General features: G+C 34.7%; 6 protein-coding genes and 3 long non-coding RNA genes across 11 annotated transcripts; 7 read left to right on the top strand and 2 right to left on the bottom strand.

Moving 5' to 3' along the window:
• Positions 1 to 1,946: 1,946 nt before the first annotated feature.
• LOC148278133 (uncharacterized) lies at positions 1,947 to 13,935 on the top strand. 2 transcript variants are annotated; one of them, XM_088231853.1, is made up of 3 exons: positions 1,947 to 2,062; positions 5,754 to 6,227; positions 11,266 to 13,935. In XM_088231853.1, the coding sequence occupies exons 2-3, from the start codon at positions 5,762 to 5,764 to the stop codon at positions 13,029 to 13,031; spliced, it is 2,232 nt and encodes a 743-aa protein (XP_088087979.1). In that variant the 5' UTR covers positions 1,947 to 2,062; positions 5,754 to 5,761; the 3' UTR covers positions 13,032 to 13,935. The 2 variants fall into 2 exon arrangements, with proteins under 2 accessions (XP_088087979.1, XP_088087980.1); XM_088231854.1 differs by lacking the exon at positions 11,266 to 13,935 and having other exon boundaries at positions 1,953 to 2,062; positions 5,754 to 6,498.
• A 3,869-nt stretch (positions 13,936 to 17,804) lies between these two features.
• Positions 17,805 to 27,593, top strand: LOC148278132 (uncharacterized). The gene is made up of 3 exons (XR_015823269.1): positions 17,805 to 17,977; positions 20,283 to 20,963; positions 23,718 to 27,593. It is a non-coding gene; the product is annotated as an uncharacterized LOC148278132 (long non-coding RNA).
• Positions 27,594 to 38,873: 11,280 nt separating this feature from the next.
• Positions 38,874 to 44,693, top strand: LOC148278131 (uncharacterized). The gene is made up of 3 exons (XR_015823277.1): positions 38,874 to 38,986; positions 41,523 to 41,825; positions 43,179 to 44,693. It is a non-coding gene; the product is annotated as an uncharacterized LOC148278131 (long non-coding RNA).
• A 2,776-nt stretch (positions 44,694 to 47,469) lies between these two features.
• Positions 47,470 to 61,757, top strand: LOC148278130 (uncharacterized). Its single transcript, XM_088231872.1, has 4 exons — positions 47,470 to 47,696; positions 56,860 to 57,126; positions 59,332 to 59,601; positions 61,011 to 61,757. Exons 2-4 carry the CDS (start codon positions 56,868 to 56,870, stop codon positions 61,595 to 61,597), a joined length of 1,116 nt encoding a protein of 371 aa, XP_088087998.1. The 5' UTR covers positions 47,470 to 47,696; positions 56,860 to 56,867; the 3' UTR covers positions 61,598 to 61,757.
• An 8,478-nt stretch (positions 61,758 to 70,235) lies between these two features.
• LOC148278129 (uncharacterized) lies at positions 70,236 to 77,492 on the bottom strand. Its single transcript, XM_088231847.1, has 3 exons — positions 77,379 to 77,492; positions 74,198 to 74,671; positions 70,236 to 71,667 (listed from the first exon to the last, which is right to left on the bottom strand). The coding sequence occupies exons 2-3, from the start codon at positions 74,661 to 74,663 to the stop codon at positions 70,547 to 70,549; spliced, it is 1,587 nt and encodes a 528-aa protein (XP_088087973.1). The 5' UTR covers positions 74,664 to 74,671; positions 77,379 to 77,492; the 3' UTR covers positions 70,236 to 70,546.
• Positions 77,493 to 83,423: 5,931 nt separating this feature from the next.
• On the bottom strand, positions 83,424 to 89,403 carry LOC148278128 (uncharacterized). Of its 2 annotated transcripts, XM_088231851.1 has the most exons (3): positions 89,283 to 89,403; positions 85,213 to 85,890; positions 83,424 to 84,770 (listed from the first exon to the last, which is right to left on the bottom strand). In XM_088231851.1, exons 2-3 carry the CDS (start codon positions 85,880 to 85,882, stop codon positions 83,542 to 83,544), a joined length of 1,899 nt encoding a protein of 632 aa, XP_088087977.1. In that variant the 5' UTR covers positions 85,883 to 85,890; positions 89,283 to 89,403; the 3' UTR covers positions 83,424 to 83,541. The 2 variants fall into 2 exon arrangements, with proteins under 2 accessions (XP_088087977.1, XP_088087978.1); XM_088231852.1 differs by lacking the exon at positions 89,283 to 89,403 and having other exon boundaries at positions 85,213 to 86,028.
• Positions 89,404 to 92,261: 2,858 nt separating this feature from the next.
• On the top strand, positions 92,262 to 96,143 carry LOC148278127 (uncharacterized). Its single transcript, XR_015823271.1, has 3 exons — positions 92,262 to 92,337; positions 92,630 to 92,899; positions 95,230 to 96,143. It is a non-coding gene; the product is annotated as an uncharacterized LOC148278127 (long non-coding RNA).
• Positions 96,144 to 115,755: 19,612 nt separating this feature from the next.
• On the top strand, positions 115,756 to 120,292 carry LOC148278126 (uncharacterized). Its single transcript, XM_088231844.1, has 2 exons — positions 115,756 to 115,922; positions 119,130 to 120,292. Exons 1-2 carry the CDS (start codon positions 115,920 to 115,922, stop codon positions 119,910 to 119,912), a joined length of 786 nt encoding a protein of 261 aa, XP_088087970.1. The 5' UTR covers positions 115,756 to 115,919; the 3' UTR covers positions 119,913 to 120,292.
• A 2,107-nt stretch (positions 120,293 to 122,399) lies between these two features.
• On the top strand, positions 122,400 to 127,495 carry LOC148278125 (uncharacterized). The gene is made up of 3 exons (XM_088231857.1): positions 122,400 to 122,507; positions 124,445 to 124,714; positions 126,069 to 127,495. Exons 2-3 carry the CDS (start codon positions 124,453 to 124,455, stop codon positions 127,373 to 127,375), a joined length of 1,569 nt encoding a protein of 522 aa, XP_088087983.1. The 5' UTR covers positions 122,400 to 122,507; positions 124,445 to 124,452; the 3' UTR covers positions 127,376 to 127,495.
• The last annotated feature ends 16,684 nt before the right edge of the window (positions 127,496 to 144,179 follow it).

Here is a 144,179-nt window from a genome sequence, read left to right as displayed (position 1 = left end):
TTATTATTACAATTATTATTTGATGTAATTCTTGTATATATATTTTTTTGTCTTTTGTTTGTATCTATTTTGTTATTCCTTTCTGTTTGTGTTTATGTTTATTGTAAATTAATGTTACTTGTTTTTGGCCGATGTTATCATGTTTTGGTAGAAGGCTATAATAAAGGAAGAAAAAAACCCGCAAGTAGCAGGTACCTAGTTCGGGAAATATCGCTGCGTTCGTAAACGCCTATTCAAGAGAAGATGTCCCCTGAGGATCACGTCGAGTCCTTCAGCCGCCGACATCTGTGTCCGAGGCCTCCGACCCAGCTGCAGTATCTGGACCCAGTAAGCAGAGCCTACTGACGACGCATCCACCTTCTATACGCCGCCGCGTAGCGACACTCACCGCACCATCTCCACGTCACACATTCTTCGTCGGGTTATTTTTAAGATTATTCCATTAAGTTTTGTTTTTCTTATACATTGCATTTAACAATAACGCCAGATTTTATTTCATTACCCTCTCCGCCTATTAGTCAATTGACTGTCTAGAACAGTGTTTCCCACGGTGGGGCATAACGCATAACACCTCAGAGGTGGGGCACCACGCTTCAGAGATGAGACACGTCGGCATTCCACATATAAAGGGGAATACTCATCGGTCATACAAAAAATTGCCTGAGATGTACACAATTGAAATATACGCCAAACTGTACTTATAATATAATTAAACCGGTTACACTTTTAATAATTATCTAAAAACACAGAAACTAAGCAGGATGTAGCTGTAGATGTTGTATTGGTACCGGGCTCAAGCTGTATAATTGAATTGTGATATTTTGATATTACGTTGTTATAGGTATGTCAATGCGCGGAAGACATGTCTATAAAGGGCACACACTATATTATTTATATTACAAAACGCACAATGAAAATGACAAAAACCTAACATAAACTATACACTTGTGGAGCGGTTAATTCAATATTGGTTTGGGCGAATGAGACAATCCATTTTACTTCTACCTAGCTCTACTATCCATTTTTTTATAGCCTTTTTAAACATTTTCTTGTTACTAATTGTTTTAATAGACAGTGGAAGGAGGTTAAAGATTTTAATTGAGTAATACTCAAAATCCCTTTTTTCCGAAATTGGTATTAGTTTGTATTTGTTTAAGTTGTCTTGGTGTTGAGGATCTAGTCATAATATTATTTGTGTGTGATGTATTGTAGGGGTTATGTCTTTCATTTGAGTAAGAGTAGTTTTTGAGTCTGTAAGTGAGTATTGTTTTAGCGTTTAATTGTTTTGGTGTCATAAGATGTGATTTATGGAATATTTCTCTGTTAATGTCTGTATCGGGACTCCGAGTATTATTTTAACTATGTATTTTTGTGCAACAAATACACTACCTATTTAAAACTGTGTATACCTACTAGTTATATGGCTTCAATATTGTTTTGATTAATGTAAAGACGCATATTATAATTTATGAAGGTATTAAATATATTTAAAAAGGAGGTGATTTGTATTGGACGTTCACCCCAGACAACGGGAGGTTGGGGCCATGTCCATTGATTGCATATTATTTTTCCCTGTTACAAATTTCCACTTACAAGTTGTGTATTACTTAAAATTATCGTTTTATATACCAATAAATTGATAGACGAGAAATGACTGATTGATTTTTCTATAAATTAAAAATTTACAATTAGTTTATTTGAAATGTGACAGATTTAATTTGATGTATTTCTCTTTTCCTAGGTAAAATTAGTATCTGAGAAAGTCACATTAAATTTGTTCCTCAAATATTCAGCTTTTGAGTTTTGACATAAGCCTACCATAAACAATAATGCATTATATGTTTAAGTTTTATGGCTGTTGAATGCTTAGACATTCAGGTAGGTACCGTTTTAATTTTACACTCTATGGTATTGAAAAAATATTTTTACATAGATTATTCCGTAACATATGTGGTATAATCTGTGGGTGTCAAACACTAAGCAGCGCAGTCGGATATCGAGGATACAAAATACATAAATTACCACATATTTTGACGATTAAACTAAGTGTTTACCTAAAAAAGTAAGTTACAATTCCAGTAAGTAAAGTAGAACAACATATATCGCTTTCCTTTCACGCGTGGGCCCCGCTCAGTATGATAGGTGACAGCTTACCCGACTTAATTGGTTTCTTTCTTGTTCGATAGCTTCATAAAGCCGTCGCGATAGTCGATCAATAATAAATTATATGTTTTGGCTTTCCCGACACATCTCGTAGGCAAAGGCGTATCCGACCGTCATTCTTTTATCGTCAGGTGTATTTTGCGGATATACTGTTACTTGTAGGCATAGAATTAAGAATAGTCCAGAATCCGTATACGCACATCAAACTGAAGGCGACTAAACTACTCCTAAACGAGTAGGTTTACGTTTTGACTCATTAGTTTCTTTGTAGACGTCGCTCAGTACGCAAATCCTGATTTAAATTCAACTATGCCGTGTTGCGTCCTTTTAAATAGTAGAAATACTGCTAGAATCTTAAAGAAACAGGATGCAATCACATTTTATGTATAATTAGTAAATAAATGTATATGTAACAAATGCATTACTTAAAAATTGAATTATTTTTCCATCTGTCAGATTGTCGAAGAAACAAAATGAACATTTCGTTAGTGTTGCCAGATTGTTTTACCCTACTTTGCTCATCTAATGAGAGATCTAATGAAAATTGGATCTCGGATTAAACAACTCTATCGTGGACATTTGACCGACATTATCTTTAAAACATCAAATATTATTTAACATGATATAAAAATATAAGTTTTATGTAAAATAAAATTTGTTTTACATTTTAAGGACTAACTGGATTCAACTCCCTGGGGAGCTGTTTATATTAACATATTACAACAGAGATGAAGAACATTTAAGATTTTACATGCCCCTTAATTTATTTAAAAATAAATTAGGACTTATTAGTTCTGGCTGCGATACGATCCCACTTACTATTAAATGATGCACACACTTGAACACTTACTCCCACACTTATACACATAAACACACATCTACACTTACTCTCATACAAATACACATCCTTTTGTTGTAACACAATTTAATATGTATGATTTTTATTTAAAAACTTCGCTGGTCTGTCTTTAAACCGTATTTAAAAAAAAAAACATTTTATCATTGTCGGCTGTTTGTTTCTTTAAAATAAATATAACAGTGTAAGTTACTCTCCAAGCACAAGACAAAGTCCCTATTTGAAAAGTTACAGTTATAACATTTACTCAAATTGTAAAAGTAGATTGTTACTTAAAAAAACATGTATCATATATGTTACTATTATAATTAATAAAAAATATGTGTATGTATTGTTTTTAACGTATCCATATAATTGTTCAATGTAGGCCCTGTTATTATCCATAATGGTGGCACGTATTCAAAAGGTCCATTCTTTGTGTTGATTCTGCCAGTATATAGAATAGCTTTCATCCGCCGTTTCCGGGTTTTTAACGACTCCGTAATTTGAGATATAAATACGCCAATACGTTCAAAATGATGTGAATTGACGAAGTCAAAAAGTTCTTAAATTGTCGAGAGAGGAAAGATGTGTTCACTTTTTTGACTTGATACCCATTTCATCCCAGCGTCCGCTTCTGATATTTATTTTTAGACTATTCTACGGGCAATTTAAGAAGAGACTTTTGACGTTTACACGCTCATGAAGTTCTGTAAATGTTGACAGCTAAGTGTAAAAAATAAATTCCGTACTTTATTGTGAATCACCGGGTAGCACTTGACTATGAGTTTTACTAAAAGTTATTGTAAATTGAAACGTTTCGTTTTGTTTGCAACACGCGACCAAAACACTAATGGCGGATGGGAAGTGTCGAGGAGAGGGGATAATAACGCCATAAACAATGATAACAATGTCAAAAAAAATAATTACGTGGTGTGAAGTATTTTTAGTACCAACCAAATAATATAGCGTTTCAATTAGCTTTGATTTTATAAATTAAAATTATGAATGAAAATATCAATTTCTAGAGTTTTGATGAGGTGAAATTGATTTCAATAATGAATCTCTAAATGATGAGTATAATATTTTGTAAATTCATCGTTCGTGACATACTGGTGGATTTTTATAAGCTGGCGCGTGCGTTATACTTACACATACGCATTGTGTAGTATTCGTGAATAAGCCCATGGTATGACATCGCACGGTATACGCATTATAAAAAGAATCTCTGTCTCTCTCGCGCTTAGACGCGCTTATGAGCGTGACATAGACAACTATTGCTTTATTAGTTGCTAATAATATGGTAATACAATATACACAGGGTGCTTCTGCGTTCGTCTGAATTTCACTGCTATTCTTAATAGTAAAAAAATAATAATATGTCCGAGTATTAGGTTATGGATTAAAAACACTGATTTATAAATATGTTGGTATTTCATTAAATCAAATCACGAATAGGTCGAATATGTAGTGATGGCGCTTTCGCAAAAGTTACACAAAAATATTTTTAATATACACAATACTGATTTTAAAAATCTTGATGTTATAAAAAATCTCTTTTGGATTAGAGCGAAAAAAAAACAATTACTTAAGAAAATGTCTTACGAGTATTTATTTTTAAATAAGCATGTTTTTTATTTAATATTTTGTGTTCATCATAATAATAATTAATAGAGTGTAATTAAAATGCACAGTACAAATTATATCGGAAAAAATATGTAAACACACTTATTAATAAACAATAAATCTTGTTATTTATATACTTAAATCTTGTTATTTATATCTTAATATTGTGCACCTAGATACTCTTATGTGTCAATAGGGCAAAACCTAGCGACATTATTTTTGAAATCTAGGCGTTCGTTTTACCAAACTGACAGTTATGTCGGAATTTAATTCGACTTCAAAATCGACTTATTTATCTCTCTTATTTTTAGTGGGTTTTAAAAAAAAAATAGCCAAATTTGAATAAATCGCAATTAAAGGAAAAATTTCTCGATGGAACAAAAATTTTGTCACTTTTAATGCGTAGATAAACGTATTGAGGGGTTCTAGACCTGTCGGTACAAACCGATGTACTTACATCAACATTTGATGGTGGGAAGATCGGTAGTGTATCTTTGTAATTGGACTGAAGAATCTTCAACTATGACGTCATACTGGAGCTATGCCATTTTAGAGCGTAGATATGTGCACCATGACGCACGCTTCCCCTTTTTTCATATCGAGAAATCGTTAGAAAGAATTTATCCTCAACTATTTCTTCAAGGAAAAGGTATGACGTCATTATCTTCCCATCATAATTATCTCTCGATTTGGATACAAAATTTTAACGAGTTGAGATAATGTAAATTCATTATTATATTCTCTTAAAATTGATATTTAATTAGTATTTTGTCATTTATTGTTTAGGCTCACTCATGTAGAGCTATTTTCGTCTCAAGGGCGTTGTGTATATTGATTTTAATTTGTATTATGGATACATAGTGCATCTTAGATCCTTATTAACCAAAGCAATTGTTTTGAGTGACAGATTCTTCCTTATTACGTATAGATTGCTTTAAACAAAATAAGTGTGAGACCCAAAGGGGCGATATTTGTAGGTGCTTGAGATCCTAATCAACTTCGGCCCTAACGGCCAAATGTTCTGGCGTGTATCAGTTTCTTGCTAGTTTTCTTTTATTAATTAATTACCATGATATTTACATTGAGATTATTTATTATACAAATATCTAAATATATTTTTCTGTCGCAGGAAAAACAATGGACATAGCTTCGGTGTATATCAAGGCTGAACCGGGGACTGGCGACGTAGAAGGGGATATTCTTTATACTGGGGAAGGAGCGCCCTGTTCCTACCGAAGCGAGGAGCCAGGTGTAGCCATCATAAAAGCTGAGCCAGAGACTTGTGATGTAAAAGAAGATATTGTCTATACTGGGGAAGGGACGTCAAGTCTCCACAGAAGCGAGGAGTCAGGCGTTGCTACCGTGAAGGCTGAGCCGGAGACTAACGATGTAAAAGGAGATATTATTTATCCTGAGGAAGGGGCCACATGTTCCTACGGAAGCGGGGAGCCAGGTGTCGCTACCGTGAAGGCTGAACCGGGGACCAGTACTGAGCAGTCTAGGATAACCGGCGATAAAAGTATCTTCACGGAGATGGACATTGATGATCCTGACATTAAACGAGAATGTTTGGATTCGTCTTGCAACAATGCAATCGCCTCAGGTAAGTAATACTTCCTTCCACATTATCTGCACTGAGATTACGCCCGTGCACTATGGATGATAGTACGCGGAGGATCTTAACTCCCATTGTATAAATGCTGACCTAAAATCAGGTTGTAGCCGAGTTGTATTATTCAAGCCATGTTTCCAGTGTTACCCTATTAATATAATGAGGAACGAAAAAAAAAATTTTTTTTTTAATTGAATCGGCATTCACTTCGTAACACTTCATTATAAATTATTATGAAAATAAAACTTTGTTATCAGTGTTACACAATTTTATTATTTTACAAGAACACAACTATAGTTTCGGGAGAGCACTCCTCCCATCGACGGGTGATATAAAACTAATATAATAAACACAGAATATTGTTCACAATGTCATCGAATCTAAACAAAAAATAAACAGATTAATCAGTGAAACTTAGAGCAGGGGGGTTTTTTTCTTATCTAAGGTGTTGACATATGAATGGATTCTTTTCTTAAGTACAGATATGAAAACATGGGCAGAACATTAAGTCGAATTTATTTCTTAAAATTTAGCACATAAGTGGAAGTTGCAATAAGTAAGTCTAAGATTTAATGTGTGGGAAGACATCGCTCGGCTAAGAGAGTGTTAACAGACGCGGGTCTAAGTGGGTGGGTGCGGTGAGGGTGGTCACAAAGGAAACATAGTCAATAAAGGCGAGGGGTGGTTGAATGTGTGATTATTAATTAGGTTGTTTTCAGAATTTCAATTTTTGTGAATTTCTATAATTTCTAAATTATTCATATTACTGCCTTTGTTATTTACTTGGTGCAGGAGTTTTAGGGTGTGGTTATGAAATGAGTGGTTACTGTCTATTATATGATTCGCGAATTCCGAGAAATTATTATTGGTCAGGCAACGGCGGTGTTCGTTTAGCCTAGTTTTAAGGTTTCGCGCTGTTTGTCCAATATAGACTTTTTTGCATTCGCATGATATCTGGTAAATGCCACTCTTGTTTAGCAGCTGTGTTTTTGACTTAGAATTAAAAAGTGATTTGGCAATATTATTATTAGTGTAAAAAGCGGGTTTTATAGCTGTGGGAAAGTGATTACTTATTTTTCTAGACAGAGGTCCAATGTATATAATTCTACGCCAGGTTTGTGGGTTGTTGGATATATCACCACCGCTAGAATATAAAAACGTTTGACTCAATTTGTTATTTTGTTTGCGTTTTAGCATTTTATCAATTATATTGGGGTCATACTGATTGTTATGGGCAATAAGTTTAATAATGTTTAGTTCAGTTTGGAAGTTGGAGGGATTCGCCGTCAAAACAACCTAAGCATAAATAGCCAATTTGTCTGTTCCCCTTAATCTCATTTTCCCGATTCTGACGGCGAAGGGGTACGTTAGTATATCAACTTGTTAGTAAACCGGAAGAAACAAGAATATCGAAAAGAAAATCATTGTTTATAAATTCGTTCTATTAGCACCACCTTTTTCAAGACAAAATCCTTCTTCTTCCAAGTCGGTACCTCAATGCTGAGGATCGTGACCACCATGAACACTTCTGATTAGTTTCACTCCAGTCTGTCCTCAGCCCGACGAACTGACTCATCAAATTTTAGCCCCGTAGCCACCTTTATTTGGTCAGTACATCTATATGGGATTCTACCCCGGCTTCTCCTACCTTCAACTCGGCCAGAAATGATTGCTTTTGCTAGATTGTCTGGCTCACGTCTAGCAATATGTCCAAAGAAAGACAGTATCCTTCTCAAACACACCACTGATAGACGAGTTGTAATATGGAGCTCTTTTAGTATCGATGCATTCGTCCTTCTGGCTGTCCGAGGCACACGCAGCGGCCTTCTCCAACACCACATCTCGAATGCATCGATCCTCTTTCTCTCGTAGGCACGCATTGTCCACGTTTCAGCCCCATATAGGAAAACTGAGAATACCAGGGCTTCCATCAACCGCTTTTTTGTGTTTATTGATATTCTCGCCAAATCTTCTCTAAACGGTTCATAGCAAAAATCTAGCATCAGCCAATTCAAAACCTGGCATTATCCTAGTAAAGACCTATCAATCAATCTATAATATTTTTATTTATCTATTGATTCATTCAAAATTAAACTCGTTTAAATATAAGTGAACTCATTAAGGCTTTTTAGGCTGTGCCCGTGTCAAGCGATAATAATTAACAATAAAACGTACATAGTAAAGTTTATTAGATTTAAATATATTGACATGTGATGCAATATAAATAACAATCTAGAAAAAAAGGTAATAAATAATAAAATTCCAATGAATACCATTTAAAAGGGATAATCAGTCAAAAATATTTACTTGTTTTATTTATTTCACTTATTTTATTTATTTTATTCATTTGATTTATTTTATTTACTTTATTTATTTTATTTATTTTATTTATTTCATTTATTTCATTTATTTCATTTATTTCATTTATTTCATTTATTTCATTTATTTCATTTATTTCATTTATTTCATTTATTTCATTTATTTAATTTATTTAATTTATTTCATTTATTTCATTTATTTCATTTATTTCATTTATTTCATTTATTTCATTTATTTCATTTATTTCATTTATTTCATTTATTTCATTTATTTCATTTATTTCATTTATTTCATTTATTTCATTTATTTCATTTATTTCATTTATTTCATTTATTTCATTTATTTCATTTATTTCATTTATTTTATTTATTTTATTTATTTTATTTACTTTATTTATTTTATTTATTTTATTTATTTCATTTATTTCATTTATTTCATTTATTTCATTTATTTCATTTATTTCATTTATTTCATTTATTTCATTTATTTCATTTATTTCATTTATTTAATTTATTTAATTTATTTCATTTATTTCATTTATTTCATTTATTTCATTTATTTCATTTATTTCATTTATTTCATTTATTTCATTTATTTCATTTATTTCATTTATTTTATTTATTTTATTTATTTTATTTATTTTATTTATTTTATTTATTTTATTTATTTTATTTATAAAAAAAATAACCTAAAAATTATATAACATATTCAGTAGAAAGTTTAAACAATTCAAGAATAAATGTAAAAAACAAATTAAATAATAAAATATTTTAAAGTAATATAACAAGAAAATCATAAGTACTGTTTCATACAGCTACGCAAAGTGTATAAAAGTATATATTATGAAATGCATGGATAAATACATATAATTACCATTCACCATCTTTGAAAAAGTTCAAAAGGTTTGTTCTATAGGAACAATACCCTACACTAAATATGTCAGATACGTGGAAATAACTATTGCCAAGTTCATGAAGTCTGTTTAATACGGCATTACAAGTATACACCGTCCGCGAGTTCATTATTTTATACGTATACAGTATTATGTATGTAATCTTTTTATTTGATTATTAATTAAAGCTAATATCTGAGCACCCGATGACAATCTATTATTGAATAGCTTATCGAGACAAAATATATTTTAATACTTTGTTTTCTTTATAATGTACAAGCTGAACCCGGCAATGCTTTGCTTTTGCTAGATTTGAGTTCGTACTCGTATATGGATTAAATGAACAAAATCGTATCCTGTTGAAATACGATGTCCCAGGCAAATTTGTGGTAAAAATATGTACGATAGATGCGCCAATGTGTAGATCGGTACATTATGTAAGGCTGAGATAACCATTAATAACAAAATCAAGAAAGAAGCTCTGAGTTGCTTTGGACATGTAGAGCGAATGGACAGCGAAAAAACGGCTAAAACTATTTACAATGCTAATATTGATGGATGCAGAAATAGAGGAAGACGGAGAATGTTTCTAGTAAACATAAAAAAAAACAAAACAGTATAGGGACTCACCAATGGTAAATATCTATAATGTGTTAAAAAGAGCTCTGCGCTGGTTTGGATATGTAGAGCAAATGGACAACGAAATAACGGCTAAAAATATTTACTATGCGATTGTTCATGGATGCAGAAATAGAGGAAGATTGAGAAAGACATGGCATTACCAAATCCAATAAAAACATGGTAAAAGTATGAATAATCGGCGCGTGTGCATGAGAAGATCTATGAATGTAGAGGAAGTGAGATCTGAATGCAAAGATATAATGATGTGGAGTTCTATCCTCTCTGCCTACCCTTAGGGGGAAACGGCGTGATAGTTTGTTGTTGTTATTGTAAAAAAAATTCTTTTTTAGTGCCATAATTCAGAGAGAAAATACGTGAATACGTTCGTATGAAGAAAAGTCGGAATGCGTTTCCTCTTAAGATTAAACATAATTAAGTATACTTACAAAACTTTACTAAAAAATCTTTAGTAAAAACTGTTAGAATAAACTTAAAAAGGATGTTGTAACTTTTCATTGGTAAGTCGGTACCTACGTGCTTGTTTATGATTGAATTCCAAATCTAAAAATAATGGATATTCAAATTATGCATATTGAGTAGGTACCTACGTACTTGTTTGAATTCCAAAACATAAAAAATCAATTATTTTCAAATAAAGAATTCTTTTAGCAAATGTCAAACTCTGCTCAGAGTCTCTAGTCAGGAATGCGATTTTTTAAAATGTATAGAATATATGTTTGTTGATATAATTTTAGTTTAACCAAAAATCCAATAAAAAGAAATAAATGGGAATAGAAATTATAAGGAAGTCAATGAAATAATCTGATCAGAATCCATAAAAAAAAAATGTTGTCTGTAAACATTCAAAAACAATTTTTTTTCATACACAAAAAATAACATCCATCCATTTTTTTGCATACGCATTCTCGGCGACTGCAACTCTGGTGATGGATACAAAAAACATTTACGCTCCTAACTTTTTTTTACTTAATAAATTGATAATTTAATAAGCTATAAACCTTCTCGTGGCAAAGATGTAAGTTTACCTGAAAACCGCACGCAAATCGGTCCGGAAGTTATCGAGTCCATCGAGAACAACCATTTGAACATTGCCTTTTATATATTTAGATTAATATTGTAATAATGTGTATATAAATCAATAAAAAGTATATTTATATGGTCTTGTTGTTGTTTCAGGTTTACAAGTAAAGCGGAAAGATTTTTATCCTTCGGAAACTAGCAAATTGACTCAAACTGGTGAAAAATCATTCTTATGCTCGAAGTGCCAATTCAAATGTTCATTGCGAAGTACTTTGAAATTACACATGATGACTCATCTTGGTGCGAAACCATTCTCATGTTCACAATGCCATTACAAATGTTCACAAAAAAGCCGTTTTAAACAACACATTTTCTCTCATACTGGTAAGAAACCATTCTCATGCTCAGATTGCCAATATAACTGTTCACGAAAAAGCAGTTTAAAATTACACATGTTGACTCATACTGCCAAGAAAGCTTTTTCATGCTCAGAGTGCCAATATACATGTTCACAGAAAGGTAATTTAAAATTTCACATCTTGACTCATACTGGTGAGAAACCATTCTCATGCTCAGAGTGCCAATATAAAGGTGCAAGGGTATATAACTTAAAATTGCACATGTTGACTCATTCTGGTGAGAAACCATTTTCATGCTCAGAGTGCCAACGCAAATTTTCAAAGATTGGTAATTTAAAGTCACACATGTTGACTCACACTGGTGAAAAACCATTCTCATGCTCAGAGTGCGAATATAAATGTTTGCATAAAAAGGATTTGAAGACCCACATAATGACTCATACTGGTGAGAAACCATTCTCATGTTCAGAGTGCCAATATAAATGTTTGTATAAAAAGGATTTGAAGCCACATATGATGACTCATACTGGTGAGAAACCATTTTCATGCTCAGAGTGCCAATATAAATGTTCACAAAAAAGCAGTTTAAAATCACACATATTAACTCATACTGGTGAGAAACCATTCTCATGCTCAGAGTGCCAATATAAATGTTCACGTAAAGGCAGTATAAAATTACACATGTTGACTCATACTGCCAAGAAAGCTTTTTCATGCTCAGAGTGCCAGTATACATGTTCACAGAAAGGTAATTTAAAATCACACATGTTGACTCATACTGGTGAGAAACCATTCTCATGTTTAGAGTGCCAATATAAATGTTCAAGGATACATAATTTAAAATTACACATGTTGACTCATACTGGTGAAAAACCATTTTCATGCTCAGTGTGCCAACATAAATTTTCAATGATGGGTAATTTAAAATCACACATGTTGACACATACTGGTGAGAAACCATTCTCATGCTCAGAGTGCGAATATAAATGTTTGCATAAAAAGGATTTGAAGACCCACGTAATGACTCATACTGGTGAGAGACCATTCTCATGCTCAGAGTGCCAATATAAATGTTTGTATAAAAAGGATTTGAAGTCACATATGATGACTCATACTGGTGAGAAACCATTCTCATGCTCAGAGTGCCAATATAAATGTTCACAAAAAAGCAGTTTAAAATCACACATATTGACTCACACTGGTGAAAAACCATTCTCATGCTCAGAGTGTCAATATAAATGTTCACATAAAAGCAGTATAAAATTACACATGTTGACCCATACTGCCGTGAAAGCTTTCTCATGCTTAGAGTGCCAATATACATGTTCACAGAAAGGTAATTTAAAATCACACATGTTGACTCATACTGGTGAGAAACCATTCTCATGCTCAGAGTGCCAATATAAATTTTCAATTAAAGGAAATTTGAAAAAGCATATGTTGACTCATATTGGTGAGAAACCATTTTCATGCTTAGAGTGCCAATACAAGTGTTCACAAATTAGTCTTTTAAAAAAGCACTCGTTGACGCATACTGGTGAGAAATCAGCAGTCAATCAATGAGACAGCGACAACAGGATAGTTGTAGACAAAAGTCATTTGAAATCGAAAAATCTTAAAAAGAAAAACAACCATAAATAGAATATTAAAACATCAAAAACTAAAGAGGTCAATGATAAATTTATAAAAAATACACAATAACGTATGAAAAAAATGAATAAGCAATCGTAAATCCGGTCAGCAAAACAGTAATAAAGGTAATTAAAACTGCAACTGAAGAAGTTATTGAAAAAGGTTGACCTCAGGAGAGGGAATAATGAATTACAAATGAACTCTTTCATATTATACAAGAAAAGAGTCAGTTAAAGAATGATACCAGTACAGAAGCTCAATAGAAATACAAGGCGTTAAGAAATAAAATAAACAAATAATTCCGAATTGCCAAAGAGCTCTACTATCAGAAACGATGCAATCAAATAAGCGAGAATTTCGAAATGGTGAAAGTGGAAACAGGCTACGCTACCGTAAAATAGTTATTTAGAATTCAAATTAGGAAAGGCAATGCTATAGAAGGGGAAAATGGTTAAATATTATTTAAAGAGTCTCTGTAGGATATGTACGTTTATGATAATGTAATCAATAATTAGCGTAGGTATTGTGTAATTACATCTAAAATTAAGAATATGTGTATAGAATAAAACAAAGCATAAAAAAGGGAGGGTCCAAAAAAATTGGCGCGCCCAGATGCAGTACAATAGGGAATGATCACAGGGAACAAGGGTAATTATTTAAGCTTAGGTTTCTGAGAGAGAGGGACAGTTCCGAACAAGAAGCCGCAAGAAACAGACGAACGGAGATCGCCCAAATAAGAAATTCGAGACACCATCTGGAGATCCTACAGTGATTTGCCGCTTTATTTTTAACAAACTGTTCTCTGTAATAATAAAGTGCTTGAGTTAAAAAAGTTCATCAGTTGTTTGACTTTAGAAGGAAAGGCGACCCCCTCACCCGAAAGTTCTGTCTGTGCTGGTTTTCACGTACCACTGTTGGTTTGAGCACAAACAGTCTCTAATCGGAGAAAGATGCCTCAAAATCCTTCTTCCTCTTTCACAAGATCCTCAGATCTGTAACACTGGTAACGTGTTGTTCTCCTGAGATGATGAGGTGCAACAGTCCCTCCATCTCTCGGGTGGTCTTCCAGACGGACGTTGTCCAGATAGGATTGCATCGGCTGCAGCGTACACAAGTCTGGTCATGGTCCCTCCGGTATCTTCGTCTGGATCTGTTCCATCGCGCAATATCCTCTATTCCACCCGTCTCTCGGAGAATTTTTCTAAATAAGGAAGAAACGACGAAAGCGCCGATAAAAATACTATAATTTTGTTATTTAAACTTTCTTCTTCCAAGTCGGTCCCTCAGTGCTAAGGATCGTGATCACCATGAACACTTCTGATTAGTCTGTTCCACTCCAGTCTGTACTCAGCCCGACGTACTGACTCGTCAAATTTTAGCCCCGTAGCCACCTTTATTTGGTCAGTCCATCTATATGGGATTCTACCCCCGGCTTCTCCTACCTTCAACTCGGCCAGACATTATTGCCTTTTCTAGATTGTCTGGCTCACGTCTAGCAATATGTCCAAAGAAAGACAGTATCCTTCTCAAACACACCACTGATAGACAAGTTGTAATATGGAGCTCTTCCAGTATCGATGCAAATGTCCTTCTGGCTGTCCAAGGTGCACGCAGCAGCCTTCTCCGACACCACATCTCGAATGCATCGATCCTCTTCCTCTCGTAGGCACGCATTGTCCACCTTTCAGCCCCATATAGGAAAACGGAGAATATCAGGGCTTCCATCAACCGCTTTTTTGTGTTTATTGATATACCTCGATCTCGCCAAATCTTCTCCAAACGGTTCATTGCTTCAATTAAACTTTACTAGATCTTAAATACAATTTCAGCTTAAGAATACTATCTCACGCTATAATTTGTCCATATGCGCCTCCGTACTACAGAATATAAATTATTAAATTAAATCATGCTTTTTTAAGCAATATCATTGAAATATATCGACTTCCTCAGAATAAGATATTATTAAAATAATATTGTGATTACTAGAACCCACAGTAATCGAGCCTTTAGATTAATTACCTATCAAAGTAATACTTCTCTCTGTCACGTGTTTTATTTATTTATTTGTTAAGGAAATCATAGTCTTTTTATAAATACAAGGTACAAAAGAACGATTAAAAAAAGTAAGATGAATTACAGATTTCACACTAATTTATTATGAATGCAGGAGAGGGGAAAAATAATTAAATTGTAAAAAAGTAAAAATATAAACCTTAAATAAAAAGTAGTTAAAAGACATTGTATAGCTCCAGCTCTACTTTCCTCTTCCTCTCTCTGCTTACATGAACATTTACGTTTATTTGTAAAAATTCACAACCAACAATAATTAATTAGATGCAGGTAGTAAATGTACATATGAATAAGTATAAATGAAGAGTTAAAATTAAAATCAAAAGTAAAAGTTAAAATTAAAATTAAAAGTTTAAATTGAAAGTTAAAATTAAAAGTCAAATTAAAAGTTAAAAGTCGAGCGGAGATAAATTTAAAATGTCTTTAACAGATCTGATAAAAATATGGTATTTACAATTTAATATGTCGATGTCACTAAAACTGTCATAATAGGTAATCTGTATTCTACGAAAAGTGCTATTTTTCATATAATTAGTCATCGAGTTACGATTGTCGAAAAGTACAGATTGACGAGTTCTACGGATGGGGACTCGATATGAAATGCCTCTTACAATTTCTGGGCTATCAATTAGGTTATTAAAAAATTTGTAGAGAAAGCTCATATCCAATATTTTTAAAAAATCCGGCAACATGTAAATTAATGATTCATAAAACATGTACGTGCTGTTCCTTAAACAACACAGCTCAAACTGACCTGATTGTGTCGCATTGTAAACTCCAGACAGGATCGAGACCTTTTTGGCGCAAATCTTTCTAGATTCAAACAATCATTAAGATGAACTAGATCTTGTCTCAAGGTAGTAATATATTTTTATTAGTAGTCATATTTTTATACTTGCGCACCCACACACACCCACCCTCCCCCTCATTCATTCCCACACGCACATGTACCCTCTCCCATATTCATTCACGCATACACACATTCACATACAATTACGTAAACTCTTTTCTTATATATTATGTGTCATTAGATTTACAGTGGATTTTTTAAATTGGCTCTAGTATTGTTAATATATGTCTACTTATTTTGTTCATGTAATAGCTTTAAAAATCTCAAATAATATTAAATAAAAATGAATTGTAATGTAAAGGAAGGAAGAGAAATGAAAACGAAATTTTATTACGCAGAAGAAAAATAGGTATAATATTATAGAACATAAATACAATTTAGCAAGGGGGGACTGAGGACCAATAGGGAGATGGCTTTCATCCCCACCAAAAGGCGCCTATCCAGAATACTATAAAACCCATACAAAATGAACCATCGGTCTCTCGCATTTTGGTAGTCACACTGAGACGTGGGTGCTCTGGATCTTGACACTCACACTGAGATGTGGAGGGTATCTTCCTCTTCCCGGACAATCGCTGCCAGCCGATTCTACCCGACTGCCACTCCGGAGCGGCCTTCGAGGATTCAGTCCCACCGACCCAGCCTGCCACCTCCAGCCCTCGGGAGTACACCTTCAGCCGTTGACCGTCGTCCAACCATCGAATGGAGAGTAACAATCGTCCTTATTTCAATTCGTACTTCCTTGCTAGAGTTCGTTACTTCAATCAGATTAAGTTGGTCATATTTTATTTTTACTGTTACTGATTTTATTTATTGCGCATTCTATGAACCTAAATAGAATATACATTGTCAATTATTATCACATATTTGTTTTTACTTCTCTCCACCTCTCTACCATCTTACCGCTTTAAAAAACCCTCAAAATCAATTCAGCAATTAAAGAACAGTTTACTAAATAATGTTATAAATATCTGTATATTACCACTTGCCGACTTTTCTTTGTATTCCGGTTTTGTCAGGACACTTATTAAAATAAATAAATAGTTGAGGTTCAAGGTTCGATTCCTGGCAAGGTGGATGTAAAATATTGATTTTTAAATTTTGTTATACGCTGCAATGTATTATAGTTCCTATACTAGAACCTGAAGCGTAAAACTGCCCATCTTGCCTTTATATATGTTATAAATAATCGCTGGTACGTTGCGATTGGAGCACTGGCGCAGTGCCTCGTGTACCACGGGCGTCAATATTTATTGTTAAAATTATTATTTTCAATAGGAAGGGTTTTGAAAATTCAGGTAATTTGCCGCTCGGTCATTTGAATTCGACCCTAGGTATCGAATCCTAACTGACATTAACAATAGACGGAATATTATTTTGAGTACTTAGTAACGGCTCAGGTAAAAAAGATATATGTGGAATGGACGCCTAGAGGCGGTAATTAAAATGGGGTTCTTTCCTGAATCCACGAACTAGCATGAACTAAAAGGTTACTATTGTCAAAGTGCATTATTGTTTGAGAAATCATAGAAAAGAAAATAAAATAATGTACTAAGTTTATATAAATTTGTATTGATTAATTTTTTTTAAAATAGCCGAGTTTTTTCCCAAGGTTGATTTTATGGTGAATAATGAAAATAATAGTTTATTTAACGGGGAAAAATGGTTTTAATGCATGAATATTTTAAACACTTTGGTATAACTTGTATCACGTTAAATGTTACACATTCAGGTAGGTACCGTTTTAAATTTATACTCTATGGTATTTCTTTCTATTATTGACTACACTAAATGGCGAGGAATAATTATTTTACATAGAAAATTCCGATAGATATAAATCTATAGTTATTTTAATTTGTGGGTGTCAAGCGCTAAGCAGCGCGGTCCGTATATCGAGGATACAAAATATATAAATTTCAATATAATTTACGATTTAACTAAATGTTTTCATACAAAAGTAAGTAACAATTCCAGTATGTAAAGTAGAACAACAAATATCGCTTTCCTTTCACGCGTGGGCCCCGCTCGGTATGACAGGCGACAGCTAACCCGACTTTTTAGGTTTCTTTCTTGTTCGATGGCTTCATAAAGTAGCCGCAATGGTCGACCTATAATAAATTATATTATTTGACTTTCCGGACACATCTCGTAGGCAAAAGTGTATCCGATCGTCAGGTATATTTTGCGGCTATACTGTTACGTGGGGGTAATGCTGAATATGACATGATAGTAGCCTTAACCATGGACAACCATTACAGTTGAACTCGCATTTGTCTTCTTATTCAGGAGTAAAGCAATGGGATGGTTGACATAATAATATGTGTAGATTTTTTATTATTTATTTATTAATTTCCACGCCCTATGGGCTTTTATATTTATTAGAAATACATTCAAGTGCAGCAGTGAAACAAAGGGATGTAAATTTAGTAAAAATTAAAGATAACATAAGGAAAAATAAGAAAATTTACCAACATAGGTATATGGATATTGAGAAAGATATTTACATATAAAACATACACACATACATACACATGCCCACTACATCGTTTTATTTACATTTTAAATTATGTATTACGTACCATTACATATAGGTCAGCATTTGATTCAGGAAGAGGAAAACTTGTCGAAATCCGGCGCTCCCCGAACACTAGATTTTGAGATCGTGCTTTTGCCGCCGCCGGCCCTTCTGCCTGGAACCAATTGCTTTCAAACTTACGAATCGTTGACAGTCCAAGTCAGTTCAGATCCCAACTAAAATCCCACTTCTTTAGACTATCATACCCTAAATTTTAAATCTGGAAATATAATATATCACTTTAGTTTAGTTAGAATGTAAGTTTAGGTATACAATTGTAAAGCGCTCTTGAGGTGATTTTTCACAAAAATGGCGCTATATAAATCAGCCAATATTATTTTTATCATTAACATTGCATATTTTGTTTGCACAAAATAGTCCCAATCAGCAAAATTGCTGGTATGAAGGGATATAATATATTATGACACTTAAAAGTCAATAAACAAACATCACATATCACTCGCCACATGGGCTGTAAGAACAGATTTTAAGTTTGTTTTTTAGTGCGTACTTATATGTTTTGTATGTCTTTTAAGTCATTGGAAAGTAATTTGTAGAACTTTATTGCGGTACACAATAAAATATTTCTTTTTCTGTTAGTCCCAGGTTGTTCTTAAGTTAAATTATTTGACGCTTTTGTATTTCTAAAATGTGTTAATTATGATAATTAAATTATTTGACGATTCGGATCTTTAAAGCTTACCTTGGTTTAATTACTATTCTTTGTTAACGTTGTATTTTGCCACCCGTCGATCACGATTTTTCATTGCTTATTAATTTTCGTATCGAGAAAAATGCCCTTTGATAATTTCTACACAACATACCTTCGATTCTGTATTTTTTCATTTATTTTATTGTTTTTTTCGTACCTTCATATGTTTTAAATGCAGGCCCTCTTATTGTCCACAATGGTGGCGCGTATTCAAAAGGTCCATTATTTGTATTAATTCTGCCAGTATATAGTTAAGTTTTTATTTGCCGTTTCAGAGTTTTAACTGTCTCCGTAATTTGAGATATGAATACGCCAGTGAGTAATATAAATAGACGAAGTCGAAAAGTTCTAAAGTTGCCTAGAGAGGAAAGATTGTTCACCCGTTAAACTTATTAGTCCTTTTATCCTTGTGTCAACCTAGATAGAGCCATTTTCGCCATAACTCGAGAGCGTTGTGAATGTGAATTTTAATTTGTATTATGGATACATAGCGCATCTTAAATCCTTATTAACCAAGGCCCGTAGAGCTGATTAACTTAAGCCTGTGGAACCGATTTAATTAGGCCTAGAGAAAAATGTATTAAGGACCGTAGGCGTGGGGTCGATAAAATGAGGAATTTACTAGTATTTAACAGTGAAGTTGCCGACTATTGATTTTTATTCTTTTTTACGACAGATTCTTCACAAAAAAAATACGATCGCTATCTAACCGAACTTTTTGCCTAGTTGTTTGATATATCTCCACATTTTGAGTAGTTTTGGTAACATTGTTTTGAGTTACAGATTCTTCTTAGTTACGTATAGATTGCTTTAAAAAAATGCGTGTGAGGCCCAAAGGTGCGATATTTGCAGGTGCTCGAGATTCTAACGGCCAAATTTTCTTGCCAGATACAGTTTCCTGCTAGTTTTCTTTAATTAATTACTTTCCATGATATTTACTTTAAGATTATACCAATATTTACTTATTATTTCTAGAAGGAAACACAATGGAAATAGCTTCAGTGAATATTAAGGCTGAACCGGGAACTGGCGATGTAGAAGGAGATATTCTACGTTCTTGGGATGGTGTGCAATATCCCATCAGGAACGAAGAGCCAGTTATTGCTACCGTGAAGGCTGAACCGGAGACTTGTGATGTAAAAGGAGATTTTGTCCATACTGGGGAAGTGATGTCATGTATCCACAGAAACGAGGAGCCAGGCGTAGCTACCGTGAAGGCTGAGCCAGGAACTTGTGAAGTAAAAGGAGATATTGTCTATTCTAGGGAAGGTGTGTCATCTCTCCACAGAAGCGATGAGCTAGGTGTTGCTTTTGTGAAGACTGAGCCGGAGAGTTGTGATGTAAAAGGGGATATTGTCTATACTGGGGAAAGGATGTCATGGCTCCGCAGAATCGAGAAACTAGGTGTTGCTACCGTGAAGGCTGAACCGGAGAGTTGTGATGTAAAAGGAGATATTGTCTATACTGGGGAAGGGATGTCATGTCTCCACAGAAGCGAGGAGACAGGTGTTGCTACTGTGAAGGCTGAACCGGGGACCAGTACTGACCAGCCTAGGATAACCAGTGATATAATTATCTTCACGGAGATGGATATTGATGATCCTGACATCAAACGAGAATGTTTGAATTCGTCTGGCAGCAATGAAATGGCCTCAAGTAAGTAAAACTTTCTTTCCAATTATCTGCGCTGAGATTATGTCTGTGGACTATGGATAATGGTATGAAGATGATCTTACCTCCCACTGTATAAATGCCGATTTTAAATCAGGTTGCAGCTGAGTTGTATTATTCATGCCTTGTTTCCGGTATTACTCTATTTTGACAACGAGTAGTGAGAAGAAAGGTCTTTGTAAAACCACCCACAAATAATAATAAGAAGAGTTCAAAAGAAATGACAAAATTTAAGTAAGGAAGATGTTCGTAATATCAGCTTCAGTGCTGCAGAACAGCGTTGATTTTATATTTGTTAAATACATATTACAATTTGTTACCCACTAATTCTAAAGACTTTTCGGTGGGACACATTTTTATTTACTAAAAATTTTATACTAGAAATTTACATCTTTATAAAATATTCTTAAATATTTATAATTACAATAAAATAAATAAAACAACTTTGTTTTTAACCACTAATTTTTATTTTCCACCGACCGGTTTCAAAGCAAACAAGCTTCTTCGTCAAGGTTTACGTAACTAATGAATTGATTCCTTTTTTATTTTTATCATATTCACTAAATACTGCACATGTACCCAATAAATCAAATCGTTTTTTCCTTACACAGGTGGTAATTTGATATCATTATTTTCGAAATAAGACAGGAGAGGACTAAAAGAAATATTGTTCATTTGGTTATTAATTATTGTTTTCTTATTATGAATCGCTTTTTTAATTTCTAGGATTTCTAAGTTGTCTAATTTTAATATTTTATTTTCAACATGAAGTACTTTTAATCCAGTGTCTTTATTGAAGTTATGATTATTTTCTATCAGATGATTTGCGAATTCAGAAAAAATATTTTATTTATTTATTTTATTTATTTTTCTTTCTTTTGACGCCCATGGGGCTTTTCATTATACATACTATATAATAAGAAAAAGTTACACATCAAACATAATTAACATTTTTTCAAATATAAAAATTTAAAAAAAATATATTTAAAATTTAAAAATAAAGTTACATAGTTAACATAATACACTATTAAGACATAATACATACATTATATTAGGTTTATAATATAAGGCATAGTAGGATTCAAATGAAACAATTATTATTATTTTTTATTTTTTTACTACGGTAAACTAAACTTTAAAGTGAAGTTATCCAAAATATTGCAAACCAAAAAAGGGTTTTATAAACTAAAAATATAAAACATAACACGGGCTAACTTTTAAGCATACATAAATACGATCGAAGATTTATTGACTAGACTCCGTCGCGTCGGTCGCCTGTAGTACTTTGGTCTTGAATATGCTCAATGAGTAACGAAATATATCAACATCGCCATATTCATTACCAAGGCGATGGAGTCTAGCTATAGGTGAATTTACATAGTAGTTGTGCCCGCTGGACACCTCGACAAACACCGACTTATTTCGTGTGCGGCGGGAAGGTATTTTAATATTAAGCATTTTTAATTTAAGCATCTTAAGTGTTCTTTTACAATGTAGATTGAATCGCAATCATTACTATTTAATTGGTATATCCCAGATTTATTATGTTTATGGATTTTTTAACAATGTTCCCATATTATTAGTTGTGTAGATGGTGGTTAAAAACAAAGTTGTTTTATTTATTTTATTATAATGAATAACCACAAAGTTAGTGCTTCAAATATAAACTTTATATTTAAAATTACTTTTATCTTTAATGATTACGCAGTTACAGGGAAATGTAATTTAATGAAATTGTCATAATGATGCAGATAGTTGAGGGTTGGTTTGAGGTCAGCACCGGAGTTCGACAAAATCGCGTCTTGGCATCGTTCCTTTTTATAATCCTTATGACTTCATCCTAACGAAGTCAATTCCACTAGATCGAGGAATATCCGTCCCCTCCTCCCAAAAACTCTGCGACCTAGAGTATCCCGAAGATGCAATTATAATTAAAGATTCAGTCGGGGGTCTTCGGGCCACTGTAGATAGCCTGAATAGGTACTCCGCATGCATGGGTTTAAAAATCAATATTGCAAAACCCCATGTACTGTGTATCACCTCATGCCTTGATGCTCAAAATTCCCTGACTGTCAAACCAAATCATCGGATGGGTCGTCAGTTTCAAATACCTCGGAGTATATGTTACAGAAAATAGCAGCAAAAAAACTGGGACTGCACTAGGACTAGCAGCATATTTAGCCATATGAAGGCTGTCTGGAGATCGGATACTTGTTCTAACGCCTGCATAACACCTATCCTTTGCGAATGCAAATCGTGGCACCTCACTAGGGCCTAAAACAGCAAAATACTGAGTTTTGAGAATAGGTGTCTCAGAAGAATTTTGGGCGTGTGGTGGTTTGACTTTGTAAGGAATAAAATAATAATACAATTGACACAGTACACTGCGATGACTACTTTCATCGAACAGAGGTCATACAGATGGCTAGGCTATATACAGAAGATGCCTACTTTACAAGGCATCAGGTTCTCGGCGTCCGCTGCTGACTGTTCGTCGGCAGTGTATGTCACAACAAAAAGACGCGAACCTGACTTGAGAGGACGCACAGGAGCTTGCAGATGATATAGATGCATGAAAGCTCTTTGTGGACTACATATGCATATGCTCCAACTAGGGAGTGGACATGGAATAATGATGATTTTGAGACAGCCTTACTATTATAGAAAGCCTGAAATTGTCTCCTTTTCTTGTTTACTAGTTAGAAAAGTCTTAGTAATATGGTATTTTGGTTGTTTCAGGTTTACAAGCGAAGCGAAAAGGTTTTGATTCTTCAAAAACTCGCAAATCGACTCATACTGGCAAAAAATCATTATTATGCTCTAAGTGCCAATTTAAATGTTCACAAAGAAGAAGTTTGAAACGACACATGTTGACTCATACTGGTGAGAAAAGATTATCATGCTCAGAGTGCCAATACAAATGTTCACGAATAAGTGATTTCAAAAGACATCTGTTGACTCATACTGGTGAGAAACCATTCTCGTGCTTAGAGTGCCAGTATAAATGTACAATTAAAAAAAATTTAAAATCACACATGTTTACACATACCGTAGACAAACCATTCTCATGCTCAGAGTGCCAGTATAAATGTACAATCAAAAAAAATTTAATGTCACACATGCTTACTCATACTGGAGAGAAACCATTCTCATGTTCACAATGCCAATATAAATGTTTACGTGAAGTTTCATTAAAGCTGCACGTCTTGTCTCATACTGGCGAGAAACCATTCTCATGCTCAAAGTGCCAATATAAATGTGCACAAAAAAGCGGTTTAAAATCACACATGTTGACTCATACTGGTGAGAAAGCATTTTCATGCTCGGAGTGCCAATATAAATGTTACAAGATAGGAAATTTAAAATCACACATGCTGACTCATTCTGGTGAGAAACTATTCTCATGCTCAGTGTGCCAATATAAATGTTCAAGGATGGGTAATTTGAAATCACACATGGTGACTCATACTGGAGAGAAATTTTTCTCATGTTTAGAATGCCAATATAAATGTTCGCGTAGAGCTTTATTAGAATCTCACATGTTGACTCATACTGGTGAGAAACCATTTTCATGCTCAGAGTGCCAATATAAAAGCTCACAAATAAGTCATTTAAAAAGACACTCGTTGATTCATACTGGTGAGAAACCATTCTCATGCTCAGAGTGTCAGTATAAATGTTCGCGTAGAGCTTTATTAGAATCTCACATGTTGACTCATACTGGTGAGAAACCATTCTCATGCTCAGAGTGTGAATATAAATGTTCACGGATAGGAAGTTTAAAATCACACATGCTGACGCATACTGGTGAGAAACCATTCTCATGTTTAGAGTGCCAATATAAATGTTCACAAATAAGCCATTTAAAAAAACACTCGTTGACTCATACTGGTGTGAAATCATTCACATGCTCAGAGTGTCAATATAAATTTTCACAAAGAAGTAGTTTAAAATCACACATGTCGGTTCATACTGGTGAGAAACCGTTCTCATGCTCAGAGTGCGAATATAAATGTTCAAGGCTAGGTAATTTAAAAACACACATGCTGACTCATACTGGTAAGAAACCATTCTCATGCTCAGAATGCCTGTTTAAATGTTCACGTAGCGATATTTTAAAAACTCACATGTTGATTCATACAGCTGCCAACAAAATTTTCTCCTGTTCCAATTGTGAATACAGCTTTGCCGAAAAACGAGATTTGATTCATCATTCATTAAATCATATTGGTGAGAAAGTTCTAACTGTGAAATTACTAAAAATTATTCACAATAATTTGTGATTAATTAATGACATTTATTGACACTCTGAATTTTCATACAAATATACACACTTTCGTACATAAATATCGATATTAGTTTATACCGTCGCAGTATATACCGATGAAGATGGCCTTTCATAATCGCGGCCTAGAAGTATAAGGTGTTGAGGTATAAAATAAGAAGATAATTTCTAAAGAGCTATACTACCAGAATCGATGCAATGAAATTAACGAGAATTTGAAAATGGAAAAAGTGAAAACAGGCTACGCTGCCGTAAAAGAGTTCCTTGGAATAACAACTGGGAATAGCAATGCTTCAGAAGGGGAAGACGGTAAAATATTATTTGAAGAATCCCTAATCGGGGAAAGATGCCTCAAAATGATTCTTCCTCTTCCAAAAGATCTGTGGCATTGAAGACTAATTGTTCTCCTGTGATGATGAGGTCCAACTGTCCCTTCATCTCTCGGGTGGCTTCTAGATGGACGTTGTCCAGATAGGATTCCATCGGCTGCAGCGTACACAAATCTGTCACTGCTCATTCATAATCCCTCTAGTATCTTCGTCTGGATTTGCTCAATCACCGAGTTTCTGCTGAACCGAGCGCAGCTTCTCGGACAGCCGTCAATTCTCCGCATAATCACACACACACCCTTCCACCCTCTCTCTTTTTCTCACACACACACACCATAGAATTAAGAATAGTCCAGAAACCGCATACGCGCATCAAACAGAAGGCGACTAAACTACTCATAAAGAAGTAGTTTTACGTTTTGACCCATAAGTTTCTTTGTTGATGTTGCTCAGTACGCAACTACCGATTTGAATTCAACTATGCCGTGTTGTGTCGTTTTAAAGTGTAGAAATACTGCTGTGATCAAAAAGAAACAGGATGGGATTACATTGTAAGTATCAAATGCATTACTTAAAAAAATTATTATTTTTCCATCTATCGGAATATAGATTGTCAAAGAAAACAAAATAGACATTTTGTTAGTGTTGCCAGGGTAGTCAAATTTTTACCCTACTTTGCTCATCTCATGAGAGAACTAATGGAAATTGGACCACCCGGATTAAACAACGCCGTGGTGGACATTTATCGACATTATCTTTAAAACATCAAATAACATGACATAAAAATATCCGCTCTATGTAAAATGAAGATTGTTTAATTTTTTATGTTTAAAGTTCATTAATTTAATTACTCTTATAAAATGACCCTTTACTTATATACTCTGTTGAATCAATCAATATTTCCGCGTGTGCAATAAAATTTCAGAGAAATTGACAAATCGCAATATTTGTCGCGATCGGGCAACATTACGCGATGACTTCACGCATGCGCGCGCCGAAAATGGTGCAAAGTGAGGGTTTTTTTTAGACATTCCGATGTATCCAAATATGATTCTACGCTCCTTCTGGACTATCCTTAATTCTATGACACATACCGTTTTTGACGGTTTTTACATGCCTAGTAACAAATTTAGGCTCTGATTGGAGTACTTGTGAAACGACATTTTATATCTAAGAATTATTCTCTGTAACTTCTCTCTAAGACTTATTTATCAATCATTAGCAGAATTAATTATTAGGTACGGTATTACCAATTGGGGCTTTTCTTGTAAAACCAACATTAAAAAAATTCTATCTTTACAAACCTCGGCTCTTAAATTAATTAACAGATCACCTAAAATTTAAAAGGAAGAGGCACCCGAACTTTTTAAAAAGCCGGGGTGCCTGTTCGTAAATGCTATTCTATGGCTCAAATTTGTTACTAGATACCGATTTGATAGTAACTACCAGAAAAGGTATTTACATTCACAAAATACAAGGCTAGCACAACGTGAATGCTTTTCAGTACCGAGGTTTGCAAACAAGTATGGCCAAAGAACACTTCATTATACAATTACTAAAAATTTTAATAAGATTCCTAAGATGATTTCAAAAGAAAATGTTGACAAAGCTTTTAAGAAAAATATAATTAAATGGCTAATATGTAACAAAGCTTTATATTGATTATCATTTTATCTCATCTATTTTAATTTTTGTAAAAGAATTTTGTGTGAAAATTAGGTATGTTTTTAGTTCTTAATAATATTAATATTACTTTTTAAATTGATATAATATCTCTAACGTTTCTCTTTGTAAAGGAAAATAAGAATCCTGCTGACAAGCCGGTAAAGCGGTTTAGTGGGTTTCATTATTTTCCTTGCATATTTTCTGTTTATGTTTTACCTTCTTTAATAAAAATATATAAATAAAGAAAACTGTTGTTTTGATATGTTTGTTGTGTTGTATTATGTTGCCTTTATAAAATATACGAAATAAAAATAAAATATAACAAAGAAACCGGTCGGTAGCATTATGTTAGTTAATAAGTTTAAAGTTTTTATTATAACTTAGTTAGTATGAGGATCTAGCCGTTAGTTTTCTTTTTTGTTTGTTGAATTAGTCGTATGCCATTTCCTCATATTTTATTAGTTAACTCATTGATTTATTAAGATTAAGTTTAACAAACAAAATTAAATAAAGTCTTTAAATTATCTTCGTCTTTTACTCGTTTTCAGAATAGTTTTCTTCTTTTTTTAAGATATTATTTTGCTTTTCACCTCCAATTGGGGTGTTCCAGCCAGTGTCGAGTTCCAGATTTTTATTTATTCAAATGTTTAATATTAAATACACAGTTCATGTATGACTTATTTACAATCTAATACCATTTAAAACTAGATATTTTTTTGTTAATTGAATAGGCATTAACTTCGTAATACTTCATTATAAATTATTATACAAAAAAAAAATGTTACTAGCGTTACACAATTTTTATTCATTTACAAGAACACTACTATAGTTTCGGGAGAGCACTCCTCCCATTGATGGGTGATATAAAACTAATAAAGTAGACAAACACATTATACTGTTTACGATGTCATAGAATTTAAAAAAAAAATGAACAAATTAATTAGTATTTAACATGCCCCTTAATTTATTTAAAAATAAATTAAGACTCATTCTTTGTGGCTAAAATACGCTCCCACTTGCTATTTAAAGATGCCCACGCTTACACACACCTGAACACTTACTCCCACACAAATACATACGAACACACCTCTACCCTTACTCTAATACAATTACACATGAACATACTTTTTTGTTGTACCACAATATTTAAGATGTATGATTTTTAAATTTATTTCAACAGAGAGGGAAAATGTTTTTGAGAAGGGAATATGGAAGTCTAGGCATTTACAGGGCTTATGACCTGTCATTGGCTGGTTTAAGTGGCCACTTTACACACTGTGTAACATTCACCATTCTGCCCATGTTTGAACATCCACATTTCCTCAACTCTTCCATCTGCTGACTTTTGTGAAGTAAAAGAGCTGAATCCTTTATCACGCGGGTGAGATTCATCCGGCTGAACCAAATCACCACTAGGCAACGCCTGAAAACAATTTTCCAATTTTTATACTTCTTCTTTTACCAGGTAGTAATTCAACAATGTTTGATTATGTCCAAATGCTTGCAGACTGGCTAGATTTCCTCCCTAGGGAGTTGTTCATATTTAAATTTATTTCAACAGAGAGGGAAAATGTTTTTGAGAAGGGAGTATGGAAGTCTAGGCATTTACAGGACTTATGACCTGTCATTGGCTGGATTGGAATGGCAAACATGGGCAGAATGGTGAATGTTACACAGTGTGTAAAGTGGCCACTTAAACCAGTCAATGACAGGTCATAAGCCATGTAAATGCCTAGACTTCCATATTCCCTTCTCAAAAACATTTTCCCTCTCTGTTGAAATAAATTTAAATATGAACAACTCCCTAGGGAGGAAATCCAGCCAGTCTGTAAGCATTTGGACATAATCAAACATTGTTGTGTGATTTTTATTTAGGAACTCCACTGGTCTGTCTTTAAACCTTATCTTTTTTATATTATTTTATCATTGTTAAATGTTTGGTTCTGTGAAATAAATAAATGAATAAAACGGAATAAACACATTCCTTTAAGTTGTAAAATAATTTAGGTTTATACTATTGTGACTGGGATTTACAAAAGGATAACTCTTTAGATACATTATTCCGGTATGGCGTAAGGACGACGTAATATCGAATTCCCGATTGCCGGATGTTCCCGCTTTTTCTCAGTTGGCGGAGGAACGGACAGCCTCCGTCCATTCGTATGCGTAATTCCGGAACTCAGTCTTCAGCAATCAAATTTCTTTTTTGTTTCTCGGTACCGCCATTCCGCCGTTCACGAAAAAGTATTAATACAAACAATCCCAAGGCTGGTATTCTGAACGGAATTGCGCACGAAGAGATCACTCTGTTAGCGTGTATTTAGTACGTAAATACGAGTTAAATGCGTTTTCTACACGCACTTTGTGGTTTATTTTGAAATTTCAATTTTTCATTAATTTGTTAAATAATGATATCGTGATACTGGCAAAAAAACTTTAACTCTCAAATCCCTGTTTCGAGAATTCAAGCATTTAAGTTTTATTCCAATTTCACTCTTATACATCTAATTTAAATGTAGTAAGATGTTAAGAGCTCATTTAAGAACACGTTTTAAACTTTTTCGTTTCTTAATTTTATATTGAGTTATTGAAAGCTTTTAGCCTGAATAAAATACCCGGTATACGATTTAATCTTAAATTTATTTTTAAAACTACAGGTATATGAAATTAAATTTGAAAACGAATCGGATTGTGGTCCCGTGGCTAGTGTTGCGGACCACGGATCAGAGGTCCGAGGTTCGAACCTCACTTTACCACAACTTGATTTCCATTTTCTAATTGTGAGTTACTTACAACTCGTTGAAAATGGCACCAAAATTGAAAAATTTTGGTAAGTTATAAGAACGCAAATATTTATTTTTATTAAAAAAATATGACTTAATGTATTTTGCAAGTTTTTAGAGCATAAAAAATTTCACAAAACTGCATCATTCAGTCAAATCCGCATATTTTTGAGTTAAAGTTTTTTGCCAGTGTACCCACGATATGTAAAACTGTTTGAAAAACAGAAAAAACAAACGTGGTTTGATATCGTAAACCTAATTTTGTGTTTTGGGTAATGTTCTAAATAAAAATCTTCATATTATTTGGTTTCACGCGTCCGTATTCAGTTAACGTTTAATCATTAATATTGCCATAAACGAAGCAGAGTTTAGGTGCTTGAGATAAATGAAAATCCCCAAATGAATCACTATCTAAGGAATAAAGAAGATTTAGAATAACAACCCAGTTGCGATAATTTGTCGCGCTAACGTGGGGCTCGATGTGAACGTTTGGCTGTATCAAGATGTTATGTATTTGCAAATTAAACAACAAGAAGCACAAATGTAATAAACCCGTAAAGAAAATGAATGATAATATGAACACAGGCATAATTTAGAATGTCAGTTGTTATAATATACACATAACACGTGAGAATCAGACGTGCCTTTTTTTCTCATACTGAATTAATTTAATTATTGGAATGAATAATTTCTACTGGCAATCGCCTTTAATCTGTACTGGCAACATTTTCGTTGCATTTTGTAATGGCCGCGCTCGGGAGTTCTGACAGTTCTGAAGTTTGTGTCATAAAACGATTTAATAATTATTCACGAGTTTATTCTATATAAAGCTCGACGAGGTGACCCCACCGACCCAGAAACATTGGGTAATTTCTTTATATAATTATTTAATAAAGGGCGAAGTTTGACAGTGGGTACCCATAGATTAAAGCATACAACACGTAAGAAGCTTAGTCAGAACAAAAACACAGAGCAATGCTTCCTTCTTAGTTTTTATCATCTAATTTAACCCTAGACACCTAAGCTTTGTTGCATCGACGAATACGCGATATTAATTACGCTGTATCTTTTTTCCGCGCACGCCGATGATCGTGTTGTCGCTTGTTAACTCAGTACTAGCCAAGGTCTCATTAGAGACAGCTATGTCCAGCGACATTTGTTACATGTTTGTGTATAATAAATATAACAAAAACATGTTTTTAATTAGAAATATCTACCACAAAACCGTTCGTCGAATCGATGTTAGGTTTAATGGGGTTTGTACGAACGTTAGGTGGCCAGGGTCATAATTTGAAACAATGTTTCTCAGTAAAGAAAACACTTGTTACATATATGTACAGACAACTTTTTTTTTATTAAATGCGTTACTTTTATATTCCTAAAAGTTGAAAACTCAGTAAAACATTCACAAATGTATGTGAATCGTATAAATCACATTAAATCAGTCCGAAATTGCTCGCTTCGAAAAGTAGCGTGGATGCTTGGACTAGAGAGAGGTAACTATTCATATTTCTAGTCTACAAAAACCTAGTTTTAATATTGACTTCATTATTATTAACATATATATAGAGTTAATATTATAACATTTAATAAAATTCTTAGCAGCAAAGTTAATGCTTTAAATATTAATAATATTGAACCAATTTTTGTTCACAAACATTTCTTTGAAAATGGCAATACGTGATTTTAATTTTTTCAAATGTTTATGGATTAATTGATAAGTAGAATTGCAACTAAATCAATCTGTTTGGAAAAACTAGTGAAATTTTACGTAGTTTCAAAACTCGAGACTCAAGTCTCCGATTGGCGGTTTTATTGCTCTTTTTATATTTTTCTACAACCGTCCGAAAATCCATTTTGTTTTATTTCCAGGATATTGACATTCATATCGAATACACTTTATTTTTCTAAATCCATACTTTAGTAAAGAGTTATGGAACTCGATTCAGTAGTCATTAAGGTTGAACCGAGGGCGATTGAAGAAAGTATTCTCCATGCTGAGGAAGGGGCGCAATGTTCCTACAAAAGTGAGGAGCCACGTGTTGCAACCGCAAAGGGCGAACTGGACGCCAGTACTGACGAAAAGTTGATGAATGAAATACTGGAACGGAAAGATGCAGAAATTGAAATCAATTTTTGCCCTTATATAAAACGAGAATATATGAATTCATCTTGCAACACTAAAGGTGATTCTAGTAAGTAATACTACTTTTCCACTTAAGCGAGGTTCGCAATAGACAGTATAATATTTTAATAATACTACTGCAATTAGCAATGATACACTTGTTCGAATCACACTAGAATACTGTTCCATCATTTGGGACTCTTCTGAATCATACCACATTCTTGAAATAGAGAAGGTTCCAAAGCGATTTTCGCGATACTTATATCGTAAAGAAAATAGTAATTACCCATTCTTTTACCCATCATTATTTCTAGCAGAGACGCTTACAACACATTCGAATCTCGTCATCAATTTTTTCTTGGGAATCATTTCTACAGGATGATTTTTGTGAGAATGTATCTGTACCTCAGAGGCTGACATGCAAATCTAGAATTTGTTTTTTTTTATTTTTTTTATAGTCTTTATTCAATAAAATATATATATTATTACAATATTAATACATTATAAAGAAAACAAAGTATTAAAGATATATTTTGTCCCGATAAACTATTCAATAATAGTTTGTCATCGGGTGCTCAGACATTAGTTTTAATTAATAATCAAATAAGAAGAGTACAGACATAATACTGCATACGTATAAAATAATAAACATAAAAATAGTTTAAAGATATTTTATTTTTTTTAAGTAAGAAAATAGAGTAAAATAATACAATTAAAATTAAAGATTAGTAATTTACTTAAATATATTTTAATATAAGAAAAAAAAATTAGACACATATATAAATAGTGTGTGCTCATAAATGTAATCAAAACAAGATAAAAAAATAAATTAAACAAAGTAAAGTAAATCGAGAATTTCAATTCATATCCACAGAAAAAAAAATAGTAAGAAAATTGAAATTACATATTAAAATTAAGATCTAAAAAATGTAAATGAAATATGAAAGTAAGAAAGTAATAAAAGAAAAGAAAAGGTAAACCCAAGAAAATAACAAAAATGTATTCAATGAGGGATAAAAAATTATTTTTTTAAAAATATATAAATGTAAAAAAATAATAATAAATAAAAAATATAAAAAAAATAAAAAAAATGTATTACATAAATATTACATAAATAATAAATCAATATAGGAACGTTTTATCTACTAACCACTTACGTAATAGAAACTTAATTTTATTTTTACTATGACATATTTTCATGTCAAGTGGCAACAAATTAAATACTTTTGGAACAATATAATCCAACGTACGTTGTCCATATTTGTTTTTAAATTTTGGTACTACTAGGCCATCAACAGATGTAAATCTTGTTAGATAGCTGTGTTCTAATTTATTTTTATATATATGAAATGACATTTCGATTTTTGAATCCAGTTTATGATCATGTCCATTGGTTTTATAAGAAATGTAAGTTTTATAATGAAACAACCAATGTATTAAGATATTGAACATACAAATGAATGCTATAAATTGTTAGTCTTTTCGGGAAAGTAAATTCTTTAGGGTTTTGTTGAACATTTGACGTTAGGATTTGCACTTGTCTGCCTCTGAGGCACAGATATAATCCAAATATACTGAAAGAGATCAGTTTGTGTGGTCCCAATAGATACGGTCGGGGGTCAGGAAGCAGAGCGTAATGCTTTTTGAATTTTTTTATATATATTTGGACTCCTGTATTTATTAGCCTTACATGTCATGTACAAGGCTAAGGTACTCGGAAAAAGTAGTTTTTGTTTGTCTTGGAAATGGGATGTTCGATTACTGACCTTGGTTTATTACCTTTATGAGTCCAATCACCATTGTTGCAAAGTCCAAGAACAATGGCGCGTGATAACTACTTTTAACTACAGCGTGGATATCTGTTAAGGATATTCCATCTTTCCTGCATTCTGCTTCAATATAATGGCGTTGTAAATTGAAAATTGGGCACTGAAATAACAGATGTTCGATACTCTGTAAAGAAATATCATCGCATGGACAATAGTCATCATCCTTAATTTAAGCATACATAGGTAACTTCTCGTAGCTCCGTGTCCGGTAAAAATTTGGGTAATGCTTTGGCCAAAAGTACCTGATAAAAGGGTAGTTCGAAAGGTTTGCCTTAGACCTAATAAAGCTCAGTCAAAATCATGGAAAGGTTATTACTAGAGCCCGGCCAGAACACTGCAGATTGAACAAACACGTTGCTAAAATGAACCATTTCGAAACTTCTAGATGTAGGTTCTGTAGTGTAGATGATGAAACACCCCTACAAATCTTTATATCATTACATCATAAAAGAAGCCTCATTCTCGGGGTACCATTAGTTAAACCTGAGGATGTTAAAAAGCTCGCCCCCTACCCAATAGCCCGATGCTCTACGGATCTGGGCTTGGGGGGAGAGATTTAGCGGAATGAGAACTCTCGCCTTCCACACAGTAACCAGGCTCCTTATAGACCTGGGCTTGGAGGGCGAGAACTTTTCACGGGAGCCTTCGATTGATCTTCACGGGTCGCAGTGACGTCAGGAGCTTGCATAGCACTGACCCTGTCCTCTAAGAATAAGAATAATATATTTTATCCATATTTTTATATTTCGCAAAGTTTTCATTTTGATTTTGCATTGCAGCATGCTTTTTTGGTTTCTACGTGTCTTCAAAAAAACAAAATCGTGTTGCTTATTTATAAAATTATAAGGATGTTTGTACTTACCTGTATTATTTTTGTACATGCCCCTTAGGCGTATTGTAAAATGAAGTAAGAAATATAACATTTGACCGTAGCTCAAACGCGGAATCCTGCAAAATAAATTAATAATAACGCACGTTACGAGCAAGTTGGAGGATTAGTAAAAAACCTGGATAACGATAGCAGCTACAATCGCCTCCGCCGCGTTTCCCCTGCATTTTTTATCCTTATAAGTTGGGCAATCAATGTGCCGTAAGCAGTCATGTTCGCTATTTAAACTACATATTAATTTAGTAATTTCTTCCGGATTCCATCCACAGCAAAAAAAAATGCGCAAGAGCGACACACGCGCGGAGCAAGTGGCTATTGTCCTACGGTGCTATCCGTGTGCGTTCGCACGAGGGTTTGTCTTAATGCGGCTGCGCGCGTTGGTGGGGGGTAATCAATTGTTTCGGGGTGATAGCCTGCCCGTGCATCTCTTAAACAATTTCTCGATCCATTGTCTAGTTCTCCAAATTTCACACGAGACAATTGGTCCGATGCTGGGACAGTAGAGTATTGTCCTGTCTTCGTATGAACCCTACTTTACCAGCCCGAAATATTTGATCTAATTTATTTTTAACGGTTACTTTATTTTAAATCTTTTTTCTAGATCTAAGGAGTGGAAAAAGTCAACGCGAATATTCAAATATGAGTGATACATCTTCGTTGCGTGTTCCCAGAAAGTCGCGTTTGCCCAAAAAACATTCACAGAACTTAAACAATCTCGAAGAGAAGCCACACCCTTGCTCGCAATGTCCTTCTTCATTTTTCAAGAAACATCATTTAAAAGACCACCTTCTTATTCATACTAGAAAAAATATATATTCGTGTTTAGAGTGTAACTATAAATGTTCAAGAAATGGTAGTTTAAAAATACACACGAAAATTCATACCGGTGAAAAACCCTTTGCGTGTTCAAAATGCGCATACTCCTGTTCACAAACTAGTAGTTTGCATACGCATATGAAAACTCATACTGGCGAGAAACCTTTTGCCTGTTCAGAGTGTAACTATACATGTTCACGAAAATATAGTTTAAAGCTACACATGAAATCTCATACCGGTGAGAAGCCCTTTGCGTGTTCAGAGTGCAACTATACATGTTCACGAAAATATAGTTTAAAACTACATAAGAAAACTCATTCTGGCGAGAAACCTTTTGCGTGTTCAAAATGTAAGTTTACATGTTCACAAAGTTACAGCTTACAGGTTCATATGAAAATTCACACTGGCGAGAAACCCTTCGCGTGTTCAGAGTGTAGCTACGTATCTTCGCGAAAAGATAGTCTAAATGTGCACATGAAAACTCATACTGGCGAGAAACCTTTTGCGTGTTCAGAGTGTAATTTTACATGTGCCCATACTGGTAATCTTAAAGTACACATGAAAACTCATACTCAAGGGAAACCCATTCCTCAAACTGAATAAAAATAAAGTGTATGCATAAAAACGTAAAAAACTTTTGAAAACTCGACATTGGTGAAAAACTTCTTCGTGTGCAGTGTCATTATAGGGACATAGGCACGAAATAGTTGAATGTAAATATTAAAACTCACAGGTGCGAAGGTTTTCAGGGTCACTGTTATCAATATGTTTCTTTTTTGGAAGATACCGTGTGTGTTGGATTTGTTCCGACGTTTCGGCTACGAACTCATGCTCTCAATCGTTTTTTTTCTGTTCATTATTGTTTTCCTATTAGTTTATATGGTGCATATGGCACTACACTCCAATCGCAGACGTTAACGATAATTTATATTAATCTACATGAAGGTAACACTATGAACTTTGTGAAGAAAACAACAGTTCCGGACACGCACAACATATAAAAATATGACTGAATACATAAACTAATGTAAATAAATAATGAATTGTTAAATATAGCCGAGTATTTGTTTGCTGAGTGCAAAGCCCTCAATAAAGACTAATTGTTCGCTTTCGGGCCTGGCCTTAGCAATATCGGGGACAAAATAGCCAAGAGAATACCCCTTTGTAAATGTATATCATATTTGTAAGGTCCTAAAAAGAACCGCTGTATTATGTTTGAGATGTTGCGCGTCGCAACTGTCGGTAAAATGACTCATAGAAACGGGGCGCGCCGGTATTTACGAAACCTGCGGCCGGTGTTGTACTACGGATGGTGGGGGTAGAGCTACCCCCGCCGCTCTAGATCAGCTGGCGCAGCGTTACGGCTGGCCCCGCGGAGCTAGACGCGCGTCACTTTATAAGGTGTATAATTGTTGTATAATGTTGTATAAGTTGTTCACTGTAAAGAGTTCTTAACTCTGAACAGTGAACAACTATTTTACTCACTATTTTCGTGTCACTACTTTTAAAAATATTTTACTCTATATTGGCTATGTATAATATTTACTTTTAAAAAATGAAATAGAGAAAAACTTGAGTTCTTATTATCTACTCAAATATTTAAATTTTCAAACCATTTCCTAAAAGTCGTAAATAACTTGTCTTAGAGAAACAGAAATCGAGTTGTGGTAGGGTGGGACATTAACCTCGGGCCTTTGGCCCGTGAGTCCGCAATACTACCACGGGGCCACAACCCGGTTCGGTTTCCCATGGTTTCTATAGAGTCATAATATACTAGAAGGCGCGTAGAATCATGTTTGCATACATCGCACTGTCTCCCAAAAATCTGACCAGACCGAGAGGAATTTATTATCATGGGACAAATATAAGATAATGTTGTGTATCTAATATTATGTTTCGTTTTACCACAACAAATATTTTACTGCTTGGACTTTTAAAAAAAGGTACTTTTATTTTGTAATCATTCAGTTTTCAAGTAAAATAATATAATCAAGTTTTTCAAATCAAACTCATAAATGAGTTGTTTTACGTTTTGGCCATTAGTTACTATGTAGACGGCGCTAAGTACGCAACTGCCGATTAAAATTCATCTACGCCGTGTAAAATACTGCTGGGATTAAACGGAAATAGTGTGAGATCACATTCCATCTGTAAGTAGCGATTTCACAAACAATGCTATTTAAGAATTCGATTATTTTACCATCTATCAGATTGTTAAATAAAACAAGGTTGACATTTTGTTAGTATCGTCTTTCTTGTAAAAAGCCTTTGTATAATATTAAACTGTAGTAATTTTCCTTAATTATTGAACACTTATTTATCTTTTTTTAACGTTTGCCTAGCCGAATAAAATTAGGTGCCTTTTTATTTTGATAGTCCAGTCGGTAAAATACTTTTTGTGGTAAAACATGCCACAAAACAATCTTATATTTGTGTAATGATAATATATTTATTTATTTATTCATATTTTTTGCTTACAAACTATAATTAATAATAAAAATAATGTGACCTCCCTGGGGTTTCCCGTGCCGAAGACCCTTAACAATTTAGTTTTTTGAAATTACATTTGAGAATAAACAAAGAAGACTAACTTAAAAAACAAACATAATTAACAAATATTCAGACAGTTTTAAAAACAAGGTATTTATGTACATCTATATTATTTATATCTCAAAACACAATGAAAATAACAAAAACCTAACATAAGCTATACAGTTGTGGAGCAGTTGATTTTTCGAAATTGTTGTTAATTGTTCGCGGATTGGCAACATTACGCGGCCACTTCACCCATGCGCGCAGATGCGATGTCGTGAAGCTGGGGGGCACTTGGAAAATTCAGGACACAGTGCAATGAATGCTTACTTGATTCTACGCGTCTGATATATTATATTTCTATGTTAACGACTTATTTTTCTTGTTCAGTATTACGATTATATTCTCATCTCCTCGCGCATGAAAGACTGAACGAGAAAAATAGCGTTAAAATGAAACACAAGATGGCGTCGCTCTCGGAAAACAAGATGGCGTCGTACCCGGAGAACTACAGACAATACTACGTATTGGTGCCGAGTTGGGTAGAAGAGCCATAGAGTATAAATTTGAGGCGGGACCTTTTTGATTGTCTTTGCATTTAGCAGCCATATAATTTTAAGGAATAACGCATTATTGTCTATCATATCTGTGGTTCTCCTGTCAAGCTCTAAGCGCCACGCGTCCGTATTTCGAGGATACAAAATACACACATTTCAATACAATTTGACGATTGCACTAAGTTTTTACGTAAAGAAGTAAGTAACAATTCCAGTATGTAAAGTTAAACAATACAAATGGCTTTTCTTTTAAGCGTGGGCCCCGCTCGGTATGACGAATAAAAGGTAACCCGACACAATTAATAATAATCCAGAAACCGCATACGCACATCAAACAGAAGGCGACTAGACTACTCATAAACGAGTAGGTTTACGTTTTGACCTATTAGTTTCTTTGTAGGCGTCGCTCAGTATGAAACTCCCGATTCGAATCATCTAATGAGAGAACTTATGAAAATTGGATCTCGAATTAAACAACTCTATCGTGGACATGTAACCGACATTATCTTTAAAACGTCAAATATTATTTAACATGATATAAAAATATACGTTTTATGTAAAATAAATTTTGTTTTATATTTTAAGTTTAAAGTTCATTAATTCAATTACTCTAATTACAATCCTCTAATTACTCTAATTACGCCGATGACGCAGTCCTCCTAGCTGACAGCGAAGAGGAACTGCAATCCTTGGTTACAAAGGTTTACGAAGTGTGCAAGGAGAGTGATTTGCTAATGAATGTGCAAAAGTCGAACGTCATGGTCTTTGAAAGAAATGTAACTATGACTGAATGTAAGATTGTAGTAAATGGAGATAGTTTGAAACAGGTCGAAGAATTTGTATATCTGGGTAGTATGTTTACTAGAGATGGAAATATGGACAAGGATATTGAAAGGAGGGTTAGTGCCGGTAACAGAGTTAATGGTGCCTTAAAGTCTGTCGTAGCAAATAAGTGTCTATCGCAAGAGGCTAAATTAGCAGTTCATAATGGAGTTCTGGTACCAACCCTAATGTATGGAAGCGAAGCATGGAGTTGGAAAAAAAGGGACGAAAGTAGACCGAATGCTGTTGAAATGCGATCCCTCAGGCGAATGTGCGGAAAAACAATGTATGATAGGTGCCCTAATGTCGAAATTAGAGCAGAATGCAAGGCTGAGTTAAGCATTATCGACAAAATTAAGAAAGGTCTTTTGCGATGGTTCGGTCATGTGGAGCGAATGAATGATGAAAGAACGGTTAAAAAGATTTATGATGCGAATGTGTCTGGTTGTAGAAGTCGAGGAAGGCCGAGAAAGACATGGCATGATCAAGTACAACAAATTCTTGAAAGTGGTCATGTGAAAAGTCGGAATAATCGACGTGCGTGCATGAGAAGATGTATGAATGTGAAGGAAGCAAAGGAAGTGTGCCAGGACAGAGTGGTGTGGCGTTCTATCCTCTCTGCCTACCCCTCCGGGGAAATGGCATGATGGTTAGTTAGTTAGTTAGTTACAATCATGTTTCACAGTGTGTACAGTGACCACTTAAACCAGTCAATGACAGATCATAAGCCCTGTAAATGCCTAGACTTCCATATTCCCTTCTCAAAAATGTTTTCCTTCTCTGTTAAAATAAATTTAAATATGAATAACTCTCTAGGGAGGACATCCAGCCAGTCTCCAAGCATTTGGACATACTCAAACGTTGTTGAATAATTACACCTTTATATTAATAAATTCCATATTAATGGGCAAAAAAGGATAGAGTGGGAAGGAAAATACGGAAATTGATCAGGAATGGTGAAGAATAAATGAAGGAAAGTAAGAGTGGTTGATTTAATGATTTAGTGCAAGAAAAGAGACAAAACGTCTATTCTCGTCGTCTAGATATGAACAACAAAGAAACGTGGCCTATAAAGAGACAACAGGGCGTGATAACGCCCAGTCGGCCAGTCAGCATCGGCCAGTCAACGCCAGTCGGTCGTGCGGCAACTCGCATGGATGCTGGAGCATGTAGTTCAAGTGTCAAAATTCATTATTTATTCGCCATGTAATAAATAAACATCAACCTCGTTTCTTCTATAAATTTCTAACTGGGGTAGGAGCTCCAACCCTCAACTACCAAAATCCTACAGGTTTACAGATCGATCGTCCTTTCCTTAATATTTCTTGTTTGATGGCTTCGTTGAGTAAAAATACAAAGTAGCCGCGATGGTAGACCAATAATAAATTATATGATTTGGCCATAAAATTAAGAATAGTCCAGAAACCGCATACGCACATCAAACTGAAGGCGACGAAACTACTCATAAATGAGTACTGGTGGATTTTTCAAAGCTGGCGCGTTCGCAATACTTACACAAACATATTGTGTAGTATCTGTGAATAAACTCATGTTATGACATCGCACGGCATATGCACTGTGAAAATAATCTCTCTCTCTCGCACTCAGACGCATTTATGAGCGTGACATAGACAACTATCGCTTTGTTAGTTGCTAATGATATGGTAATTAAATATACACAGGATGCTTCTCCTTTCGTCTGAATTTAGCTGCGATTATTAATAGTTAAAATACAATAATATGAATTCGATGTATATGTATTAAGCTATTTTTCATATCTGTTGTAATATGTTATTTTAAACAGATCCCTTGGAATTTAAACCCAGTCCATGTCTACAAAAATTTGGACAAACTCAAAATATTGTTGGCTTATAATTTTGTTTTTAACGTATTTTGTATAATTTCCTTTCAGATTGTATAAATATTTACTTTGTGTTTCTCGAAAGGAAAACAATGGAAATAGCCTCGGTGAATATCAAAGTTGAACCCGGGACTGACGATGAAGAAGGAAATATTCTCCGTACTGGGGAAGGGGCGCCATGTTCCCACGGAAGTGAGGAGCCAGGTGTTGCTGCCGTGAAGGCTGAACCGGGGACCAGTACTGACCAGCCTAAGATAACCAGTGATATATATATATTCACGGAGATGGACATTGGTAATACTGACATCAAACAAGAATGTTTGGATTCGTCTCGTAGAAATGAAATCGTCTCATGTAAGTAATACTTCCTTCCACATTATATGCACTGAGATTACATCTGTGGACTATGGATGATGGTACGCAGAGGACCTTAACTCTTTTTTTATAATTGCCGACATAAAGTTAAGGTGGTACGCAATCGCGCGCACAGAGTTTTAAACTAGGATAGGCAGTAGAAAAAAATCGTCTTATATAGTATAAGTATTCAATTCCTTCACTAGTTGAACCACTATGTTGTAGTTAATATTGAAATTACCTAAGCCACATCAAATATCCAAATAAATGCCTAATTTATTTATTACTGTAGTAACAGTCGAAATTAAATCATTTTGGACTCTATTTGACATTTCCGTAATATGAACTACTAGAAAATTGTGATTTTCCAAGATACCGTCATATTACGCAAGCAAATCAATAAGTTCCAAAAAATATATTTATTATTAACAAAATAAACGCGGGACATGAATACTCTCGATTGTATTATGTATAAAAGAAACCAGTTTGAGGTTATTTATACTGTTGTCTTCTACTTCTAAATCCATCAACATTCGCATCGTAAATATTTTTAGCCGTTTTTTCGCTGTCCATTCGCTCTACAAGTCCAAACCGACGCAGAGCTCCTTTCTTGATTCGGTTGATAATGCTCATCTCAGCCTTACTTAATGTACGGATCTCGATATTTGTGCATATATCGTACATAGTTTAACCACACACTCGCCTGAGAGACCGCATTTCGACAGCATTCAGCCTACTTTCATCTCTTTTTTCCAAGTCCATACTTCGCTCCCATACATCAGGGTCAGGACCAGGACTCAATTGTGAACTGCTAGTTAAGCCTCTCGCGAAAAATATATTTATTTGCAAAAAAATATTTAAAAAAGCTTACCCGTGAAACGCCAATCCGTAGTATTTCACTTGTAAAAAAAATAAAAAATAGAACAACATTAATGAAAAAGACGTATAAAAAAGTCTACAACAATAAGATGAGTAAATTTACACAAAAATAAAAACCTGGCTATATGTTTATTTATTTACTCTAAGACTAAATTGCCAATTTTAGTACCTTGCTCAATGTATTGTTATTTTTGCTAATATACCATGATTATGTTTATTATTATTCATATTTATTTTTGAATTTTTTGGTAAATTGAAAAAAATAGTTTTTTAGTTGCTATAATTTCATCCGTCTATGCGCTTTGTAGCTGCAAGGCATTTGGCAATATTAGCTTTGATATAATGTAAATTGACTAACTCAATAACATAATCTTCCAACTTTAAATGCTTTGAAAATAAATTATATGTCTTTCTTTAGCACCCGTTGATACATTTGGAGATAGTCTTTAAAACTTATTTTTATTGTTATTTCAGGTTTACAAGCAATACAGAAGAAAAAAAACTCTGCAAATACTCGCAAGTTATCTCACAAATATTCAAAATCAAGTTATTTAAATTTTCGTATTTTAACTGATTCCGGTAAGAAAGTATTCACTTGCTCGGAATGTGAATATAAATGTTTACAAGGAGGTATCTCTAGATTACCCATTTTAACTCAAAGTGTTAGAAAACAATTTTCAAGTTCAAGGTGCAAGTATAAATTTTCACAGTTGAATAATTTGAAATCACACATGTTGACTCATATTGGTTTCGAACCAATCTCATGCCCAGTTTGCAAATTGATATGTTTACAAAGAAGGAGTTTAAAATCGCACATGTCGACTCATGTTGGTGAGGAACCATTCTCATGCTCAGTGTGCAAATTTAAACGTTCACAAAAAAAGTATCTTAAGATCACACGTGTTGACTCATAATGAGAAACCATTTGCATGCACAGTGTGCGAATTTAAATGTTCTCTGAAGCGTAGTTTAAAATCACACATGTTAAGTCATTCTAAAGAGAAACCATACTCCTGCGTAGAATGTAAATATAAATCTTCACATAAGAGGTATTTCGAAAGACACGTGTTGACTCATACTGGTGAGAAGCCATACTCGTGCTCAGAGTGCCAATATAAATGTACACGTCCAGGTGCTTTAAAATCACATATGTTGACTCATTCTAGTGAGAAACCGTTCTCATGCTCAGAGTGTGATTATAAATGTTCAAATGAATATCTGCTAAAATTACATAGATTTACGCATACTACTGAGAAGCCATTTTCGTGCTCTGAGTGCCAATATAAATGTACCCAAATAAGTAGTTTAAAAAGTCACATGTTAAATCATACTGGTGAGAAACCGTACTCATGCTCAGAGTGCCGATATAAATGTACAAATAAAACTGCTTTGAAATCACATATGTTGACTCATATAAGTGAGAAACCATTCTCATGTTTAGAGTGCCATTATAAATGTTCATATAAATGGCAGTTAAAATCACACAGCTTTACTCATGCTGGTGAGAAACCAATATCATGCCCAGAGTGCCAGTATAAATGTACACATAAAGGTTATTTAAAACGACACATGTTTATTCATACCGGTGAGAAACCATTCTCATGCTCAGAATGCCAATATAGGAGTTCACAAAGGAGTCATTTTATAAGACACTTGCTTACTCATACTGATGTGAAACCTTTCTCATGCTCAGAGTGCAAATATAAATCTTCTAGAAAAAGAGATTTTGAATCTCACATGTTCAATCATACTGGTGACAAACCATTTTCATGCTCAGAGTGTAAATATAAATCTTCACGGAAAGATAATTTAAGAACTCACATTTTGACCCATACTCGCAACGGTTCAAAGAACCCTTTACAAAAAAATGTTTTACAGAAATAATCACAGCAGTGCACAATTATTATGTAGCACAATATATGAAATTCCATAGAATAAATAAAACTAAACAATTTAGTGAACACAAAATGTAAAAAAGTAAAAAAGAAACATATTTAGAAATGAAAAAAAATACGTTCTCAAGGCAATAAAATTAAATTTAATAATATATTTTAAAATAATTTTCATCTATTTTTTTTTTTGTTAAGTGGGATAACATTTTAATTCATTAACAAAATTTGCATTTGTACGAATATTTGTTAAAATTAATTTCCATACCTATGTATCCTGCGTAAAGGTGAATGCATTTCGAAGTTCGTTCGTAAATTGTTAAAAAAAAAAAAAAACTTCTAATGCATTTACCGGGTATTCAAATTTGAATTAGTTCAAACAGAGCAGGGCTGTCAATTATGGATTTCCTTATTTTAACCTTTCCTCACTAAGCATAAAAATTACGCATGATTCAAACGGGGGGACCAAACGACCCCAGCGTCTACTTGTATATGGCATCAGGAGAATAAAACGTTGGAATTGTTTTTGACCGTTCAATAATTTATTCATGTTTTCGCGTACAAATATTTTCCTAATTCGTGTATTTTATTCATTTTTGTTAGTTTGCCAAATGCTTGTGCATGTGGGGAGCATCAAACTCAGGTCAATGACACACCATAGCACGCGTAAGCGAAATCGATACACGCAACGCTAGCCCCCGATCCAAGCGGGTATCACTGACCTAAGTGCCGATAGCGCAAATTCAACTGTTCGTCAGTCCATCGCTCTGGAGGACATTAACTTCCCTCCATCGTAGTGGGAGCCCAGGAAACAAAGGAATCCAGCGTATAAAAAGGGGATCCGTTTCATGGATCACTACACATCTCTTTAGTACTCTTTTGCGGACGTCCGTCGGCATTTTTTCTCAAATCTTTCGTTGGTAATTTAATGTAAAATAAAAAAATCATATCAACGTCTAAAGCTGTTTCTTCTGTCTACGATCCGACTGGTGTAGAGGCTCATCAAAACGCGACCCCCAAACATTTACATGTAAATGAAGTAAAACTGTACGGCAAATACCTTAAATATTACTAAAGTTATCGAATTAAAATCGGTCTATGGGGGATTCGAATACCCCCCCTTCGGTCCGGCTAGGCTAAATAAGGATAACAAATCAGCTGTAACTCTAAAAACCATAACTTGAAGTAATCAATTATCAAATCACATTGAATTTTTTTGTGATACTTAACCGCAAAAAATGTAATATTTTTTTTAAATTTTTTATTTTTATTTATTCACACTTTATCAAAATACAATTCCATATTCACTTTGCCCAGCTAACAAGGGTACATACCCCGTTCCAAGCTAGGCAATTACATGTTTATTTATTGTGGATAATTTATATAGCGCCATTTTCGTAATAAAATACCTCAAGGGCGCTTTACATGGTGATTCTACTGTTAAGTTAATTTAATTGAAGCTTTAAATTTGTAATTTGATTAAAATAATTTATTTTGTTGTCACGTGCTACGGATTTATTCAAATGATTTAGAGAACAAGTGGGTTTTAAGTTTTTTCCGAAACATCACTTCACTTTCACAGCCTCGCACCTCTGCTGGGAGAGCATTCCATGCCATAGGGCCTGCGACCGCAAATGCGCGCTCACCAAATTTAGTGCGCTGTTTATATATTATAATAGTTAACAAATTAATATAGAGCACAGACAAACAAAATATAAACTTATTCGGATACACATTTTGATTCATATACATACAGACATACACATATATTCACACATATATATAAATATACACATTTATACACATGTACATACACACACACATACACCCATGCGCATACACATACATACATTCATAAAAACATAGACAGTTTATTTATGCGAAACTTCATGGTTGTCATCTATAAATATATATTTTTTTAATTATTCCTTATTTTTTATATTTTATTTTTGACATCCAGTAAGGTTCTCCAATCCGTGGTATGCATCAAATTTTCTGACTCCCTACGACCAATGTCATGAAAGAGCGAGGTCAACACCTTCCGTAACTTGACAACACTCCCGTCTTTCCACGATTCTGGCAAAAGGTTATGGACCTTTTTGCCGACGTTATAGTGTTGTCTCGATGCCAGAACAGTGTTGACCCCTTCACTTAGTATCAGATCCCTATTAGAGTATCTTGTATTATGGTTGTGGTTGACGCTCGGGTAAATGTCTCTCTTTATGTGTGTAACCACTACCGTTCTCAATATATACTGTTGAATAATATTCAGTACTCTGAATTCTTTGAAGAGCAAGTCACTTGGATAGCGAAATGTTTTTTTTAAGATGACTCGGATTAAAGATTTCTGTGATTTATGAACAATATTTTGAGTTTGTCCAAATTTTTGTAGACAAGGACCGGATTAAACTCTCTGGGGAGCTGTTAATATTAACATATTACAACAGAGATGAAGAACATTTAAAAGAAGGTAATATAGAAGTCTAGGCATCTACAGGGCTTATGACCTGTAAATGGCTGGTTTGAGTGGCCACTTTACACACTGTTCAACATACACCATTCTGCCCATATTTTAACATCTATATTCCTTCAATTCTTTCATCTGTTGATGTTTGTTAAGTTAAAGAGCTGAAACCTTTATTTATGCGGGTGAGATTCATCTAATTGATTTTTTCACCTACATACTAGGCAATGCCTGATAATGTTATTTTTTTCAATTTCTATACTTCTTCATAGACCAGGTGGATTTATTAAATATATTGTTGCTATTTTATTTTATTTATAAGATTGTGTAACTATATTTTTCTGTAAAAGTGGGTTTAAAAAAAATAGATTAAAAAAATATTAAAGTGCCATAAAAAATAAAAATAAATAACTCATTGCTCTAATGGTATATGGCTGTCAAATGCTGAAACAATCAGGTAGGTCCTGCCATAAATTAGTACTCTATGGCGTTTATAGCCATTCCTGACTTACCACAACATCTATATGTAGTATTATCTGTGGTTCTCTTGTCAAGCGCCCAGCAGCGCGCGTCCTCATATCAAAGATACAAAATCCAACAATATAATTAGACGATTAAACTAAGTTTTTACATACAAAAGTAAGTAACAATTCTAGTATGTAAAGTAGAACAACATATGTTGCTTTCCTTTCCTTATGCCGGGTGTCAGGTACCCGACTTATTAGGTTTATAGCGCAGATTATATATGCTTTAGCGGTGACACCACGCCGTACTGCAGTGTGTTGAAGTGAGCAACACGCGCACTTTACTGGTCGATTATTTAAAGCTGACGCGTTCGCAAAACTTACATGAACGTATTGTGTAGTGTCTGTGAATAAGCGTATAGTATGACATCGCACGGCATACGCATTATGAAAATAATATATCTCTCTCGCGCTCAGACGCGTGACAAAGACAACTATTGCTTTGTTAGTTGCTAATGATATGGTAATTAAATATACACAGGATGCTTCTGCGTTCGTCTGAATTTCGCTGCGATTCTTAATAGTAAAAATATAATATGAATTTAATTTTTAGCTATGGGTGTGTTTTTAAACACTGGTTTATAAATATATATTTTTTTTATTTAATCTAATCATGTCAAGGTCGATTATTTAGTGCGGGCGCGTTCGCAAAACTTACTCAAACACGTTTTTAACGCACGGAATATTGATTTACAAAACCTTCATATCCAATTTTAGCCAAATGTGCTTTGTTTTTTTAATCCGAAAAACAAAGATGAAAATAAGCTGAATTCTATCTAAATACGATCTCTCAGGCGAATGTAGGCTAAAACAATATATCAAAGGTAAACATGTTGATTTATTATTTATGCATACGGCCTAAGTCAAATACAACAGTTGCACGAAGAATTATACGAGTATTTGCAAGAAACTGAATAAAAATAACATAAAACTATGTAGCAAAGACAAAGAAGGACAATGCAATAATGGTATACAATATATTCATAGCACGATAAACATGTAAGATTTTGATCTAAACCATGCCAATCCATCTGCATCCACTGTTTTAGTGGCGATGAGATGTATGATAAGCTGGAAGATCTATTCCAAAGAATTCTAAGCTTTGAGATGAGTTTCTGGACATTGAGGTATAAAAACAAAAGTTGCTATTTGAAGATTTAATAAATAGCAGATTTCGACTATGTCGAGATTCTTGCATTATATAAGGCTGAGACAAGCATTATCGACTAAATCAAGATTCTAACAATACGATGTAGTGCTGCGTTGGTTTAGACATGTAGAGTAAATGGATGGCAAAAAAACTTAACTTGAAGAAGACTGTCAAGAAAACTGTCACAGAATTCAAGTCAAAATTTGATTTTTCTTTTTCACTCACACTTTCGAATAGTATTTTGTACGTGTGACAAGCATGGAGAATAAACTTAATCAAAAATCGACGTTGATTTTATGTCGGCACCTAGTTGGTGGCCTAATTTTGTGATGTACAAAGTTATGTGGGTGCACAGAATGAGAGCAAGTAAAACAGGGTACTTACGTTTTACACTAAGATTTATTCACGAAACTAAACTACTGAAGCTAACACATTGAAAGAAGGATTCTAATAACTATATTAGGCAAAATAAAATGAAGTTGGTAAATCTAAATTGGCGGTAATTTTGTGCCTCGAAGACGCGTGCGGTGAGGTCGGAATCCGGTAGTATTCTCGAAGCCGGTTTGGCCCGTTCGTACGCTCTACGTCGGCGTTCGGCAATGTTCGGCTCGTGCCGTCGTTGTCGACCCGCCACACAGCCCCCTTCCAAGTTTTGAAATCTGTTTTTCAAAACTGACGCTGTATCACCCTCCTGCCGCTACGCGTTGTGTATGCCGGTTGTTCTGTTGGTGTTTCCGTTTCTGCTGGACTGGCTCGTTCTTCCGCTGTCTGGAACGCCGGCTTGCACCTGTCCAGCGAAACCTTTTTATGTTCGCCATCCACGTCCAGTGTTACCGTCTTTTCCGCCCTGGTGATGACCTTGTAGGGCCCCTTGTAGTTCGGCATCAGGGGTTTGTACACTCTGTCGTCCCTCAGAAACAAGTGTGTGGCTCTCTTTAGTTCCGGGTGGATGAAAACGTTACCTTTATTGTGGTGCTCGACTGGCCTTGGTTTGACGTTTTGCATGAAATTTACCAGTTGCCTAGTGTAGGAGTCTGGGTCAATGTAGTCGTTCGTCTGCTCCAGGATGTCTGCTGGTAACTTTAGTTTGCACCCATACAGCATCTCTGCTACTGAGTGCTCTGCATTCGTGCGCAGTGTGGCCCTCAGTCCGAGTAGTATGGTGCTGATCGATTTTGTCCACGGAACAGGGTGGTGAGCTTTAATGGCCGTCTTCAGCGTTCTATGAAATCGCTCGATCATGCCATTACTTTGTGGATGGTAAGGCGTCGTGTTGGAGTGTGCTATGCCTGATCTGGAACAAAACAAGTTAAAGTCCGTAGACATGAATTGCCTACCCTGATCAGTTATAATTTTCTCCGGTACGCCGTATCTCGCAATCCAGTTGTCCCAGATGGCTCTGATGATTGTGTGGGTCTGGATATCTGCGATAGGGATTACTTCCGCCCATCGAGTGTATCGGTCGATACATGTGAGGCAGTACCTCAGTCCCTCTGATGGTGGAAAAGGTCCGATGAGGTCGACATGGACCACGCAGAATTTCTGTCTCGGCATGTCGATCTTGATGATCGGTGTCCTCGTGTGTTTGTTGACTTTGCTCTTCTGACAGGGTATGCAGGCCTTCGTCCAAGCTGCGCAGTCTGCTTTCATATTTTTCCAGACGCCTCTTTGACTGATGGTCTTGGTCGTGGCGTCGGCTCCTGCATGGTTGAGGTTATGCACTTGGTTGAAGAAAGATCTCTGTAGCGTTTTTGGGATGTACGGTCGCATGTTGCCTTTGTTGAGATCGAAGACGATTTCTTGTCCCTGCATGTTGGTTTTGATCAGGTTCAGAGCAGTGTTCTTGTCGTCCAAGAGTGCGAGTAGTTCGTTGTCCTGCCTTTGTTCTTTATGGATCTTTTCGAACGATATGTTTGCCTCTTGTTCGATCATGTCGATTCTTGATAAGGTATCGGCGACGACGTTGTCTTCTCCTTTTATGTATTTGATGTCCGTGCTGAACTGTGAGATGTAGTCTAGATATCTGAGTTGTCTGGGGCTTTCTTTGTCGTGACTTTTCCTTCTAAACACGAATTGTAGTGGTTTATGGTCCGTGTATATACAGAATTCTCTGCCCTCCAGATAATGTTGAAAGTACCTTACAGTCTCAAAAATGGCTAGTAGTTCCCTGTCGTACGTACTATATGAACACTGAGCCTTGTTCAACTTTTTTGAGAAGAAACTTATCGGTTTGTAGTTGATGCCGTCTGTGGTTTGTTGTAGCACGCCTCCGATTGCGTAATCTGAGGCGTCTGTCCACACTGACATCTTGCTGCTTTCCTCTGGGTAGCTAAGCTTAGTGGCGTTGATCAGCGAGTTCTTGACCTCTTCGAAATCGTGTGTAGTGACTTCGTTCCACTCTACTTTTCTGTTGTCATTCTTTTTTGCTCCCTTGAGGTAATCGTGTAGTCGTATCAATTTGTGTGCTGCTCGTGGTATGAATCTTCGGTAGAAGTTTCCCATGGCCAAGAATCTTCTCAACTGCTTAATGGTTTCTGGCTTGTTGAGGTTCGTGATGGCTTCCACTTTTGTTGGCGAGGGTCCGATGCCTTCAGCCGAAATTTCATAACCAAGAAATAACAGTGTTTTCTTGGCAAACTCGCATTTAGATGGGTTTACCACCATTCCATGATCTTGAAGTCGCTGGAACAAAGCTTTTAAGTGTTCCACATGTGTTTCTTCGTCTGGTGAAGCGATCAATATATCGTCGATATATGCGTGTACTCCTTCTAGACCTCTTGTGACTTCGTTGATGTGACGTTGGAATGTTTGTGCAGCGCATGATAGTCCGAATGGCATTCTTACAAATTCAAATAACCCGAATGGTGTGGTTATAGCTGTCTTTTTAATGTCAGTTTCATTAATTGGAATTTGGTGATATGCTCGTTGTAAGTCAATTTTGGAAAAAATTTTACAGTTAAATAAGTCATTGCATATATCGTGGATATGTGGCAAGGAATAACGATCAGGTACCGTCTGTGCGTTTAAGCTACGGTAATCGCCACAAGGGCGATAAGTACCATCGCTCTTCTTCACCATATGCAATGGAGAGGCCCACTCACTCTTGGAGGGTCTACAAATACCTTGAGCCACCATGTGATCGAACTCTTGCTTCGCCTGCCTCAGTAGTTCTGGGGACAGCCGACGAGTCTTACACATAACGGGTTTGCCACGGGTATCTATATGGTGGATTGTGTTGTGTTTATCCAGCCCTGCGTATGGTTTATTGATATCTACTAGTTGTGGATACTTCAATATGAGTGAGTGGTAAATGTTGGTTTTGTCTGTTAATGATATGGAACATGTTATGTTGTTGTTTGTGGAGATGTCAAATGCTCTGACTATCTTGCCGTTTGTATTGTCTACTAACTGTTTGTTCCTAACATCTACTAACAGGTGGAAGTTGTGGAGAAAATCTGCTCCTATAATAGGGCGTGTCGTATCCGCTATTATAAACTTCCATGTAAACATTTGTTTACATCCCAGATTCAGTGTTACCGTGGTAACTCCGAAATTCTGGATCGTAGTCCCGTTCGCTGCATAGAGAATTAGCTTAGACTTTTCTCCATGGCGTTTGTGTAAAGATCTAGGAATTAATGATATTTCCGATCCGGAGTCAACGAGGTATGACACACCGGTATCACGATCTTTAACAAAGAGACGTGTTGTGTTGGTTGAATCAGCCGCCTCCGCTATGATTCGACCATCTAGTTTTTTGAAGCTAGATGCGGTTTAAATTCACATGGTGTGACGCATTTCTTAGCTTGATCGCCAAATTTTGTGTGGAAGTAACAAAGAATAGTTTTCTTGTTATTTCCGTTGGCCCTATAGCTTGTTTTGTTGAAATTGTTGTTGTATTTGTTGTTATTGAAATTGTTACTGCTGTTACTTGTTGTGTGTTTGAATCTATTGTTATTGTTGTTGTGACTATGCTGTTTGTTGATTGTGTGAAATAAACTCTCTACCTTATGGGTTAGAGCTTGTACGGACTGTTCTAAACTACAAATGTTATTTTTATTGTTGGTACCTACTACCGCTACATTATCCTGTGTGTACACCTGTATTAGGCGATCTGCTATCGTCGCTTGCCTATCCCAGTCATCTTCGCTTATGGCTAAATGCGCTTGGATCGTCTTGGGCAGTTGTTGTATCCACAAGTATTGCAACGTCGTTTCGTCTATTTGTAAACCTATTGCTAGCGTCCGCATCTCTCTAAGTAGGCTGGATGGGTTTCGATCCCCAAGCTGTAAGGAAGAAAACAGTTTTTCTCTCCTTCTGTCCTGTGGACAGCCCATGCGTTGGATTATAGCTTCCTTCAGCCTCGTATATTTTGCTCGGTTCGGTTCCATGAGTAAAATATCTGAAACTTGTTCTATGTGCGTTTGTTCAAGTTTTGACACTAAGTGACTATAACGTGCGTCTTCTGAAACTATGTTTGCCAACTCGAATTGTGCTTCTATCTGTTTAAACCAAAGTTCGATGTTGTTCACCCATAGCTGTGGTAGTTTAACGCTAATCCTATCCGTGTGGAACATGTTGTTTGCTGTGTTGATATTTGTCAAGTCAGTGTTGTCCTTGTTAGCCATTGTTTACAGTTTAAAAATATTCGTTTTTAAAAAAAAAAATTCAGAAAAATGTATGTAATAATGATTACAGTATAAGTTAAAATATTGAAATAAAAGTATTCAATAATGAGTGTAGTTGTATTAAAAAGTTAAGTTTAAATTATTAGATTTAAATTTAAATTTAAATTTAAATTTCAAACAAAAATATTTATTTTTTAAATGTCAGAGTCACTATTTGTTATGTATGTACTGTGCAAGTTATAGAAAAGAAAATTAAAAACAGAAAATTTAAATAATTATTTTACCATACGGCGGAACACATTTTCCAACTATTAGGTATTTGTATTCTCCAAGCCTGAGTGGTCCCCTCAATATTAATATTCCTTTTGATTGTCCGTTGTACAATATATCAAGTTTAAAAATGTTTATGGTAAAACTTCAAATCTGTAACACATAATAACATGCATAGCCTAGGTTAAAAATATAAACATATATAGTACAGTCACACGATATAATGTATATAGAAAAAAAGTATGGATACTAATGTCCACGTACTAAGTTAAACATTCGTCGGCTTAGCCGCCCGAATATCTGTTTGTTTGATAGTTTCAAGTTGTTTACAAAAATAAAATTTTACAAATTGCAAGTATTGTGAACGACTGCGCCAGCTGAAAAATATTTCCGATAGATTTCGCTGGTAAAAAAAAAAACTTACTCCCGCAGTGCGTTCACAAGGAGAAAACTTTCGGATGCCTACGTCACGCTTGTCTCGCCATATAATATTTGTCAAAAATAATTATGTTCCGGTACCCTGTAAGTACCTCTACTCAATCTGGCACCCTATGTAAATGTTCGTGTGAATTGTTTGTGTGTTCGACTCAAGAAAAATAAAAAAAAAATAAAATTTATATGTGTTGTAGGAATGTATTACTCGGCGTGCGATTTTTGGTGAGCGAGTCGCTCGAACGTATTATATTATGTTTGTTTATAATAATTTTAGTTAAATTATGAATCACCTGTTTGAATTAATCCCGGCCGAGTAATATTGTTAAGAAATTAATCACAGTTTAATCAATTCACTAGTTACATTAATTACATTTACATTAGTTACATTTACATTGAAGATTGTTACCGACAGAAAAATTCACTCGATTCGCTCGGTCTTTGAAAAATCTAATTCTATTATATATTATAATTATTATAATATAATTCTATTATACTAAATTAATTAACCTTACAATAAGTTAACCTTGAAATAGATTAACCTTGATTAATTACAAATAAATTAAAAGTGCAATCAAATTAAAAATGAAATTTTAAATTTTTCATGTACCGACCGAAAAAAAGTAATTGTTGTACAATTTTGTCAAGCGAAGATATTTCTGTCTGAAATTTTGCGCAATTTTTATGGAATTTGAATGGGGTCACCGTGATTGATTGTTTAATGTTGTGTTTTCGTGTTCAAACGTCGGGGTATACCACTTTTATGTCGGCACCTAGTTGGTGGCCTAATTTTGTGATGTACAAAGTTATGTGGGTGCACAGAATGAGAGCAAGTAAAACAGGGTACTTACGTTTTACACTAAGATTTATTCACGAAACTAAACTACTGAAGCTAACACATTGAAAGAAGGATTCTAATAACTATATTAGGCAAAATAAAATGAAGTTGGTAAATCTAAATTGGCGGTAATTTTGTGCCTCGAAGACGCGTGCGGTGAGGTCGGAATCCGGTAGTATTCTCGAAGCCGGTTTGGCCCGTTCGTACGCTCTACGTCGGCGTTCGGCAATGTTCGGCTCGTGCCGTCGTTGTCGACCCGCCACAATTTCAAAACCGAATATCTACACATTGATTTAGTAATAAAAAAAATCACTTATCTGTCAATCAGCAAATAAGTAGGTATTGGTCAAACTCTGTTACTTTTACCAACAGGGATGCACGTAATGTAGGAATGTTATATTAAAAAATGAATGTCAGTTAATATTATTGTTGTATTACCAAAATTCCAGTAAAAAATAAATAAATGGGCAGAAATAATAAGGAATTTAAGGAAAGAATCTGATTGATATCCATAAAAAACTAATGATAGTAAATATTTAAATATAAACTTTATTAAATACAAAAAATAACATCCCCAATTTGTTTAAGTATATGTACTATCGTCAAATGCAGCCAAGTGCATATAAGTCGATGAATAAAACATTTACTCCCCTCACTTTTTTTTACTGATCGGATTAAAGGACTGAAGATTTTAAGAGCTATATATATACCCAAGGCAAAGCTCATCATTTTACAAAAAACCGCAGGTAAATCGGTCCAATAGTAATTTCGTATATCGAGGGCACCAGGAGCGTGCGGTGGGGTTTTTAATTAGGGAAGCAATCAATATATAAAGTAATTGGTACATAATAATATACACTGCCCTTAAAAAATTAAAGACAAACTAAATACTTTATCCGTATGATTAGAAATAAAAACAATAATCGTACATATCTAGGAATAAACTGTAATATCAAATTAACCAACTTCACTATATATACTATAGTAAAAAACTGCGAAGTATTTTGTGGAATTATATTTTATTTGACTAAAATGCAGTGAAACCAAAATAAATATTATCTTGTTAAAAAACATGGCTTTCCAACGAAAAATAATTGGTCATTATTTGAACCCAAAAAATCAATATATGTAGATTATAATCTTTTTTCTTACAACGAATCAACATTATATTTATGTAATGTTTGAATTAAACTCTAGATTTAATTTTTTATTCCTACTCTACCACAAAATAATTATTAAACTATTATGACCAGCGCCAAAATACCAAAATCGCATCTCTGTGCTGTGCGGCGCGTCGCGGTATTGCGTTCGCATCACATGGAAAATAATGTATTGTTATGCTTCAAATGCTTCCGTTGCCTACTGAGGATTTAAGTCTGCGCCTGCGCCCGGACTGCGCGATCAGTACGGCGCTGGAACGGAATTTCGAATTTGCTTCCATCGCGATCGTTCTTTAAATCGATACCCAGCCAGCCGGTAGCAAGTACTTGCCGATCAGTACGCGCTTGACAGCGCTTGACAGCGCTGGTAAATGGGTGTGCCGGAGGCTACGTCGCTTTTTAACATATTGTAAGGCGATAGTCATATTACTTCACAATTTATCGCAATGATTAATCAAATTATTATTACATAATTTGTTTATAGTAATCTTAATGTTAGGTATTATGACTGATAATTAATTTATTAAATATGCTATTTTATAAACATTATTTGCTAAAACTTAGGGAACCAATGATTCCATGCGTTCTATGAACGGGCCGCGCATGGGGGGCACACGTACAAACACTGCCTTTCATATATATAGTAGATAGAATGCTCCCAACAAAAAGAATGTTAGGTCCAAAGGGGTGATATTCCTAGGTACTCGAGATTATAGAGAACTAGTTACCTGCTAGTTTTGTATAATTTACAGGATATTTACTTTGACATTATACAAATATTTACTTTGTTGTATTTCTCGTAGGAATAACAATGGAAATTGCTTCGGTATTTATCAAAACTGAACCGAGGACTGGCGATGGAGAAGGAGATATTCTCCGTACTGAGGAAGGGGCGCCATGTTCCCACGGAAGTGAGAAGCCAGGTGTTGCTACCGTAAAGGCTGAACCGGGGACCAGTGCTGACCAGCCTAGAATAAGTGCTATAATAATCCACACTGAGATGCATATAGATTATCCTGACATCAAACAAGAATGTTTGGATCCCTCTCGTAGAAATGAAATCGCCTCAAGTAAGTAAAACTTATGTCTGTCGCGAGTATAAACATGGTCCAGGCTCGAGCTGACTGTCTTCTGCTGTACAACTGCTTCCCTCGTTACGTCGCAATACATCTTATACAACAATCCAAGTGAGGTCATCATGTTTTCGCGTCTTAGAACGGTTCCATTATTATGATCCAAAAGGTTTACCAATCCCATTTTTCCCTCTATTGCTGGTACTTCTGTCGCGGCAGTCAGGATCAGATCCAACCTCGCTGTCGGGAAGGAGGGGCACTTGACGAATTATAAACACAGTAGATTTAATACTTATTGATGGCAAAATATCTTTTTGCGATCGCGGTGAGAATATGAGAAATCACATGTGCACGCGGTCGGTTCAGTCGTTGTTCTGGCGCCGGAACAATATAGGTACCCATGGTAGAAAAAATGCAATAACCAGGGTCCCGTAGGTAATAAACAAATCCGAACGCCTCATCCGAGCAAATGTGTTAGATATATAATATATATCAATGTGTGCACGTGTACCAATTGAGAATATGTAATTTTTTCCCCATGTTTTAATGATAATACTCCAAACATTGAGATATTAATTCATTAACTCATGCCCACACGTTCGGCCATGCCCAACGCGTATTTAGTCGTTCTTCGACCGCCAGCCAGGCGTGACGTTTAGAGTCGAAACCAAAATGCGTGTTTTGTCATAAAAGCGTGTAAAAAAACTTTTGTATGAACATTGGCAAAAGGATTGTGTAACTTTTAGTTTGTAAATATTTGTTCACGAGTGATTAAAAAAGGTTAAAATAATTCATATCGAAATATAAATATTTTTTGTAAACGTCAAACTACGCCTAGCGGCAAATGCGAAGCTCTTCTAAGTTACGGGGTTACACTTATAGGAATCCGTTTTCGAAATTATACAATTACTTAATTTTATTGTTTTTCAAATATTTATAATCTTTATGAATGTATAAAAGAAGTAAGAAAAGAAAAAGTAAGAAAAAAGTGAACGATGCACTTAAATCCACCTTGGCAAATAAACGTTTATCGCAAGAGGCAAAATTAGCCGTTCACAGTGGAGTCCTGGTGCCGACCCTGATGTATGGGAGCGAAGTATGGACTTGTAAAAACAGGAATGAAAGTAGGATGAATGCTGTCATAATGCGATCTCTCGGGCGAATGTGTGGTAAACCTATGTACGATAGATGCACAAATGTAGAGACCCGTACATTATGTACGGCTGGAATAAGCACTATCGACAAAATCAAGAAAGGAGCTCTGCGCTGGTTTGGACATGTAGAGCGAATGGACAGCGAAAGAACGGCTTTTCAATGCGAATGTTGATGGATGCAGAAATAGAGGAAGATCGAGAAAGGCATGGATTGACCAAATCCAACAAATACTTGAAGATAAACGTGTCAAAAGTATAAATAATCGGCGCGCGTGCATAAAAAGATCTATGAATGTAGAGGAAGCGAGATCTGTATGCAAAGATAGAGTGATGTGGCGTATTATCCTCTCTGCCTTTACGGGGAAACGGCGTGATGGTTTTTTTGTGTTCGTTTTGTTCATAAAAGAAAAGATTTAATCTCTCTTCTCTGAAGTGAACCAATTTGCAATTGCAATTCTGATAAATTTAGGGCTCATACAATTTGTTGTCTGTACTGTCAATTATAGAGATACACCAGGCATTAGGAGTTTTATTTTAAGACAGTCTATCATGATTGCAATCGGTAACCGCCATCAATCCACCCAATGCTAAAATATTATTATATATTTTAATAAAGTGCCGAAACCACTCGATTTCATAGCGCCACAATATTGCCCCTGAGCTAATGAGGGGCCTGCTAACGTCACTCAACGAAAATATGTTATCCGCTTTTCTGTTATGGTTTTCATTTCAATATAAAAAAAAACACAAAAACTCTGTATAAACAATGTGGAAGCGGCTCAAACTGTATTATAAAATGCCTGAAAGTATGAAGATTGAATTAAATAATTATAAATAATTGTTTATCTAAACAGTAATATTAACAGACTTAAATATAGAGAGAAATAAATAAAATAACTACATGACGTGTTGTAACCTAGCTCTTTTATGTTAATAAGTTTACTTTAATAAACGCAGAACTGAAATCCCGACCAATGCGCTTTTGCATTATTTAATTTTTAACGTATTTTGTATAATTTTTATGATAGTTGCTTTGTATTTCTCAAAGGAAAAACAATGGAAATAGCTTCGGTCAATATTAAGGCTGAACCGGGGACTGGCGATGTAGAAGGAGATATTCTCCGTACTGGGGAAGGGGCTCCATGTTCCCACGGAAGTGAGGAGCCAGGTGTTGCTGCCGTAAAGGCTGAACCGGGGACCAGTACTGACCAGCCTAGGAAAACCAGTGATGTAATTATCCACACAAAGATTGATCTAGACTATCCTGATATCAAACAAGAATGTTTAGATCCATCTCGTAGAAATGAAATCGCCCCAAGTAAGTAAAACTTCTCTCTGTCGCGAATATAAACATGGTCCAAGCACGAGCTGACTGTCCTCTGCTGTACAACTGCTTCCCTCGTTACGTCGCAATTCATCTTATCCCACAATCATAGTGAGGTCATCATGTTTTCATATCTTAGAACGATTCCATTATTATGACCCAAGGGGTTTATATTAACATCATATCGCCCATCAAGGGCATAGAATCATTTTTGTCGACGTCTCTGAGACTTTTTCCATCTCATTGATAAACAAAATCTTGTTTTTATTTGGTAGTCGGTATTAATGATAATACTCCAAACATTGACATATACCCAACGCGTATTTAGTCGTATTTCGACAGCCAGCCAGGCGTGACGTTTAGGATCGAAACCAAAATGCCTGCTTGTGTCGTGAAAGCGTGTAAAAACCTTTCAGATAAACATTGTAAAAAGGAACATATTACAACAGACATTGAGAACATTGTAGAGATGGAAATATAGAAGCCTTGGCAAACACAGGGCTTATGACCTGTCATTGGCTGGTTTAAGTGGCCACTTGACACACTGTGTAACATTCACCACTCTGCCCATATTTAATCATCTATATTCCTTCATTTCTTTCATCTGTTTGTGAAGTTAAAGAGATTTTCAAAAATTTTTGACAAACTCAAAATACTGTTGATAAATCCACCTGGTCCATAAAAAAGTATAGAAATAGAAAAAATGGAATTTTCAGGCGTTGCCTAGTACGTGAGTGAAATAATTCAATTTGATGAATCTCACCCGAATAAATAAAAGTGTCATCTCTTCAACTTCATAAACATCAACAGATTTTAATTTAAGGAATGTAGGTGTTCGAATATGAGCAGAATGGTGAATGTTACACAGTGTGTAAAGTGCAAGCATTTTTACATACTCAAACATTGTTGGATTTAATATTTAATTGTATATTAGTAAAACATCGTCATCAGCTGTCCCTTGTCCAATGGTGAACACAGACCTCCCCTTCCACGTCTCCCTATCTTCCAACCACTTCCAGTAACCCGTCTTGCGGCATTAGAACACCTTGCCTGAGGCCTGCTGACACTTTTTCTGTCTATTCTGCGTCGCGATTTCAGGGCTCCTTAATTCCATCTAGAGTCTGTGGTTCTGGCTATGTGAACAACCCAGCTCCATTTCCGGTTGGCAAACTTGTGGACTACATCGGAAACCTCAGATGGAGCTACATTATTGTGGCCGTCCGTAATAACCCCCCCATTAGGGTTTTTGAGGGGAGAGGTATCGCACACTGCACTAATCTGTTATTTTTCGTCTTTACGAAACAGTTTTATTTGTGAAACGGTAACTGTTACTGCTATTCTTATAAAAAAAACCATCTCTCCTTGGAAGTAGTCTAGTCCTAATGTTTTTGTTGTTGTTTCAGGTTTACAAGCGATGCAAAACGATTTTCATTGTTCAGAAACCCGCGAGTCGACTCATATTGATGAGAAACCATTCTCATGCTCAGAGTGCCAATATAAATGTTCACGAAGAAGTAGTTTAAACTCACACGTATTGACTCATACTGGTGAGAAACCATTCTCATGCTCAGAATGCCAATATACATGTTCACAAAGCAGTAGTTTAAAATCACACATCTTTACTCATACTATTAAACCATTCTCATGCTCAGAGTGCCAATATAAATGTTCAAATAAAGGAGATTTGAAATTACACAAGTTAACTCATATTGTTGAGAAACCATTTTCATGCTTAGAATGCCCATATAAATGTTCAACAAAAAGTGTTTTTAAATTACACATGTTTACTCATACTGGCGAGAAACCATTTTCATGCTCAGAGTGCCAATATAAATGTGCACGCACAAGTGATTTAAAAAGACACTCGTTTACTCATACTGGTGAGAAACCATTCTCATGCTCAGAGTGCCAATATAAATGTTCAATCGAAAGGAATTTGAAAAGACACATCTTGACTCATACTGATGAGAAACAATTGAACAGAATTTAAAGTCACATGTGTTTACTAACACCGGCAAGAAACTTCTGAAATTTGTTTTTGAACCCTTACGGATGATGTACATTTAACAAAATATTTTTTAAATTCATATTCTACTTTAAATGATAATATTTTTAACATCTTTAATAAACGTTGTCCGAGTCTTTTGTTTTGTCTGGTAGTTTATTGTTTAATGTCAGTCTCTGGTTTATTTCATGTATCCCCCCACATGGGACAATTTTGAGTCCACTATTTTTATTTTATTTTATTTATTTATTAACGGACATTGTCCATGTATACAATTTATAGGGTTATAGCACGCGCTTTTTCCCTATACATTTTTTCGCATATTGTTATCCTTTTCTTACGAGATAGTTACATATAAACAACTCCTCTAACATATGGTATAGGTTTGCATATTCGGCCGCATTCTAATGCGATGCCCTCCAGCCACCTGCGCTGACCTCATACCCTGCGAGACCCCTAAATTTCTCATCCCCCCCTCGGTTTTAGCCTTTATAAGGCGGATTTCTAACTCCAGAAGTCAGAGTATTCCGGGTCGTCCTCTAACCTTTCTGCTTATCTAACTTCTTGGTACTTTTTGGTAAGGGCACCCACTCAGGGCTCTCCTAGCGAACCAGCTGCCTTTCCTTTTTTGGAACTCTTTGGTACTAGGCTACGTCCTGGCTCTCATCCCGTACAGTCATATTATACTGTCAACCCTTGCTAACCTAGTTGCTTGCCTTATTTGGCTCCTCCGGGTTCTTTGGTCAGACATATAATTTGATTAATCGAGATCCTAGTAATTGATCCCGAGTACCTACTCAAAGAAGTACGAATGCTGGCTGTTAGACTCTTTGCTAACTTCTAAATACGGTGCGAGACATCATATTACTATTTACCAAAGCGTCAACCACAACCATAATACAAGATACTCTAATAGGGATCTGATACTAAGTGAAGGGGTCAACACTGTTCTGGCATCGAGACAACACTATAACGTAGGCAAAAAGGTCCATAACCTTTTGCCAGAATCGTGGAAAGACGGGAGTGTTGTCAAGTTACGGAAGGTGTTGACCTCGCTCTTTCATGACATTGGTCGTAGGGAGTCAGAAAAGTTGATGCATGCCACGGATTGGAGAACCTTACTGGATGTCAAAAATAAAATATAAAAAATAAGGAATAATTTTAAAAATATATATTTATAGATGACAACCATGAAGTTTCGCATAAATAAATTGTCTATGTTTTTATGAATGTATGTATGTGTATGCGCATGGGTGTATGTACGTGTGTGTGTGTATGTACATGTGTATATATGTGTATATTTATAAATACATGTGTGTATATATGTGTATGTCTGTATGTATATGAATCAAAATGGGTATCCGAATAAGTTTATATTTTGTTTGTCTGTGCTCTATATTAATTTGTTAACTATTATAATATATAAAAATGTAATTGCCTAGCTTGGAACGGGGTATGTACCCTTGTTAGCTGGGCAAAGTGAATATGGAATTGTATTTTGATAAAGAGTGTGAATAAATAAATAAATAAATAAATAAATACTAGGAACAGATAGTTGGGCTGTCTTAACCCAATATTATGTCCTTTTGCCCAGGCCATCCCGTGTCGTGAAACAATATCCCCGCTGCCTCTCAATCTGTAAAGTCAGTGTTTGTCAACCCGTGTAACCAACGATATTGTATTTATTTAATTTCCTAGTGCTTGTACTGCATGAACTGAGTCAATAAATATCTTTGAAATATAACCAGACGTGTAATAGGGTTTAAATATTAAAATAAAATAATAGTTTAAAACATAAAAAAAAAAGAAGCATTGACAAACATAAGGGATATCAAGAAAAGATCTGAACTATTTATTTAGTGCTCGTTTAAATCCTTGTAAACTTAAACCAAAAAAGTCCAGATCTCGTCTTGAGTTAACAATACGACAAAGACATTGGAGAATTAAGGTCATAGTTGGTTCTATGCTGATCGATGAACAGTATGTCATTGTTTCTCAACCTACGAGTCGGAATATTGAATTTAACTTGTCCCAGTGATGGAACATCGATTATACCATTTAGTATTCCGAACATATATATAGAGTCAATATTAGTTCTACGTTTTTGAAGACTAGAAATATTGAACATTGACTCTATATCAGCATAAGAATAATTACCTCTCTCTATTCCAAGCATCCACGCTACTTTTCGAAGCAAGCGATGTTGGACTGATTCAATGTGATTTATGCGATTGACACAGAATGGAGACCAGACCACGGAGGCATATTCTAGAAGAGGGCGAACCGTTGAGCAATAAAGAGTTTTGATTGTACGGACGTTAGTAAAATCAGAGGATATTCTGTTAATAAAGCCAAGTTATTTCAGTAAGAAACGATTTAATAAATGATAGTAATGGATCTCTTATTCCCAAGGCATGTAATTTATATGTAAGAATTGTATGATCTACTTTGTCAAATGCCTTAGAATAGAGAACGTCAATCTGTTAACCATCCTCAAATGCTTTGTCAATAACCTGGGTATAATTTACCGGGTTAGAGGTGGTTGATCTGGCAGATCTAAATCCATGCTGTTCATCGATCAGTATATTCTCAAACATGGGCGTGATTTTGCTAGCAATAATAGCTTCAAACATTTTAGGGATACAATATAATGTTGAAATAGGCCTATAATTGCTAACATCAGATTTATCACCTGATTTAAAAGCAGGCCTAATAAAACTTATCTTCCATAAGGATGGAAACTATTATTTCTTTTATACACAAATGAACTCTATGTGATCTTAAAGTAGAAGGAAAAATATTGTCATTTGCTGATGACACTGATTATTTATAATAAAACATGGGAGTCAACCTTTAGTGACGCTATAAAAAGTGTTACGATAGTTAATAACTGGCTTGCAACAAATTAATTTGAATCAAGTTTAAATCAAGAAAGAACTACGTATTTGCCTTTTCAAATCTTAAACAAAAGTGGCCCTTCACGGAATTTGTCAATTAAAATCCATGATTTCAAATGTAATGAAGATATCTGTAGTAAGTGCTACAAAATAAGTTCAGGGGAAAGCTATAAATATTTGGACACATAATTCATCAATGGATATATGCATAGATTGTAGGCTAAAATGGGAAAAACATATAAGCTAAACTAACAGAGCAACTCTGATATTTATCTTATGTTTTTCAAAGACTGAAAAATATTTTAACGAAAGAAAAATTAAAAATGGCACATTACGCTTTAATTCAATCTTCAATAACAAATGGTATAATAGGACGGGGAGGAGTCCCAGGAGAAATTGCACAAAAAAATATAATTACGATAATGTACAAAAAACATTGACTCTTCCCTACTAATGAACTATACGTAGAGAGTGGACTCCTTAGTTTTAGAAAATTAAATTAATTTCAGTGCCTCAAATATGTTCACTTAAAAGCGGAATTATTTAGTAAGAATTTAAATCGTATTAGCAATAGATCCGATAGTGTAGTCAGTTCCAGGATGCAGAACTAAGTTTGCACAGAGGCACTCCTTATATGTTGGTCTAAGATCCTTCAATCTTTTAACTGAGAAACTACAAAACATTAAATCCCTGGTACAGTTAAAAGTAGGTTTAAGGTCTTGGATTAGGACGGAAGGAACAAATAGACATTAAAAAATATAAAAAAATCATGTTTTCGTAATATCAGCATATGTCAATTTTATTTTCTTTTCATGGTCATGTCACATCATATTTATATTCTACTAGCGGACCCGACAGACGTCTGCCCGAACGTTGGAAAAAGACTTCATTAATAAGTAGGTACCTAGTTACTTGTTTGTGATTAAATTCCAAAACTAAAAATTGTTGATATTCAAATAATATTGAATTTAAGTAGGTACCTAGCTAGGTACTTGTTTATGGTTGAATTCCAAAAAATTACGGCAACGTTAGACGAGGACGACCAAGGAAGACGTGGCATGATCAGATAAACCAAAATCTTAAGTCTGGTCATGTCAAAAGCAGACAGAACCGAAGGGCATGTATGACAAGATGTATGAATGTGGAAGAGGCTAGGAGTGTATGCCAGGATAGACGTGTGTGGCGGTCCATTCTCTCTGCCTACCCCTACGGGGAAATGGCGTGATGGTAGTAGTAGTAGTAGTAGTAGTAGTATTTTTTTCAAATATGGCATTTTTTTTGCAAACGTCAAACTCCAGTCTTCTCACCAACTGATCTGAAACTGAAAATCCAATAAAAATGAATAGATGGGTAGACATTATAAGGAATTTAAAGAAAGAATCTGATTGAGATCCACAAAAAACAAATGCTGTTTGTAAACATTCAAAAACAAACCTTTTTTTATACTCAAAAAACCAACATCTTTCCATTTTTTGTAAATGCCTTCTCGAATGCAACCCTAATGGATCGATAAATATAACATTTATGGTTCTTACTTCTGTTTTACATATTATATTGAAGATTTTAATATCTACGAACACGCACGGCGCAAAGATCTATATTTCTCTGAAAACCCCACGTAAATCAGTTAAGCCGTTTAGGAGGAATTCAGTGACATAACACGTACAGAGGAATTATATATATATATATATATATATATATATATAATGGTAAACTTATAAATTATTAAAAAAGGAATGGCCCACGCTCAGAGCTCAGTGTCATAATTTTAGAAGGCTCAGGGTAAAACGCTGTCTGACTTTTCTTCATCAACACACATTCACGTATTTTCTCCATAGATTGTGGCACTAGAGAAGTGATTTTTGCAAGATTTTGATTTGAGCACGATGAGGCCTCTTAGCCAATCACACGCGGAGATAAAACAAAAAAACAAACCCTTATCACGAATATATAAATAGCTTAATAACGCGTGTAATTAATTACGAAAAAAATGTTTGTTCAACCAGCTAATAGCAGGTAAGCTAACGTTCAGGCAGGACAATGTCTGTCGGGTCCGCTTGTAATTCATAGAAATAGCACAATTTAGGTAAAGTGCGTCTATTTTCAAAAGAAAAAAATCAATTTTGCTCAGCATATTGGCTGAAAGTGCAAAGCGTTTTATTGTTTTTATAATCTAGGTATTTGAAAATTTTTCGTCGAACATTTTCAATCCTTTCAATGTTTTTATTCATTCAATATATTAGAAAATGATGAATCTAAAAATAAAACTCTTTGTCGGCCGATTCTTTGTATCTGATTCCCGATAAGGTTGACATGAAACATTTATTGAAAAAGTTATTATTGTACTACAATATTTCCTAGTCTGGATTTGCCAACTGAAGCGTGAGACTGATCGTCTTACCATCACGAAACCAAAAAATGATAAAGATACGCTGCGATTGGTGTATATGTGTACCTATATCTAAATAGTTCATATAGCGCCATTTTTGTGAAAACGACCTCAAGGGCGCTGTACAATAAATAAATATCCCAGCAAGTCTTGCAGCTACAGAGAGCATAGATGGTTGGGATTCTTGTTCGTCGTCTCCAATTATGACATATTACAATTATTTATTGTGTTTTATTTTTATTTATTTATTTAATTTTATAATACGCCCAAGGGGCATTTACAAAAAATATACAGGTAAGGTTTACAAATATAGTAAGTAATAATTTAAAAAATAAACAACACTTTTTTGTATACAGGTAGAAACAACAAAGCATGCTACAATGCCAAATAAAAAGTGGAACTTCGCATAATAAAAAATAAAAATATGGATGTAAGAAATATGTTGGAATTTAAAAGTTTTGGGTAGGTACATCGATATGAATCAAGGGAAAGCATACGTCACGGTACACATATCTACGCTCTAAAACGACATAGCTTCAGTATGACGTCATAGTTGAAGATAAAAGTCTCCCGACCGACTACAAAGGTATAGTACCGATGCCCCCCACCATCAAGTTTCGATGTAAGTACATCATTTTATACCGACGAGTCTAGAACCCCTCGATACGTTTATCTACGCATTAAAAGTATCAAAAATTTTGTTCCACCGAGCAATTTTTCCTTTAATTATGATTTATTACAAATTTTTATTGTTTTGAGGTTAGCACTTTTTTTCTTAAAAGCCTTTTGAAAATATGAGAGAGAAATACGTAAGTTTTGAGTCGAATTAAATTCTGACATAACTGTCACTTTAATATAACGAACGCCTAGATGTGGAAAAAATGTCGCTAGGTTCACTCCTATTAACAAATAAGAGTATCTAGGCGTCAGACACAGATTATATGCGTCAGAAAGATACCACTCTAAAAAAAATATTTCCATTTGTTTTACTATATTTCCGAGTGTATGTATCGAGACGTTATAGGAGCCGGCTTTGAAGTCGATCGGTACAGATCGGTAGATACATACAGACGATCGTTAAGTGTACCGTCTAGGTGATTTCCAAAAGTCATGTAAAATTCATGTTCAAGTGAGCATTTTTGCTTGAATTGGGATTTATCGGAGTTTATAATCACTTTGAAGTGAGCACCTTTTATTACAAAAGCCTATTTAAAATAAAAATGAGAACTATTTTAATGTTAATGACGTAAGGAACGCGGACTAATTGTTTGCGGACATTCTATTGGTTTGTTTATATGATGTATATATGACAAGCAGGTAGAACATTTCGAGGTAAGAAGCAGATAGTACAGAAATTAAGTATACCGTATCGATATATACAGATAAAGATAGCGTTCATAATCGAGTCACAGAGATAAGATAATAAAAATACACATCAAAAACAGAGAAAAATTGGCATGAAAATAAAGTTTTATAATGACTTTAATAATTAGTTTTAAACAGTCCATTTAAAAACGTTTTAAAATGAATAATTGTTGTATTAAAAATGTCTATATCACAAGTAAATTTGTTGGCTAAGAAATAATAATTAACTAATTATGATATAAAGGAGCTAGATTACAGCACGTCTTGCAGCTACGGACAGTAAGAAATCTAGCCCCTATTTACATTTTATTTGACAATGAAGTTTATATTTCAAAAACCGAAATAAAAAACAAGTTTATAAAAGAAGTTAGATTACAACAAGTCTTGCAGCTACTGAGCGCATGGACGGTTGGAATTCTAGACCCCATTTACCAAATTTAAATATTTTGGAAAAATGTGTGCTGGTGTTGTAGCCAATTCAATAAATATGGCGGCGATCTTACTAAATAAAAGATCTTGATAATAGTGGAATGTATACAATATTTATTTTAAAGCACAGAGCGCTCTGTGACGACCGAAGATTTCGAGAAAAACGAAATAGAGAGCGATTATAGCCCTTGTGCTATCTTTATATAAAGATAGCTATATACTATGCTAGATAAAGATAAAGTATATACTATGCTATTAGTGCCCACCAGAGTAACAATACTCTGGTGTGGCTCTCACAAAACTCACAAAAATCAATAAGAATTTAAATTGAGAACTATTAAACAAAAACCTAACATATTTGATAGTCGATAACATTTACCAATTGAAGCTAGATTACTAATCGTCTTGCAGCTACAAAGTGCATGGACGAGTGAAATTCTAGTAACTAAATATTATCAATAAATTTATTAAAATAAACATTGAGCAAAATAGTAAATTTGTAAAATGTTCATACTAAAAAGTAAACAGTTCTTTATCTGTTTAATAAAAAAATTAAACAGATAAAGCACTGTTTCAACACTATGGATAACAAAACAGATAAAAATATCCAAAGGGTAGCTTTCGTAGATTTTGAGTAATCACTGTCACACATGTGGCAAAAACCAATGCAGTGCCTTATACACCATTAGGTGCGAAAGGGAATGATGATGATTATTACGAAACTCCTAACTATTCTGGCCATGTGCGAATGTCAGTTTGAGGAGGGAGACCTAAATCATGTTTTTTTCACCGGTAATTGAACATGTTTAGAAAAAAACATTGCAAATATATTCCATTTTTCATACAGAAAACTCAATTTTACTTTGTAGATAAAATTGAAGATAAATTTAAACTTCCCATCAGAAAACGTACCCTGTTGAGCTTCTTTACTGGGGTCATTCTTTGACTGTCTCTATTCTTGTATCTTATCCCAGAGTTCACTTGTAATTCTTTCCTCTCCTGAGGTCCACCTTTTTTTAAAAAAAAATTGTTGTTGTTTTTTTTACAATAAACATAATAATAAAACAGAGTATTAAAAAAAAAGCATAATTACATATCAATGAAATATTTATTCATAGAAAAATAGTAAACGAAAATTCCACAAAGGCATGGCCTGTTCGTGGGTATACAAGAAAATGTTAATGAATTTTCGCTCCTATAATAAATAATGGACAGTTATAATATTTTTATATAACATAAGAAAGAAAAAATAAATATTATGTAAAAGATAATATGGTATTTTTTTTTTATATTGATTAAAAAATATTTTTAAAAAACACAAAAATATTCCTTATTATTAAAGGGCAACAAAATAAATCATAGAAAAAAAGAGTTCATATCTTTAGTTTGAATCCAATAACTTCTTCGGTTGCAGTTTTAATTGACTTTATTACCTCTTTGCAGACCTGATTTACGATTGCTTCCTCATTTTTTTTGTACATTATTATGTCTTTTTTATAAATTTATCTATGACTTCTTTAAGTTATAATATTTTAATATTCCATTTACGATTTTCATTTTTAGCTTTATCAATTTTAACTGAATTTTGGCTGTTACCGTGCTGTAGTCGCTGTCTATATCTGGGCCGGAGTAACTTATGCGGTTATTTGGTTCTTAAATATGTCTTTAATTATTATGTAATCAATCTGAAGTGTTAACCGATCACCTAAGGTCTACCATGTAGTATGATGCTTCAAAAAAAGTATTTGCGATTTGTGCTAGTTTATTCATCAGAAAAAACTGGTTATCGATCAAAACTATGTGGATTAGATAACATTATTGGTATAAATTTTAAATGAAGCTAGACAAAAAAAATCACTTAAGATTGTGCATAATTTGTGGTAAATTCGCAGTTAGAATTGTATTACCAATGTGATTTAATGAATGATGGGTTAAATCACGTCTTTTGAAAAAGCTGTATTCACAATCGGAGCATGAAAATTGTTTCTCACCAGTATGAGACAAGACGTGTCGTTTTAATATATCTTTACGTGAACATTTATATTGACATTCAGAACACGAGAATGGTTTCTCTCCTGTATGAGTAATCATGTGAGATTTTAAATTTGTTTTAATTGAACATTTATACTGGCACTCTGAGCATGAGAATGATTTCTCGCCAGTGTGAGTCAACGAGTGTCTTTTTAAACTGCTTTTTCGTGAACATTTATACTGGCACTCTGAGCACCAGAATGGTTTTTCACCAGTATGAGATAAGCTATGTTGTTTTAATACAGCTTTACGTGAACATTTGTATGGACATTCAGAACATGAGAATAGTTTCTCACCAGTATGAGTCAACGAGTGCCTTTTTAAAGTGCTTTTTTTTGAAGATTTATAAAGGCACTCTGAGCATGAGAATGGTTTCTCATTAATATGAGAAAAGATGTGTAGTTTTAATAAATCTTTACGTGAACATTTATAATGACATTCTGAACACGAGAATGGTTTCTCTCCCGTATGAGTATTCATGTGTAATTTTAAATTTGATTTAATTGAACATTTATACTGGCACTCTGAGCATGAGAATGGTTTCTCACCCGTATGAGTCAACAAGTGGCTTTTTAAACTGGCTTTATGTGAACATTTATATTCGCACTCTGAGCAAGAGAATGGTTTCTCACCAGTGTGTGTCAACAAGTGGCTTTTTAAACTGGCTTTTTGTGAACATTTATATTCGCACTCTGAGCATGAGAATGGTTTCTCACCAGTATGAGAAAGCATGTGCAATTTAAAAACACTTTTTGTAGAAAATTTATATGGGCATTCCAAGCACGAAAATGGTTTCTCAACTATATGAGTCAACTTGTGTGATTTCAAATCTCTTTTATTTGAACACTTATATTGGCACTTAGAGCAAAATAATGTTTTTTTGTCAGTATGAGTCAACTTGGTAGTTTTTGAAGAGTGAAAATCTTTCCGCTTCGCGTGTAAATCTGAAACAACAACAAGAACATATAAATACGACTTTATTCAAGTGAATGTATCAATAAGTACAGAATTAATGTAATAAGATTATTCCGACCACCGAACAAGAAAAGGGAACATTTTCATGCTTCCTTTGGTAAGACCGTCTCAAAATCATCATCCCATGTCCGCTCCCTAATTGGAGCATACGTGGTCCACGAAGACCTTCCTTTCCATCTCTGTCGGCTGCAAGCTTCTGTGCGTCCTCTCAAGTCAGGTTTACATCCCGTAGTTGCGACATACACTGCCGACGAACAACGGCAAAGTCAGCAACGGACGTCCAGGACGTCGAGAACCTGATGCCTTGTAAAGTAGGCAAGCGTGGTTAAGGCTCTCTGGAGTCATCCGCAGCAGCAGTCATCGGAGTGTGCCGTGTCCATTCACTTATTATTTCATTCCTTACAAAGCCAAACCACCACACACCCGAAATTCTTCCGAGACACCTATTCTGAAAACTCATTATTTTGCTGTTTCGGGCCCTGTGAGGTTAGTGAGGTGCCACGATTCGCATCCGGAGAAAAGAATGGGTGTTATGCAGGCGTAATAGCAAGTATCCGATCTCCAGACAGCCTTTATATGGCTGAATATGCTGCTACTTCTAGCCGCACACCCAGTTTTTTTTAACTGCCATTTTCTGTAACACAGACTCCAAGGAATTTGAAACTCTCGACCCTTCCGATGATTAGGTTAGACAGAATCAGGGGATTTCGAGCATCAAGGCATGAAAAGTTACAAAGTAAACAGGTTTTTGCAATATCGATGTTTAAACCCATTCATGCGGAGTACCTATTTAGGCTTTCTACAGTGGCCTGAAAACTCTCGACTGAATCGTCAATTATAACCGCATCATCGGCATACTCTAGGTCGCAAAGTTTTTGGGAGGAGGAGATGGATATTCCTCGATCTAGTGGAATCGACTTCATTAGCATGAATTCATAAGGATTATAAAACGGTGCAAAGACGCGATCATAGAATTAAGAATAGTCCAGAAACCGCATACACGCATCAAACAGAGGTCGACTAAACTACTCTTAAACCACCATGGCCACATCAACCAGCCAATAGCAGGTCATAAGCCCTGTAAATGCCTAGACTTATATATTACCTTCTCTTAAATGTTCTTCATCTCTGTTGTAATATGTTAATATATTATACAGATATAAATTTCCAGTGGATTTATAAAGCGATCACTTTGGAATTGATTTGAGATTCTAGTTAGTTCTTTTTTTAAGTTATTTTTTATTCTGCCTAAAAAACACATTGAGTGTAATTTATTTTTCCTCGGTGGGATCTACAATAAGATATTGTATAAAATCATGGGATCACTCAACCTTTACGGACATAAAATGATACAGGATCTACAGTATTCCATCGTTAACAAAATAGTGCCTAATAATTCTACAAAATAACGATTTATATAAGTGTACTGTTATCGATTGATCGAGGTATTCTGCCGGTTCGGGGAATTCTGTGGTTCTGTATCATTTTGCGACATTTTTATTTAAAAAGCACCAAATTCCAAAGCATGTTAAAAAATTGTTACAATACGCGATTCACACTTTTGTGTTTTTGCAGGTTGAGTGATTCCGAAGATATGCACCAAAAATATTTTTTTAAAACACTCAAGTGTGTTCCAGTTGTGATCATATTTTTGCAACCCGGTCTTGAGAGAGACCGAGTGCCTTTGCAAAATAAGATAGTGTCTTGTTGATCGGGAGTTTAAAATTATAAATTTAAATTTTTATTATTCAACAATGTTTGAGTATGTCCAAATGCTTGCAGACTGGCTGGATTTCCTCCCTGGGGAGTTATTCATATTTAAATTTATTTCAACAGAGAAAGAAAACATTTTTGAGAAGGGAATATGGAAGTCTAGGCATTTACAGGGCTTATGACTTGTCATTGGCTGGTTTAAGTGGCCACTTTACACACTGTGTAACAATCAGTTTTCCTTCTCTGTTGAAATAAATTTAATTTTTTTTTTTTTATTATTACTGATTGGTTGATAGGTCTTGACTGGGATGATGCTAGGTTTTTGTCTTAAATACGGTGGTGCTAGGAACAGAACCAATTTATGAACAATGATCTTCTTTAGTGCTTTTGGGTTTGAATAATTTGGCCGATGGAGGGTTGGTGACGGTTTTGTTTCTACCGATCGGACTTTTTTCTTCCGGTTTACTAACGAGCTAATGAACTAATCTTAGGTTTTGTACCCTATCGTCGTCGGAATCGGGAAGATTAGATTGATGGTGACAGACAAATTGGCTATTTATACTCAGGTTGTTTTAACGGCAATAGGGGCATTAAAAGCGGTAAATGTAAATTCAAAAAATAAACGCGAATCGAAGAATTAAGTGAAAAAAAAATTAATAATACAACTTAGCTGTTACCTTATTTAAAATCGGCGTTTCTACAGTGGGAGGTACCATCTGCACACCATCATCCATAGTTTAGAGACATAATCTCAGTGCAGATAATGGGGAAGAAAGATTTACTTACTTGAGGCCATTTCACTGTTGCAAGATGAATCCAAACACTCTTGTTTGATGTCAGGATCATCAATGTCCATCTCCGTGAAGATAATTATATCACTGGTTATCCTAGGCCGGTCAGTGCTGTTTCCCGGTTCAGCCTTCACGGTAGCAACACCTGGCTCCTCGCTTCTGTGGAGACATGACATACCTTCCCCAGTATAGACAAAATCTCCGTTTACATCACAAGTCTTCAGCTTAGCCTTCACGGTAGCAAAACCTGGCTCCTCGCTTCCGTAGAAATATGCCGCTCCTTCCTCAGTACAAGGAATATCTCCTTTTACATCGTTAATCTCCGGCTCGGCCTTCACGGTAGCAATACGTGGCTCCTCGTTCCTGAGGAGATATTGCACACCTTTTCCATTGCGGAGAATATCTCCTTCTACATCGCCAGTCCCCGGTTCAGCCTTAATATTCACTAAAGCTATTTCCATTGTGTTTCCTGCGAGAAACAATAAGTGAATATTTGTATAATCTTTAAGTAGATATCACGGAAATTAATTAAAGAAAACTAACACGAAACTGTAACTCGCCAGAAAATTTGGCCGTTAGGAACTCGAGCACCTACAAATATTATTCCTTTGGGCCTCACATTTATTTCGTTCGAAGCAATACGTAACTAGGAAGAATCTGTAACTTGAAGCAATGTTACCAAAACTACCCAAAATGTGGGGAGATATATCAAATATCTAGGCAAAAAGTTCGGTTAGTTAGCTATCATATTTTTTTGTGAAGAATCTGTCATTGAAAATAATAACAGTCGATTGTTGGCAACTTCAGAGTTAAATACTAGTAAATTCCTCATTTTATCGACCCCACGCCTACGGTCCTTAATACATTTTTCCTCTAGGCCTTATAAATTCGGTCTTACGGGCCTCAGTTAATCGGCTCTACGGGCCTTGATTGATAAGGATCTAAGATGCGCTATGTATCCATAATACAAATTAAAATTCACATTCACAACGCTCTCGAGTTATGACGAAAATGGCTCTATCTAGGTTGACACAGGGATAAAAGGACTAATACGTTTGACGGGTGAACAATCTATCCTCTCTAGGCAACTTTAGAACTTTTCGACTTCGTCAATTTATATTACTCACTGGCGTATTCATATCTCAAATTACGGAGACAGTAAAAACCCGGAAACAGCGGATGAAAACTATACTTTATACTGGCAGAATTAATACAAAGAAAGGACCCTTTGAATACGCGCCACCATTGTGGATAATAACAGGGCCTGCATTAAAAAATTATATAGGTACGAAAAAAAACAACATAATAAATGCAAAAAGTCAGAATCTAAGGTATGTTGTGTTTAGAAATTATCAAATTGTACTTTTGCCGATACAAAAATTAATAACCAATGAAAAATCGTGATCGACGCGTGGCAAAATACAACGTTGAAGAAGAATAGCAATAAAAATGAAACAAGGTGAGCTTTGAAGATCTTAATGGCCAAATAATATTATTATCATAATTGACATATTTTAGAAATACAAAAGCGTCAAATAATTTAACTTACAAACAACCTAGGATTTACAGAAAAAGAAGTATTTTAGTGTATACGGCAATAAAGTTCTACAATTCACTTTCTTATTACTTCAAAAATATACAAAACAAATAGGTACGCACTAAACAACAACCTAAAAAAAACTGTTATTACAGCCAATGTGACGAGTAATATGTGATGTTTTTTATTGACTTTTAAGTGTCATAATATATTATTTATTTATTTATTTATATACGGCATTTCTGCCATTTACATATATGTGGTATAAAGAGTGCTTAGAAATAAAAATATTAAAAAAAAAAAATAATCGAGTGTGAAATATTAATATACTCGTACTGTACACATTATTAATTACACAATATTATTTTTGGTATGTGTATATATATTTACATATTTATACACACACAATTCTGGGTTTTATCCCAAGGGGGAGTAGGTATATTTTTATTTATATCACTACAGAGATGGGTAGAATTTTTGTTTCAAGATTATGGATATACGAGCGTTTACAGGGCTTATGACCTGTCATAGGTTGGGTTCAAGTGGCCACTTTTATGTAGATACTACAACATTCCCCATTCCGCTTATTAGCGAATATCCATATCGGTGACATTTTTGGTTTTTGTATATATGTCATGAAACAAGGAAAGCTTTCGCTAGCGCGTTTGGAGCGCCATCTATGTATTTGATATTGAGGTCAAAAGCCCTGTAAACGCTCGAATATCCATAATCTTGAAACAAAAATTCTACCCATCTCTGTAGTGACATTATTAATTACTTGAAATACATACATATTTTATGGAAATTATACAATAACAAAATACATTAATCAATCAAATTATAACTATTCCAACCCAATCTTCTGAAGATGATTTGCTCTTTTTGATAAAAATATGTTGGTCACTTACCAGCATACCAGCAATTTTGCTGATTGGGACTATTTTGTGCTAACAAAATATGTAATGTTATGTAATACATAATTTAAAATGTAAATAAAACGATGTATTTTGTAGTGTGCATGTGTATGTATGTGTGTATGTTTTTATATGTAAATATATTTCTACATACCCATATACCTATGTTGGTACATTTCCTTATTTTTACTTATTATTGTATCTTTTAGTTTTCCTTATCTTTAATTTTAACTAAATTTACATCCTCATGTTTCACTGCTACACTTGAATGTATTTTTAATAAATGTAAAAGCCCGTAGGGCGAGCAAATTAATTAATAAATAATAAAAATCTTAACATATTATTATGTCAAGCATCCCATAGCTTTACTCCTGAATAAGAAGAAGAAGAAGAAAAATACGAAATCAACTGTAATGGTTGTTTACGGTTAAGGCTACGGTCATCTGCCACATTCAGCACTACCCCCACGTGACAGTATAGCCGCAAAATACACCAGACGATAAAGGAATGACGGTCGGATACGCCTTTGCCTACAAGATGTGTCCGGAAAGCCAAATCATATAATTTATTATTGGTCGACCATCGCGGCTGCTTTATAAAGGCATCGAACAAGAAAGGAACCTTATAGGCCGGGTTAGCTGTCACCTGTCATACCGAGCGGGGCCCACGCGCGAAAGAAAGGCGATTTATGTTGTTCTACTTTACATAGTGGAATTGTTACTTACTTTTGTATGTAAATTCAATCGTCAAATTATATTGAAATTTATGTATTTTGTATCCTCGATATACGGACCGCGCTGCTTGACGCTTGACACCCACAGATTATAATAATTGTAGATGGATATCTTTTGGAATTTTCTATGTAAAATTATTATTCCAATATCATAGAGTTAAAGATTAAACCGGTACCTACCTGTATTTATTTATTGATTTATTGCAAAAAAATAATAAGCACATTTAATAACAGGGAATCTTTATAAAAACAATTGATGTAAAATGAAAACGGAGTGTTCTCTGTTTATGATAGTCTCTATCTAACATGGCACAGCCTGTTCTAAGATGGAGATTTTCTATCTTTAGAGCATAAGTAGTCCTACAGTTATTTTTATTTTTAAATTTGTTTTAAATTTTGAGTTTTTTATATTTGGCAATAAATCATTAAATGTTTTTGGAGCAATTACATTTTATTGCTTTTTACCAAAAGCGGTCGATACAAATAGGACAATACAGTTAATTTGTGTTGCTGAACAAGTATTTATATTTTGTTGGGTTCTTTTGACCTCACTTAATTTATGATAAAATTTAAGTAGTAGGTACCTCACAAACAATTGTCTTACATCCAATATCTTTAACTCAGTGAATAGATCTTCCGTTGAATACCTCAAAGGTTTTTTGAGAATGATCTTCATTATTCATTTTTGTGCTGTTTTTACTAGTTCAAGGATTGAACGAGAGCATCCTGGCTATAAAACTTTTGAGTAATAATGCATTATTGTTCATTGTAAGATTATGTCAAAAGTCAGAACCTTAATATTTTAATAATTGATTTAATGTGAATTTCCTAGTTCTTATTTTAACCAAGAAAAGAGAAACGTCAAATTTAATCTGCCATATTACAAAAAAACTAATTATGTCATTTTTTAATTTGTAGAAACATGAGTTTTTAAAATATATTGATATCACCACCTTTCTGCTATCGAGAGGTGTAATAATATAATATACTTAGAATCTATTAAGGGCGTTCTTCACATAAATTTTATAAAAGATTTTCAGAAAACTACGAAGACGCAATTTTCCATTAAATCTCAAGTTCCCAATCAGGAGAGACAGACAGCTTCCGTCTATTCATACGCGCGAAAGCGAAACTTGATTTTCTACAGCCTCCTAAATAATCAAATCTCATCTTAATCTTTTCATCCTTGCCACTCTCTTAAATAACCAAACTACCCAGACTTTAACAGACTATTTTTTCAATTTTCCATGTATCTCCCCCGTGATACTTTCAACGGCCATGAAACTTTAAAGTATAATGCACCAACAAATTACAACGGGGATAGAGAATACAGGGCTTATGACCTGTCATTGGCTGGTTTAAGTGGCCACTTTACACACTGTGTAACATTTGCCATTTTGCCTATGTTTGAACATCAATATTTCTTCAATTCTTCTATTTGTTGACTTAAGTGAAGTTAAAGAGCTGAAACCTTTATTGTTATGAAGAGATTCATCTGACTGAATTATTTCACATACTAGGCAACGCCTGAAAACAATTTATCAATTTGTAAACTTCTTGGATCTCTTCACAACAATAAGGGTTTCAGCTCTTTAACTTCACTACAATCAACAAATGGAAGAATTGAAGAAATATGGATGTTCAAACATAAGCAAAATGGTGAATTGTACACAGTGTGTATAGTGGCCACTTAAACCAGCCAATGACAGGTCAGAAGCCCTGTAAATGCCTAGACTTCCATATTCCTTTCATTATTTATTTATTTTTGAACCACAACAGGCCAGGAGGCCTAATTACAGTTGTGAATTACATCACAGAACACCCAGGCTTGAGAAAAATCACATTTTAATTTTAGTGTTCTCACCAGTGATGCCCAGGCATCGAACCCGGAAACTTTCGTGTGTGAGTCAAGCGTCTTGACCACTACACCACGGAGGCCGCCTTTAAGGTATTCTCCATCCCTGTTGTAATTTGTTAATCTTAATGACTCCCGATGGGGGTGAAGTCCAGTCTTTTGTCTACAAACATTTGGACAAACTCAAATATTGCATAATGCATTATTGTTTATTGAAGAATGAATGTGGATTTCCCAGATCTTTATTTTAACTAGTAAAAGAGAAACACTTCAAATTTACCATATTATAAATAAACTGATTATGACACAGGTATTTTAATTTGTAGAAAATTAAAATCAGTCATTTACCGTCCATACAATTGATTGATATGTAAAACAATACTTTTAAGGAATATTATTTCATTTATTTATTTATTTACATACACGTAGTTTATTACACATTATTTTAGACATAAGTCCCAACTCCATGGAACTAAAAGTCCTGTGTGGAGTTGGGACGAATATATGCCTAACATTTTAACAAAATACATATCACCATAATAATTATGGATAACTTATAAAGCGCGATTTTCGTAATATAATACCTCAAGGGCGCTTTACAAAGTGATTATATAAAGATATAAATTTAATTTTAACTTGAAATTTTTAATTTCAGAAAAATAATGCACTTTTTCATATTATTTTTGCACCACATGCTAATAATTTATTCAAATGATTTAGAGAACAAGTGGGTTTTAAGTTTCTTCCGAAACATCACTTCACTCTCACAGTTTCGGATTTCTGCTGGGAGAGCATTCCATGCCGTAGGGCCTGCGACCGCAAATGCACGTTCGCCGAATTTATTGCGCTGTTTGCGTAGAGGTATAATAACTTTTCCTTTCGACGTAGATGTAGCTGATCTAAGCGTAAGACGTCTGTCAGCTAGTTCATCTAGAATGCAGAGTTCCCTTAGATATTCTGGAGCAGAGTTGTGCAGTGACTTATACATAAGCCAACAGAGTTTGTATTCCACCCCCTGTGGAAAATGTAGCCAGTGCAATTTCCGAAGTAGTGGAGTGATATGACTGAATTTAGAGATTCCAAAAATAAGTCTCGCTGCGGCATTTAATACAGCCTGTAGGCGAGTCATTTTCTTCATCGGTAGACCTGCGTAGATACCATTACAATAATCGACTCTAGACACTACAAACGCATTTATTAATTGACGGGCGGCATCAACTGGCAATTTTTTGCGTATGCATTTAATCTGTCTCAGCTGGTAAAAGCATGAACTTGCACCATATATGTAATGTATTTTATTTATTTTTGATATTTGTACAAATAAAATTTTGACACCTAGTTTTACCTTAACTTTTAAGTAATAAATGTACAAACAAAAATAATTTGAAAACATAACACTGTCATAAAATCCAGACGCTTTTCGACGACACTCTGTCTACCTACATGAATGTTTGTTTTTAACAAAAATCATCGTCATCCCACGAAACGATGAGATAGACCCAGCATCGCTATTCTCTTTTGGCAACGCATTAAACTCTTAAGTCCTTTATGATAGAGATTGTTATGAGTTGCTTGGATTCATGTTTTGGGGAGTCTGAAACCTTCACCCCCCCTCGTCGGATAGCGAAAAATTTCGTTTAACATCACTAAAAATGTATTCGGGCAACAATTGACTTTTTAAATTTAAATATTAGCACTAAAGTATTTAAAATTGCTTTACCGAAAACATGTTCAGTGCCGTCAACATGTTAGGTAGAATTTTTGAAAATCTGCCACATCTTAATATAGTCCTCGTTCCCCTGTTCTGAGCTTTCTGCGTGACACCATACTGATTTTCAGTGCTCAGAAAGATATTATACAGAACAAAAACATCATTAAAAAATACATGGCACATCAACAAATAATGAAAAAATAAAATAATGATATTCTAACTACATAGTTTTGAAATTGATTTAAAACGAAAAAAGTTATGCTTGCTTTTCCTAAAAAAAGATACTTTGACTCTCCTGCTAAATTCCCTATTTGGCGAACCAGTCATTAAGCCTTTTTACCGTCGATATATGTTTATGTTTGTTTTCTTCCTTTATTAGGGCCACTACCACAGCATGATAATATCGGCCAAACACAAGTTCCGAGTACATAGATTTACAAATTAGCATTCAAAACAACATTAAAACAACACAAACAGAAATGTATAACAATATGGACACAAACAATAGACAACAAAAGAATATGTACAGAAATAACATAAAATTATATTTGTAATAATAAACATGTACCCAAACAAAAACAATTCCAACATAAATTGAAATAGGCACTATCAGAAAAAACGCACCAAAAATCTGATAGCGCCTGTTGAACAGAAAAGAGATACGTAAAATACATATAAGTACATAAAACTTAATTACTAACAACAAAATATAACAAACATAACATTAGAATAAAGATAAATTTTAACTATTTAAAAAAAAAGTTAACGCAAGAGATCAATTACGAAGTTTAAATACTTTATATAAACTTAGAAATGTAAGAGAAATTTATTGTTAAAAATAAGGAAATAATTTAAACATAATATTTTAATGAAACAAAGATTACATATTACTCGTATTATAACAAGGAACAGTTTGAACGCAAAAAGTATGAACAAATTTGAACAACTAATATAGGTAACTGTTGTAATTGGCTTAGGCCGTATAACAGATAAATTACTGTGGGTTAATTACAATATAATTAATATTATTTAAACAATCTCTTATTCTGGGTAAGCTGATATATTCTCACTCCAAGACTGAATCTGTAATATTATATGATGATGGAGCAGATCCAGACGAAGATACTGAAGGCACCATGCGGGCAGGATGAGCAGTGACATCTTTGTAGACCTGATTTGCCAGTTTGCTTCATCATTTTCCGTAAATTTTTGTGTCTTTTCTATAAATTTATCTCTGACCTCTTAAGTATTCAATATTCCATTTATGGTGTATTTTTGCTTTTAGCTTTGTCAATTTGAATTGACTTTTGGCTATTACCGTGCTGTAGTCGCTGTCTATATCTGGGCTGGAGTTACTTCTGCAGTTTTTTGGTTCTTAAATATGTATTTTATTATTATGTAATCAATCTGTAGTGTTTACCGATCACCTAAGGTCTTCCATGTATAATAATACTTCAAAATAATTATTTGGGATTACTACTAGATTAATCATCTGATACAACTGGTTATTGGTCAAAACTATGTGGATTAGATAACATTATATATATGAATTTAAAACGAAGCTACACAATAAAAATACTCTTAACTATTGTGAACAATTTTTAGTAATTTCACAGTTAAAACTTTCTCACCAATGTTAATGAATAATGAATCAAATCACGTCTTTCGGAAAAGCTATACTCACAATCGGAGCATGAGAATGGTTTCTCACAAGAATGAGACAAGATGAATACTTTTAATAAACAAACTAACAAACCATCAAGCCGTTTCCCCGTAGGGGTAGTCAGATAGGATAGAACGTCATAACACTCAATCTTGGCATACAGACCTCGCTTTCTTTACATTCATACATCTTCTCATGCACGCACGCCGATTATTCCTACTTTTTACATGTCCATTTTTAAGTATTTAATGGACTTGTTCGTGCCATGTCTTTCTCGGTCTTCCTCGTTTTCTGCATCCTTCAAGATTTGCCTCGTAGATCCTTTTAGCCATTCTTTCACTGTCCATTCGCTCTACAAGTCCAAACCAACGCAGCACCCCTTTCTTGATTCTGTCAATAATGCATGTCTCAGCCTTACACACTTTACGGATCTCAACATTTGTGCAACTATCATACATCGTTTTACCACACATTCACCTGGGGGATCGCATTTCGACAGCATTCAACCTACTTTCATCATCATTTTTCCAATTCCATACTTCGCTCCCATTCACTAGAACTCCGTTGCGAACTGCTAGTTTAGCCTCCTGCGATAAACATTGATTTCAGTGCACCGTTCACCCTGTTCCCGGCACTCCTCCTCCTTTCAATATCTTTCTCGGCCTTTCCATCCCTAGTAAACATACTTCCCAGGTACACAAATTCTTCTACCTGATTCAGAATATCTCCGCATTACGTAAACATATATACTGACAAACTGACATTTGAAATTGAGAATAGTTTCTCTCCAGGATGAGTAAACATGTGTGATTTTAAATCACTTTTAAGAGTACATCTATACCGACACTCTGAGCATGAAAATAATTTCTCACCAGTATGAGTCAGCATGTGTAATTTAAACTTTTTTGTGAACACTTGTATTGGCACTATGAGCAAGAGAATGGTTTTTCACCAGTATGAGAAAACATGTGCGATTGAATTTTTTTTTTAATTGAACATTTATATTGGCACACTGAGCATGAGAATAGTTTCTTACCAGTATGAGTCAACATGTGCGATTTTAGATTACCTTTCTGTGAACACGAATATTGGCACTCTGAGCATAAGAATGGTTTTTCACCAGTATGAGTAAACATGTGAGATTTTAAATTACTTTTCTGAGAACATGTATATTGGCACTCTGAGCATGAGAAAGCTTTTTTTGCAGTATGAGTCAACAAATGTAATTTTAAATTGCTCTTTTGTGAACATTTATATTGGCACACTGAGCATGAGAATGGTTTCTCACCAGTGTGAGTCAACATGTGTAGTTTCAAACTAAATTTTTTTGAACATTTATATTGGCACTCCGAGCATGAGAATGGTTTCTCACCAGTGTGAGTCAACATGTGTAATTTCAAACTACTTATTTGTGAAAATTTATATTGGCACTCTGAGCATGAAAATAGTTTTTCACCAGTATGAGTCAACATGTGTAATTTCAAACTAATTCTATGTGAACATTTATATTTGCACTCTGAGCATAAGAATGGTTTTTCACCAGTATGAGTCAACATGTGCGATTTTAAATTACCTTTCTGTGAACATGTATATTGGCACTCTGCGCATGAGAAAGCTTTCTTTGCAGTATGAGTCAAAAAGTGTAATTTTAAACTGCTTTTAAGTGAACATTTGTATGGGCACTCTGAGCATGAGAATGGTTTCTCACCAGTATGATTCGACATGTGTAATTTCAAACTACTTCTTAGTGAACATTTATACTGGCATTTTGAGCATGAGAATGGTTTCTCACCAGTGTGAGTCAACGAGTGTCTTTTTAAATTATTTGCTTGTGAAGATTTATACTGGCACTCCGAGCATGAGAATGGTTTCTCACCAGTATGAGTCAACAGATGTAATTTTAAACTGCTTTTATGTGAACATTTATATTGGCATTCTGAACATGAGAATGGTTTCTCTTCGGTGTGAGTAATTACGTGTGATGTTATATTTGTTTTAATTGAACATTTATACTGGCACTCGGGGCATGAGAATGGTTTCTTACTAGTATGTGAACATCTAAATTTGCACTTTGAGCATATGAACAATTTTTCACCAGTTTGAGTCAACTTGCTAGTTTCTGAAGAGTAAAAATTTTTCCGCTTCGCTTGTAAGCCTGAAACAATAACAAGACCATATAAATAAGGCTTTTTATTAGTTAATGTTTTTATAAGTATTGAATTAATGCAATAAGACTCTTTAGACCAGCAAACACGAAATGGAGACAGTTTCAGGCTTCCTATAGTAAGGCCGTCTTTAAACTATCATCATTCCATGTCCGCTCTCTAGTTGGAGCATATAGTGTCCACAAAGAGCCTCCATGAATCTATCTATCGGCTGCCAGCTTCTGTGCGTCCTCTCAAGGACGTCGAGGACCTGACGCCTTGTAAAGTCAGCAAGCGTAGTTAAGGCTTTCCGGAGGCATCCGCAGTATATGGCCCAGTCAACTGTATCGCCTCCGCTCGATTAGAGTAGTTATTTGAGGATGCTGCGTCCGTTATCTTATTACATTAATCCTTACAAAGTGAAACCACCGCACACCCAAGATTTTTACTTACTTGAGGCGAATTCATTTCTACAAGAGGAGTCCAAACATTCTTGTTTAATGTCAGGATAATGAATGTCCATCTCCGTGAATTTAATTATATCACTGGTTATCCTAGGCAGGTCAGTACTGGTCCCCGGTTCAGCCTTCACGGTAGCAACACCTGGATCCTCACTTCCGTGTAAACATGGCGCCCCTTCCCCAGTACGGAGAATATCTCCCTTTACATCGCCAGTCCCCGGTTCGGCCTTCACGGTAGCAATACCTGGTTCCTCGTTTCTGAAGGGATATAGCACACCTTCTCCAGAACGAAGAATATATCCTTCTACATCGCCAGTTCCCGGTTCAGCCTTCATGGCAGCAACACCTGGCTCCTTGTTTCCGTAAGAACATGGCGCCCCTTCCTCAGTATAAAGAATTTCTCTTTTTACATTGTTAGTCTCTGGCTCAACCTTCACGGTAGCAACACCTGGCTCCTCACTTCCGTGGGAACATGGCGCTCCTTCCGCAGTATAAAGAATATGTCCTTTTACATCGATAGTCTCCGGCTCAACCTTCACGGTAGCAATACCTGGCTCCTTTTTATTAAGGAGATATGGCACACCTTTCCCAGTACGAAGAATATCTTCTTCTACATCGTCAGTTCCCGGTTCAGTCTTGATATTCACTGAAGCTATTTCCATTGTTTACCCTACGAGAAATAAATAGTAAATATTTGTTTAATCTCAAAGTAAATATCATGGAAATTAATTAATAAAAAAACTAGCAAGAAAACTAGTAGAATCTCGAGCACCTACAAATATCTCTTTGAGCCTCATTTTGTTTGTGCGAAGCAATCTATACGTAATTAAAAAGAGTCTGTCTCTCAAAACAATGCTACCAAAACCAACCAAAATATGGAGATATATCAAATATCTGGGCAAAAAGTTACAGATGACATAAGATACGCAATGAATAACAAAATGCTAACGTCGATAACATTACTTGACTTCAGCAGCGCTTTCTACTCTAAAACATTTAAGTTTGTAAGTGAAAATTCTTGATATAAGTTCATTGTAATTTATTATGGAAATAAAGACAAGTGATATTTTAATCCACTAATTCGGAATATCCAGTAACCAGTTTCATCACTTTTGCTACATCTTCGATACTGGTATTTTTATTAAGGAGTTCAATGGTTTTTTTTTTCACAAACTTTCTACTCTGTCAATTTTGATCTTTTATTAGCTAGGCTCAAAACACTAAATATGACACAACCGGTTATAAAATAGTTTGGATCGTATTTAGGAGATAGACAGCAATGCTTCAAGAGACAAGATCATCAACCAGAATGGATTGATATTGTCGCTGGAGTACCTCAAGGCAAAGCTTTATCACCATTACTATTTTCCCTGTTCATCAATCCGATAGCAGAATGCCTCAATTGTTCATATTCATTCATCGCAGACTTGAAAGCACCAGAGAAACAATAGAATCGATGTCTAATACACTAAATAGTGTGTCATCATGGACAGAAGAGTATGGTTTACTTATAAACCCATCTAAAACACAAATAATGTTAGCGGGTGTCAAAGATTGCTTAGTAAGTAAAACGTATCTTCTCTTAATCCTCTTAATGTCAATGGTACCGATATCCATTACAGGAAATACATAAAAAAATTAGGAGTACTTATGGATGAACATCTCTGCTGGCGAGCACGTACCAATGAATTAAGCCGAAAAATTCTTTTCAGTCTACACACACTTAGAAGATCCTACGCATCGGGGGACGTCGAACCTGATGCAGTGCCATGGAGGAACCGTCTGAGACCACGGATATAGCGGGATACGGGCACCACACCCCGGAGATGGGAATTACTTGGTCATACATTGGTTTGCATAGAGTCAAGTAATCTTATAATATAAGAAATCACACACTGATTTGAGTCTAGTGAACACTTTATTTTACTTTTACAAATATAAAAACAACATTTTTGTGACAATTGTTTCGCCTTCGCTTTCGCTTCATTAATTATCTCACAATACTTCAGGGTGCCTAGTATGACTAGACAGGTGCCATATTTATAACAACAATTCATGGACAGGACTTGTAATACCGTATTAAACAGACTTAATTCAGACGTTATTCCCACGTATCTCATATATTTAGTATAGGGTATAGTTCCTATGGAACAAACCTTTTGAACTTTTTCAAAGATGGTGAATGGTAATTATAATTATTTATTTCATAAAATATATATTTTTTTGTTCACTTTGCCCAGCTGTACGAAACAGTACTTATGATTTTTTTGTTATATTACTTTGAAATATTTTATTATTTAATTTGTTTTTTAAATTTATTCTTGAATTGTTTAAACTTTCTACTAAATATGTTATATAATTTTAAGGTTATTTTTTTTTTAATCTTTTATAATTTTAAGGTTTATTTTTTTTATAAATCTAGGGTAAAGGAAATTTATGTTAAAAAAATATTAAGCCAAATATGTGAGTTTTATAAATTTTTGTAAAAGGCATATTTGCCGTTTATATTAATAAAATTAAATTGAAAAAATACATTCACGTACGTCGATAAATACTTTGTTATATTTTTTTTCCGAAATTCAAATATAAATACCTAAATTCCCTTTTACTAAATTATGACTAAGCTTTGCCCTTAACTATCGGTTTTTCCCTCAATTATGTTTTTTTTTTCTTTAAAGGAATATCCCGCTAAGCCTCTATTTTGAGGCTTGTCAGCAGGTGGGATAGAGGGGATATGGAAAAAGGTAATGAAAAATACACCACAACACCCAGACCAATTGAGAAAAAAATCTTTCTTGGATTTTTTTCTTGCAACTGGCGGGAATCGAACCCGCGATGCCAGTTTCACAGATAACCGTCTAACCAACTGCGCCACGGCTGCCTGTGTTAATGTACATGCTAAGTTCATAAGATTATTTCTATTTTTTACTTAAGAACCTTGAATTATATAACTATATAAGGACATTCGATCCATGTAATTTTCAAATTCGTTTGAACGTGTCCTAACAAGGCGAAACAATTATTACGAAATTTTAGTTTTTACATTTGTAAAGATAAAATAAAGTGTTCAGTAGACTTAAATCAGTGTTTGATTTCTAATATTATAAGTTTAAATATGGAGTTCTACAAAATAAACACCAAATCAATCAATCAAGTAATCTTATATGGAATCGTATGAATAATATTTTAATTCTTACTAGGGATACAATTGAGTTTAAATAGAGTCTGATTACTTTACATAGGTCCAGGTTATGTGGGGGTGAGTTGTAAGGAATGTAGCTATATTGTTGGTAACAACAATATACCTACAGTCGTCTGCATACAGCTTGGCAATTCATTCTAGATTTGTCTCTCATAGTAAACAGTCGCTCTCTAAACATAGTAATAATAAGTATTAGAAATAACATTAGTCAAACATATGCAGTCTTATTACTGATTTTATATACCACCATATGGTATAACAACGTGTAACGTAAAACGATGTATTTTGTCATAAATATTTTTGAAAAGAATCTGAATACATTATTGTTTTATTTTTGTATCACAACAGGCCAGAGGCCCAACAGTAGTGAATTACATCACAAAACACCCAGGCTTGAGAAACATCACATTGAATTTTTGTGTTCTCACCGGGAATCAAACCCGGAACCTTCCGTGAGTGAGTCGAGCGTCTTGACCACTGCACCACGGAAGCCACCGTTGCTTTATTTAATAGCTTTACTCATGAATAATAGGAAGATAAATAAAAACGCGACAGTGATGGCTGTCTACGGTTAATGCTACTGTATTATATTCAGCGTTACCCCCACGTGACAGTATAGCCGCAAAATACACCCGACGATAAAAGAATGACGGTTGGATACACCTTTGCCTACAAGATGTGTCCGGAAAGCCAAATCATATGATTTGTGGTCAACCATCGCGGCTGCTTTATGTAGCCATCGAACAAGAAAGAAATCTAATATGTCGGATTAGCTGTCACCTGTCATACCGAGCGGGGCCCACACGTGAAAGGAAAGCGATATATGTTGTTCTACTTTACATAGTGGAATTGTTACTAACTTTTACATGTAAACACTTAGTTCAATCGTCAAATTATATGATAAATTATGTATTTTGTATCCTCGATATACGGAGCGCGCCGCTTAGCGCTTGACATCCACAGATTATACTAATATAGATTGATATCTTTCGGAATTTTCAATAATAGAATGAAATACCATAGAACGGCAATGAAACTTTAAAGTATAATGCACTATTGTTTATAGTAAGATTATGCTAAAACAAAACCAGGATATTTGAAGAATGAATTTAATGTGGATTTCCCTGATCCTCAGTTTACCTAGCAAAAGAGAAACCCATTAAATTGAATATGCCATATTACAAATAAACTAATAATAAATTTTTCGATTTATGGAAAAATTTAAACATATCATTTCTCGTCTATACAATTTATTGGTATGAAAAACAAAAAAATTAAGGAATACAACACTTGTCAATGTAAATTTGCTTAAGACATTTAAAACAGGAAAAAATACGCAATCAAAGGACATGGCACATGGCCCAACCTCCTTCTAGTCCATAGACTACACACAGCGAACATTCAATACAAATCAGCAACTTTAAAAAAAAATTGAAATACATTAATTCTTAAATAATGATTATTACTTTAATTTTTCATAAGCTTTTCTGCGCATTTGCCGATATGCATAAAGGGATTGTTGGAGTTGACAGAGATAAATTATGGAAAGTGTTGTCGGAGTATGGAGTTAGCGGAAGTCTGACACGGACTATTGCTTCTCTGTATAAAGACAGCACAGCATGTTTTAGGGTAAATGGAGAATACTCATTGTGGTTTGACATTAATGAAGAAGTCAAACAGGGATGTTTGATGTCACCAAAGACTTAAGAATGGCAGCAAAAATGGGTGATTGATCTGTGAATTGCCTTTTATATGGCGAAAAACGATTTTAGAATGCATGCATAAGCTACCTTTTATTGTCTAAGGAAATATGACCACATTTCTGATTATTGTGGGCAACTGAAATGGCTCAAAATTAGACAGCGGAGAGACTATCACTCCCTCTCACTTCTGTTCAATGTACTTCATCGTCCTAACGCTCCTATATACCTGCGCAAAATTTCAACGCTTATCAGTTCATGGTTTACCTCTTCGTTTTAATTCTCATGGAATTTTCTTAATATCCATCCACTAATTCTCTTTCTTCTCTAACACCATTTCTTATAGTATCCATGCAGCTCGACTGTGGAATCATCTCCCGTCCACCATCAAAAATGTTACTACAGTATCTTTGTTTCAATCTCGTCAGAAGAAACATCTTCTTTCTCTTCCTTAATCTCTTCTCCTTTCCTCTTTCCTCTTTTTTTTCCTATTGAGTAAAAATTTTGATTTAAGGTAATTTATAAACATATAAGTTTATTTCTATTTTTATATACCTTTGGATTTTTAATCTTTATTAATAAAAATAAAACTATTATTTTATTGGTTGGTTGGAAGAAATTGCCATTTGGCAATAAGCCCGCCAATGTACAAATAACATTACGTACAAAAAGTTAAATAAATAAAGAGGATTCCGTGCTTTCTGCTTACAACTAATCAGAAGTGCAATCTGGTGATGGAAGCATTTTGGTGATGAATTTCGATAAATTGAATGTGACGGTTTTTGAAAGAAATGAAAGTGAGACTATATCTGCTTATCCTTGCGAGGAAACGGCGTAGTGTTTGTTTGTTTGTTTGTTTATTATTTCACATAGTTGGAGAATTGAAATTGTGCCATTTTTATAAAAATCACCTCAAGGACGCAGTATAATTAATAAACATCCCAGCACGTCTTGCGGCTACAGAATGCATGAACGATTGGGATTCTTGTTCCTCGTTTACAATAATAATCTAATGTTTCCTCAAGAAATTGGATACAAAGCGATAATCCCTTCTTCCTTAGTTAAAAAATCTGATTTTTAGTACACGTTTGATAATTTTATTGATTATCTTTTACTTTATTCGAATTATAATTTAGCCAGAAAATTGCTAGAGAAAATTATATAAAAAATCAATAAAGCATCAAACAAAAAATATTATGATAGACATATTAAAATTGGAAAGTACAAAATTGGTTTAACTTAATTTATTGACGAACTAGTTTTTTGGAAAATCAAAAAAATTAACCGGACCCCTTAAAACAATAAAAATTAAATCTCCTGAAAATTGAAATAAAAAATAACTTCTTAAGCGTTCATTTTTTCAGACGGAAAACTTTCTTACCAAAAACCAAAACTTTATCTGTACATTTGTCGATCTCCAAAAAGCATCCATCCATCCTCCATCAATTCGATAGAGATAATTATGAAAAGTATTGTCGAAGTTTGGGGTGAGAGTCAAACAGGAATGTGTCATGTCACCGTGGGTGTTAATTATAAACATAGACAAAAGTATAAAAGAACTGAAAGATTTTGAAATGAAGATGCGGAAAGGGAAGGAGAGCAGACATTGGTTTTTTTACATTTAATACTTCGTAGGTAAAATAATTGCACAGTTTGCGTTGTTAACATATGGAAATAAAACCAAATTGTTGCACAAACAATACTATGCTTTTGAATACACAACTATAGATAAACATACATAGCACCGCTCGTGCAAAAAGAGTTTACAATAAATACGCCATAAACTACTCGGTTTACTTATGAAAGGCTGAGACAAGCATTATCGACAAAACCAATATGTACGGTGCGATTGTTAATGGCGCAGACAACGAGGAAGACCGATAAAAATATGGCATGACCGAGTCAACAGTCTATAAGCAAGGTCTGTATGGAAAGAAAGAGTGACAGGGCGTTCTGTCCTCTCTGCCGACCCTTATACGGAAACGATCGTTAATTGTTTGTATATGGCTGTTACATGCTGAGACAATCAGGTAGGTCCCTAAATTTATTCTCTATGGTTATTCTATGCAACCCTGATCTACTGCAGCATCTAAAATGTAGTATTATCTGAGCCTCTTCTGTCAAACACTAAGCTGCACGCGTTCGTATATCTAGGATACAAAATACATAAATCACAATATAATTTGACGATTAAACTAAGTTTTTGCTCTTAAAAGTAAGTAACGATTCCTGTATGTAAAGTAGAACAATATATTATATGGTTTATCTTTCACGTGTAGTACTAATGACCACCATTTCATAAAAAAGGCTTTACCATAAATGGAGGCCAGAATGCTGACGGTTCACGTCCTTGCGCTCCTTGACTTCAAGACTTGTTGTAATCTAGCTCTAATATGTTACTGAAATTTAGTTATACGGAGAACTAGAATCCCGACCTCCCATGCGCTTGTGCATTATTTTATGTATTTTGTACAATTTTCATGATATTTACTTTGTATTTCACGAAGGAAACACAATGGAAATAGCTTTGGTGAATATTAAGACTGAACCGGGGACTGGCGGTGTAGAAGGAGATATTCTCCGTACTGGGGAGGGGGTGCCATGTTCGCACGGAAGTGAGGAGCCAGGTGTTGCTACCGTGAAGGCTGAACCGGGGACCAGTACTGACGAGCCTAGGATAACCAGTGATATAATTATATTCACGGAGATGGACATTCATTATCCTGACATCAAACAAGAATGTTTGGATTCGTCTCGTAGAAATGAAATCGCCTCAAGTAAGTAAAACGTATCTCTGTCGCGAGTATAAACATGGTCCAGGCACGAGCTGACTGTCCTCTGCTGTACAACTGCTTCCCTCGTTACGTCGCAATACATCTTATCCAACAATCCAAGTGAAGTTATCATGTTTTCTTATCTTAGAACGGTTCCAATATTATAGTCCAAGAGGTTTATATTAATATTATATCGCCCATCAATGGGATAGAATCTTTCTCGAAGATGTCCCTGAGTACTTTTTCCATTACGTCGATAAATTAAATCTTATTTTGATTTAATAGTTGGTCTGTAGTGAAGGTGTTCAAAGTAGGGTCGCAGTGAGTCACATCTTGCTGGATGATGTGATTTTATAAAATGCTGCGAACGCCCAGTTGCATTCCACCAGCAACACTACTGACTAGTCCAACTCGTTAGCATCCACGTTGCAACTCTGGGCAATGGGTTCACATCATAACGGTGTGGTCACAGCAGATAGCGAGAGGGTGAATGGCTAGATTTTGGCGCCTCAAAACCAAAATCAACCAGCTAAGGTAGGTAACCCCGACAGAAAATCTATCATAGAAGGCAACAGGTTACTCTAGTCATCTTTTCCCAGGAATCACTACGGCGAGTACATCAATAATCGCTCGTCCTGGATGCAAAATGTAAAATTAGCGCAGGACAGATATTTATGCTTTCGCTGTAGTGATCGCCAACGTCGGGCGGAACCGGCAAGGCTCTAGAAGAAGAAGTATGTAATAAGTCATTTTTTACCCCATGCTTTAATGATAATACTCCATATAGCCTTCGCACACGTCTCTGATATTTTGCATTTTTTTCTTGAAATCTGATATTATCTGAATGGTCTGACAAATAAATGGTCAAATAACTCTCCTTTCATAGTCGTCGAGTTTGCTGGAAAATCTTATGTTTCTGCCTGAGTCTCTTCTCTCGGAGTTTATATAATATATTGGAAGACTAACAAACTAGAAAGGTGTAATTTTCTGGCTGTTTTATTTATTTCTATTGTATAAATAATAATGTTATACACGACACCTCGCCGTGTATATAGTTAGGGGTGGCTCTGTAGCTGCTGTAGTCCGGCTATCTCGGGTGAGATAGGCTCCTCTGGCTGGGTTTGCGGTGATATACTCCAAGAAGGGGAGACGGCGGAATCGATGGCGGAAAGGGCGTAGTTCCAATAAAACACGCTTAGTCTTGATTTATACACAACTTTATTCACAAAAAACACACAGGTTCTATTAAATTATTTGCACCGTGTCGCTGTCAGACAGGGTGCGGGACAGCATACCTAAGCCGCAGGAGAGAGCGAGAGGGGGTCGGGCTGCCCCGAATTAACGCGTAGGACGCTCTCTCATTGGCTGGACATTTTTATATTTTATTTTTACATCAGTACTTTTAAAGTCATATAACACCCTCGGTATACATTTGACATAAAAATGAAGTATGTAGGCATCATTCCTGTGTCCCAATTAATACATAAATAACACGGGAAAAGATCCTACATACCGATTAAAAGAGTGACACACGTTTTAGTGGGATTCAGTGAGGCCTAGTACCTCACAACCCTATACATATTTATGGCTAGAGTCTCGATATTCTAACGTCTGCCCTCGCAAGTGACATAATTAACCGTCTTTATTAAAGGGGCAGCTTATTAGATTACAAAATCGAGACTTCTAGCCGAAATATAGAAAATATACATAGAAAAACTTGTAAAAACACTGGTGCCGGCCGCTCTGGTTGAAGCGCCGCGTGTAGCCTTAGCGACGATTCGCGAAGCTTTAGCTGCCATCGAGATCTAAGGACTTCTCAGCGCTCAGTCGAACATGTTTCCTCGTGTAAAAACCGCCTACGTCTATGACCCCCAACAAGGGCCGCTAGGTTTGATGATATTTTAAACGATCGGAACTTACCGCCGCATTCCGCCTTTTTTGCCATACGGGCGGCGATGTCCGATACAAATGTATTAAAAAAGTATTCAGTAAATTAAATATGATTTCATTATTACATTATGTTATGAGAAAGGGATGCGTTATAAAGAAAAAAGTACTAAATTGAAAATCTTGACATTCATAATCCCTTCAAAAAGGTTTTCCCTTTCTGTTGCAACAAATTTAGATCTAAATAACTCCCAAGGGAGGAAATCCAGCCTGCCTGCGAACATTCAGACATACTCAACACATTGTCTAATTAATTAAGTTTTGAATTAGAAACAGTCTTACCATAGAAAGTCTGAAATTGTATGCTGGTTGGAAAAGTCTATTTCATTGACAACCCTTTGGTAAACTTGTATGAAGTATAGTTCAATTTTTTTTTGTTGTTTCAGGTTTACAAGCAAAAGAAATGGATTTTAACTGTTCAAGTACTACTCATTCTGGTGAAAAAATATTTTCATGCTCAGTGTGCCAATACAAATGTTCGCAAAGAAGTCATTTAAAATCACACGCGTTTTCGCATACTGGTGAGAAACCATTAGCATGCTCAGAATGCCCATATAAATGTTCATCAAAAAGTATTTTGAAAAAACACACATTGACTCATACTGGTGAAAAACAATTCTCATGCTTAGAGTGCCGATATAAATGTTCACTGAGAAGTAATTTAAAATCACACATGTTCACTCATACTGGTGAGAAAGCATTCTCGTGTTTGGAATGCCCATATAAATGTTCATCAAAAACTATTTTGAAATTGCACATGTTTACTCACACTCATGAGAAACCATTTTCGTGCTCAGAGTGCCAATATAAATGTTCACGAAGAAAATATTTAAAATCACACATGTTCACTCATACTGGTGAGAAAGCATTCTCATGCTCAGAGTGCCAATATAAATGTTCACTAAGAAGTAATTTAAATCACACATGTTAACTCATACTGGTGAGAAACCATTCTCGTGCTCAGAGTGCCAATATAAATCTTCACATAAAAGTAATTTCAAATCGCACATGTTGACTCATACTGATAAGAAACCATTTGACTGTTCAAAATGTCCATATAAATGTTCAAGAAAAAGTCTTTTAAAAATACACATGTTGGCTCATACTGGCGAAAAAACAATTTCTTGCTCAGAGTGCCAATATAAATGTTTACGAAGAAGTTCTTTAAAATCACACATGCTTACTCATACTGGCGAGACGCCATTCTCCTGCTCAGAGTGCCAATATAAATGTAAGATTAAAAGTGGTTTGAAGAGACACATATTAGTTCATACTGGTGAGAAACCATTCTCATGCTCAGAATGCCCATTTAAATGTTCACTAAGAAATAATTTAAAATCACACGTTTTGACTCATACTGGTGAGAAACCATTCTTATGCTCAGAATGCCCATATAAATGTTCACGAATTGCTCATTTAAAAAGACATTCGTTGACTCATACTAGAGAGAAACCAAATCATTTTCCAAAAGACGTGATTTAATTCCTCATTCACTAAATCACATTGGTGAGAAAGTTCTCACTGTAAGATTATTAAAAAATATTTATGATAGTTAATTAAAAACACGCGTAATTTTATTTCATTTTTTTTTAATGTTATCTAAGACTCTTAGATATTAGGCCAATAGCCAGTCTAATTATTTATAATATTCAAAGCATTAACTTTGAATTTGAAAATTTTAATTTTACTTAATGTTATTTAATATTTGTATATAACCACTTACCGACTTTTCTATGTCTACCCGTTTCAAAACGTACCCGTCTCTTCATCGGGACACAAGTTAAACCAACAAGCAAACCAACAAAACAAACAACATATGGTCACCCTATTAAACTTATTAAGCTTACCTCCCTCCACCATCACTCCCTTTTTTTAACTATTTCTCAAACAACATAGAATATTTTCATAATTTAATCAGTGCACGTTTGTCCTTATCAGTGCATCTGCTTATTAAATGCATGTCGTGTTGGTTTTGTATTTTTGAGCAACAACTAAAGTGAATGTGGATAGTGGGTTTTGCATGTTAGTTTGCATATTGGTTTAATCGGTGTCCTAACGAAGAGATGGGCGCGTCTCGAAACCTGTAGACCTATAAAAGCCTGTAAGTAGTTGTATACAAATATTTTATAACATTTAGTCTCATTATTTTTACAATTTTGAACTACGTATATATTAACAAGTAGAATTGAAAAACATTTACTATCAAATTAATGTTTATTCATTAGACTATAGTCCTTAAAATATAGCTAATTAATTTAGCTTGATAAAAATGACAGCTGTCAAACTAATGTCACTAGTGATGGGAAATTACTGATCACTGATCCTGTACCGATCAATCGATTTCATCAGTTTTTTCATGCAAACATGAGACTCTGTTTCTGAAAATTGATATAAAAAGGCAAAAACAAGCTTATTCTAGTGGCTTAAGACAATTATTCACCAAAAAATAAGACATTTATCCTTTTTTCATGAACAGCATCAAATGAATTCTTTTTTATTCGATCAATATACATTGATCGATTTGTCCCATATCTAATGTTTTGCAAAATGATCTTATCTTCTTTGAATGTCGTTAATAATTAGGTTTATTTAGTTTTTTTTTAGTTTTAAAGCTGATTTTATATGTTTATGTTGATTTATATGTCAAGCATTGTATTACAAAAATAAATTAACATGCCAGAAACAAATGATTTTTCGTGTGTCGATATAAATCACTCCTAAGACGTTACCACAAAGTTATGTTGTAACTTTTGCTGACAACTGTCATTCTAAATAAGCTATATTTTAAGGACTATAGCAAATATCTTAAAAATTTAACAATTTAAAATCGGAGGATCGTGTAATATAAATTCATTAATTCTCAAAAGACTATGCTAAAAAATGTTATCTAATCCACTTAGATATTAGGCCAATAACCAGCCTAATTATTATTACAATTTTGAACATTGAAAAACATTTACTATTAAATTAATGTTAATTTATTAGACTAGCGAATATCTTATTGAGAAAGTTGACAGCTTTAAATACTTGGGAGTACACATAACTGAGGATGGAAGTATGCACAGCATAAAGAGCTCGCAACCCGCCTAGGAATTGCTGAAGCAACTTTTAACATGACGCGTGTTGTCTGGAACTCTAGTCTATACTCGGTCAAAACGAAGTGCCGATTATTCAACTCTTGTATAATGCCAGTTCTCCTATATGGGTGCGAATCTTGGCACCTAACCAAAGCTCAAAACACCAAACTTCGGAGTTTTGAGAGTAAGCGCTTGAAAAGAATATTAGGTATAAGGTGGTTCGATTTTATAACTAACATTGAAGTCCGAGAACGGGACGCAGCAGCCTCCTATAACGAGCGTCTTGAGGATGCGGCGGTGGACCTGCCTCGGACACGTGCTGCGCATGCCTCAGGAGAACCTAAACCCTAGTTGCCTCTTCTTTAAACTGCGGGATCACGCCGTCCTGGAAGGCCGTCGATGACGATCTTTCGACTTTATTCGGCGGAACTAAGGGGCGCTGGATTGACGTGGAAGGCGAGAGTGCTGGCTGGCGATAGGGTCTCCTGGAGGCAGCTGGTGATGTCCACATGCCCCACTTAGGAGCGTATGTGGATCTTCAAAATTTAACAATAAAAAGTGTGTATTGTCCAGTCGTTGTTACAATATGCTATTATTTGCTGTGGAGGATCGTGTAGCATAAATTCCGTTACAATAGTGCAGAGATTGTTTATTAGGTAACTCTTAAAAGACGGCTTAAAAAATCCTTTGCAAACGTCGTGTTACATTGAGCCAAAGACAAGACATTTTAAAATACAGGTTTTACAAGAAACATTCAGATGTATAATTGTAGATTAAGCCTATTTTAATTACAATAATAAAAATAAATTATTTAGTTTTATTCTACTTTTATGTATATTTTTCACATGTGACTTCATGGACATTGTTTTGTCTCGACCGACATCGTCAGACTGGTGGGAAACTTAACTAATTCATGTGTTATATGCCAGTGAAAGCGGTGGATAGTCATCAAGATTTGGGGAATAAACGTTTTTTTTTTTGAGTTTATTTATTCATTTTTTTCTCTTACAAACTATAGTTAGTCAAAAAAATAATGTGACCTCACTGGGGTAACCCGTGCCGAGGACACTTAACAATATACTTTTTTAAAATGTCTTTACATTTGAGAATAAACAAAGACATTTACAGGGCTTATGACCTGTCATTGGCTGGTTAAACTGGCCACTTTACACACCGTGTAACATTCACCATTTTGCCTATGTTTGAACATCCATATTTCTTCAGGTTCTTCCATTTGTTGATTTAAGTGAAGTTAAAGAAATAAATTCCTAGACTTCCATATTCCCTTATTTAAGGTATTCTCCATCCCTGTTGTAATTTGTTAATCTAAATGTAAATATATTTCAAATTAAATGTATAAAGTATATTTGTGAAAAATATTAGGTAATATATAGTGTAAATAGTGAATATAATTAATGAAAATGTACATATGAAACAGTTAATATTATAAATTAGGATATTAAGTGTATAATAGTGATAAATAATGTTAGAATAAGTATAGATGCAAATATTGTGTTGTAAATATATATTAGACTTTTTTAATCATAAAAATAAATAATTATAATAATAAAACCAAAAAAACAAGACCTTTAAATACGCAATTTACAAAATCATGCATTTAAGGGTTAAATATGGGTGTGTGGGTTTTTGTAAAGGATAGTGTATATATGTACAAGTATGTCCTGTTAGAGTGCCAATATAAATGTAAATTTAACAGTAAATTGGAGAGACACATATTAGTTCATACTGGTGAGAAACCATTCTCATGCTCAGAATGCCCATATAAATGTTCAAACAAAAGTGTTTTGAAGAATCACATGTTTGCTCATACTGGTGAAAAACCATTCTCATGCTTAGAATGCCATTATAAATGTTCAAGAAAAGCTCGTTTGAAATTACATATGCTAACTCATACTGGTGAAAAACCATTCTCATGCTTAGAATGCCTTCATAAATTTTCAAGAAAAGAGGATTTGAAATTACACATGCTTACGCATACTGGTGAGAAACCACTCTCCTGCTCAGAGTGCCAATATAAATGTACTTCTAAAACTTATTTGAATGGACACATGTTTACTCATACTGGTAAAAAACCATTCTCATGCTTAGAATGTCTTTATAAATGTTCAAAAAAAGTGTTTTGAAATTACACATGTTAACTCATACTAGTGAGAAACCACTCTGTTGCTCAGAATGCCAATATAAATGTTCACAAAAACGTCTGTTAAAATCACACATTTTGAATCATACTGGTGAGAAACCATTCTCATGCTCAGAGTGCCAATATAAATCTTCACAAAAAAGTCTTTTAAAATCACATATGTTGACGCATACAGGTGAGAATCCATTCTCATGCCTAGAATGCGAGTATAAATGTTCACGTAGGGATATTTTAAATGCTCACAAGCTGACTCATGAAAACAACAAAATGTTTTCCTGCTGCGATTGTGATTACACGGTTTCCAAAAGACGTGATTTGATTCATCATTCATTAAGTCACATTGGTGAAAAAGTTCTTACCGTGAAATTATTAAAAATTATTCATTATAGTTGATAAAATAATTTCCATAATTTCATTTCAATTTACGCAAATTATATAATCTAATCCACTTGCTTGTTGGACCAATAACCACATTAATTATTTTTAAGAAGCTTAAACTACTTACTTAGCAATAAGTAGTATTCGCAAATACTTGTTTTGAAGTATCGTTATACACGGGAGGTCGTAGTTGATCGGTTTTGACTTCAAGTTGAAGAAATATTTAAGAACCTAATAATGGACTGAAAGTTATTTCAACCCGGATTAAGACAGCCACTGGAATATGGTTTTGAAATTTAAAAAAGCTGAAAAAGAAAACCAATCATTCGTGGAATATCAAAACGTTAAAAACCAAAGAGATCAACGGTCAATTTACAGAAAAGACCCAAGAATGTGCGGTGAATGAGGAAGCAAACGTAAACCAGGTCTGGGCAGAGATAAAAAGGGCAATCCACACTGCAGAAGACGAAATTATTGGAAAAGATCGACCTCAAGCGAGGAAAGAATGGATTACAAATGAACTCTCAGATATGATACAAGAAAATATTCTTGCACAAATTAATATCCAACTGTATGGATGCCCATGATATCCTTGCTCAGATAAACCTTAATGTGAACCAAACGTTTTTACAGTTATGTACTATGAAAAGGACAATAGACCCTAAAACAGAGACCCTTCGGATTCGAGTATCGTCTATTATTATTATTATTTAAATCTTAAAATAGGGCACACATATCATACATATTGTTATGTGTGTTCTAATAATAACATTGCAAATATATTTAATTTATAAATTGTTTATCACATATGTCTTGACCATTAAATCTTGTTAACCTTAATAATAAGTTAAGGCATGCTCTCTTTGTTTAGTTTTTTATCGTTTACTTTTTGTGCTGTTACATGTTCACTTTTTGTGCTGTTACATGTTCACTTAATTGCCAGACTTACTAGTTCTTTGCTCGATGTATTAATATTGTGTTTTTTTTTATAGTAAACTTTTTAAAATCATTCTTATGTTGCTGAAATTCCACTCGTCGATGCGCTTTGTAGCTGCAAGATGCTTTTTGTGATGCTATCATATTATATAAATCATATTATGTAATTGTTATCAACTATCAAATATCTAAATTTAGGGGTCTAGAATTTCAACCGTCCATGCGCTCAGTAGCTGCAAGACTTGTTGCAATCTAACTTCTATTTTTATGAATTTGTTTTTTAAAATACCACTTAAACTCTAAACTTCATTGTCAAATTAAATGATAAAAAAAATTGTAAATAGGGGCTAGATTTCTTACTATCCATACGCTCTGTAGCTGCAAGACGTGCTGGGATATTTTTTTACTGTACAGCGCTCTTGAGGTGATTTTCACAAAAATGGTGCTATATAAATTATCCAAACATATATATATATATATATTTATATGTACCTCGCCGTAACTTTCGTACAAAACTTACTCTTTCATACTGATAACCATAGATCTAACTATGGTATTTATTCCCCTATGCCCAGAATTCTCAGGTCTGCCAACAAACATACCAGTCTTGATTTCTTTGATAACAAGTTGTCTTCTTTCAAACGATCACTGAATCAAATTCAATTATAAACACCTCTCTCCCGCTTCCACGCGCACCGAGTCTACTATATACCATTGTGTCTTTCTACTTTTTTAACAATATTTTTTTATGTATAAATATGTCCTCGCGTACAACGTAAGTTCCTTAGATTCATCAATTACAAACTTAATATACCCACTGAAAGTATTGATTACGATAATTGATTATGTACACTAAATATGTCAACTCTTTGTAAAAGAAGAATTATAAATGAATTATTAAATTTATATGAAATAGCAAATGGCATATTGGACGTCCCGGAATCAACTAGTGTTATCAGCTTAAAAGTACCTGTCCCAAATACTCGGCAGTTAAAGTTATTTTTTTAATCTCCTGGTAGTTATAATTATTATTACAATTCACCAATTCCTGGACTACACCGGCTAGCGGCCGTCGGCTAGGTAACGAGTATGGCGAAGTTGATATATTTCGTCTGTTTAGATATAATTATATGTTAAGTATTCAAAAGGTTATAAATTAATCTGTATAAAATTTCTCAATATTGTTCTTCATTTACTATTTTTTTTCATGTATCTCTGATACGCAGATTTGTATTTATTGTAAACCGAGCGAGAGAAATGTGCTTGTTGATTTGATTAATGGATGCATTGAGAAAATAGGAAACTGGATGGCTGAAAATAGACTAACACTTAATCCATCTAAAACAGAACAACTTTGGATGGCTTCAGCCAGACGACAGAATTTGATCCAGGATACGGCATTACCCGATGGAAGGAGTACCGCTTTACCCACCGTTAAACTACTGGGAGTCATCCTTAATTCTGACCTTTCTCTTGACGCTCAAATTAGTAGAACGATAAGTTCATGCTTTTACCAGCTGAGACAGATTAAATGCATACGCAAAAATTTGCCAGTTGATGCCGCCCGTCAATTAATAAATGCGTTTGTAGTGTCTAGAGTCGATTATTATAATGGTATCTACGTAGGTCTACCAATGAATAAAATGACTCGCCTACAGGATGTATGAAATGCCGCCACGAGACTTATTTTTGGAATCTCTAAATTCAGTCATATCACTCCACTACTTCGGGAATTGCACTGGCTACGTTTTCCACAGAGGGTGGAATACAAACTCTGTTGGCTTATCTATAAGTCACTGCACAACTCTGCTCCAGAATATCTAAGGGAACTCTGCATTCCAGATGAACTAGCTGACAGATGTCTTACGCTTAGATCAGCTACATCTACGTCGAAAGGAAAAGTTATTATACCTCTACGCAAACAGCGCACTAAATTCGGCGAACGCGCATTTACGGTCGCAGGCCCTACGGCATGGAATGCTCTCCCAGCAGAGGTGCGAAACTGTAAGAGTGAAGTGATGTTTGGGAAGAAACTTAAAAGCCACTTGTTCTCTAAATCATTTGAATAAATTCTTGGCATGTGGTGGAAAAGTAATATGAAAAAGTACATTAATTTTCTTAAATTAAAAAGTTAAAATTAAATTTATATCTTTATAAAATCACTTTGTAAAGCGCCCTTGAGGTATAATATTACAAAAATGGCGCTATATATGTTATCCCTAATTATTATTATTAATAATAACCTAATTGATAGCCCAGAAATTGTTAGAGGCATTTCATATCGAGTCCCTGTCCGTAGAACTCGTCAATCTGTACTCTTCGACATTCCTAACTTAATGGCTAATTATATGAAAAATAGCACTTTTTGAAGAATACAGATTACCTATAATGACAGTTTTAGTGACATCGACATATTACATTGTAAATACCATATTTTTATCAGATCTGTTGAAGACATTTTTAATTTATCTCCTGCTTGATTTTTAACTTTGAATTTTAACTTTTAATTTAAATTTAAATTTATAATTTTAACTTTTAATTTTAACTTTTGCTTTTGATCTTAATTTTAACTTTTAATTTCAAATCTTAATTTATTCTTATTCATGTGTACATCTACTACCTGCATCTAATTAATTATTGTTGGTTGTGAATTTTTACTAAGAAATTTAAATGTTTATGGAAGTAGAGAGAGGGAGAAAAGTAAAGTTGGAGCCATACAATGTCTTCACCCTTTTATCTACTTTTTATTTAATATTTATATTTTTACTTTTTTAGAATTAAATTATTTTTCCCCTCTCCTCTTGCATTCATAATAAATAAGTGTGAAATCTGTAATTGTTTTTTTATTTTTTATTTCCTTAATAAATGAGTAATTGTAACAGACGCGGCGGATCACTGGCTTCCGTAGCAATCGTGCCAGTCACAAGAACTGTATACTGTTGGGGCTGATGTCAATGCAGAGTGGCCGGGCGTAGGCGGGCCTCGGCCGACGAACGATAAGCTCCGGGGGAGGTATCGCTGCCTAGAGATCCCTTGCGGGTCGCTAGTGAGTAGCACCGGCGGCCGCAATCCTGAAGCAGGCAACCGGGTTGTAAGGCCGGTATCTCTCCGTCGGCGGGAACGGCGGGGTGTGTTCCGGAGAAGTAGCCAAGAGTCCAAATTATCCGGGGTCCAAAATCCCGGGAAAAAAGAGTTCTAAGTCCAGGGGTAGCGGCGCACAGTGTTTCGTTTCATACAAGCTAGAAACTAAAAATTCTGAATGTACTTTTAACTCATGTATGCGATTCATTTAATCCTAAAAAGAGGTTTTTTTTATTAAATATGTAATAATAATTCGTTTTATAAAAAATATGTCACATTTTGTTATTTCATAAACGAAATAAATTTTCTGGAAATTGATATCTGCATCCAATAATGTATTTAAGGATCATAAATAATTGAAATTATTACTTTAATTCTATTGACTGATAAATCGGTCAACCTATAAAATAAATCATTGAAAATTATATTAGATACTTAGGCATAAAATAAAGATTTCACCCGAGAGAACTAATCTGCCTTCACTTGTTTTGTCAGAATAACCATTTTACAGCTGATTTTATTATGTTAAACATGACAACTGAAAGGGTTTAAATAAACTTAAAAGTTTGACATTGTAAGGAACACAGAAGTGAGGCAACGGACACAGCAACCCTTGGTATCTACTGTCATCCAAGGCGTTTTGGCTGGCAAGGCCATGTACTACTTATGCCTTCCGAGAGCCTTAACCATGCTTGCCTGTGTTACAAAGCATCAGGCTCTTGGCGTCCTGGTCGTCCATTGTTGACAATTTGGGGGCAGTTTGCGTCAGAGTTGCGGTACGTAGACTTAACTTGGGAGGATGTACGGGAGGTCGATCGCTTGGCCGGAGGCAGATTATGGAATCCATATGCTCCACATAGGGAGCGGATATGGTACGATGATGATAAAACTTAAAGGTTTTTAAATAAAACATTTGTTATAAGTGATTTTCAAAGAGATGTATTTTGAGAAATATAAAAAGAGCATGTAATGTAGATAAGCCAAAAGAATAAAATTCTTGTCGAGAAACTCTATTAATACTAATAGAGTTCATTTCACTGGGTTTGGCGCCACAAATATAACAGGACATGGTTGACTTATTTTCAGCCAAAACGTTGCAAATTTTACCATCTACCATTATTAAAAGCATTTTAAATTTTATGGACAATACTACACCTCCAATATTAACATTAAAATTTTCAAGTTTTTCAATTGCATCTTGAAGTTTTTCGATTTCAGACTTAGTAAGAATATCAGTTTCTTTGGCGAAAATAAATTTAATAGGACGACAATAAGAGGTTGAGGAAGGGCTCAAATTTTGCCAAATTACTATATTAGGGTCATCATTAAGCCTTAGTTGTATTGGAACGAATGACATAATAAATAAAAATTCATCTATTGCATGCTCTGTGTAAAATTTCTGTTTATAATTACTATGTCCCGAGCTTCCATCTCCACCCCACTTGCATATAAGAGTCAGTACAGAACCTGAAGGAACTCTTTCTTTTAAGACTTCTGATTCTACATTTAGCAATCGTTCCACCGTATGATTTAAAATCACTTGTAGCTGGATTTCTGCACTAGTTTCCGTTATTTTGACAAATTCCTCGCTCAGGCAACATGCTTTTTTTGTTTTTCTTAAACTATAAAATGCCGGATATATTTTGTGGTCGGTTTTTATGGCATTTTTACGCATAACTTTGTAGGAATGCGAAGATAATTTACAGTCAACGTATAAACTTAGCGCTTCCTCAATTGTCAATGCCCGCTGTTTGTTTACTTGTTTACGTTCCCTACGTATTTTTGCTACTTCATTGGGAGTAGCTTTCTAAATTTTCTTTAGGAGATCGGCAACTGTGCGTTTTCCTGATGCTCGAATAGATACCTGCGTGGCAAACGAAAGTTCTTCAGATGTCTTCGTACTCACTAAATCACGCACTTTTGTCCTTTTGCACTGATCACTGCATGCCCCGAAATCCTTTGCGGGCCTTCCAGTAGACGTAGATGGTTCATTCATGTCTACTGAAGGACTTTGTCGAAAGTTTTCACATATCAAAATATTTTCACTACCGCCGAGCCATTCAAATTTTTTATTAACAAATCTATCTAGTTTACAGCCAGATTCGGTCCATTTTCTGCTTATATTTAAACAAATAAGCTCAATTTGATTTTTTAACAGTTTTTCACCACTTGTACCGAGTTCACCGACTTCAAATTTACTAACAATATTATTTATCACTCCTTGAAGCCTTTCTTTCTTCGTCAAACTCTTCCACATCACGTACAATTCTTGCCTGGAAATCTCGTATCTGGTACCTGTAAAATAACAAAATAAGATAGATGCAACTTCGTGCGGTAAAATATCGAAACTGTAATGAATTAACAATAAATTGGTCTATTGAAAAATAAAAATAATATTTTGCTACTTTGATATACTCTCCGAGATAAATTCTCGAGAAGTTAGAAATTGATATTTTTTTAACTACTGAAAAATACATAAGTTAAATTATTGTTTTTTTAAATACCTGAATGAAATACATTAAAATATTAGAAAAAAAACCATACAACATACCTTCCAAAATAGCTTCCATTTTTTTTTAAATCGAAATAAAAAACTTTAAACTTGATAAACAACCTTTACACGTCGGACGCCAAAATGCAAATAAATGTAATTAGGCTTTCAAAAACCAATTATCCGACTTTCATATTCTGGTATGAATCACCCTAAGCATTAATCACCCCAGTTAGGCTTACAATCGTCACACTAACTATCTGGTAATGCCCCCATGACGTCATCGTTTAAGAATTCAAAAGTGACTTTTTATCTTGTAGCTTGTATGGCTCAAAACACTGTGCGGCGGTCGAATATTCCAGGTGGCGGTGAGGTCCGGTTTGAAGCGAGGCAGGGAGACGAGGTGGAGAGTAAAAGCCCTTAGTAGCGTGACGATTTGACTTATTTATTATTTGCCCGGCGGGGCTATATATACGATACATTTTGCCGTGCGGCGGCGGTGCTAGGCCAATAGCGGGCGGTACTAGGTTGACCAATCACGCGGCGAGAGAGATAGCGAGCACATTCGCCCGCTCTATCGGTCTCTCGCGCCACGTATAAGGACGCCCCCCTCCCGCTACCCGGCCGCAGTTTTCCGCCGACCGCGCGGCGATCAACATTCACACAGAATAATGAACAGTTTATTTTATGATACATTAAATAACATAGTAGGCAGTCAAAAATATTACATTAAATGATTCCTAGTCTATACATGCTTCAGTATGGCGATGACCACCCCCGAAAGCGACAAATACTGGTCTAATTGGGGAGGTAGTACCTCGCTTACACATACTGAAGTCCCTATGCTAAAATTATATCGAAAGGCCCCAGGAAGGGCCGCCAAGTTGACAAAGGCCGCGTTACGTCGGCAACAGTAATTTATATACTTTTGTGTATATATGTATGTGTGTGTTTTTATATGTACCTAAATTTATTAAATATCTTTCTACACACCCGTATGTTGGTACATTTCCTTATTGCTACTTATTATTGTATCTTTTAGTTTTTCTTATGTTATCTTTAATTTTAACTAAATGTACAGACTTATGTTTCACTGCAGCATCTGAATGTATTTCTAATAAATGTAAAAGCCCGTAGGGCGTGTATATAAATAAATAAACCAATATTGATTGTATTTTGATTATAAGAACCCACAGTAATTAAGTCTCCAGGTCAATTATCGTAGTAAGAATTCTAACTGTTTCATCTGTTTTTTTAAATATAAAGATGGAATTATTGAATGGCAAGGTTTCCTTCACCGCCTTGGATCCTTTCTTCTAGCTCCTTTCTTAGTTCCAAAATATAATTTTGTTGAGCTCGCATAAGATTGTTCTTCATATAATTCCTTATTTGTTATGTATATTGAAAGGAGGGTGAGTGCCGGGAACAGAGTGAACGGTGCACTTAAATCAACCTTGGCAAATAAATGTTTGTCGCAAGAGGCAAAATTAGCAGTTCACAATGGAGTCCGGTCCCGGCCCTGATGTATGGGAGCGAAGTATGGACTTGGAAAAACAGGGATGAAAGTAGGCTGAATGCTGTCGAAACGCGATCTCTCAGGCGAATGTGTGGCAAAACATGTAGATCCGTACATTATGTAAGGATGAGGCAAGCATTATTGACAAACTCAAGAAATGAGCTCTGTGCTGGTTTGGACATGTAGAGCGGATGGACAGCGAAGGGACGGCTAAGAATATTTACAATGCGTATGTTGATGGATGCAGAAATAGAGGAAGACCGAGAAAGATGTGGCATGGCCAAATCCAACAAATACCAAAGATGGACATGGTTTACCTTTTCGTTCTAATTCTCAAGGCACTCTCTTAATACCCATCCACAATTCCTTTTTCTTCTCTAACTCATGTAGTGTCTATGCGGCTTGACTGTAGAATCATCTCCCATCCACCATCAAAGATGTTACTACATTATCTCTGTTTAAACCACGTCTGAAGAAATATCTCCTTTCTCTTCCTTAATCTTTCCTCCTTTCCTCCTTTCCTCTTTCCTCTTTCCTCTTTTTTCCCTTTTCTTATTGAGTAATAGTTTTGATTTAAGGTAATTTATAAACAAATACGTTTATTTCTATTTTTATATATCTTTAGCTTTTTAATATTTTTTTCTATTGAATATGTTGTGTAACTTGAATTATAAATCTAAAACTTTTATTTTATTGGTTGGTTGGAAGAAATTGCCATTTGGCAATAAGCCCGTCAATGTACAAATAACATTATGTACAAAAAGTTAAATAAATAAATATAACCCAAAAAATAAATATATTGACAAAAAATTCAATATAAAACCACATTCTAAAAGCCAGATTTTCAGCATCTATTCGGATATAGGTATGATACAGAGTTCATACAAGCATGAAATAATATCTATTTTGCCCCAGTGACCTTTTAAATCAGTGTACAAAATAATGCCTCTGATAAGAAGAGGTGTGATCTAAAATTAATTATAATAAATCCACTAAAACACATTGTTTTTTAAAGACGACTATGTATTAAAATTTTCGAACAAGCGCGAGGAATTTCTGGGGTGGCATTCTGAATATTTTTTTTATTTATTGAAATTTAATATTGTTTAGTCATTTTATGTCTCGTCTAGTCTAGTTAGTTCAGTCACCAAGTGCTTTTTCAGATTGATTTCAAATTTGTCTCCAGTAAAAGTTTTCAAGTAGTAAGGTAGGTCGTTGTAGTGTTTAAGTCCATTATGTAGTATTTTTGACTGTCCTGTGTTTGTCTTTGCTTTTTCAATATGATAGTGTTTTTGTTGTCTGGTGTTATATTTGTGTATGTCAGCATTTTTGACTAATATTATGTCGTCGTCTTGTATGTTTCCCAGTGTTATTTTGTGCACAATTTTTAAGGTCTCAATTTTAGTCAAGTAGTTTATGTCAAACTGGTGTGTTTTTTTGTACAGTTCAGTCGTAGAGGTCAGGTAGGGTAGGTTGTATGTTAGTTTAAGAATTTTATTTTGTTGTCTTTGTATTCTTGTTATGTCTGTCTTGTTACCAGTTCCCCAGAAGGGGATCATGTAACTCAATTTACTTTTGACATAGGCTTCGTACATCATATTTTTTTCCTTTCTTGGTATAAAATCTTTAATTTTGTAGAAGAGGCTATGTAGTGATGCCATTATTTTAGTGAGTCCGTCTATGTGTTTTGTCCATTTTAATTGTCTGTCCATTGTGAGTCCTGGGTAAGTCACATGTTCTAGTTCTTTGAGATTCGTTGTTTATTTTTATGTTCATGTTATGGTTCTTCTTTTGTGTTTCGAAATGTATTATATTGCATTTCTTGGCATTTAGTGTTAAGAAGTTTTTGTTTGTCCATTCTAATAGTTTTTGCACGTCATTGTTGATTCTCTACCCTCAGAACAGTGTTTCTTAATGGGTGCTCCGCGGGCAATTTCCAAATTGTAATATGTACGCCTATTTTACATGACTTTTTTTTCTCTTTTCTATTTAATAAATCTGATATGTATATTTTGTAATGTGCTGAGAATTAATTGAATACTCTGTAGTGTTTTCAATGTAACTAAAAAATTAATTAATGAAAAAATAAATAAATGGTGTCTTTATTTTCCCTTTTTTGGGGTCTTCTACCAAAACATGATAACATCGGCCAAAAAAAAGTTACATTAATGAACAATAAACATGAGAACATCATGAACAGAAAAGAATGACAATATAGATACAAACAATAGACAACAAAAACATATGTGGATGGCTCGGAGTGTACATTCGTTATTTTTGTTTATTACCTCCATGGAAAACGCAAATGTCAACAATTATTCTTTTCTCACTCAAAATTCTTATTAATTTTTTTATTTTTTTGTCTCATTTAATGTTTATATCTTTTTTAATTTATGAAAACTTAATCGGCCTTATCATGTTAAAAAATTGTTGTTTTTAATACTTATTTTGTATGAATGTATGTTTTCTGAATAAAATAAAATAAAAATAAATAAATATGTTCAAGAATGACATAATAATTTATTTATTTACACTCCATTAAAATACAATTTTACGTTAACTTTGCCCAGCTAACAAGGGCACATACCCCGTTCCAAGCTAGGCAACTACATTCTAATATATGATAATAGTTAACAAATTAATAGAGAGCACAGACAAATAAAATATAAACTTATTCGTATACACATTTTGATACATATACATACACACATATACATATATACACACACACACACACATACACCCATGCACATACACATACATACATTCATAAAAACATAGATTATTTATTCATGCGAAACTTCATAGTTGCCATATATAAATATATCTTTTTAAATTATTCCTTATTTTTATATTTTATTTTCGACATCCAGTAAGAATCTCCAATCCGTGGCATGCATCAACTTTTCTGACTCCCTACGACCAATGTCATAAAAGAGCGAGGTCAACACCTTCCGCAACTTGACAACATTCCTGTCTTTCCACGATTCTGGCGAAAGGTTACGGACCTTTTTGTCTACGTAATAGTTTTGTCTCGATGCCAGAACAGTGTTGACCCCTTCACTTAGTATCAGATCCCTATTGGAGTATCTTGTATTATGGTTGTGGTTGACGCTTGGGTAAATGTCTCTATTTATGTGTGTAACCACTACCGTTCTCAATACATACTGCTGAATAATATTCAGTACTCTGAATTCTTTGAAGAGCAAGTCACTTGGATAGCGAAATGTTTTTTTTAAATTACTCGGATTAAAGATTTCTGTGCGATTGCTACAGGTTGATTGTAATTTAACAACTGCTAGGGTCAGATCCGAAAGTGGAATGTTCATCCTTTATTACAATAAACAGGTCTAACACTTACCCTAACTGGTAAATGTGGTCTCACTGCTATGCAGATGATACACAGATTTATTTTTATTGCAAACCAGGTGAGAGAAGTGTGCTTATCAATTTAATTGATGGATGCATCGAGAAAATAGGAAACTGGATGGCTGAAAACAGACTAACATTAAACCCATCAAAAACTGAACAACTATGGGTGGCTTCAGCCAGACGACAGAATTTGATCCAGGATACGGCCCTACCCAATGTAGGGAGTACCGCTTTACCCACCGTCAAACTACTGGGAGTTTTACTCAATTCTGAGCTTTCTCTTGACGCTCAAATTAGCAGAACGATAAGTTCATGCTTCTTACCAGTTAAGACAAATTAAATGCATACGCAAAAATAAGCTGGTTGATGCCGCCCGTCAATTAATAGCGAGACTTATTTTCGGAATCTCTAAGTTCAATCATATCACCCCACTACTTCGGGAACTACACTGGCTACGTTTTCCACAGAGGATCGAATACAAACTCTGTTGGCTTATGTATATGTCACTGCACAACTCTGCTCCGGAATATCTAGGGGAACTATGCATTCCATATGAACTAGCTAACAGACGTCTCACTCTTAGATCAGCTACGTCTACGGCGAGAGGAAAAGTTATTATACCTCTACGCAAACAGCGCACTAAATTTAGTGAACGCGCATTTGCGGTCGTAGGCCCTATGGCATGGAATGCTCTCCCAGCAGAGGTGCGAGGCTGTGAAAGTGAAGTGATATTTCGTAAAAAACTTAAAACCCACTTGTTCTCTAAATCATTTGAATAAATCCGTAGCATGTGACAACAAAATAATTTGTTTTAATTAAATTACAAATTTAAAAGCTTCAATTAAATTTATTTAACAATAGAATCACTATGTAAAGCGCCCTTGAGGTATTATATTACGAAAATGGCGCTGTATAAGTTATCCATAATAATAATAACTATATTTTCAGCATTTTATTGAATGTTAACCGTTCCTTACAGACATACTCTGGGTAACTTTCATTGTGCGTTTTGTAATATAAATAATATACATAGATATACATAAATTAATTATAAACATAAATACGTGGCGTTTATAACTGTCTGAATAATTTGTGAATTATCTCTGATTATTAAGTTAGTCTTCTTTGTTTATTCTCAAATGTAAAAATATTTTAAAAAGTATATTGTTAAGTGTCCTCGGCACGGGTGACCCCAGTGAGGTCACATTGAGTAAAAGAGCTGAAACCTTTATCATGTGGGTGAGATTTATCCGGCTGAACCAAATCACCTACTAGGCAACGCCTGAAAACAATTTTCCGAAACCAGCCAATGACAGGTTATAAGCTCTGTAAATGCCGAGGCTTCCATATTCCCTTCTCAAAGATGATTTCCTCACTATCGCAACAAATTAAGATCTAAATAACTCACTCCCTAGGGAGGAAATCCAGCCAGTCTGCAAGCATTAGACGTACTGAAACATTGTGTAATGGTAAAAGAAGAAGTATAAAAATCAGAAAATTGTTTTCAGGCGTTTCCTAGTAGGTGATTTGGTTCAGCCGGATGAATCTCACCCACGCGATGAAGGTTTCAGCTCTTTTACTTCACAAAAGTCAACAGATGGAAGAGTTGAGGAAATGTGGATGTTCAAACATGGGCAGAATGGTAAATGTTACACAGTGTGTAAAGTGGCCACTTAAACCAGCCAATGACAGGTCATAAGCCCTGTAAATACCTAGACTTCCATATTCCCTTCTCAAAAACGTTTTCCCTCTCTGTTGAAATAAATTAAAATATTTCCATATTATTTACATTTAACCCTTCATTATTTGTATGTGAGATTTTAACTCCTGTATTTTTATTAAACTCATGATTCAAATTGATTAGGCGATTTGCGAATTCAGATAAATTATTATTGTGAAGACACCTCATAAAAAAGTCGGCAAGTGGTTATCTAAAAATATTTAATAACATTTGATAAATGAGTAAACTATGCAGAAGCTTGTAACATTGTACACACGTTAAAACAAAATTAACTAAACTATACTATGAAGAGAGGAGAGGAGAGGAGAGGAGAGGGGATGGGAAGGAAAGAAGAAGCAGAAAGGAAAAACTCAAACATTCGGATGGTGACATTTCAATCTTGATTTAAATGTCAATAAAGAAGGAACGATAATAAAGGATAATAATAATAATAATGTTTGAATAATTTATATAGCGCCATTTTTGTGAAAATCACCTCAAGGGCGCTGTACAATAATTAAATATCCCAACACGCCTTGCAGCTACAGAGCGCATGGACGGTTGGGATTCTAGTTCCTCGTCTCCAATTATGATATACATGAGCTAGATAACAGAACGCCTTGCAGCTACAGAGCGCATGGACAATAAGAAATCTAGCCCCTTTTTACATTTTTATCTTTATTTTTTTTATTTGACAATGAAGTCTAGAGTTTAAGTGATATTTTAAAAACGAAATAAAAAGCAATTTTATAAAATTAGAATTTAGATAACAACAAGTCTCGCAGCTGCTGAGCGCATGGACGGTTGAAATTCTAGACCCCGTTTACTAAATTTAGATATTTGATAGTTGATAACATTTACATAATGTGATAAAAATAATACGATGTGTAACATCACAAAAAGTCTTGCAGCTTCAAAACGCATCGACAAATGGAATTTCAACAACATAAGAATGATTTAAAAAAGTTAATAGTAAAAAATAATTTTAAGAAACGCAATAATAATACATTGAGCAAAGAACTAGTGAGTATGGCGATTATGTGAAGAAAATAGTCAACTAGTGTATCAACAATATCCTGTAATGTTTTTTAAATACGCTTGTAGCTAACGCGCTACCGGCGTCGTGTTGTGGTTCCGCTGCAGTCACTAAAGCTAGGGTTTCCTAGGATAGCGGTGCCCGTATCTTAACGGCCGTAGTGAACGGTGATGCGGTGGACAGCCGTCGTAGTGGTGACTAGAGAGTGGTTTTATTTTTTAATGGTGTTATCAACACCATTTTTATAGGAAACCACTCTCTAGTCACCGTTACGACGGCTGTCAACCGCATTAATGTTCACTACGGCCGTTAAAATACGGGCACCGCTGTCCTAGGAAACTCGAGCTTAACGCACACGTCCCGATCCACTGGTTGTAAGGCAGCGGAGGCTAGGCGATCTTGTCAAACTCGTCAGGGCCGGAGATGTCCTCAGAAGGGCCTCTTACTTCAGGTTGAAGTTGCCGGTTCGCCGTGGTCAGGAATCCGTAGGGAGAGAAGTCCAAAATCCAAGTCCAGGGTGAAGCGAAGGTGTCAAGCGAAGTGAAGTAGAATCGAGTAGAAAGCCGGGTCGGGGAGAAGCGAGTAGAGATGAGTAAAAGCCAAACGTCAGAGAAGAAATGTCATTTATTTTGGAGTGTACACGTTATATACCGTTCGCGCTACGGGCCCCACCATTCACCCCGCCGAGCGGGTCTAGCCGTCGTATGCCGCGCGGAGAGAGAGAGAGCGTAGAGAAGGCCGCACGCCCGCTCCATCTGTCTCCCTCCCTCAACGTATATACCCCCTCCAGCTCTCACGGCATTCTTGCGGCGGCAACGCAGCGCGAAACGATGAACATTCAAAAATATACTTGAAACTAATTTACGAACTAAATGCCTATTCTAAATGTCTCGGTATGGAAAAGGCCACCCCCGAAAGTGACAAATACTAGTCTTTATTGGAGGGGCAGCTCATTTCTAACTCATACCGAGATCCCTAAATCTAAACACTTAGTCTAGCGCAGTGGCGGTCCCTATAAGGGCCGCTTTCCGTCTTGACGTCCGTAACAACGCTTCTTCTAAAAAAATATAAAAATCCATTACACTTACTTTCTGAACATGCCTCAGATGGAGATATTTTCATGACCTGAACTTTTTATGGATGTGAGTAGTAAGAAATATTCGGACCAGAATCACTACTGCGTTTTTCTAATCATATTTATTAATTTTTGGCCTTGTAGTGAAAATTTTGTGGCATGGGGTGTTGAGGGGCACTTTGTAATAAGTAATTGAATCGCCCTCCAGTCGTCAATAAAAGGCAGCGTCGAAAATGGTATTAGTATATTTGATTCACTTTTGAAGATAACAATACGTCTCTAACTACTTGTTGAGTTTACTGTACTTATAATTAACGAGCTGAACACGGCAATGCTCTGCTATTTCTAGATTTGAGTTCTTGCTAAATAGATTGAATGAACACAATCGAAAGTTTGATATCAATTATTGTATTTAGTCCAAATTATCTCATTTATGTATATATCTATGTAGGTACGTATGCATTATTATTTTTGTGTTCCCGTTTAGATAAATTGTGAGGACTGAGAATTTTGATAAATAGGTGTTCGAACATTGTTTTCCTGTCACTGTCTTGCAAATGCCTCCCGATACTGTGCGAAAAAGACAACTGCATGTCTCAGACATTTTGTTAGAATAGACAAAATCGACGTTTCGCTCTACTGTTTCCCTCACCTCAAAACTGAATCGATTTTATTATTATTTTAGACACAGTATACAGTTATTCTGATGATAAAGTTTTCTGTATTGGTATGTTTTGCGTTTTTCAAAATATTTATTCAGTGAAACCTCTATCTATCGTTTTTAAAGGGACTTATTGATATAAACTATGATTGCGGGAAAACAATGAATGCGGAATTAAGAGGTCAATACACAAGGAGATAATATCGGGTAAAGATACCGCCTTGGCAATCTGCATTACCATTGGCAGGTTAAAATTTTAAAAAAGAGACAAGTTTCAGAGTGTAAATAAATGTATTTAAATAAAATTAGAAAACAGAACAAAAACAAACAAAAAAATAAGTTTATTGCATTGGAAACAATCTTTCATCGACGTTTGTTTTTGTACTGTTTTATTCCCGTAAGTCAAGATTATATTTTCGGCTTTGCAAATAATATTTTTTCGGCATCAGTTATTGAATGTGAGTAGTAGAATGTTTTTAATCTTTCGAAAATAGTGTATGCTTCTGAAAATTAAGGTTCAGGCGGCGGCTCCTCTTCATCAATATCGACCTCTTCAGCTGTCTCCTTCAACATTGCATCACAAGCTTTCGATAGTTTCTATCCCACACGTTGGGATATTGTCGTCTAATGTGACAAAATCGTTGAAATTCGTCTGTGTATCAAGTCTTAGCCAATCATCTTCTTTTAAAACCTTAACTTGTTATAACTGTCATTATATCTCTCTTTCTCTTTCGAACGTTCTGCGCATTAGATTATACACAAAATATTAAAATATGTCAAGCACGCATCGTAATTCAAACGATGAATGCGGAAAATGGTGCATAGAAAATCGATCGATGCGATAAATTTTTGTATATTTTATATGAAATTATTTCGGAGTTGGAAGAAATAAACAACACATCCGGGAAAACGATTATTCGAGGAACGATAGATAGAGGTTTCACTGTATTTGTATTCCGTGCGCCTGAATACAGAAGATAAAACTGTGCTTTTTTACGGCTTTGAATGGTTTTAGTTCCCATAATAAACCTTTTTTTTTTTAAACGCAACAATATAAAGCTAGGGTTTCCTAGGACAGCGGTGCCCGTATTTTAACGGCCGTAGTGAACGGTGATGCGGTGGACAGCCGTCGTAACGGTGACTAGAGTTTGGTTTCCTAGGAAAACGTTGTTATCAACACCATTTAACACCGCTTCCCTAGGAAACCACTCTCTAGTCGACGTTACGACGGCTGTCCACCGCATCACCATTCACTACGGCCGTTAAGATGCGGGCACTGCTGTCCTAGGAAATCCTAACTTAAGGACACGCCAATCGTAAATATCCATAATGTACAAAAAAAGAGCTCTGAGCTGGTTTGGACATGTAGAGCGATACACAACGAAAGAACGGCCAAAAATATTTACAATGCGAATGTTCATGGATGCAGAAATAGAGGAAGACCAAGAAAAAGATGGCATGACCAAATCCAACAAATACTTGATGATGGATATGGCAAAAGTCGGCGCGCGTGCATGCGAAGATTTATGAATGTAGAGGAAGCGAGATCTGAATGCAAAGATAGAGTGATATGGCGTTATATCCTCTCTCCCTACCCTTACGGGGAAACGGCGTGATAGTTTGTTGTTGTTATTGAAAAAAAACCATTTCTCTAATGCCATAATTCAGAGAGAAAATACGTGAATCCGTTTGTATGAAGAAAAGTCAGACAGCGTTTCCTCTTAAGGTTAAACCTCCTCCTTCTCCTCTTAAAAAGCTCTGCGCTGGTTTGGACACGTAGAACGAATAGACAGCGAAAGAACGGCTAAGAATATTTACAATGCGAATGTCGATGGATGCAGAGACAAAAGAAGACTGAGAAAAAAATGGCATGACCAAATCCAACAAATGCTCGAAGATGGACATGTCAAAAGTGGGACTAATCGGCGCGCACGGATGAAAAGATGTATGAATGTGGAGGAAGCGAGATCTTTATTCGAAGATAGAGGGATGTGGTGTTCTACCCTCTTTGTCTACCCTTTTGGAAAACGGCGTGACGGTTTTTTGTTGTTTTTGTAATTAATATGCGGTGTCAGAGAAATTTATTGAATCGATCCTTAGCCATTGTTTTTCTTAACATATATTACAACAGAGACAAAGAACATGTTAGAAAAGGGAATATAGAAGTCTGAGCATCTACAGGGCTGATGACCTGTCATTTCTTTTTTTTTAAATTTAATTAAAAACGGTCAGCCATTGACAGGTCATAAGCCCTGTAGATGCCTAGACTTCTATATACCTTCTCTCAAATGTTCTTCATCTCTGTTGTAATATGTTAATATAAACAGCTCCTCAGGGAGTTGAATCCAGTCCTTGTCTACAAAAATTTGGACAAACTCAAAATATTGTATATTGAGTTTGTCTAAATTTTTGTAGACAAGGACTGGATTCAACTCCCAGGGAAGCTGTTAATATTCACATATTACAACAGAGATGAATAACATTACCTAAAGGGAAGGAAATATAGAAGTCTAGGCATCTACGAGGCTTATTACATGTCATTGGTTGGTTTAAGTGGCCACTTACCTATCTGTGTAACATTCACCATTCTGCCCATATTTGAACATCTATATATTCCTCCAATTCATTTATCTGTTGATGTTTGTGAAGTTAAAGAGCTAGAACCTTTATTTATGCTGGTGAGATTCATCTAATTGAATTATTTCGCCTACATACTAGGCTACGCTCTTATGCCCCAGTGGCAATAATACACTTAATAAACAATTCATATTTATGATTTCAGATGGATAATATTAAACACATGGTTTTGGTAGCTTGTCTGGTACATTGTTCTCGAGCAGACAGTGACAACAAGATAGCTCTTAGTTCTTCAGAAAGAGTTGACATCAATGAAGCCCAGACGACAGAAGCATCTTGCCCCATCGGAACGGAGAAATACGGTGACCATTGTGTCAACTCTACAGAATGCCCGCCGGGCAGTTCTTCGGTCAACGGTGTATGCCTGGTGGCGGAGGCATCTTGCCCCATTGGGACAGAAAAGCAAGGTGACAGTTGCGTTCATATGGCACATTGCCCTCCTGGCAGCGTGGATGTCGATGGCATCTGCGTGATGACAGAGGCATCTTGCCCCAACGGGACCGAAAAACAAGGTGACCAGTGTGTTTACACCGCCCAATGTCCCCCCGGTAGCATTTTCGTCAACGGGGTATGCCAGATGGCGGAGGCATCTTGCCCAATTGGGACAGAAAAGCATGGTGACAATTGCGTTCAAATGGCACATTGCCCTCCCGGCAGCGTGCACGTCAATGGCGTCTGCGTGATGACAGAGGTATCTTGCCCCGATGGGACTGAAAAACAAGGTGACGAGTGTGTTTACACCGCCCAATGTCCCCCTGGTAGCATTTACGTCGACGGGGTATGCCAGATGACCGAGGCATCTTGCCCCAACGGGACAGAGAAACGAGGTGACCAATGTGTGTACACATCTGCTGAATGCCCGCCAGGGAGCGTAGAAGATAATGGAGTTTGTAGAATGATTGAAGACGTCTACCATTCAGAACTATAAATGCCTTCCACCACTACCTGTACTCCAACCGACAGGTCATAGTTACCGTGGCATTACATTTTTACTATTGGCCTCCTTAGTTTGACAGGGTCAAACTAAACATTGCAATAAAACAATAAATATTTTCATAGAATAGAATCGTCCCTCACAGCACCCCGCCAACACATATGTACCTATGTTTTCAATCATTTGTCTCAGTCTGTTTCATTTTATTACTATGTATTGTATCTCTTTCTACTTATTTTTCAACGTACCTACACTTAAGATAATATTTAGTTTTATATAAATGATCCGTACACTGTATAATATTTACTAGTCTGAGGATGTCCCAAGATGAAGAAAGCTCTAATTGGTTGAATAAATAAGTGGAAGTGTACAAAGTATTTCCAATTGATAACTTATATGTAAATATAAGTAATTAGTTATAACATAGCAAAATGCATAGAATTAAGAATGGTCCAGAAACCGCATACGCACATCAAACAGAAGGTGACTAAACTACTCATAAATGGGTAGGTTTACGTTTTGACCCATTAGTTTCTTTGTAGACGTCGCTCAGTACGCAACTCCTGATTTGAATTCAACTATGCCGTGTTGTGTCCTTTTAAAGTGTAGAAATTCTGCTAGGACCTTAAAGAAACAGGATGCAATCACATTTCATGTGTAATTAGCAAAGGAATGTGTATATAACAAATGCATTACTTAAAAATTGAATTATTTTTCCATCTGTCAGATTGTCGAAGAAACAAAATGGAAATTTTGTTAGTGTTGCCAGTGTAGTTAATTTTTTTACCCTTCTTTGCTCATCTAATGAGAGAATTAATGAAAATGGGATCTCGGATTAAACAACTCTGTGGTGGACATTTGACCGACATTATCTCTTAAACATCAAATATTATTTAACATGATATAAGAATATCCGTTTAATGTAAAATAAAATTAGTTGTACATTTTAAGTTCAAAGTTCATTAATTCAATTACTCTTATTAAATGACCCTTTACTTATCTCCTCTGTTGTGTCAATCAATATTTCAGCATACACAATAAAATTTTAGAGAAATTGACAGATTGCTTTTTTTTAACCTTTCATTTGTGTTATGATTTTTTTTCCCCATCAAGCAGCATTATGCTGCAACCTCACGAATGCACGCGGCGAAAGTAGGGCATAGTGGGGGAATTATTGGACACAGTTTGATGTAGTCAAATATGATTCTACGTTCCTTCTGGACTATTCTTAATTCTATGGCAAAATGTATAAAACTCAACGAAATATATATAGAAAAAACTCCAAGAAGGTATAAACTGATAGAAAAACAGTCGAATTTAGTGAAATGGATTGCGCTTCGGTGATTACTATTAGTTATCAGTTTGTTGCAAAGTTTTCGATTCAGTTAACAATCGTGGTTAAGTTTTTCATTATTTGTATTGTTAATTATTAATCTTCTATGGATTTACATAATATAATACCTGAAGGGCGCTTTACAAAGTGATTATGTAAATAAATAAATTTGATTTTAACTTAACTTCGCTGATCATTCTGCTGATTTGTATGAAGTGTCATCTCTATATGTTATATCTCAATGATTTTCGGCCGATATTATCATCACAAATTATACGCTACCATGCCCAGAATTATAATTACAATGTTCGGGTAAGGGGCCCTAATAAAGGAAAAAGAAAACAAAAATACCAGGTACCTAATTGACCGGTGATAGTCCAAAAATCAAACAATTACTTTGGTAGGTACTTTTGTCTCAATCAAACAACTTCAATTATCATTCTGCCTCTTGTTAACTTCTTTCCTAGCTTATTTTTTAGAAATTATATATTGTGATCGTAATCTGGTCTCCCTCCCGTTCAACATCGTCTGCTAAGAAAAATAGCACGGATGTTTGGCCTCGAGAGGGGAGACTACACTTACGGAGAAATGGAGTCAATGTTCAAAATCTCGAGTCTACAAACACGTAGAAATAACATTGACTCCATATTTATGTTTAATTTGCTGAATGGCTTAATTAACGTACCATCGTTACTGGAACAAGTGGCATTCAATGTTCTGATCCGCCGGTTGCGAAATAATAATATGCTGTTCCTTGATCAACACAGCACAAACTATGGCTTGCGTGCACCAATGTCCCAATTGTGTCGCATTGTAAACTCGAGACAAGATCTGGAATTTTTTGGGTGTAAGTCTTTATAGATTTAAAAAATCGCTAATATTGACTACATTTTGTCTCGAGGTAGTAATTTTTTATTTATTTTTTTGTCGTATCTTAGATTTTTTTTATTTGTATTTTATTTGATTAGTTACTGTATTTATTTCAAGAAATTGTGTTTACCATTGTTGGAATGAACTGTATAAGTTCGTCAATAAATAAATAAATATTCTTATCTCCTCACACTCGTATGGGTGAATATTTGAACATAAGCAAGATGGCGGCGGTCCAGAAAAAATCACCATTATCACATTAAATTTTATCTGTGGTTTTTCAGTCAAGCGCCGAGCGGCCGCGTCCGTATGTCGAGGATACAAAATACACAAATTACAATATAATTTGACGACTAAACTATGTTTTTATGTAGATAAACTTAACAGTAAGTAACAATTCCAGTATATAAAGTAGAACGATGTATAAATTTGTACTTAAAAGCATAAACTGCGAGAGTTACATTGAACGAAATGTTCAGGAAACAGAATTTTGTGATTGTGCGATTTCCAATTTTCCAAAACATCGTTGCTTTTGAACCAAATGAGATAATTTCAATTCATAAGAACTTTTAATGTTAAATAATTGTTTTTTTGATAATAATAGTACATGTTAAAATATAATATCTGGGACTTCTGACGTTTTTTGCATTAAAACAAACCGAACTTCAGATTTTTATTTCAACCTAAATAAAAGCATTTTTATGACCAAAGTAGACTTCGGTGTATAAAATAATTTGCGATAATTTCTGCATTTTATTTCTCTTAATTTCTCTCTCCTAACTTGATTACACATATTATTGTCACCCCTCTCAAACCAACTATCTTTGTCACTCACCAATACCGCGTATACACAGACCAGGAAACGAATGTACCTCTCATATCGACATTTTTAACTCGAGTCTGTGAATTCAAATCATCTTTTTATAAATATGTTATGATGTTCTATAGTAACGATTAACGAATTATTTGCAAAACCTATTTATACTAATGATCTGGTGTTTATTCATTTGATATTTTTTATATCTTTTGTCTGCTGACAAACATAATTATATATTTCTTGTTAGTTTTATTTTTCTTTTTATACCCATGTTTTAATATTGTTTTTTAGTTTATATTTTTTGTAAATCTAACTAACTCATTATGTTGTTATATTGTAAAAGGCACTTGTGCCGTATTATAAATAAATAAATAAATAGTATAGTAACTAATATTTACACACACCATTTTGTTTATTTATTTAAAACTTCAAGTACAAAAAATAGGTACTTTGGCAGAACTTATTGCTAAAAGCAATATCTTCCTAGCAACCAAAAAACAGGCTAGTCAAAAGAAGAGTTGGTCAAAATGTTGGTCAAAACCAAAAATCGAAAATATATATCAAAAAGATTCATCCAAAAAAAAAATTCCTATTTGATTAAAAAAACGGTTGTTTTTTTTAATTGAGAGATAAGGCTCGCACATATCAGTTTTTAAAAAGTACATTTTGCGAGAATTTTGAATAGGCGAGGAATGTGGAATAAGATATTTTTATTTGAACTTTTATAATATTCTTTATATTTAAACTCTTTATTGATTGTTAATTTGCTGCATACCTATTGCTATAGTTTCTTGTTAAATTTGCCTTTGTTATTTCTTTATTTTCAGCTGATTTTATGTATCTATATTTTTTCACTTTAGTACAGGTGTTTTGTATTTTATTTCATTATAATTGTTTTGTATTTTATTTCATTACAATTGTTTTATATTATTATTTTATACATTTTCAAAGGCGTAAGCCGTCGAATAAATAAATAAAAACATAGTATAACAGAGATGCAAAATATTTTAGAGAAGGTATATAGAAGTCTAGGCATCTACAGGGCTTATGACGTGTCGTTGGCTGGTTTAAGTGGCCACTTTACACACTGTGTAACATTCACCATTCTGCCCATATTTGAACATCTATATTCCTTCAATTCTTTCCTTCTCTAAAATATTCTTAATTTCTGTTGTAATATGTTAATATTAACAGCTCCCCAGGGAGTTGAGTCCAATCTTTGTCTACGAAAATTTGAACTAACTCAAAATATTGTTTGTAAATAAGAGTTCAGAAAGAGAGAGAAAGAGAGTGCAGGATTCTGAGAATATAAAGTGAGGATAAAAAATCAGGTCCTTGCGCTGTATAACTGCTAGACGTGTTGTAACTTATCTCCTTTATGTTATTAAAGTTTACAATAGTTGGAAACGGAGAACTAGAATCCCGATTGCCCATGCGCTTTTGCATTATTTTATTTTTAACGTATTTTGTTTAATTTTCATGATATTTACTTTGTATTTCTTGAAGGAAAAATAATGGAAATAGCTACGGTGAATATTAAGGCTGAACCGGGGACTGGCGATGTAAAGGGAGATATTCTCCGCACTGGGGAAGGGGCGCCATGTTCCCACGGAAGTGAGGAGCCAGGTGTTGCTACCGTGAAGGCTGAACCGGGGACCAATGCTGACCAGCCTAGGATAACCAGTGATATAATTATCCGCACAAAAATGGATATAGATTATCCTGACATCAAACAAGAATGTTTCGATTCCTCTCATAGAAATGAAATCCCCTCAAGTAAGTAAAACTTATCTCTGTCGCGAATATAAACATGGTCCAGGCACGAGCTGACTGTCCTCTGCTGTACAACTACTTCCCTCGTTACGTCACAATACATCTGGTCCAACAATCCGAGTGAGGCCATCATGTTTTCGTATCTTAGAACGGTTCCATTATTATGGTCTGAAAGGTAGGGTAGAACCTTTCTTGACGAAGTCCTCAAATAATTTTTCCATTTCATCTATGTATAAAATATTACTTATTATTAAGTATTTTTCCCATGTTTCTCCAATTCCATATAACCTTCGCACACGTCACCAATATTTAAAAAATTTTCTAGTATCATTGCACTACCTGTTTTATGTTCTCGGCAATGAGAATAATAATAATGGTTTATTGACGAAAATTGCAATTTCTCTATCTACTAAATACATACATAGGTTATAGATTTCTCTGGATTATGTCTAGTCTGCCTGACTAGGTACAACCTGTTTTAAGGCAGACATTTTTATGCAAAAATAAACAATAACATCACTATCTACTAGTTAATTTATTATAAAGTTATACAATTTGTATACCATCTATTATTTTTAAATGTTTTTTAGTAAGTTTTCCGATTTTTCTCTACCCAAATCCAGTAACCATTTTATTACAAATTTATTTAATTGAATTCGGGTCATAGTTTTGTAATGTTTGGGTAACATATTGAATACTTTGGGGCACAGAAACCAGAAATTTCTTTGTCCGAATTCAGTTTGTGGTAGACCCCATATCCCATCATTTAGTTTGACTTCTGGCAGTGTGGGAGTGTTCCTTTTGGGATTTGGTAGAATAATTTGCGTTAACAAACATAATTATTCTAGATATATACAATTTCCCTTTATCTAATATATCGAATTCCTTGTAGGCCTCCTTTTTAAGAAAAATTGGAGTTATGTGTGGCTTTTTCCTGTACATATTTTAAAAGTTTATAAAATATTAATTTTTAATGTGTGAGTTTCTAATACAGAATAAAAGTTCGGTTAGCTTAGTTAAAAAATGTGTTTTTTCTTGCTTGCGAAAGTGTTTTTTTTTTTGTGTTTTTCACTACCTTCTTTTTTACCGACTTTTTCGTTATCCGGCCCTGGGTCGGTCCCGTCAAGGCCGGTTAAGAGAGCGTCTACTGTACCCACATTTCTTTATCCTTTAAGCGATGAAATATTAAAAATAAAAATATATTAAAGTTGTTTTGATTTAGAGAGTCTTGCCTTAGGAAGCCTGAAATTGTCTCCACTTCTTGACTGCCGGACGAAAAAAAATTATTGCATTATTTTAATACTTGCTTATACATTCACTTGGAAATAGTCTTGTTAACTTGTTCTTGTTGTTTCAGGTTTACAAGCAAAGCGGAAAGATTTTTCCTCTTCAAAAACTAGCATGTTGACTCATGCTGGTAAAAAAACATTCTTATGCTCGGAGTGCCACTATAAATGTTCACAAAAAAGTCATTTGAAATTACACATGTTTACTCATACTGGTGAAAAACCATTCTTATGCTCAGAATGCCAATATAAATGTTCACGAAAAAGCAGTTTAAAATCACACATGTTAACTCATGCTGGTAAAAAACCATTCTCATGCTCGGAGTGCCAGCTTAAATTTCGCCAAAGAAGTTATTTGAAATTACACATGTTTACTCATACTGGTGAAAAACCATTTTCATGCTCAGAGTGCCAATATAAATGTTTGCGAAAAAGCAGTTTAAAATCACACATGTTCACTCATACTGGTAAAAAACCATTCTCATGCTCGGATTGCCAGTTAAAATTTCCGCATAGAAGTCATTTGAAATTACACATGTTAACTCACACTGGTGAAAAACCATTCTCATGCTCAGAGTGCCAATATAAATGTTCACGAAAAAGCTGTTTAAAATCACACATTTTAACTCATACCGGCAAAAAACCATACTCATGCTCCGAGTGTCAGTATAAATGTTCACGGATAGGTAGTATAAAATTACACATGTTGACTCATACTGGTGAGAAACAGTTCTCATGCTCAGAGTGCCAATATAAATGTTCACAAAGAGGTCATTTAAAAAGACACGTAATATCCGTTCATACTGGTGTGAAACCATTCTCATGCTCAGTGTGCCAACACAAATGTTCACTAAGAAGTAGTTTAAAATCACACATGGTTGTTCATACTGGTGTGAAACCTTTCTCATGTTCAGAGTGCCAATACAAATGTTCACAAAGAAGTCATTTAAAAAGACACATGTTGACTCACACTGGGGTGAAACCATTCTCATGCTCAGAGTGCCAGGAAAAGTTTACACGAAACAGCAGTTTAAAATCACACATGTTAACTCATTCTGGTGAAAAACCATTCTCATGCTCCGAGTGTCAGTATAAATGTTCACGGATAAGTAGTATAAAATTACACATGTTGACTCATACTGGTGAGAAACAATTCTCATGCTCAGAGTGCAAATATACATGTTCTCAAAGAAGTAACTTAAAAACTCACAAGTTGACTCATACTGGCAACAAAGGGTTCTCCTGCACCGATTGTAAATACACCTTTTCCAAAGAACGTGATTTAATTCACCATTCATCAAATCACATTGGCGAGAGAGTGCTTACTGTGAAATTGATAAAATTTATTCACAATAATTCATTGGTGTTATTTGCGTAATTTCATTTTTAATTGATTCTTATCCGCTTAGTTTTTACACCAATAACCACATTATAGTTATTTTTACATTAGGTATTATCATTGGTTGTAGAGGATCGTGTAATATAAATTCAGTTACAACAGTACAGAGCTGATTTATTATCTCGTAAAAGACTGCTAAAATGCAACAGACGAGATATTTTAAAACATAGTTATTTAATTTAAAAAAACATTCGTACATAGAATTAAGAATAGTCCAGAAGGAGCGTAGAATCATATTTGAATACATCGGACTGTGTCCAAAAATCCCCCCACTATGCTCCACTTTCGCCGCGCGCATTCGTGATGTCGCCGCATAATGTTGCACGATGGGTAAAAATATAATCATAACACAAATGTAAGGAAACAAAAAAACAATCTGTTAATTTCTCAAAAATTTTTTTGTGCACACGGAAATATTTATTGACACCACAGAGTAGATAAGTAAAGGGTTATTTTATAAGAGTAATTGAATTAATGAACTTTAAACTTAAAATATAAAACAAATTTTATTTTACATAAAACGGATATTTTTATATCATCTTAAATAATATTTGATGTTTTAAAGATGATGCCGGGGAAATGTCCACTACAGAGTTGTATAATCCGAGGTCTAATTATCATTAGTTCTCTCATTAGATGAGCAAAGTAGGGTAAAAAAATTTACTACCCTGGAAGCACTAACGAAATGCCCATTTCGTTTCTTCTACAATCTGACAGATGAAAAAATAATTCAATTTTTAAGTAATGCATTTGCTACTTACACTTTCATTTGCTAATTACACATGAAATGTGATCCCATCCTGTTTTTTTAAGATCCTCGCAGTATTTCTACACTTTAAAAGGACACACCACGGCATAGTTGAATTCAAATCAGGAGTTGTGTACTGAGCGACGTCTACAAAGAAACTAATGGGTCAAAACGTAAACCTACTAATTTATGAGTACTTTAGTCGCCTTCTGTTTGATGTGCGTATGCGGTTTCTGGACTATTCTTAATTCTATGAATTAGTATTTAATTATTAAGATTAAGTATCTCTACGGTTATTTCTTTATGAGAGTGCATTTTTTTTACAATAATAAAAGTTCTGTATTTAGTTATGTACGACTTTTATTTATATTTTTAGGGACTGTGATTCGTCGTGACTGACATCTTTAGTCTGATGGGAAACAACTAATTTTTATTTTATATGCGTGTGAAAGCATGATTTAGGGAATAAACGAGTTAATATGAACGGAACTAAGGTGTGAGGCTATTTTATTTATTTATTAATTTTTAAATTAACGGCATAATTTGCCTTTAATATATATTTAGCATAAATATATATTTTTTTAAATATACCGGGTGTTCTTGAAACCCTGTCACATCCGAAACCACGATGATCAGTATGAGCAAGAAGACATACCTATTGGCACATTGAAATAATTTTTTATAACCAAAATCCAAAATCTTAAATAAAATATTTAACAAAAACAAATGGTTGCTTAATAATAATAATAATCATATTTACCTGATTTATAAAGCGCCATTTTTGTCAAAAATCACCTCAAGAGCGCTTTACAATTGTATACCTAAACTTACATTATTATGGGGAGCAGGATATCAAAATGACATAAACAGACTACAAAGACAACAAAATAAAATATTAAAGTTAGTGTATGACCTTCCCTATTCAACTGCACCTAGAGAACTTTTTAAACAAACTAAGCAATTAAATATAACTGAACTCTTTCAACTAGAATCATTAAAATTTATCCATAAATTAGCCACTAATGTAATTGTAGACGAAGAACTAAAACTAGTAAAAAATTGTAGTCAACATGAACATAATACGAGAATATCAGACAAATACCATATACAACTTTCTAAAACAAGACAAGGACAATCAAGACTAATGAACCAGGGACTGAAATTATACAATAAACTACCAGACAAAACTTTTCAAAAGATGTAAAAAATATTATCTTGAACAACAGAGTATAAATGAAAAACGTATATATTATTTTATGTTATATGAATGTAATAATCCGTAAGGGTTTATAAATAAATTTTCAAATAAAAAAAAACATTCTAACTAAACTAAAGTGATATATTATATTTCCATATTTAAAATTGAGGGTATGATAGTCTAAAGAAGTGGGATTTTAGTTGTGATCTGAACTGACTGGGACTGTCGATGATTCGTAAGTTTAAAGGCAATCGGTTCCAGGCAGAGTGGCCGGCGGCGGCAAAAGATCGATCTTCTAATCTAGTGTTTGGGGAGCGACGGATTTCGACAAGTTTTCCTCTTCCCGAATCAAATGCTGACCTAAGAGTAGATTTTCTTTGACATGTATTTTCCCTGATTCAAAGGTCCGATAGGTATTTTGCAGCCATTTCATGAAGGGATTTGAATACTGTCCAGCACAGCTTGTATTTTATTCTCTCTGGACTTTTTAACCAGTGCAAATCTCGAAGATGTGAGAATATTTTTTTACTCCCGTAATAAGCCTTGCTGCTGCATTGAATTGAACTTTTGCAGGGGAGAACGAGGAAGGGTGAAGGGGAGTCTGATACACCATCAACCGCGCGACTGCGCCCCCTCGCTTCTCCCCTGCAGAAGTTAGCAATCATTTGTTTTTTTTAAATATATATATTTTTTAAATTGACTTTGTTCTAAATATTTTTTTAAATATGCTAATATATCTTCTTGCCCATACTGATCATCCTGGTTTTGGATGTCACGGGGTTTAAAGACATGTATAAATACATCACAAAAAAATATATAATCATATAACTACAACAATAGTGAGAAGTAGGTAAATACACATAGCAACCAAAAATATTAACGAAATAAATACATAAATATGAAAAAACAAAAAAGAAAACACAGTGTGTAAAGTGGCCACTTAAACCAGCTATTGACAGGTCATAAGCCATGTAGATACTAAGATTTCTATACCACCTTCTCTTAAATGTTCTTCATCCCTGTTGTGATATGTTAATATAAACAGCTCGCCAGGGAGTTGAATCCAGTCCTTGTCTACAAAAATTTGGACAAACTCAAAATATTGTTGATAAACCCACCTGGTCCATCAAGACGTATATAAATTGAAAAAATACATTTTCAGGCTTTGCCTAGTATGTAGGTGAAATAATTCAATTATATGAACCCACCTGCATAAATAAAGGGTTCAGCTCTTTAACTGCACAAAAATCAACTAATAAAAGAATTAAAGGGATATAGATTTTTAAATATAGGAAGAATGGTGAATGTTAGACAGTGTGTAAAGTGGCGACTCAAACCAGCCAATGTCAAGTCATAAGCTCTGTAGATGCTTAGACTTCTATATTATCTTCTTTGAAATGTTCTTCATCTCTGTGGTAATATGATTACACCTCTCGACGGAAAAAAGGTTTTGATAACTTTTACAATAGATGGAAAATATTACTGTGCTTAGCAATGGTTTAAAAAAATATATATTTTTTTTTGTATTTAATTTTTTTTGTTTTTTTACAATAAACAAAATGATAAAACAGAGTTACAACAGAGATGAAGAACATTTAAGAGAAGGTAATATAGAAGTCTAGGCATCTACAGGCCTTATGACCCGTCAATGGCTGGTTTAAGTGGCCACTTTATACACTGTGTAACATTCACCATTCTGCCTATATTTGAACATCTGTATTCCTTCCATTCTTTCATCTGTTGATGTTTGTGAAGTTAAAGAGCTGAAACCTTTATGTATGCGGGTGAGATTCATCTAATTGAATTATTTCAACCATACACTAGGCAACGCCTGAAAATATTATTTTTTCAATTTCTATACTTCTTCATGGACCAGGTAATTTATCAACAATATTTTGAGTTTGTCCAAATTTTCACTTTCACTTAAACCAGCCATTGACAGGTCATAAGCCCTGTAGATGCCTAGACTTCTATATTACCTTCTCTTAAATGTTCTTCATCTCTGTTGTAAAATGTGAATATAAACAGCTCCCCAGAGAGTTGAGTCCAGTCCTTGTCTACAAAAATTTAGATGAACTCAAAATATTGTTAATTAAACAGAGTATTAAAAAAATTAAGCATCATAACATAACAATGAAATACATATTAATAGAAAAATAGTAAACAAAATATCCCACTGAGGCAAAACCTGTTCGTGGGTATACAAAAAAATATTAATGAATTTTTGCTCCTATTATAAATAATGGGCAGTTATAAAATGGATTTATTTTTAACGGCGGAATAAGTGTGAGTTTTTTTAGAAACAGCTAACGTGAACTGAACGGTTATTAATATCAAAGTGTTTTATTGTTTGAAAAATCCATGAACCCAAAATAATGTAGGTATTGGAAGGTTATACTATTTCGTATAGAGATATTTTCGCATAATGCTGCGTTATTTCCCAATACAAACGTTGAATTTACGATGTTTATTGAATTACCTGCTTATTGACGTAAAAAAGTCTTTATCATGAATATTTTGGAGACGTAATCATTTCTTTTATAATAGGTAGGTATTTATATTTTGTATTATGCGTGCATTTTTTTGGTTTAAATGCATTTAGTTATTGAAATGAATATTTTCTACTGGCAATCGCTTTAAATCTGAGCTGGCAACATTGTTGTGGCATTTAGTAATGGCCGCACTCGGCTGTTTTGACAGTTCCGATGTTTGAGTCGTAAAGCGATTTGACAACGGTTTAAAAGTCTATTCTTTATAACGATTGACGGAGTGGCCCCCATCAATATAGAAACATTGGGTAATTTCCTTTAATAATCATATAATTATTAAAGGGCTGAGTTTGATATAGATTCATACATACAACACTTAAGGCACACGCCATAGAATTAAGAATAGTCCAGATTTTCCCATACCTACGTACATTACGATTACATGATTTTTTTACCATGTTTTTTTCCTTTTATCACATGTCGTACACAGAAAAATATATAGGAGAGATTAGGCCGATTAGGGCCAGATGTTATGAATTAGTGTTTGCTTTGTAGAACTCCATGTTATAATTTTATTATTGAAAAAATAAAACAAAAGAAATAATTAGCCAAAAATCAGTCCTTGGTCATTTAATCATATGTTCGCGACCCGCACTTGTGTTGGAATAATTGACGTATAATACATAGACATTACCTATCATCATCATCATTCCATGTCCGCTCCCTAGATGGAGCGTATGGTGTCCATGAAGATCCTCCAGGCGTTTCTATCGGTTGCCGGCTCCTGTGCGTCCTCCCAAGTCAGGTTCGCGTAGTTCTGACGTGAACTGCCGACGAACAGTCAGCAGTGGACGTCCAGGACGTCGAGAACCTGATGCCTTGTAAAGTAGGCAAGCGTGGTTAAGGCTCGCAGGACGCATCCGCAGTACATGGTCAAGCCAACCGTGTCGCCTCCGCTTGACAACAGTTGTCACCGGAGTTTACTGCGTCCGTTCTCTTATTACTCCATTCCGCACAAAGTCAAACCACCGCACACCCAAAATTCTTCTGAGACACCTATTCTCAAATCTCAATATTTTGCTGTTTTGGGCCCAAGTGAGGTGCCACGATTCGCATCCGTAGAGGAGAATAGGTGTTATGCAGGCGTTATATAGGCGGCATACAATTTCTTTATCTTCTACATACACTTAGGTAATAGATTTCTCTGGATCATGTCTAGTCTGCCTAACTAGGTACAACCTGTTTTAAGGCAGACATTTTTATGAAGAAAAAAACAATAACATGACTACCTACTAGTTAATTTATTATAAAGTTATACAATTTATACAATTTATTATTTTAGAATGTTTTTTAGTAAGATTTACGACTTTTCTCTTTCTAAATCCATATCACAATCAACTTTAGTTTCTGGTGGATCCCAATCAGGTTCTCTCCTTTAATTCCTCATAGTTTCGACCCATTTATTTCTTTTCACTGGATTATTAGGAACAGAATTATTATATTTTAAAAACGTATTCATAGTGAAAGAACTGTTACTAAGAAGAGCTTAGCAATTACGCTTGGCGTAGTTTTACGTTTACAAAAAAAATATTTGTACTTGAATATTAATTGTTTTAAGCTTTGTTAATCACCCATGAACAAATATTTACACGATCCTTTTAACAATGTTTATCTTAATGGTTTTTACACGTTTTCATTTCACAAGCATACATTTTTGTTACGATTCTAAACGTCACGTCTAGCTGGCAGTCGAATTACGACTAAATAGGCGTTGGGCACGAGTTAAGTGTTATTATTTTGCAGGGTTCAGGGCATGTGGATAATAAGCTCTGGTGCGTGTAAATAGCACCTAAACTTATTAAACTTTTAGTTAAAGCGATGCTTTAGTTTTTTATATGCCAGCAGTTCAACATACGAAATTATTTCCCGTCAAAAAAGATAAAGAAAAACTGACCTTAGAATATCCTATGGCGTCTGCGATGATCTTTATTTTGGTGAACACTTTACTGGAATGATTTCTTTGGGTTGGATTAGTACAATGCAGCGACGAATATCTCCAAGAAGAAGCCTGTCTTGATAAAAAAAACGGCACGCGCGCTAAAACTCTCTACCGCGTTTTCGAAACAACAACACAACCGCCGCAAATCAGGCGATATTGCCGATCGAGCGAAAACCATCTCGCCATCTATCGGCGCGACATTCAACCGCCCATTAATTATAGAAATGCTATCATCAATGTGTATGGGTCGATTTAATTTATCATTTCCTAACAGGGAACAACTATCGCATAAATTGAACCACTGGCCACAACAACATGTCTATGTAATAATGTGTCAATTGTTGGAATATATTGAAAACTTTAAACTGTAAATCGCCGCCACGTAAAAATTATCTTCATATTAAAAATATACGCGTTAATTCAAACGTCGATATTTATTTTTCCTTTCTTTCCAGGATATTAGCATTCATATTCAATAATCATATGTACCCAAACTAGTAAAGGATCATGGAATTCGCTTCAGTGAGTATTAAGGCTGACCCGGGGACTAGCGATGTAGAAGGAGATATTCTCCGTACTGGGGCAGGGGCGCCATGTTCCCACGGAAGTGAGGAGCCAGGTGTTGCTGCCTTGAAGGCTGAACCGGGGACCAGTACTGACCAGCCTAGCATAACCGGTGATATAATTATCCGCAGAAAAATGGATATAGATTATCCTGACGTCAAGCAAGAATATTTTGGTTTCTCTCCTAAGAATGAAATCGCCTCAAGTAAGTAATACTTCCTTCCACATTATCTTATCTGAAATTACGCCCGTGGACTATAGACGATGTAACGCTTCTGCGTAGGTCATCTGACCTTCACTTCTTTTGTATAATTGCTGATATAAATTTGAGGCGGCGGCAGGTTGTACTATTTACGACACGTTTCCAGAATATTACTGCAATGGACGTTTGGGGCATGCTATTATTGCAAATCCCAAAAGGAACACTCCCACACTACCAGAAGTCAAACTAGAGGATGGGTCATGGGGTCTACCACAAACTCTGAATTCGGGCAAAGAAATTTCAGGTTTCTGGGCCCTAAAATATTCAACATGTTACCCCGAACATTGCAAAACCATGACCCGGATTCAATTAAATAAATTTGTAAAAAAATAGTTACTAGATTTAGATCCGATAACGGAAAACTTACTCAATAACATTCTAAAATAATAAATGGTATAATTAAATATTGTATAACTGTATTTTAAATTAACTAGTAGGTTGTCGTGTTATTGTTTATTTTTGCATAAAAATCTGCCTTAAAACTTGCGGGTTGTGGTCCTGTGGCTAGTGTCTCGGACTCACGGACCGAAGGTCCGCGGTTTGAATCCCACTCTACCCCAACTCGATTCCATTTTCTAATAGTGAGTTATTTACAAAATGAAAATGGCCCTCAAAATTAAATATTTGGGTAAATCATAAGAACGCAAATATTTATTTTCCAAAAAAAAAAAAAAACAAGTTGAACCTATCTAGTTAGGCAGACGAGACATTATCCAGAGAAATCTATTACCTAAGTATGTATGTAGTAGATAAAGCAATTGTATTTTTTTATTGATAAACCATGATTGGTGCCGACGCCGCGCCGTTTGATTTCGTAACGCCACAATATCGCCTCTAAATAACGCCTGCTATCGTCATTCAATAATAACACCCTCGTTATTGTTGTGGTTTTCATTGTAATTTAAAAAGAAACAAGATAGCATTGTATATAATGCGTTAAGACTGTACGATGAAATGCCTGTAAGTATGAAGAATGAATGAAAAATTTCTGATTGAAAATAATGTATTGTAAGAATGAAGTAGTGCTAAAATTATTACAGCAATACATAACTCTCAGTTATATTAACAAGCTCACAGAAATAAATAAAATAACAATACGCGTTGTAATTCAACTTTCATATGGAAATAAATTTACTTAAACAAACGTAGAACTGAAATCCCCAGCGCCCATACGCTTTGCATTATTTTATTCTTAACGTATTTTGTAAATTTTTTATGATATTTACTTTATGATTTATTCAAATATTTACTTTGCATTTCTCGAAGGAAAAACAATGGGAATAGCTCCGGTGAATATTAAGGCTGAACCGGGGACTGGTGACGTAGAAGAAGAAATTCTCCGTACTGGAAAAGGGGCGCCATGTTCCCACGGAAGTGAGGAGCCAGGTGTTGCTACCGTGAAGGCTGAACCGGGGACCAGTGGTGACCAGCCTAGGATAACCAGTGATATAATTAAATTCACGGAGATGGACATTCAATATCCTGACATCAAACAAGAATGTTTGGATTCGTCTCGTAGAAATGAAATCGCTTCAAGTAAGTAAAACTTCTCTCTGTCGCGAATATAAATATCGTCCAGGCACGAGCTGACTGTCCTCTGCCGTACAACTGCTTCCCTCGGAAACTTCGCAATACATCTTATCCCACAATCCTAGTGAGGTCATCTTGTTTTTGTATCTTAGAACGGTTCCATTATAATCTGAGTGCTTTTTTCGTGACATCGACAAACAAAATCTTATTCTTATTTGGTAGTTATTAAGTATGTAATACGTGATTTTATCCCATGTTTTAATAATAATACTCCATATAGCCTTCGCACACATCTCCGGTATTTTGAATTTTTTTCTTAAAATCTGATATGATCTGACAATGGAATATCAATGTGCATATTTGTATACTTAAGATTATTTGAAAGCAAACAATGTTTCAGCCATTAAGTTGTATCGTGGCTTTTGAATTCCAAATACTTTTCCTGTCGTAGTCGTCTAGTTTGCTGGAAAAGCTACTGTTTCTGCCGGAGTCTCTTCTCTTAGGGCTTTTACATATATTAGAAGCTTTTTGTGAGAGCTAACAGACTTGTATTCGGTCGCAACTAGTATTTTTTTCTTCACTATGTTCAGTTAATATTGCTGCAAATCTGCAATAAATCGCGGACACCACTCCACCGTGTGATCGGTCTGTTTTCAACAGTGTTAGACAGACTCGATATGGTCAATGTGAGGCCTCTCTATAGAACGGAGACCGAAAAAGAGAAGCGTATTCTAGATGGGGTGTAATTAGTGAGCAGTAAAGAGTTTTGATGGTATTGAAAACATAAATTTCACTAAACACCTGGTACAACACGCGCAATAGATTTTTATTATATAAGTCAACGAAACTCTCGAAAATCTCGAACGCGCTGTTGTTTTCGGCCATTACTCAAATCACATCAGGAGTTTACATATACGAAGAAGAGAACAGGTCCCAAGATACTTCCTTGTGGAACTCCATAACGAATACGATAATCGTCACTTCATACAATTGCGTATGGTGTTTGGAGTATTGTTGATTGTGGTCTAAGAGTATGAAAAACTTCTAGACACATAAGAGCTTTTTCTCTGATACCAATGTGTCTTAGTTTTTTTACAAGCAATTAATGAGCTATAGTATCAAAGGCCTTAGCCAGGTCTAGAAATACTGCGATATGTTTCTTACCACTATCGAAACTTTGAGAGATTTTTAGGGCTACGGCAGCTATAGCGTCGCAGTGCCCTGCCCTCTCAGAAGCAATATTGGTCCTCTAAAAACATTATTAAGACTTTTTTTATTTTTCTATTATTCTCGAGAAAGGTTTCTAAGATTGCCAAAGATTCCTTAAAATGTATCTACAGCTGATGTTTCTGTTGTAAAACAATATTTGTTAAAAGTGTTTACAGTCCAAAGACGTCATTCATGATCCATGTTATCTAATGAACCATAATATCGGTATTGTAATTGGTAACTTTGCTAAAGTAAAGACTATTAGTTTTTTATGTATTTGTGAACATTTTGAGTTTGTCCAAATTTTTGCAGACAAGGATTGGATTCAACTCCCTGGGGAGCTGTTAATATTAACATATTACAACAGAAATGAAAAAAAAATTAGAGAAGGTAATATAGAAGTCAAGGCATCTACAGGGCTTATGACTTGTCATTGGCTGGTTTAAGTGGCCACTTAACACACACTGTGTAACATTCACTATTTTGCCCATATTTGAACATTCAAATTCCCTTAATCCTTGCACTCAAAACTAAACTCAATATATTGTTGATAAATCCACCTGGTCCATGAAGAAGTATAAAAATTTAAAAATTTGAATTTTAAGCGTTCCCTAGTATGTAGGTGATCAATCAGATGCATCTTACCCGCATAAATAAAGGTTTTAGCTCCTAAACTTCAAAAAAATCAACAGATAAAATAATTGAAGGAATATATATGTTCAAATATGGGCAAAATGAATGTTACATAGTGTGTAAAGTGGCCACTTAAACCAGCCAATGGCTGGTCATAAGCCCTGTTGGTGTCTAGACTTATTTATTACCTTCTCTAAAATGTTCTTCATCTCTGTTGTAATATGTTAATGTATTTGTTAATTTTAACCTTATTGTGTCATTAGAACAAATGAACTACCTACATTTCTTTCAGTCATTTTCATCATTATCATTCCCTTTCCGCACCTAATGGTGTATAGGGCACTGCATGGGTACACCAATCGCAGCGTATCTTGATCATTTTTTGTTGCATCAAGGTGAGGTGATCAGTCTTACGCTTCAGGTACCAGTCCAGGGACTATGAAATCTTCTAGTGTGAAAATACCCTTTTAAATAAATATCTCATATCAAACATGTCGGGAATCAAACCCGAGACCTCTTGTATGGTAGGCAAACGCTCTGACTATTACTCCACGAGGCCGACAAAAGTCATTCAGTCATATTAGCGATGAAATATTTATTGTTGTATTATTGTAAACAAGTCAAATTAGTTTTGAGTTAGAAACAGCCTTACCATAGGGATACTGAAATTGTCTCCGCCTCTTGTCAGCTGTATGTAAAGGTCTTATTGCATTTATTTTGTACTTTTTATTACGTTCACTAAGAAACAGTCTTCTTAACTGGTTCTTGTTGTTGTTTCAGGTTTACAATCGAAGCGAAAAGATTTTTACACTTCAAAAACTCACACGTTGACTCATACTAGTGAGGAATTATTCTCATGTTCAGAGTGCCAGCATAAATTTTTATATAAAAATAATTTGAAGGTACACCTCTTGACTCATACGGGTAGAAAACCATTCTCATGCTCGGAGTGCCAGTTTCAATCTTCACAAAAAAGTAATTTAAAAACTCACATGCTGACTCATACTGGTGAGAAACCATTCTCATGCTCGGAGTGCCAGTTTAAATGTTCACAAAAATGTCATTTGAAATTACACATGCTGACTCATACTGGTGAGAAACCATTTTCATGCTCAGAATGCCAGTATAAATGCGCACGGAGAGGTAATTTAAAAACTCACATGTTGAGTCATACTGGTGAGAAACTATTCTCATGCTCAGAGTGTCAGTATAAATTTTTATATAAAAAGAATTTGAAGGCACACTTGCTAACTCATACTGGTGAGAAATCATTCTCATGCTCAGAGTGCCAATATAAATGTTCACGGAGAGGTAATTTAAAATTACACTTGTTATCTCATACTGGTGAGAAACCATTCTCCTGCTCAGAGTGCCAATATAAATGCTCACGGATCGGTCATTTAAAAACTCACATGATGACTCATACTGGCGAGAAACCATTTTCATGCTCAGAGTGCCAGCATAAATTTTTAAATAATAAAAATTTGAAGTTACACATGTTGACTCATACTGGTGAGAAACCATTCTCGTGCTCAGATTGCCAGTATAAATGTTCACAAAAAGACCAGTTAAAATCACACATGTCCAAGCATACTGGCGAAAAACCATTTCTATGCCCCAAATGCCAATTTAAATGTTCTCAGATAAGTGGTTTAAAATCACACATGATAACTCATTCTGGTGAAAAACCATTCTCGTGCTCGGAGTGCCAATTTAGATGCTCACGGAGAAGTAATTTAAAAACTCACATGTTGACTCATACTGGTGAGAAATTATTCTCATGCTCAGATTGCTCGTGTAAATATTTACATAAAAAGGATTTGAAGCTGCACTTGTTGACTCATGCTGTTAAAAAACCATTCTCATGCTCGGAGTGCCATTATAAATGTTCAAAAAAAAGGAATTTGACTAGACACACGTTGACTCATAAGCCTGCGTAAAGCGTCATGCTCATAAGCTCTAACAAGCGTTAGAAAATATTCTCTTGCTCAGACTGCTAATTAAAACGTTCGCTAAGATGTACTTTTAAATCCCTTCTCGTGCTCAGGGTGTCAATGTAAATGTTTACAAATATGTTATTTAAAAACTCACAAGTTGACTCATTAAGACGATAAAGTGTTCTCCTGCTTCGACTGTGAATAAACCTTTTTTGAAAAATGTGATTTTATTAATCATTCATTATATCGCATTGGCGAAAAAGTTCTTACTGTGAAATTCCTAATCTAATTTTATTATTCATATACAACAATACTATTAGCTGTAAAAGTTCAGTTATTTTTCTCCTGTCAAAATAATTATATTTTTAAAGTTAAAATGTCAACAAATCCCAAATCAAAAAGGAATTTAAGCAGAGACTCGCCCAAAACCTCGTTGGAAGTTGATATTCATGAAAAATCTTACTTAAATATTTTATCTGATATTACTTCCACAATCAACAAAGAGTTTAAAAAAATTCGGGAAGAGCTTTTTGAGAAATTGAAGGATATTACCACATCCATCCAGTATTTATCCGAAAAATACGACGACATCATAAAAATAAACGATAATCTCAATAAAAAGGTCAGTGCAATGTCTAATGATTATTCTCTCCTTAGTACATCATTCTGTCAATTAAAATCGAAACTTAATATAATGGAACAGTCGGCTAGAAATAATAACATTGAGATACAAATGGTACCCGAAAGGAATACTGAGAATATTATTAATTTGTTTACTTCGCTTTGCCGCACAGTCTCTGTGCCTCTCAAAGTGGATAATATTATTACCTGCAGTCGAGTTCCAAAAAAAATAGAAAATAAAAGACCTAAGAACATTGTCATATCACTCACATCTCCCAGGGAACGTGATGTGATACTTGCAGCAGTACGTCAATATAATAAGAAAAATACTACTAGTAAACTCAACGCATCACACCTAGGAATCACAGGAACGACACAACCAATATTCGTCCAAGAGCATCTTTCTCTTGAAAATAAAATGATTTTTTCTGCTGCTCGATCTAAAGCGAAGTCTAACAATTGGAAGTACTGCTGGACCAAAAATGGAAAAACATATATTCGGCGGGATGACTCGTCCGGTGCTCGGATTATTCTTAATACTCAAGACCTCGATAAACTCACCTAATATAATTTTTCTCACTAATAATCATTGCACCGTGATTTTCATGGAACTACAAAAAACTACAACCATTCATTGTATATTTGTTATTTTTTTGCATCCGAGTATATCTAATAGTTTGCCTATAAATATAATTAGCTTTTTTTTTAGCACATTTCAGGTTATTTATCTTACATTCTATGTTTTGATCATAACAGATTATACTGCAGTCGATTTTTACGTCCATACTTTCCTCTATCTAATAAAACCTATCAATTTCAACAAATTAAATATAATCTGTAAAGCAAAAACATTATCACAATGCATGTTTAATCTTAATTTCACATTGGAAACTGTTTTGACAATTCGAACTAATAACTCATTCTATGCTTTCGAGGACGACATGCGTCTGTTCATAACAGTCACGAATGCAATTTTTAAAATGTGCCCGTTTATGTACCTCGCGGCGCTACCGTTTGCAGGTAGAAATAATATTATTAATATTTACCGTGAAATAAAACATGTTCGCTGTAATAGTGTGAACTGCCTGATAATGTATAAAAGGAAATATATTATTTCATGTTGTAAACTATTATTACTAAATATTATCATTTTTAACTTATACATTAAGCAAACAATCATGAATTTACATTTAAAGACCAATATTATTTGTAAAATGAGCTCAGAAACTTATATGTTGAAAATATTACTTATTACTTTTTTTATATTTTATATGGTAATGGAATTTACTAATATTGGTATACTACAATCTGTTCTCAGGGTGATTAAAACTATATATATATTAAAACATCACGCTTTATTTATGTCTGGCAGAACTTTTAATCTCATTTTTGAATTTATTAATAAGCAATTAAAATTAGAAAAAACTAACATGTCATATTTATGTACAAAACTTGTTATAAAAAACTGTATAGTATTTCAGCTGATGTTTACTATATTAACTATTTTTGCATACTATAAATTATATCAGTTTCACTACTTCATTATACTTATGCAACTTACTATTCACAGTACATTTTTAATTATGGTTATACAGACGATGACTGGTGTTTCACTGCCTCTAATTTATTCATATCTCTGTACTTATTATTTATTTGTTTCTAAAACCATCACACTTAAATTTGAAATTGTGAGATTAATATTTTTTAAATTTGAATGTTTACTGATTGCAACCAAATTTCATATTTACAGATGCTTTTATTCTACAATTATGCTAAATAATGATTATTTGTATTTATTATGCTATATTTTTTCATTTTTTGAGGCTTTAATTCAAGCAAATATCTTTAAATATATTTTATTAAGATTTTATTCATTGATTTCGTCTGGTCGGTCTGAGTGGTACAAACACAAGTTACGTCAAAAAATTTTTTTTTGCGAATCCATTAAACAACTTACCCACTGTATATCTTATATATGTTTTCTAAAAATAGAGACTTCTTACATTTTACCTTCTATTCAAAAAATCATAATATGTATTAATAGCGATATAATTTGGTGCTTTGCCCTGTCATGCCTTTGATATTCTATCAAAACTGTAGAGGCCTTCGAAGCAAGGTCGAAACATTTTTCCATAACATATTACTAAATAATATTTATTCTATATACGGCATAACCGAGACTTGGCTCCATGATAATATCTTTGATGGCGAACTAGCTCCAATATTGAACTTCAGTATTTTCCGGGCCGATAGACCTTACCACGAAAGTAACGTATCCCGCGGAGGCGGGGTGATGATTATCTGCCGAAAGGAGCTTGAAGCTCGCGCTCGCGAAGATTTGGCATGCACAGCGGAGTGCGTATGGATAACTATTCCTGCCGGCAAATTAATCTTAAACCAAAATGTTCACATAGCGTGTGTCTATTTACCTCAAGGACGCAATTACAACACAGCGGTAAATTCTTTTTCATCATTATTAAGTTCGGTCCGTGACCAATGTCCCGGTGACGCTGTAATAGTGATGGGTGATTTCAATATGCCAAACATCACCTGGATTATTGGACAACATAACAATTCTCTTATACCGCACTCCGTAAGTCATCACACTGACGCTGCATTTATAGATACCCTATACTACACTGGACTTTTACAATATAATAACATTTTGAATCTCAACGGTAAAATACTTGATTTGGTTATTAGTAATATTGAATGCCAAATACTGCACAGTGATTCACCTTTAGTAAAGGAAGACTCCCATCACCCTGCATTAAAGATCACACTTCTGGTAGAACCGGTAAATAGCTCTCTTTTTGGTGCTCAAAGGGAAGTTTTACTATTTCGATACGGTGATTACAATCAAATTAACAATTTTTTGACAAATATAAATTGGACGATTCTAAGTGAGATCGAAGATATTGACTCTGCCATAAAATATTTCTATGGCAGTATCAATAAAGCCATTTCTACATATGTTCCGAAAAAGTTATTTAATCCAAAAAAATATCCGAAGTGGTACAACTCCTCTTTGATAAAAATCATAAAAGAAAAGAAAAAAATACATAAAAAATGGATAAAATATGGTAATCCACGTGACTATTCTGAATTTTCACTACTTCGATCAAGACAAAAGAAAGTTCAAAAAGACTGCTACAAATGTTATATCAACACTATTGAACGTGAAATACCACAAAATCCTAAAACACTATGGTCTTACATTAAACATCGGAATAAAGGATCAAATACTCCACAAACCATATGCTTTGAAAATGAAGTTGTGTCAGGGGGAGAAAACGTATGCAATCTCTTCCTGAAATACTTTAATTCTATTTATTCATCACCAACCACAGCTTCAATTACATTCACAGAAGAAGAAAATACCACAGATCAATGGGCTTCTGATAATATAGGTTCTATAATTTTAAACAAGGTAGAAGTTTTTAAATATTTAATTAAGCTCGATGTAAACAAAGGTGCAGGCAGCGATGGGATTCCACCTTTATTCGTTGTACGCTGTGCGCAATCTCTAGTGACTCCGCTGACTTTACTTTTTAACAGATCACTTAAAGAAGGAATTTTCCCTCAAAAGTTTA

Source organism: Micrasema longulum, unplaced genomic scaffold (assembly GCF_059751315.1).
Source record: "Micrasema longulum isolate JH-2025_06_02 unplaced genomic scaffold, ASM5975131v1 h1tg000927l, whole genome shotgun sequence".
Taxonomy (NCBI): domain Eukaryota; kingdom Metazoa; phylum Arthropoda; class Insecta; order Trichoptera; family Brachycentridae; genus Micrasema; species Micrasema longulum.
This window is presented reverse-complemented; position numbering and strand designations above follow the sequence as displayed.

Coding starts and splice junctions, on each gene's coding strand:
- LOC148278133 (XM_088231853.1), top strand. CDS start 5,762: ATGGACATAGCTTCGGTGTATATCAAGGCTGAACCGGGGACTGGCGAC. Junction 6,228..11,265: donor CAACAATGCAATCGCCTCAG/GTAAGTAATACT, acceptor TTGTTGTTTCAG/GTTTACAAGTAAAGCGGAAA.
- LOC148278130 (XM_088231872.1), top strand. CDS start 56,868: ATGGAAATTGCTTCGGTATTTATCAAAACTGAACCGAGGACTGGCGAT. Junction 57,127..59,331: donor TAGAAATGAAATCGCCTCAA/GTAAGTAAAACT, acceptor TATTTCTCAAAG/GAAAAACAATGGAAATAGCT. Junction 59,602..61,010: donor TAGAAATGAAATCGCCCCAA/GTAAGTAAAACT, acceptor TTGTTGTTTCAG/GTTTACAAGCGATGCAAAAC.
- LOC148278129 (XM_088231847.1), bottom strand. CDS start 74,663: ATGGAAATAGCTTTAGTGAATATTAAGGCTGAACCGGGGACTGGCGAT. Junction 71,668..74,197: donor CAACAGTGAAATGGCCTCAA/GTAAGTAAATCT, acceptor TTGTTGTTTCAG/ATTTACACGCGAAGCGGAAA.
- LOC148278128 (XM_088231851.1), bottom strand. CDS start 85,882: ATGGAAATAGCTTCAGTGAATATCAAGACTGAACCGGGAACTGACGAT. Junction 84,771..85,212: donor TAGAAATGAATTCGCCTCAA/GTAAGTAAAAAT, acceptor TTATTGTTTCAG/GCTTACAAGCGAAGCGGAAA.
- LOC148278125 (XM_088231857.1), top strand. CDS start 124,453: ATGGAAATAGCTACGGTGAATATTAAGGCTGAACCGGGGACTGGCGAT. Junction 124,715..126,068: donor TAGAAATGAAATCCCCTCAA/GTAAGTAAAACT, acceptor TTGTTGTTTCAG/GTTTACAAGCAAAGCGGAAA.